At 36.9% G+C, this 121,896-nt stretch overlaps 1 protein-coding gene across 1 annotated transcript; it reads left to right on the forward strand.

Annotated features, from left to right (window-relative positions):
- Positions 1-57,611: 57,611 nt before the first annotated feature.
- Positions 57,612-121,108, forward strand: BMT2 (base methyltransferase of 25S rRNA 2 homolog). Its single transcript, XM_043968567.1, has 5 exons — positions 57,612-57,892; positions 75,201-75,342; positions 83,328-83,498; positions 116,032-116,146; positions 118,338-121,108. The coding sequence occupies exons 1-5, from the start codon at positions 57,733-57,735 to the stop codon at positions 118,965-118,967; spliced, it is 1,218 nt and encodes a 405-aa protein (XP_043824502.1). The 5' UTR covers positions 57,612-57,732; the 3' UTR covers positions 118,968-121,108.
- Positions 121,109-121,896: the final 788 nt, after the last annotated feature.

Consider the following 121,896-nt stretch of genomic DNA (forward strand, 5'->3'; position numbering starts at 1 on the left):
ACCATCCTAGTTCAGGCCTTATCACTTATCCCCTGGACTTTGAATAGTCTCCTAATTTGTCTCCCTGGTCCAAATATTTCTCCTCTCCAATTTGTTTTCCACCCAACTGCCAAAATGATTTTCCTAAAACACATCGCTTACTTTTCTTTCTTTCTTTCTTTTTTTTTTTTTGGTGAGGCAATTGGGGTTAAATGACTTGCCTAGGGTCACACAGCTAGTAAGTGTTTAGTGTCTGAGGCCAAATTTGAACTCAGGTCCTCCTGATTCCAGGGCCAGTGCTCTATCCACTGTGCCACCTAGCTGCCCCCATCACTTACCTTTCAAAGAAGTTCAATTCCTTTCTATCATCTGTAGGATGAAATACAAATTCCTTTCTTCATCATTTGACACCCTTTACAGTTTGGCTCTTCATTCCACCTTCCTAGGCTAATGACACATTATTCTGCTTCACACACTCTTAGAACCCTGCCAAACTGGGCTGGTTACTATTCCCCCAAACATGATATTCCACCTCCCATTCTTGGCACAAGTGGTTCCCCCATATCTGGAATGTACTCTGTCCTCACCTCCATTTCTTTGAATTCCCCCCTTCGAGGTTCATCTTCAACATCATCTCCCATAAGAGGCCTTTCATGACCCTCCTCGTTGAAAATACTTTGAACATAATTTGTATTTACTTATCTGTGTAGTACAGTTTTAACTTTACTAAAGCTTTTCCTTTTTTACTTTTGCTTTGCAGTTTTAACTTTACTAAAGGTTACTTAAGACTAAAAACTTTACCAAGACTTTTGGGGCATTCTGTATAACAATTTTAATAGCTTCAAACTATTTAGCAACAACTCAGTTGCTTAACAAATTCAATAACTTAAAACCAAGATTTCTGAAACACCCTGTAAAATAATCTACAGATCCAGATAATACTGGTATATCTATTTACTTATTCTCATAAAGATGAAGATATATAAGTTGATGGTACCTCTATACATATGCATAGATGTATATAATATACAGCATATCTTTATAATTTTTGCTTATTTTTATCACCACTACCTGGCTTTTTTGTTTAATTCACCTGATATGGCTTCATATCATTACATTTAGACTCTATTAAAAAGAGGTGGAAGCAGTGTGACATAATAAATAAAGAGCTAGACTCAAGTCAAGAAGACCTTGGTTCAAGATCCTCTTCTGCCAATACTGACTGTGACCAAGGACAAAAATTTCAACCACTCATTATCCCAGGTAACTCTCTAAAATCTGCATAGGGAGAGGACGTTCCTTACTAGGAGCTTCTTAATCCAGTGAAATCACAGGCCCAAAAAAAAAAATACTATTTATGGCAAGTAGCATGAATTTAGGTATATTGTTTTATAGTTTTATATGCACACAACTCATCCCAATTTTCCAAAGCCTAGCATTTCTATTAAAAGTCATAATGAGAAACCACTGTGCTTTTGCTTTGGAAATAATCTAGATTAATGTTTAAAAAAAAAAACATTCTTGGGGGCAACTAGGTGGCACAGTGGATAAAGCACTGACCTTGGATTCAGGAGGACCTGAGTTCAAATCCAGCCTCAGACACTTGACACTTAACTAGCTGTGTGACCCTGGGCAAGTCACTTAACCCTCATTGCCCTGCAAAAACAAACAAAACAAAAAAATTCTGAAAAACAATTTAATTTGTAAATTACAGATTTAGAATTAGAATGGCTCTTAAAGACCATCTAATATAACCCTTTCATTTTACAGATGAGGAAAATGAAATCATTCAATCAATAAACATTTATGTAGTGCCTACTATGACAGGCACTGTGTTAAGTACTGGGGATATAAAAAGAAGCAAAAAAAAAAACCAAAAACCTGTCCCTGTCCTCAAGTTGCTTACTAATCTAATGGAGGAGACAACATGCAAACAAATTTATACAAAGCAAACTATATACAAGATATATAGGAAAAAATTAACAGAAAGAAGGAATTGGAATTAAGAGGGGTTGGGGAAGGCTTCCTAAAGAAGGTGGCAGTCCATGAAAGTTAGGTGACTTGCCCAAAGTCACACAGCTAGTAAGCATCAAAAGCAATATTTGAACCCAGGTGTTCTAACTCCAGGACCAGTGTTCTTCCTACTCTACCATGCAATTCAACAAACATTTATTAAGCACCTACTATATACAATGCACTATAGAAGACTCTGGGTGTACAACAAAGGAAGACCAACTCAGTCTTTGCTCTCCTGGAATTGAGTAACTAAGTAATTGCTTTTCAAGCTGGAATGGAATGAGGGTGATAGATTGTTCCAGGTGATGTGATTTAAGGGAGATTGAAGAAGGAGAGCTCATTTTTAACTAGGAAGATCAGAAAAGATATTTTGAATGAAGAAGCATCTGAGCTGGCCCTTAAAGGGAAAAAACAGATTTTAATAGTCAAAGGTCAGGAGGGAAGGCTTTCTAGGGACTACCGATGGCCTGCACAAACTCATTGGTAGCATAGTACTAAGGGAAATCAAGATAGACTATTTTAATCCAGAAAGGCTCCATTGTAGGTGGAGTAATGTCAACAAGCATTTATTAAGTACTTACTATGTGCAAATCTCTGTGCTGAGAACTGGGAAAACAAATACTAGCAAAAAGAAAGACAATCCCTGCCCTCAAGGAGTTTACTTTTTAATCCAGGAACTTGACACAAAAAAAAAGAAAACTGAAGGGTAGTGGTGGTGAGAGTAGAGATATAGAGGTAACTAACCAGCCCAGAAGCATAGTGCAGAAAGTCCAGAGATTCAGGGGTACAACAGCCTCAAGAGGAAGGAAGAAATGGCTGGCTTGGGCATCATCCTTAAAATAGAGAAATCAGTCAATCAGAAGGAGAGACAGTAGCTGCAAAGGGCACTTCCAATGTGTGAGAGACAGGGGTGAAGTGAACTTCCCAGGTGAAGAAGTGATTATAGAATGGTACAAAAAACCAAAGTTCAACCTGGAGATGAGTGAAGTTGTGCAAAGTCAGCTTGGAGATATATAGATATGGATATAGATAGATATAGATACAGATATAGATACAGATATTGATATGGGGGAAATGGGGTACGGGTTTGGTTAGGGGTTGGGGTTCTTAGGAATTCCTCTTTAAAGAATTACATCCTCTTGCACACAAAAGTAGTTAGAATAAGGTGGTAGTTTATTTAGGAGCTAGGGAAGGGAAGGGTGGGGGGAGGGAAACCATGAAAGAAATCCTTGGACTTTTCATGGGGAGATTGGCATAAAGCACATGGCTCAGAGGTACCAAATCTCCTCGAACAGGAGACTGGAAGGTACTTTTATAGAGGACTGATGGGGGTGGACCATCTACCCGTGAAAAGTTCCTTTAGTGAGAGAGGACCATCCCCCACTGGTAGTGACTAGAGGAATTGGGTGAGGGGTGGCTACAGATCCCTCTTCAGAACACAAAGGCCAAAGCCACACCCAAATTTATCTCCCCAGAGTAAGGGAGACCAGAATGAAGGGTAGGAATCCGAAGCTAGCTCAGTCCGGTTTGGTTCATCTTATCTCTCTAGGCGTTATCTGTCCTCTGGTTTAGTTTCTCAAGGAGAAGATTCCTTGGTGTGCCCCAGAGAACTTCTGGGGTGCTCTGCACCCCATGACACTGTGAAACTTTGGGAAAGTCACTGAACCCCAGTCTCTTTATCTGTAAAATGAGAGGATTGGCCCCCTCATGGGAAAAAGGAGGAACCCCCTAGTGTATTTATTTAGTGATTCCTGCATTTGAGTCAAGAGATCCTCAAAGTCAACACTTCCTTCCCCAGTTGCTGAACTATTTATTGTATGGAGTACAAATTCTTATTTACTGGGGGGGAGGGGGGGGGAACACCTCGGGGAAAGGGAATTAGGCATCATCTAGGCATTATCTGTCCTCTGGTTTAGTTTCTCAAGGAGAAGTTTCCTTGATGTGCCCCATGACAATATAGATATAGATATAGATATAGGAACCAAATCAAGGAGGGTCTTCATTGTTAGGTGATGGAGTTCTTGTTGTGTCCTACAGGCAACTGAGTTGCTTACAAAAGTTTTTGAGTTGAAGAGAGGGAATGTCAGACCTGCTCATGGCCGGACTCTTCATTATTAGGAAGAAGCCTTAAGAACCCACTCCTTTTAGAGATGAGGCCCAGAGATTAAAAGAAGTTAGTTAACTTGCCTAGGGTTGAAGAGCTAATTAAATTTATTAGAAACAGGATTCAAACTCAGGTCTTCCTTACTCCAAGTTCAGCATTCTCTCTAGCTGCCACCTAGCAGTCATGTGGTGAATTAAAATAAGAATATATTAAATTAAAATTTTAAAACCATGATCCGTGAAGAGAAGTTTCTGGTTTGATGTTGATGGCTTAGAGTTCTTCAAAATTCCCCTCCTTACTTTGGCAATCAATCCTGGACATCCTTCATTCATCAGTATTCACCACCATATTGTAATATCTGAAATCTTCTCTCACTAGACTCAATTTGTTCCTTTTGTGAAGTCTAGATTAGCCAGCTTCTTCAGGCAGGTCTCACTTTTTGTGAGTGTGCTCTACTCTCCCTCTTTTTCCTATTTACAAGTCATTTTAGTATTTCTGTTTATTTCTTCAGTCAATCAATAATATGATCCTGCCTTGTGTGTATTAAATCCTAAAAGCTTAGTGCTGTCCAGTTTGATCCAGAGCTCTTCTTCAAAGAGAAAACAGACTTGAAAGAATGCGTGCCTGTAATCTTTCATACAAAAGAAATAACTTTCCAATTTGAAAGAGAATATCTAACTAGTTATTTAAAGTATATTCCTGGGCAGCTAGGTGGCACCAGCCCTGGATTCAGGAGGACCTGAGTTCAAATCTAGCCTCAGACATTTGACACTAGTGTTATGGTGGGAAAATGGGGTATGGGTTGGGGTTGGGGTTCTTAAGAATTCCTCTTTAAAGAATTACACCCTCTTGCACACAAAACGTAGTTAGAATAAGGTGATAGTTTATTTAGGAGCAAGGGAAGGGAAGGGTGGGGGGAGGGAAACCATGAAAGAAATCCTTGGACTTTTCATGGGGGGAGATTTGGCATAAAGCACATGGCTCAGAGGTACCAAATCTCCTCGAACAGGAGACTGGAAGGTACTTTTATAGAGGACTGATGGGGGTGGACCATCTGCCTGTGAAAAGTTCCTTTAGTGAGAGAGGACCATCCCCCACTGGTGGTAGCTGGGGGAATTGGGTGAGGGGTGGCTACAGATCCCTCTTCAGAACACAAAGGCCAAAGCCACACCCAAATTTATCTCTCCAGGGTAAGGGAGACTAGAATGAAGGGTAGGAATCCGAAGCTAGCTCAATCCGGTTTGGTTCATCTTATCTCTCTAGGCGTTATCTGTCCTCTGGTTTAGTTTCTCAAGGAGAAGATTCCTTGGTGTGCCCCAGAGAACTGGGGTGCTCTGCACCCCATGACACTAGTTATGTGACCCTGGCCAAGTCACTTAACCCTCATTGCCCGGCAAAAAAAATTAAATAAAAATAAAGTATATTGCTTCAGAAAAATAAAATATTCACATTAGGACATCAATTTAACAGTTTTAAAATATAATAATAATAATAATAGCACTTATATAGTACTTTAAGGTTTACAAAGTGCTTTCCTAATATCTCCTTTAACTCTCACAACAACCCTAGAAGGCAGGTGCTATTATTATCAACTCCATTTTATAGATATGGAAACAGAGGAGAGAGAATTTAAGTGACTTACCCAGGGTCACATAGGTAGTAACTGTCAAGACAAGTTTTGAATTCAGATTTTCTTAACTTCAAGTCCAGTGTTTTATCCCCTGTGCCATTGAAATGCTCCTAGGTAAATGTGCCTTCATACTGAATCTGGTTCATGTTCTCATAAATGGAAATCATGCCACTTTCTTTTCTTCCCTAAGTGTTGATGAGGATATAATTTCTTATTGCATATAATTCTGTGCCATCTACGTTCCCTTCTCTAAAGAATCAGTAGCAGTGATTCAGTACTACAGCTACTGATGTCAGTCTCCCTGAGGCTTCTGAGTAGGATCATGGATCAGTAGCAGCCCTGAAGTTTGGGGGAGGATATTCAAAACCCATGCAGGCACCACACCCAAATGCCCCTAACTACATTTTGGAGAGGAACAACTCCTCCCACCTTGAAGTAACTATGGCAATCATAAAACTCAGTACATGACACATTTCTTTGTTAGTTATAAATCATGGCTGCTATTTAATTTATTGAAGCATTCTTTGCAGAACTATACATACCTCACAGAAAAAGAACAAATGAGTTTGCTTTTGGACTTGCCCTTCCACAGAACTCTGCCCCTGTGGCACCCAGACCCCGTTGCCCCTGCATTGTGCATCCGGGTGTTTTTTCTGGGCCAGAATCCAGGGTACTGATACAAGGAAAATAGGTCCAGTTTTCTTGTTTTCAAAAGAGTGGTTTGAAGATGGTGGATTAGACTCAACCCAGCTGAACGTTCCCAACATTCCTCTCAAAACAACTTCAAAATAATACTTCAAATCAAATCTTGGAGTTGTAGAGGCAACAAAAGTTCAGGATGAACTTAGGAGGCCACCAGAAGTTTGTGACACCAGGTTGGAGACTTGTCCAGAGCCCAGACAATAGGAGGAAGGGAAGGGAAGAGGGAACGGTAATGGAGGTCTCAGCAGCTGCTCTGCGAGCTCCTAGCCCAGAGACGGTGAGGGTAACCAGACAACTGGTCAGATAAAGATTACAATGGATCCTTTGCGGGCACTGGGTACAGTGGATGGAAGCTCTATTGCACATGCTCAGTTCTGGGTCACAGTTAAGGGGGAGGGGGAAGAAAAGCCCCGGGGATCACAAGGGAGCAAGGGCCCTGGTTACAATTCCAGGGCCAAGAGTTCAAGTTTTTCCTATTTCCAAAGTGGTGTGATCCCAGGAGAAGTATGGTCACTGCTCTCCTGGTCTGTGCTCTGATCTTTGCCCAGGAAGGGCCTCTGCTCTCCTGCAGCCCAAGCACTAGCACTCCTCTTGGACGTGAGCTGATGATGTTGGAAGGATCTCCCCAAAAAATGGAGGAGTGAGAGAGAGGGACACACTGGGTGATGGGGAAAAGGAGGGGTGGAATGGGGAAATTTTTCACATAAAGGAGGTGGGGAAAAGCTTTTATGGTAGAGGAGGAAAGGGGGGTCAGGCAGTGCTTGAACCTTACTCTCATTGGAATTGGTTCAGAGGGAATTTTACACACACACACACACACATACAAACACACACACACACATATATATCATCCCTGTTCAAATACATGTATAAAAGTATATGTTATATGTATATATACACATTTGAACAGGGATATATAAATATACACATATGTTTATGTATTATGTGTATGTATGTATGTATTTTTTCTTCCTCCTTTGAATACACTCAGTTGTATATAGAAACAACCAACTAGGAATTAGATGGGGAAGGAGCTAAGAGAAGAGGTCGGGATTTGGGGTGACAAAAGGAAGGACAAATTAAAGGAGGAAGAGGTTAAAAGCAAAATAGACTTTTGAGGAGGGACAGGATAAAAAGAGAGAAAAGAAGAAATAAGAAAATGTAATGGAGAGAAAAACAACAGTAATCATAACTGAATGTAAATAGGGTGAATAGCAAAATGGATTAGAAACCAGAACGATGCACGCAGTTAAAATAAGGGGCTAAAACAGAATCTAACATGCTTCAAGTGAAATTTTTTTAAAAAGCAGGGGGAGCAATTATGATCTCAGACAAAGCAAAGGCAAAAATAGAACTAATTAAAACAATAATTAGGGAAACTACATTTTGCTAAAAGGTACCATAGACAATGAAGTAATATCAAAAAAATTTACAGCAAGTTTCTCTGATAAAGATCTCATTTCTCAAATATATACTGAGTATAGAACTGAGTCAAATTTATTTTTTTAAAAAGCCGTTTCTCAATTGAAAAGTGGTCAAAGGATATAAACGGGCAATTTTCAGAAGAAGAAATCAAAGCCATCTATAGTCATATGAAAAAATGTTCTAAATCACTATTGAATAAAGAAAGACAAATTAAAACAACTTTGAGGTACCACCTCACAACTATCAGCAATAACGAATGCTGGAGGAAATGAGAGAAAAATAGGTACACTAATAAATTGTTGGTGCAATGGTGAACTGGTATAGCCATTTTGAAGAATAATTTGGAACAAAGGCCAAAGAGTATAAAACTGTGCATAACCCTTTGACCCAGTAATACCACTACTGGATCTGTACCTCAAAGAGATCAGGGGAAAAGGAAAAGGACCTATATATACAAAAATATTTAGAGCAGCCCTTTTTGTAGTGTTAAAGAATTGGAAATCGAGGGGATGCTCATCAATCGAGGAATGGTTGAACAAGTTGTGGCATGTGATTGTGATGGAGTACTATTGCACTTTGGGAAATGATGAGGGGAGCGGTTTCAGAAAAACATGGCAAGACCTATATGAACTGATGAAAAGTGAAGTGAGAACCAGGAGCTCATTGTACACAGTAACAGCCATTTTGTAATGATGATCAACTATGAAAGACTTGGCTACTCTGATCAATACAATGACCTAAGACAATTCCGAAGGACTCTATGAAAAAATGCGATCACTCTGAGTGGAAACTGGGGAATAATTGTTCCACCTTTTTTTTTTTTAATATGGCTAATACGGAAATATGTTTTGCATAATTTCACATATAATTAATATATAGTTTGCTTTCTCAGTGAGTGACAGAAGGATGGGAGGAAAGGAGAAAATCTGGAACTCAATTTTTAAAAAAAGAATGTTAAAAATAAAAAATAAACATAAAAATTTTAAGGGGGAGAGGGGGAATACATAACTGTTGGGATGTGGTTAAAGCTAATGTCAAATACATTAACACTCTTTCCTCAAACTACCAGTCACACATCAACTCCCATAACCTGGCCATTACAGCAAAGGACTTACCTTCCTATTTCACAAAGAATGTTTGATTCTATCTAACATCTACTCTGGTGGCTCCACTCTTCCATTTCTTTAAATGTCAAAAAGTTGTAAGATTTAGAGCTACAAAGGACCTTAGAGATCATCTAGTCTAACCACCTCCCATTTTTACAGGTGAAGAAACTAAGCCCCAGAGAAATAAAGTGAACACACAGGTAGAAAATGGCAATGTTGGTATATGACTCTAGACTTTAATTCCAAATCCAGGGTGCTTTCCACTACTACATCAAATCTCCTCAATATCATAATTTGGTAGGAGAAGAAGAGGCATCAGAACTCCTCATTAAGATCTTTCTCTCTGCATGTGTCTTCAATTCCATTCTCTCCTGCATCTACCCAGACCTTGCTCCCACAGCAATCCCTTCCTCCCCCTTTCATGAATCTTTAATCTCTGTTTCAGCCGATTCTTTCTCATCTGCAACAAAAATCCTCGAGTCTCATGGTCATATGCTTTTTACAAAATAATCAACAAACAAGCACAGTGGTATCTTTTTTTCTCTATACCCTTCAGTCAATTTGGGGTGATTGTAAAAGATGGTCTATTATAGAATATCATTTGCAAAAGGTTACCTATTCCCTTCTTGTACCTTCAAGGATATCCTAGATATGTATGTAAATTAATCTCATAAATATTGTATAGAGTAGGCCTATGAGTCAGTAGTTATTGATATTTTTTGTAGCTTTCTTTTTCTGGTAATAAAGTTTTGTTTTCTTTTTCTTTTTTCTTTTTCTCTCTTTTTCCTCATTCATTCTCTCTCTCTCTCTCTCTCTCTCTCTCTCTCTCTCTCTCTCTCTCCAAGTCTTGGATACCCTCCTTGCTTTCATTTAATTTGAGAATCACTCTATAAACACCCTCAAATTTGTGATCCTCAAACATGGACATTTTTTGCCAGCACTGGTCTAGGCCAGCTATTCTTCACAACTTTTGTTTTCTTCAGCATCATTTCTATTTTCTTTTTTTAGCACATGTGGTGGATCTGCTGTCACTGATAGAGCAAAGAGACAAATTTTTATGGGTTTCCACTTTTTTGTCTTTTCCTCTTTCAGTTTCATTCATGTGCAGCACCTGGCAACATTTCCCACCCTCTCCAGCAAAGTTCTTCCAGGGGTGGCTACCCCAGATACAAGGAACTCTTGTCAATACATTCAGAACACAAATGTGGAGGGGCAAAGGTGAGAAACACAAGTTGTGGCACCCACACGGTGGGGCAATTAATGTATGCAATATTACAAGGCCTTTGATGTCTTCTGGTAATATCATCATTCTACTCCCACCAATTCTGCTTCCCTTGGTGCTTAATTTAGAAAGGCCAAGGTCATCCCCTTCATGCTGGGCCATTACCAGTCATACTGACAAGGCCCAGCATCTACTTCAATAATCTTCATTAAGCAACTTGAGACTTTTCTTCTCATTCACAATAACCTTGTGATCACTAAGTCTGCAACTTGGGGCTTTGCTGCTCTTTCTCAACATTTCTGAGACCACCAGATATGGGAGGTCCTATAGATTCCAGTAAGAACTCTTTTAATGAGGGGGCAGCTAGAAGGACCTGAGTTTAAATCCAGCCTCAGACACTTGACACTAGCTGTGTGACCCATGGCAAGTCACTTAACCCTCATTGCCCTGAAAAAAAAAAAAGAACTCTTTTAATGGAAACCTAACACCTCATTGGTTGTTTCTTTCACTTAACCACCCCAGAATGCTGCTCTGTACTCTAAGCTGAAAAGTTACATAAACCAAATCTGTCCATTTGGAAGAGAGAGCTGCTGCCAGCAGACAATCTCCCTTCTTGTCTCATGAATTTCTTTTCCTTTCAGTTTGACTACTTACTTTATTTAACGCCCCAGTGTAGCCAATCTTAAGTGAGATTTTCTGCCTTCCTGCCTTCCAAGTTGAGAAATTCTCCAACACTTTTAACCTGCCTATAATAGAGTTGATCAGGAATAACATCCTATGTGAAGCCCTGAAGCCTTTACCCTTCTTGAAATGACTTCATTTCCCATTTGTGTCTATAAGATATACCTGAAAGAAATCAGCAGCATACTACAACACTGAATAAATACATGGAATCAAGATTTCAGCTGAAATTATTCTTATATATTACTATTATATTACGTTATATTATTATGTTATATTGTGATGTGATGTTATGTTGTATCGTGTTATGTTATGTTTTATATTATTTATATCCATAAAATTTAGAGTAGGATGGAAATTCAGAAGCTATTTAATTCAGTCCAAATATGAAAGGAATCTCTCATATACATATTTGACAAATGGTCATCTAGCCTTTCCTTGAAGGAGAAGGAATACACAACCTCTTGAGGCAGCCAATTGGGACAACTCTAATTGGTACAAGCCTAATTTTGCCTCTTTGTAACTGCCATCCATTGCTCCTGATTCTGCCCTCTGAGACAAATAGAACAAGTATCATCCCTCTTCCTACATACTTGAAGATAGTTAGCATGCCTCCCATAAGGCTTCTTCAGGCTAAACATCCTTAGTTTCTTTGGCCTACCCACATATGTCACAGACTCAAGGCATTTCACAATTTGGGTTTATACTGTATGTTCTCCAGTTTATCAATAAATTTATCTTAAGCTGTGGTAGCCAGAACTGAAAATGATATTCTAGATGTGGTTCTCACTAGTACAGAGTACAGAGTGCCTATTACCTTCTCATATCTACAACCTATACATCCCAAGATAATATTTACTTTTTTCTGCTGCTGTACCATCTTCTAACTCATATTGACTTTATAATCCACTAATGTGCCCAGAATTTTTCAGATAAACTACTTTCTAACCATGCCTCTTCCATCCCATGCTTTATGAAGTTGATTATTTGAACCTATGTGTAGGATTTTACATTGATTGCTATTTAAATGTTCACCTTATTAGATTCAACTCAATATTCTAGAAAGTCAAAATCTTTTTGAAATCCGACTCTGTCAATCAGGGTGCTAAGTACCTGTCCTAGCATTTTGCAATCTGTAAATATGAGTATATCATCAAATTTGCCAAACTGCATCTCCACAGGGGTTGCTTTTCAGGATGATGGCTGAGGGCACTGTTATGGAAGAAATGCTATTCCCAGGTCTCTTGGGCTACAGGTCTTAAGCTATCTTCATAAGGATCTGAGGGGAGATAGTGGTCAAGATGGTGTGACTTTCCTGGCACATGCTGCCTCTCATCTCTTCTTCAGGGTGCTTTGCTGCCTCTGTTAGGCTGGTTTGTCTGTCTGATGTATGGCAATTGGTTGGTATGGCTGGCCTCTCTCCATAGGAGTTGCTTCCCCATTGGCTATGAGGATTCTTTCCACTCCCAAGGCTCTTCTGTCCATATAACTGCTAGTGACAATTAGTCAGCAGTTGTTGCTGATGGTGATGATGAAGGTGGACTCCCTCTCCACAATAATTTCTCAGTTCAGTGATGGTTGTGAGAGCTGGTTTGGGAGCAAGATTAGTGGTTTGGACAAAGTGTTAGTAGTGGTGATCTGACCTGCCTGGCACATACTGCCTCCTAGCTATCCTTCAAGGTATCTTGTTGCTTTCACTAGGCTGAATTATCTATCCTGTCTGTGGAATTGAAGTTGATCTCACTCATCTGTAATTTGTAGTCCCTGTTGTCTTCCTTTTTATGAAAATCCAAAGAAAATATGACTTCTATTTTTGTCATACCTCTTTTATTTCCCTTAATATTTAAAATCTTATATGGGCCAAGTGGATTAAATTCATCAAGGGCAACTAAATGGTCTCTTAGTATCTCCTTATTATCTTTGACACAACTCCATATTAGTCATTTTTATTCTGTCATTTCCAATTCAAAGGTCATTCTCCTGGGCAGGAGGGGGTGGGGAGGGGAAGAAGCAAAGTAAGAATTGAGTAGCTCTGTCTTCTCTCTCATCAATTATCATCATTCCTATTGATCCAATTATAATTGTCCAAGAACCAGGAAAGGAAGTAAAAAGATCAGTACAGGGTTAAGTCACCAGTATGGGACCCCAAAGCTTTGGTCTGATTAGATAATTCTCACCTTTCTGTATAAAGTTCCCATCAGAATCATAAGAAAATGGTGCAGATCCATTCCCAATTATTGCTACAACTGAATCCAGCCATAGAATTATTGATCCTTAGAGTTAAAAGGGATCTCAGAAGTTATCAAGTGAAACCCCAATATGGTGTATTAATTACTTTTAGAATATCCCTGAAATGTGAAAAATGACTTACTATATATATATGCTTATCCAAGAAAAAGTTATGAATTGAAGAACTCCAGTGAAGAAGGTCTTCACTTACTAAGTCTCACACCCTAAATCCAAAGGTACCCCCCCCATTCCAGGTTTTCACAGTTTAAATGATAGGAAGAAAAAAAAGAAGAAAAAAATTTTAATAAATAAATGAATGAATGAATGAAAAAATAAATAAATGGATGAATGAGTGAATAAATAAACAGATAAATAAGTGAATGAATAAATAAATGAATAAATGAGCAAATAAATGAATGAATGATAGGAAGTATTTCCTTCAAATGGTGCCAAAATGTGCCTATTACCACCATAATAAAGGCAGGGGAGTTGAGCCAGGGGGGGAGGAAGAGAAACAGCAGCTACTGCCAATAGCTCTGATTAGGATATGAGCCTCACTCCCATGCTAGGGCTACTTACATAAAGGCAAAGGGAATCAGTGCTTTGTCCCTGGTGCTCTAGATCCTGATTAATGAACTCTTTATCTTTGAGGAAAGAAGAGTAGGTGGGGCATCTCTTTGACAAACAAACAAGCCAGAACAGAGAAGTATCAGATATAACACAGATGGGGCACATTCTCTCAGATGCTGTTCCTTTCCACTGAAGTCAGTCAGCCTAATCCATAAAAGCCAACTGCAACAACATTCTGCTGCTAGTGATCTTAAGCTTGACCTTGCTTGAACCTTCTTGACAGAGCAAGTCATGGTAATTTACTGAATTCCTTGGCAAAAGCTGATGCAAAGTTCTTCCAAATAGAGAATCCAGTTCCTTCTTAGCTAGTGTGTGAATTGGTATCTGCCTCAATGGGGTTGGCCCTGGGAAAGGGTTCACATGATGCTAGGAAGATGAGGATCACTGGTGGGGCACTTCATTTCTATTCGCTTAACTGTAGCAGTGAGAAGAAACTCAGCATCTAGCCTGAATTGGTCAAATTGCTTTAAAAAGCAGGCAAGGACGAATGGTGTCCCCAGACTAGGATGATAAAACTTACATCTAGAGTATGTCCTTCAGGTTCTTCCCTTCTCTAATTCTAGTGGACTATGCTTCAGGAAAAAAAAAAGTGTTGACAAGGAGTTCTTTTTCTTGGCCAAGTATATCTAGTGAAAGTTATTTCTTAAATGGTCCATTTTAAATGGACTTTTCTTTATATTTCCACTCAATATTTGTGTATTCAAGTTAATTTTAGTAAAGAGTTTTTATAGTGTCAAATGGCTATTTGTAACATGGATTTATTTTCTTTCATATAAATTTAATTGTTTTTGGTATATAATAGGTTAACAGGCTATATTAATAAATTATTTGGAAAATTATTTTGTACTGCTTCAACTAAGTCTGTAAATGTACTTAATATTACCCAGAAATTCTATGACTTGGTCAGGGTTTGGAGTGAGGAATAAGAATATATAAGGCAAAGCCATCTCCTGGGATCACTTAGCTCCTAAACATAAAACTCAAATGATTTTCCACATTATATTAGACTAATCTACACAATGGGAAACACATCTGGGAAGGAATAATATATATAAGCATATCCCCCTATGAAAACTTTAACCAAAACCTTTCTTTCAAAAGTTTTGCTACTTTTCTGCAATATGGTAAAGTGATTTTGTTTTTTAAAATTAGCAAATTACCAAGGAATCATCCATTCCAGATCTGATTGACATCTTCCCTTGATGGTACTATGTAGAATAGATACACCAGGCTCTGGATTTGGCTTGCCATCCATGACTGAGAATTATTCTTCTTCTTCATGGATCCTCTGATGGACAAGGAATAGGAAAACAAGAAGGGAACTAAAGAGTCTTGACCACCATTCTCCAGTGATTAGGATGTTTCCTAATACTTCTGCCAGCTTCTTTTTATTCCTATGCTCATGGTGAAGATAGATGGGTCATCTAGAAGGCTAGATATAAAGAAGCCCTGAATAGGGTAATGTCCCAATTTTAAAAATCCTGACTTAAATTTTGAAATAGTATTTCTGAAAGTCTGAAGAACAGGCTCAGCTGCTACATTGCCTATAGGCTATTTGTAAAAGCTATGGTTATAAATTCCTAGCCTTTCAGACAAAAGGTACAATTCCAGTAACAATGCTGTAAATATCCACAATTCTCCTTTGTTGTCAACTTTTGCTTCAATACTACCACTGCCTAAAATAAATACATACATACATAAATGTATACACACACATATGTGTGTGTATGTGTCAAGTGCAATTCCTTTCCAGCATCCATATATCCATACGTTCTTGGCATCTCCAAGGAGCGCTCTCGCTCTCGCTCTCTCTTCTCTCTCTCTCTCTCCTCCCCACCACATATATAAGTGTGTAAATATATACACATATGTATATGTGTATATAGTATAAACATATCTGTTATATATCATAAATATGCTTCTGGTATGGTCATCTATATTTTAATATATCATATCACCATATTCAAAATATAATATATGTATATAAAAATATTTATTTCTAATATATGTGGTATACGTATGGTACTATATATATTATATACATATATGTGTGCATGTGTGTATGTGTATATATATATACACACACATACATGGTATACATATGTAAAGGAGGAGATAAGGAGTTTTTCTACAGCTTCTTTTTTTTTGGTGAGGCAATTGGGGTTAAATGACTTGCCCAGGGTCACACAGCTAGTAAGTGTTAAGTGTCTGAGGCCGGATTTGAACTCAGGTACTCCTGACTCCAGGGCCGGTACTCTATCCACTGCACCATCTAGCTGCCCCTCTACAGCTTCTTAAAAGTTCTGCAGAAGTGAGTTAATCAATTTGAGAGATGAAGACAACTGACAACATAGTAAACATCTAGTGATTATCTGGGAGAATCAGTCATGTTCCCTGGGCTTATATTTTTTAAAGTAAGACATGCAACAGATGGAGAGTCAGTTCAGCCCAGCAATGGAGAGGGAACTTGACCCCTGAAAGATAATCACTCTTTCTCCACCTCCCCTCCCCTGATCAGCTATGTAATTTTGAAGCAGACCACTCCACCAATAAAAGACAATGCATCCAGCAGGAATCAGAGACACATGCACTTCAGACAGACATGGTAGTGACTTAATGGAGGAAGGAGCTTCCCGAACTTAAACTTCTGGCAACAGAGACCCAAGCCATCTATAGACTCAAGAGAGAGCTAACCTTGACATTTGTTGGGCCACAGAGTAGGTGATATAAGAAGAGAAAGATCTTCTAGACTCTTCATTTACCAAAGTTATAAGTCACCATGACACATGTCTGTGGATGGATCCATGGATTATCTCATTCCACTTAAAAGTATTACCTTTGTCAGGTGAAAATTATTAAGCCAATCAATTGGAACTAGGTGTGAACAAGGCCTGGATACCTTCTTGACTCAATGAAAGACATTTCAACTAGGTGCAATAGGAAGTCTATTCCATTTGGATTATGGGTCTGGCAACAACCTGTGGGTCTATATAGGACAAAGAAGCTTGTTCAGAACCCAAGAGAAACACAGGATATCATGAGCTGAGCTAGAAAGACCCAATGTCACAGGGACAACTAGTTAAAGGGAAAAGAAAATGTAGGACTGAGCCGTGAAAGAAAGTGATTGAGGAAGGCTATGGGCCCAACAAGCAACTTGAGCAACTTGAGAAGACTCACACTTATGCCACCAGTTATACCTACCTTGTCAGGGATGAAGAGAAGTTCCAAGAAAATATCTGTTCTTTCTCCCAACTTCCCTTCCTGCTTCCCTATTAATAAAAACTGTCCCATGCACTGACACTTCCTTACACAAATGTTTCTGATAACCTAAATTTTGCATCAACCACAAAGAGGCCAGAGTTTATCTAGCAGTTATAAATGTAAATATAAATTAAAGCAAAGAGCCAGCCCTTTGCCTAAATGTTAGTTATTGTCCTTGTGAGGGGTTCAGTATGATTGTAATTTTACTTCTGACTTTACATTTACTATAAACTCTATAAAGCAAGAGAGGAAGGAACTGGGTGGACCTATGGTGCTTCTCTTGAATCTCATGTTTGCATTTCAAAGTTCCTATGCAGTTCTGGTCTTTTCATCAGAAATACTTGAAAGTCTCTGTTCCATTACAAATCCATTTCTCTCCACCCCCATTGGATTATACTCAGCTTTACAGGTTAAATTATTCTAGGTTGCAAATTCATATATGTTGCCTTTTGAAACATTGTATTCCAAGATCTTCTCTCATTTATCATTGAAACTGTCAGGTCCTGAATGATACTGACTGTGATTTCTTGGCAAATTCTTTCTTCCTGGCTCCTTGCAGTATTTTTTCTTTGACACGGAAGTTCTGAGTGTTAGCTATGACATTCTTGAGACTATATTTTTTATATTCTTTCAGTAAGCAATCAGTGGATTCTTCCTATCTTCACTTTGCAATCCAGGTCTAATAGATTGGCACAGTTTTCATTTTTACTTTCTTATATATAGTGCTTTGGCCTTTTTTTTGGTTTTGTTTTGACATGGTTTTTAGGAAGTCCAATTATCCCTAAATTACCTACATTTCACCTATTTTCCAGTTGGATTGTTTTTATATCAGATACCTTATATTCTTCTATTTTTATTTAGGTTTAAAAGATTTATAAAATCAACCTTTTTGATTTTACTCTAATATTTCTTGTTCTCATGAAGTCATTGATTTCTATTTGGTCCATTTTAATGTTCAAAAGACCTGAGTAAGGTTTACCACTTTCTGTTCCAAATTACTTATTCTTTTTCCAATTCTTTCCTCCATAGCATTTATTTCATTTTTAAAATCTCTTGCTTCATTTTTTTCTAGCTATTTCTGTAGACTTTGTGGGAAATCCATTTCTTATTCCTTTTAGTGTCTACTTGCAATTGTTATGGAGTTATTCTCTCCTTTTAGGCTGGATTTTTGAGCATCTTTGTTTCTACAATAATCCTTTTAAAGTACTCAGTGTCTTCTTCAGTTTGTCTCATTTCTCCAGCTTTAGTTCCCAAACTGGCACCTTATGCCAGGGCCAGGCTCTGCCTTCTGTTGAGCTTTTAGATGGGATTGTTGACCTTGCTTGGTCTAGAGCTGGATCACCCAAATTCCTCTGTCTACCCCCACCTCCCAGAGTTAGGATTCCCCAGATCTTGGAGGTTCAGAGTGCTGGATCTTCAAAGCCTTCTGTGGTATAGTGTAAGAGACACTCAGAACAGGATGTAAGACCCGTGAGATTTCCTCATCTAAGGGTTGCCATGCCCAGACTGGTAGCTACCATTCCCAGTGGCTTCCAAGATTCTTGCTATGGAGCCTGGAGCTTTCTCTTGTAATCTCTATACTCTCACTGTCTCCATTTATAGATCCTTTCAAGTTATATATGTCTCTGGCCTGTCTTTGGATGTGCTGGGAGATTTCCAGCTTGTTTGTCTGCTCTGCCACTAACTTTGCTAGAAACTCCTTTTCTTATTGTCTATAGGCTACTAGCTTTTTGTACAGTTCTAAGTTAGATGTAGTTACTGTAGTTTCTCATTGGATAATTATTTTTTAAATAATATTTTAGGGCAGCTAGATGGTTCAGTGGATAAAGCACCAGCAGTTCAAATCTGGCCTCAGACACTTGACACTTACAAGGTATGTGACCTTGAGCACGTCACTTAACCCTCATTGCCCTGTCCCCCAAAATCATAAGCTAAATAATATTTTATTTTTTCCTTAATTACATGTCAAAACAATTTTTAGCATTTGTTTTATTTTTAATTTAGAGTTCCAAATTCTATCCCTGCCTTCCTCCCTCCCCTCCCCCCCTCCCTGAGACAGTAAGCAACTTAATATAGGTTATACATGTGCAATTGTGTAAAACATTTCCATATTAGTCTTTTTGTACAAGAAGACTTGACAAAGAAAGAAGGAAAGAAGGGAGGGAGGAAGGGAGGGAGGAAGGAAGGAAGGAAGGAAGGAAGGAAGGAAGGAAGGAAGGAAGGAAGGAAGGAAGGAAGGAAGGGAAAAATATATGCTTTAGTCTATATTCAGACAATATCAATTCTTTCTCTGAAGGTAGATAGGTTTCATCATGAGTCCTTTGGGATTGTCTTGGATTATTGTATTACTAAGAATAGTCAAGTCATTCACAGTTCATCATACAATATTGCTGTTACTGTGTACAATGGTCTCCTGATTCTGTTCACTTCACTTTGTATCAGTTGATGGTAGTCTTTCTAGTTTTTTCTGAAATAATTTTTCTTGTTATTTCTTATAGCACAATAATATTCCTCCACAATCATATATCACAGTTTGTTCAGCCATTCCCCAATTGATTGGCATCCCTTCGATCTCCTCATTGAAGAATTCTTGATAATTATTTGGTGTGATGTAATTTGTAGTGTTTTTGCTAGTCACTATGTGAAAGCTGAGTAATCTATCTCTCTTCAAGCAGCCATCTTGGCTGAAAGTCACAAATGTTAATGAAAATTAACTAGGAATATACTAGGTAGTACTAGGAATATAGAACTGCAAAAGTTAATTTGTCAATCACTCTCAGTGGACCCAATCAACAAGCATGAGTATTACTTGGGAAATAGCTCAGAGTAGGGTCTCTCTCTCTCTCTCCATACATCTATATCTATATCTATCTGTCTATATAAAGAAAAAAAGAAAAAATGATGTAATTGGTAGAGAGACAGTTCTTAAGTTTGAAAGACCTGGATTCAAGTTCTACCTACATATATTGACTATATGACCCTGTGCAAGTCACTTAACCACTCAATATCCTAGTCAACTCTTTAACACTTTAAGTTGTAGAAAAGTTAACCACTTGCATTTGTAGAGGGAGTTTCTCCACCTTTGTTCAGTCATTTCATTCATGACCAACTCTTTGTGACCCCATTTGGCATTTTCTTGGCAAAGATGCTAGAGTGGTTTGCCATTTCATTCTCCAGCTCATTTTATAGATGAGGAAACTGAGGCAAAGAGTTAAATGACTTGCCCAGGATCACACAGATAGTGTCTGAGGCCAGATTTTAACTCAGGAAGATGCATCTTCCTGACTCCAACCCTGTTACTCTATCAACTGGGCCACCTTCACACCTAGGAGTTCCCTATTCTAACAAACTTATAGGTCCATTCCTATCCCTATTGAGAGAGAGAGAGAGATTGAGATTAGATAGATGATCGATCGATAGATTGATAGATCAATAGATAGATAGATTGCTGTAATATGGGAAGATGTACTTAGAATCTTACATATGTATATATGTATGTGTGTACATGTATCTGCATGTAGACATATGTATATTTATGTGCACATGTGTGTATCCTTTGTGTCATTATATTCTGAGTTAAAGTGAACATAAACTTCTATAAGACATTTTGGCCTTTTTATATTTAAATTGACACAAATTCTTTTTTTTTTTTTTGCAGAGTAATGAGGGTTAAGTGACATGCCCAGGGTCACACAGCTAGTAAGTGTCAAGTGTCTGAGGTCACATTTGTGCTCAGGTCCTCCTGAATCCAAGGCCAGTGCTCTATCCACTGTGCCATCTAGCTGCCCCCTACTTGGCACAAATTCAATAAATAATTTTACATATTCCTACTGACCATTCTCATCCCAATTAAGACAATCCACAGTGCCCATTTGTTATTCTTTGGACCAGATACTTGTAGTTTAAATGACCAATTTTTTTTTCTTTAACTTGAAAAATAAAAAGCACCTTTCAAAAAGAGTATATTCATAAAAAAATGAATTCATTAAATAATCTTGAAGAGTAAGAGCATAATTCATTTGCTAATAAATGGACTTTAATGTCATATGATGATTGGGTTGAAGGACCTAAAGACTAAAGGGAATATGAGAGTTTTCTTCAAGTATTTAAAGGCAGTCCTGAGGAAGACACTCTGTTCGGGCTCAGAGAACAGAATTAAATGCAGTAGGTAGAAATTTCAAAAAAGGAAATGTAGGCTTGGAGTGAGAGAAAAATTTCTAATAAGGAAAGTTATCCAAAAGTTAAATTGGATTGGAGGTACAAAAATTTCACTAATCTGAGGGATACAGGTAAAAACTTGATGATCACTTGTCAAATAATGTGTCATGGAGAGGGGTTCTCCTCCTCCTTTTCCTCTTCCTCCTCCTCTTCCTTTTCCTCTTCCTCCTCCTCCTCCTCCTTTTCTTCCTCCTTCTTCTCATAGCAGAGTATCCTTTATTCTTGAGCCTAAAAGTGAGAAACTCTGAAACCAGATTATTTAGGTAACAAATTGCCAATGTACAAAATCTTAAGGTGTTCCATCTTTTGTCTACATGAAATGATTGTCTCAGCGATTGCGAGTAAGGCTGAGGGCAAGTTGAAGCTCGGGTTAGAGGAGAAATATGGGAATATACCTCTATCCCAAAGGTGTTTTCTCCACATTTGTTCATTGTGCAAAGCAGGACAGATACAAAAACTCCAGCTCTGCCACAGACTTGTTTTGTGACTTTGGACAAGTCACCTCTATGAGTCAGTCTTCTCCACTACAAAATGATGTTCAATCCCTGAGGTCCCTTCCAGATCTAAAACTGTAAACTTAGAGTTTACTTTGACTGAGGACATCCATAAACTCTGAGGAACTAAGCTGATTGTGTTAAGGCCAATTCAGTAACAAACACTGACTGAATTAAAGGAAAGTATTATTGACACCATGCTCTGACTGATCAGAGACGACTGCTTTGTATTCACCCAAACCTGGTCTAGTCCAGGTTTTCTTTCTATGGGGACCAAATTGCTCAATTCCTTCTAGATTGGCTTTAGCATCTCAGATTAGCAGCACTAAACATCCCTTAATAACAATGAGAATCATACACCCAGGCATTTTATGTGTTCTTAAACTATTATTTTTAAGTAGTGAATGGGAGGGGAGAAGGGCAGAGTGCAAAAGGAAGCAAGGCTTAGGGAGTTTATTAAACTTTTGATGCCCAGAGCCTAGATATTCTTCCTCGCTGGGCATGTATGGTTTGGGAAGAATGAGGAATGTGCAGATTTACAAGGTGAACTCTTTCATAATCTCCAGCTTTGCTGTAAAGCTTGTTTCTAGAAGTCCTATGTTCAAGTGCACAGTGAAACCAGAAGGGAGTTTTTTGTGGGTAATTACAGTGTAATTAAGTGGCTGTAAGGGCCCTTTCCAACTCTGATATTCTGGGATTCTGTGACCAGAAACTTAAACATCACTCCTGACTCTAGCATTGCTACTTGATCCTAAAGACGTTGTTGCTGTTACTGTTATTATTGTTTTAGGGTTTCGTTTTTTTTCCCCCCCCCTTAACATTTTATAGCTCTTCAGTTGCTGCTCTGGAATTTGCTCTCCGTGCTAACTGTACAGAAGGACAATTGCCTCTTTCTCCCTTACTTTGACCTTTCAACTCTTAACAAATTAATGGAGGTGGGCTTTTTTTGTAAATAGGGGAAAAGATCACATGTGATGGGAAGAATATATAAGAATCAGGAGATGGTGTTGAACCTCACTGTGCTTTCTTTCGTCTGGGCATTAACACTCTTAAGGCTCTCTCCCATAACATCCAATCTGTGCACTAGTATAGATATTTGTATTTGTTTTTTTCAGACTTAATAAAATTAAAGGTTCTTCTCCTGGACTCTTTTACCAACTGAGATCATTTTTAGGTTCAGAATTCATCATCCAACTGAGTGTCTTTGCCTGGCATTCTATCAGTCCTTCTCTGGGGATATGTAAAGCATTCCACTGGTTTCTCAATTTGCAATACCCAGAGGCTTGTTTAGGTCCTTTGATCATTCTCCAAGAAGCACTGACATAATTTGCTGACTGTATAAAATACTGAGTTGGCAGTTAAAATAGCTTCCCTAATCTAACTTAAATTATCCTATTTGGATGCCAGCTAGCTATTTTTAGCATGCAAAGCTACCTGAATCACCTGAGAAATAGTTACACAACAGAGAAATACATAACAGATAAGATATTTTTACCTCCTCCCTAGTGTTGTAGTAGAAAGAATACCAGATATGGAATGAGAGAATCTGGGTTTGAACCCCTGGTTCTGCTGTGTGTTTGAGCTTGGAGAAGTCACTATCAGGGACCAGGAAACTGAACTTCATCTGTAAAATGAAGGCATTGAATTAGATGGCTTCTAAAGTCACTTCCAGCTCAAATTCTATGGTTCTAATATTTTTAGGTGCTTATATCTTTTCTCAAAACAAACCTTTCCTAATCCATTTTTTTTATCTATGGTACATTTAAATAGGTAGCTAGGAGGTGTAGTGACTTGAGAGCCAATCAAAGGAGTTGTTTGTCTACTCTGCAAGGTGCCAGGACACATAGATAGCTCCATGGAAAGTGCCTTAAGACAAAGACCCATGCTCAGTAACTCATCACTGACTGGAGAACTCATCAAATTAATCAGCAACTAACCTCTACCTCTAGAAGTATGAAAGGAGTTAATCAACAAATACTTATTAAATACCTACTTTGTGTGAGGAACACAAATACAAACATCCTTGCCCTGAAAGACATAATTTCTGGTTAATGTAATCATTTTATTAATAATGCCAGTATTTTAATAAAAGGATGGCTATTTGAACCTTTCTCTCTTAGACCAAAGACAATCATGCTGGGGGGGCTCACAGGTTTTATGCCTTTGGAAGAGTAGATGTTCCCCAGGGTCGTAATCAACCTTGATTGGTTAACAATTAATGAGAGAATGAATATTACAATGAGGGGCTGGACCTGAACATGGTTTATGTCATCCACTTTTAAGTTCCCCCAACCTTGGGCAATCTATTCAAATAATTTATGCCCCACCCATGCCTGAGCAGAAAACAATGGCTGCCCCACCTGGGTGGGGTCTAGACAGAGAAGAAGGTTAGCTCAACCTTCAGAGACTGAACTTTCAAAATCAGGATTTTAGAAAAAGGGGGGAACGCTGGATCTCCCCAAATCATTGGTTATTAATAAGCATCTCTCTCAAGAGACATACTTAAGCATATATTACACATAAAGAAGCATATATTGAATATATAGAGAAAACTATAATCAAATGCTAATGTATGAACAAAGAAGAGACTAGGGAGCTAATTTCTAGGAGATCCATCATGTAACATGATGGAAATACCTTGGAGAGATTGTAGAGCATACATGGACATCCGAGAAATGGTTCTTGATGGGTAACCAGGTGTTGAAGAAGCTCACTGATCTAATGTAAAGGCATCAAAAAAGGCCTATTCCTGACTTGGTTTCATTCAATGCCATCTAAGGTCTTTCCCTCCTCTAGGGTCATGTGGCCCAAGAAACAGGCCTTTTCATTTGTTCTTTACCTTTCTAAATAAAGGGAGAAGAGTGCAACCTTGGGAGTTTCAAACTGTCAGGATACTAAACCACAGGAATCTAAGAATCAGAATCCAGGCTGAGTATACAAATAAATGCCTATGCATTTGTTCATGCTCTATCTTTGAAATAAAAAGCCCCTTTGTAAAAGTAATCCAATGTCAAGTGGTTAAATGGAACTGGGGCACTAGTGGCTAATGCCTAACAATGAGGGAAACACAGTCAAGGAGGCTTGAGTCAATGAAAACAGAAAAGAGACACCCCATATCATCTAGCACCCTGAGAGGCACATATAGCAAGCCTGAATCTGAGAGAGAGCTAAGGCATACTACCTATAATAATATGAGCTAATTTTTGGAGAGAAAATACTAGAAGTATCTGGGAGGAAGGAAAGGCAACAGGAAGTGCTTCTTGTAGAGAAGGTGGTGTTTGAACTGAATCTTGTCAGAAACAAGGGATTCTAGGAGGTAGAATATTTTAGGTATTAGGAATAACTAGTGCAAAGGCATGGAAATGGGAGGAGGAGTATTGTATATGAAGAAAAACCAGAAGGTCACCATGGCTGGACCATAGAGTATGGGAACTGGAGTAGTCTAAGTAGACTGGGAAGATAGGTTAAGCCCAGGTTGTGAAGGGGTTTATATGACAAAGGACTTTATATTTTATCCTAAAGGCAATAGAAGTTTATGGAGAGTCACTGGAGTCTATTGAGTAAGGGAGTGACATGGTCAGACCTGTAACTTACGAAAATCACTTTGGCAGCTACCATAGGCATTGGCCATGCCCAACTACAACTTCTACTAAGTCCTTATTGCTGTACATAGAATTATAATGAGGAAGTAGACCAAGGGTGTGCATTATAAGAATTTAAGTAGGTGGAAGCAGGAAAACAAGATTGAAGTGAGGGAGAAAGTCTAGAAAAACAAGTTTGTAAAATAGAGGAGGGGGAGAGTCTAAAGATGCATAGATCCAAGTCACACAAGCCTTGTTTTGAAAATTTTGTGAGTAACTCTTGGGGTAATATGAGATGAAACATTATGAGGAATAAAGACCATGGGGGTGGGGTCAGATGATTGTTGCTCTTCTGATTTGGCAAAATCCTCACCATTCACAAGGGCTGCTCTTATCAGGACCTAGGATCAGCCTCTGGGAGGGAATGAGAGATGTAAGGGGAACTAAGTCCAATTGCAAGGGCTCTTGGTTTCATCTTTTCATCCTGTATCTTTACTCACTAAAGTTCTTATATACTTAAAAAAAAAAAGTCTAATTAGCACTAGTATGACTGCTCATCTTTTGTGCAATAAGAAACATGAAGAAACTCAGGATAAAACTCTGCGAAGGATGGATTGGAGGAGAAGGAGAGACTAGAGACAGAGAGACCAGTTAGGAAGATATTAAAATAGTTCATGTAAGAGGTGATGACAGCCTGAACTAGGGTGGTGGCCTTGTGAGTACAGAGAAAAATACTGATATGATTACTGTCTACCAGAGTTTCCCCTTCTCCCACCTATATGGGTTAGGTTTGTGTGGGGACTTTTCCCTTCCTTGAAAGTTGACAAAGTTGTCCCATTTATAGCCTATCCTTCCTTCATGAAGCTTTCTGTTGGTCTCTGAATACATTCAGAGTTTCCTGTTCTCCTATGGTCATTTAAAAAAAAAAAAACAAGGTCCACTAACGTGGAGAATAGGCTGGCTTGGAGGACATGCCAAACACTATACTCTGCCCTGCTGACCAGATGACTTTCCAAAATAAGGAAATGAGGCAATGGGAAGGACTCCTGCCCAGGCTAAGGGGTGAAGAATCTTTATTGAATATTCTTTCTATGTCATCCTTAAGAAAGTCTTCATCCGGTAACTATTGAATGATCTATAAGTTTTCATTTCATTCCATCATCAAACCTAAACTAACAAGGAATAAACCTTCATCAGGCCCACCTGTAACAAAGAGGGGAATATAAGAGATATTATAAGATTTGGTGACTGAATGGATATGTGAGATGAGGGATAATGAAAAATAACAGAACTCATGGAGGTATTAAAAGCCCACCATGTTGGATGAGAGTGAAATGTGGTAAACACTTGGAAATCACCTGCTGTGTGGATGGGAAGGCGAGAAAGAGGCCAAAGCTGTTCTGGTGGTCATTGGCAAAAGTTAAAATCAGAAACATTTATGGTGTACAAAGTAATATGAAGATATATTAGGGATTAGCGTTTATCCATCCCATAATCTCCTCTTTGAAATAATTCCACACTTCAGGTTGTCATTACTCCTCAAATGAATTATTCAAAAAGCCTCTCCTACATATTCTTCTAGCTTCCATTCTTTCTCCTCCCCATCTTACAAAAAATCCAACTTTTTTACCAAATTAAAAAAAAAAATCTTCGTTTTACCAATTAAAAGAAATGTCTTCATACAGAGACTTGTTTATGTCACTCCAAAACTTTTCAAACCTCCGTATTGCCTTCTGAATAGATTCCAAGCTTCTTTGTTGGCACTGAAAAACAACACGGCATAGCACTCCCCCCCTCGCCCGCCCGCCTCTCCTGACCTTTCTGCACTTATCTCATACTGTTCTACTCCCAAACCTTATTCTCTTGCCAGACTGGACCCTCCCTTTGTCCCTCACACATACCCTTGCCAACTATGAACCAAGAGTAAGAGGCAAGAATTTCTCCCCTTTGTGGACATGTGACTGATCAAAGGGAATACCTACTTTGGGCAGTCGCTATGGCAGCAGAAAAACAAAGGCACCACAGGCAAAAAGAGGAAGCCACACCTTCCCTAGAAGGGAGAGCATGGAAGGCAGGCAGTTATTTAAAAAAACAATACCATGTACCAATATGGCAGAAGAGGTGTGAATAGCAGGGACATTGGGCCATGTCTTCTTCCTGCAGAATTATAGGATTGCAGTATTTCAGAAATGGAAAGGAGCTAAGAGGTCACCTATATAAACCATACAGAATCAAGAATCTCTTGCCTAGGCTTTGCTTGAACATCACCAATGACGGACAAATTGTCATAAGGAAGCTCATTCTACTTTTTGGACAACTTAAATTGGTAGTTAAATTGGAACTCAGTGGTAGAGGGGCTTGAATTCCAGGAATAGATTATATTTTATTCAATAGGCAATGGGGAGTCAGTGAAAACTTTTATGTTAGAATTATATGGGGCAGCTAGGTGGTACAGTGGATAGAGCACCGGCCCTGGAGTCAGGGGTACCTGAGTTCAAATCCAGCCTCAGACACTTAACACTTACTAGCTGTGTGACCCTGGGCAAGTCACTTAACCCCAATTGCCTCACTAAAAAAATAAAAAGAATTATAAGCATAAAATTAGGAAGATTATATGGGCCATAATAACTAGTCCAGGCCCTGGAGAGCCTTCACAATGAAAACTCAGAAGTGATGTACCACTTATATGTTTTATTAAAGTATATAAGTGAAACAACAAGCAAAAATACATGGTGTTGAATGATGCTTCCTATGTCTTCCTTATTCTTCTGGTGAGGATATACTTTTGACCCATGATTGGCAATAACCTGTACAGAGATGGGGTTCCATCAAATTGAAGAAACTACCACCCTAGAATTGCATCATGCTATTATGCTCTAGTATGAGCAGCTCCTTTCCACTAGCCAAAGCGGCCTCACCCTACCATCTGGAGCTTGGCCATTGGTGTGGGGTAATCCCACATCAGCACCTGCCTGCCTTCCTGGTTATACTATTCCTTCTGTAAACCAAGCTTAACTGTATCTGTGCCACAATCCTACAGCAGACCCACTGTGGTTTCCACACAGATAATTGCAGAAAGGAAAGTCTAGGAATGAGGATGACAGTTAGAAGTCTATTATTTTGAGGTAAAGGATGATGAGCATTTGACCTAGTCTGAGTGGAAGGAAGGTGACAGAATCAAAAGGCATAATATAATAGAGGTAGCACTGACAGGACTTAAATGTTGGGACTAGGGCTCAAGGAAAGAGAAGGAAGAAGAAAGATGATTCCAAAGTTTTCAGCGTGGGTGAATGGAAGTATGGTTGTACCATCCATAGAAACAGGGAAGTGAGAGAGGAAGACTAGTTTGGGAGCAACAATACGTAGTTCAGGGGGCAGCTAGGTGGCGCAGTGGATAGAATACTGGCCTTGGATTCAGGAGGAACTGAGTTCAAATGTGACCTCAGACACTTGACACTTACTAGCTGTATGACCCTGGGCAAGTCACTTAACCCCCATTGCCCCGCAAAACCAAAAAACAAACAAACAAACAAAAATTATGTAGTTCAATCTAGATACATTGTTTGAGGTGCCCACAGGATAGTCAGGTCTTAGAGACGATTGTAAATATGGAATTGAGGCTTTGAAGGAAAGATTGGTAATATACAGATATAACATATATAACGATATATGTACAGCCATGATTACATTAGTCCACGCTGCCTGAAGGTCATGTATGCTACATTTTGTCCTTTTCCCAAGGTTCTCTAGTACCATTATGGGAGGGTTGGGTCTGCCATTGGCTCCAGCTTTCATCAATTATGTTCCCTCAATTTTTTGAGGTTTTCCTGACCCAGTTATAGTTAACCACTTAACATTCAGAGTAGCTTTTATAAGTATTTCTTTCTAAAGGATATCAAGAACAAATATGGAAATATCCCCATTCTCTCTTATACCACCTCAGTCTCAGAGGATGGAGGGGAATTAGGTTCACAGCTTGGCTCAATTCTTTTTTTTTTTAAGGGCAATGGGGGTTAAGTGACTTGCCCAGGGTCACACAGCTAGTAAGTGTCAAGTGTCTGAGGCCGGATTTAAACTCAGGTACTCCTGAATCCAGGGCCTGTGCTTTATCCACTGCACCACCTAGCCGCCCCTTGGCTCAGTTCTTAAACAGTATAGTCCCACCATGTTCCCAGTTCCAAAGTCAATTTGGGCTCAAGTTCCAGCATTCTGGCTTCTCAAGGATTCCCTCCTAGGTTGACAGCAATATTCAGCCTAGAATCTTGGGTCCCAAGGTCATCATGGCTCCAGCTCTAGAGACTCCATCACATGCTCAGAACTGAAAAGGACAAACCAAACAGAACAAAACCACAAGCCCATTTCTCAGGGCTATAGGGCCTGAAGGGAAGGAGGAGGGAATGAAGTTTTTTCCCTTTTGCACCCAGATCAGTGCATGGCACCTAAGCTTCAGGTGAACAGGACTTGTACCTTACCAGATGCTGCAGGAAAGAGAACAAGATTGTTCCAGTCCGGGACAGCTAGGTGGCACAGTGGATAGAGCACCGGCCCTGGAGTCCGGAGGACCTGAGTTCAAATCCAGCCCCGGACACTTAACACTTACTAGCTATGTAACCCTGGGCAAGTCAATCCCAATTGCCTCACCAAAAAAAAACAAAAACAAAAAAAAAACCACACACACAAAAGAAAACAAGCAAACAAAAAAAGATTGTCCCAGTCTGGCAATTTTAAAGATGTAGCCTGTTCTGGCCATGTAGCCAATGGAAAGAGGCTGCTTCCATCCATTCCTCCCAGAAGCATCCAGGTCCTTGCCAGAACCCATGCTTCCATTTTGGCATTTGGACCTCCATGCACAGCAAAGGCCCATTACACATACATAGGTACACACATGCATACATACATACATACTTATGTACATCCCTATGTACATACATACTTATATATACTTATACATTTAAGCTCTTCAAGCTTAAAAATTCACAAAGACTTTTGGGATATAGATACTCACATATGAATGTGTGTGCATATGTGTCTAAGTGCTTATGTATATGGGGATTATTGAGGTAATAATAGAAACCATAGGAATGTATAAGGTTGTACTGCTAAATTAATGTGAGAAAAACTCAGTAATAGAGAAAGGGCAGGGATAAAGGACAGGGAGATATTAGTGGATCCCAAGATCAGTAGAAATCAACAGCCAAAATATAGCAGCCAAAAATGTCAATGTATACTAACCTGCCTTGATAAAATCAGCTGATAGAGTTGAAAATGTATTTGACTTGGAGCCGGGGGAACTGGAATCAAATCCCACCTCTAATACATATGATCTGGGAGACCACAGATAAAGTGTTGTAAATGCCTCTAATAGATTGTAAACTCCTTGAGAACAGAGAATGTACCTTTCAAAAAGTTTCATTTTTTAAAAATTCTCAGCACCTAGGATAACACCTTAGGGTGCCTAGTTTGGTGCTCAAAAAAAAAAATGTGAATATATTTGGACTGAAGCTCTGAGCTTCTGAGAATCAGTTCTTTCACTCATAAAATATGGAGAATATTTCTTGAACTCCCTACCTAAACTCACAGGCTTATTGTGAGAAAAGTGATTTATAACACTTAAAACACTCTGAATTTGAGTTATTATAATGAAGGAGGGTACAGACCATCTGGTTAGAGCACTTCTGGAGTTCAGTTCTTGGTCCCACAGCATAGAAAGGATATTGGCAAGCTATAGCATAACGGAGGACAACCGGGCATGATGATGGGCCTGAAGACCAGGCCATAAAATCACAGGCAATTTCTGACTTCATCAACTGTGTTGGAACAGCCAGGGACAGTGGCACTCTGGCCTGCAGAACCATAGGACAGGAAAGTCAGTCTCTAGCAGAAACAGCATCTATAAAACTCCTGGCCAAGCCATGGTCTCATGGGGTCTGCCTTTGCACAGGGAAAGGCAGAGTCAGGCCTGCCATAAAAGTGATGCATCTTAAAATCTGGATGGATTCTAATAAATTTTAAAATAATTTCACTGTAGTACATGCTCTGGAGCTATCCTTCCAACCTCCCACTCAGGCTAGCAAGTCAGATTCCCCAAATTCTGCTGCTACATGTCTCTTCAAGTTTCTAGGGGTGGCCCTGAGGGGCTGGGATTTCTAATGCTACCTAGTTCCTGAGCCCCCATCAATATGCCTTCCCTCAGGGATTATCAGTTGATATCAAGTAATCAGCCAGACTTACAGCCTTTCATAAGGAATATTGTTAAGGTGGTATAATAAGAACAATTGGTATAAAACATACCCCCATAAGACTGTGACACAATCACCCACTAAAACATACAGAATCCAAGGCAGAGTGGAATTAAACTTAGAACTGTGATGTTTAAAATCTGAATTGTGGTCACCTTAAATAAAAAAGCTTCAGTACCAGTCTTTGGGCATTAAGCATTTATTAAAGCATACAGATATTTACAATGAGTTCAGAAAGTTAAGAAAAAGAAGTCCTACCTAGCCTAGAGTTCCAGCCTGGTTGGGTTCTTCCTGAAGTCCTCCTCCATGAGCCTGCTTTAATAAGGAACTCTCCAGCAAGCTGATTGTGGAAGCTTTTTATAGGTCTGGAACAGAGGCGGTCCTTACACACTGCTTCAAGCTGATTGGTTGCTGTCTTCCAAATCCATTGATTTTGAAGGCTTGCTCAAGTTGAGTTCACAGTCTAGCTTCTGAGAACAATACCTTCTTAAGGGCTAGCCAGGTGTGATTACAATTCAGTTAACTTGAAGTAGGCTTAATCAGCAGTCAATCACTCTCACTTGATTCAGTCAGTCTAGATTAATCTCCAGGTGGGTCTTTGAGTATCTGCTAAATCTTATTATTTTATCACGGAGCACATGTGACAATGGGGTCATTCACAGATCTTGATGGCTGGAAGTCTTTTGCTCCCTTTTTGTGATATTCATGATGTCCCTCTTAAGTATGATGTATCTTTGGGGCAGCTAGGTGGTGCAGTGGATTAAGCACTGGCCCTGGATTCAGGAAAACCTGAGTTCAAATTTGGCCTCAGACACCTGACACTTACTAGCTGTGTGACCCTGGGCAAGTCACTTAACCCCCATTGCCCTGCAAAACAAAACAAAACAAAAAACAAGTATAATGTGGCTTCATTGCTATGTTCCTTATAAAGTCTTAAATCTGCTTTTACTCAGTAAACCCAGCAAGTCCATGGCTCTAAATGCAGACACTGCATCACTTTGTTCCAGGCATAGTTTTAGAACTAGGACGTTGATGGAAAGTCCAACCCTCTAAAGTTCATAAGGTTCTCCTCTGGCAAAGGGCTTGGGAAAAGACTGACACCTAGACCAAGTGCAAAGTTCTCTTCCTTCCCTGGTCCCAAAGGGCTTCTTCCTGACCCCCTCCCCCAATCCATTCTTATTCTTAGCCAAAAGGTTTCTACCACTAAGCTACCAAACACTCTAATGCCTAGGTTCTGAATTATCTTGATATTTTATACAAAAACCACAAAGATACCAAGTCTCCTCAACAATATGAATATATTTCCAGTTCAATGTCACTCCAATGACCTTCATACAATGGCTTTCAAGGACTTTAAATTAACCAAAGATCTTTCACACCGTCTAAAGCCTTTGATTTCATTTATTGATTGATTGATTCAGTAGAGGTATACAGAGCTTTTTTCATATCTAGCCAACACCTCTGACTCAATTTAGATGTCTAATGGCCAGATAAAGGAATCAGGGCTTAGTAGGATGAGGTGATTGACTGAACGATTCAATGAAGGCCCCCCCCCCTTCTACCACTATGATCAATATTTTTCTTCTCTTAAAACTGCATTTCTTTGAAGCAAAGTAAGAAAATGTAAATAGCTAACTAAGTGATTTTTTTCAAATCACTTTTCCAAACTCCTTACTGGTTTCAATATAAAGTGCCTACAAGATATATTCATACATCCAAAATTATACATTATCTTTTTAACATATAATATGTGTGTGTATATATATATATTTACATATATATTCCAACCTTAAAACATGAATACATTCATAAGCTACTCTCTGAATATATTTTTAGTTGCTCATTTAAGCAGAGTTCTCACAAAGTAAAATGCTGTATAGTTAAAGTTTGCCTTGAAGGACTCACAGTCTCCTTCCTAATATGTGTGCATAAATGCACACATATATATGCATACATTTATACACATATATAAACACATACATCTACAGATATACATATATGTATATATTCCCTACCCTTTTAAAGTACCCTCATGGTGATCCTTGTTTGCCCATGGCACCCAAAAGTTAACACTGCAAGTTCTGGGCCTTCTCTTATGTCTACCTCTAGACCCTAGCTAAATTTGCCTACTTTGTGTCCCATTCACTCTGGTGATCTTCCTCTGCTGAGTGCTACTGGGTAGTAATGTCAATGAGGTAAAATAAACCCCAACTGAATTTGAGGTAATGTTCTATCACACTTTAGTCTAAACAATTTAAAAATGTATTCTACCAGAAGGCCATTAAGTATTGACTATAACTGAAGGAATTTTAGGGAGGGTAGCAGATTTATAAAAAACATGCTTTGGGGCAGGCCTGTCATAATTAAATCTTCATATCACACCACTTAAGCAGCTGACTAATCTTCCTGCCAGCAGAGTCTTTAGACTTTGAAAAGCCCAAATGAGGTGGAAGCATTCTGTAGTTGCTGAGATGGGTAGAGAAAGACCAATCCAGATCTTATCATTCTGAAACTTTTCCTTTACCATTAAATTGCTTTTTTTTTTTCTTGATAGTTGAGGATTTTCTTTATGGGGCTAAGACATTATCAGCATAAAAAAAGGACATTAACACAACTTTAATATCCTTTTCTGCCTAAGCAAAGCAGCCTAAGATTTCATTATGAAATTAAGTCGTAATCAATTATAAATATTAAATGAGATAAGACCTTTGTGATAAATTGTTCATTTTTTGGTTAACAAAACTAGCAGCAGATTCAGAATAACTGCCCTAGAAAGTACAAATGTTTTCAAAGGAAGTAAACCCCTGCCATGCTCTTTTCCTACTTCTTTAATACCAGCCATGCTAATACCCTGAAGGATTGTGCTTGGTTGGCACATGTGATTCTATCTGGTGTCAAAATAATCTTGATGTTACATTTTGAAGTCTGATGAATGATGACACCATGTTCATAATGGAGATATTACATTTCTTTGTCAGGAATTGCCTTTTTCAAACATATTAAGTGACTCTTTGGCATAAAGCCCTATGTTAGAAGCTGGGAATAGGAGATAGAGACTAGAGATATGTGATTTCATTGATACAGGGAATTACCAGGCAAGGAAATTCATTCTACCAGGGCCAGTCAGACCTTCCCTGACACTTAAAGTCTTAGAACATTGAGTCACCTCAAGCTTTGAGAGACTTGCCTAGAATCAGACAGACAGTACATGTCAAAGACTGGGCTCTAATGCAATTTTTTTCCTGGCTTCAGGGCCAGCTCTCTATCTACAACACCATACTGCCTCTCTAGGTGTTGTGGGAATGTAGTGCAGCAGAAAGATGCTAAATTTGGAGTCAGAGAACTAGAGTTAATATCCACACTGCTACTTGCTGCTTGTGTGATATTGGGTTAGACTTTCTGGACTTCATTTTCTTCAGCTGTGAAATGAGAAAGTTGGACTAGATTTCTTCTACGATCCTTTCCAATTCTAAAACTATGATCTTATGACTCATCCAATAATTCTTCAGAATCATATTTCATAAAATCTATTCAATAATTTAAATTTATTCTTTCCTTTACATAGCTTCTGACTATATATGGCTTCCTGGTCACCTAAGGGCATATATAACAAAACCTACCCAAGGCCAACATCCTGAGGCCACATGAGTCACCACAAATCTACCCTGCTGATCAGAAGATTAGTTTCCATAAGAAGGAGATGGGGAAGGAGGGGGTTGTGTCTACCTGAGCTCAGTGTCACAGGATCCTTGTTGAATATTCTTTGTACATTAGGACTAAATAAGCCTCCTTTTGTTGATTGTTGAACAACTCACAAGAGCCTCATTTCATCCCAACATTGAACCTGAACTAACAGGGTAATGGCCTGCCCCTAACATCTGTCCATTCCTCAGTGATAAGATAAGAACAAATTATCTTAGTAAGCTCAGAACTTCTAGTTAAAGCCTAAATAGTCATTGGTGGGTGGTAAATTCCACTAACATGAGCTGTAAATGAGTAATCAAGAAGAGGAGAAATGAAAAGCTTGGTATCTTATTGGAATTACCCTGAATTATTCATTTCCCCATTTAAGAACAAGTTAGAGATTACTGGCATAAACTGCTTTAGGCCATTTGTTCAAAGTGGTTCATTTGTAATAGGGCATATTTCAACATTCAAATGTCAGTAAGATTCTACTCCCTGCCCCTTTTGAGGGGGAAAAAACAAAGACAACTACAAGAGGGAGTTTAGCAGAACTCAGTCAGCAAATTCATAACAAAGAAAGAACTCAGTCTCTGTCTTCTCCAAACAAGCCCTGACATCATCAGGTCTGTACTTACCATGGACCTGGATGAATCATATGTTACAAATACAAAAATATGCCTGACAGAAGGCCATTTCTTCCTCTCCATAGATTGTGTGTGTGTGTGTGTGTGTGTGTGTTTGAGAGGCAGAAAACCTCCATAGGATAGATGATAGGTAGATACATACATACATACATACATACATACATACATACATACATACATACACACACATATATAAAATGTGTATTACATATACACAAGTATATACACTTTTAGAAATCAGTTGTTTCAGTACTAATAGATAAGATTAGACCATGAACAAAACAATTATGCTAAAAGCTATAAAGATTGGAAGCTATGAGTAAATGCAAATATTAGGCAGAAAAGAGGAGACCAAAAAGGAAGTAGAAAATTTCCCAATCTTACAAAACAGAGGTTACTCAGGAATGTGAAATGACAAAGTCTAGATTCTGTTCCCTGTTAATAGTTGGTTTTGCCTTCAGGATTCATCTTTGCTTTCTTAATGAGAGAGAGCTCAAGTCAGAACTCAAGGATGTGGAAATGGATCTTTAGTCCAGTGAGGCTGACCATAGCATAATAAAATAACACTATATTTTTATAATTTTTTTCATTATGAGAAGATTTAATGAAAACAGTGACTTATAAAAACTAACTCCTTTGTATTAGCTGACAAGTCAGCTAATGATCACGGTGGCCATCCCTACTTTGGCAATTTTTAAATTCTCCATTTTGTTGGTCTGACCAGTGATTTTATTGATGTAGGTAACTCTCCATGAATGTATCAAAGCAAATCTGTAATCATTCTGCCTCTTATCATTTCTGAGACTTTCCTGGGCACTAAAAGGTTAAATAATCTTCCCAGGGTCATACAGCCAGTAGTACACATTAGGAGAACTTGAATTTAGATCATCCAGACTAGATGTCAGCTTTCTATTGGAGTGATACTCTAGATTTACCCTCTCAGAATAAGGCCAGATAATCTCCTCCAGGAGTCTAGTAGTATTCCTGAAGAGCAGAAGGATGACTTTCTCTAATGCACTGAGCTCAAGGCTCCATTCCAGTGTGCCCTCATTAACCACCTGTGATTTATGCCTGGTTCCATTAAATGAATTCATATGGTTAGCTTTTACAAAGCGATATTTACTGAGAAGATAAAGTAAGAATGGCAGTACAAGCATTCCCCCCAGCACATGGAGGCATACTATATGACTTTGGCCTCTGGAGAGAGTAGGCTCAGACAATGCAGGTTGTACATTGCATATTCGCCCTACCAAATTTACCTCCAAATACAATATGACTTATGGATAGACAACTTTGCATCTTAGCCATTGCTTGACTGGGAGGGCAGGACTCCTGCAACTTTGCTCTTTATGCATTGGCTTCCAGCAAATCCTCACATTGATTCTGGTAGCTCAGTCTCCTGATCTCTAAATGTTCACAATGCTATGGTTATTTCCATTTTCCTTCACTAAAAAGGAGGAAAAGATACCACAGCAACAGAAATAACAGCAATGCAGTCATGAGCCAAATCAGAGCATCCTTGAAAGAGAGATGAAGGATGTCTAAGCTCGCTCTCTCGCGTTCTCTCTCTCTCTCTCTCTCTCTCTCTCTTTCTCAACTTAGTCTTTGCTTTCTCTCTTAAACAGCCAGTCAGAAAAACTGAAAGCCAAGAGCAAAGTCTTGGCTGACTGGTGCCTTTTGAATTCATCCCAATTCTGGCTATATAACCAATGAACACTCTGTATCATTATCATGTGATTAGTAAACTGAATTACCTACAGAATATCTGTGCAGGCTCCAAATTGGAGTACAGGGCATTGTCATCACACACATCTTTCCTTTCCAGAAACAGAATCCCCGTTTCTTTTATAGTGAAGATTGGATCGGTGCCTCTGTTCCTCTACCTTACCCATTACACTATCCACACACACACACATCCATGCTGCTTATCAGCCCTAGCTTAAAGGTTAAAACATAACAAAGGTAATGAGAACTAATTTGTTGGAGCCTTTTCCATGCAAACATTTCCAATTATACTATATTATTTAGCCCTTAATATTTTATCCTCGGATCAATTTTCCTTTATACCTGACATACAAAAACAAAAACAAAAACAAAAGTCAAGAGTAAAAAAAGAAGCCAAGAATCTGAATCTGTTTCCTTCTTTGTAAATTGAAGGGGTTGGACTCAATGACCTCTAAGGTCCCTTCTGGCTCTATGATTTTATGATCCTACAGGATTTTAGTTTTTCCTCCCACAGTGAAAGGAAGGTTCAATATAAACAATAAATGTTCCATAAGCAAAAAAGAAAAATAAAAATCAAGTCTATGTCGTATTCTTCTTCTTCACTTTTTCCAGGTTACTATCAGGCCTCTTATATAAACTCAGTGCTATAATAAGCTCACAAATTTCTGTTTACTCCAACCCTTTCCTTCATTCTTGTTTACCTGAATATTTACTTTCAACCACATTCAAATCTATCTTTTCTTAAGCTCCTACAGTACAAACATAAAAATGAGGCAGTCCTTTGCCCTCAGGAAGTTTAAATTTTGCTGGGGAGAATACAAAATGTTTGTACATATCTTATAAACACAAGGTATATAGAAAATAAATACATGGTGTTGGGAGGGGAACTAACAAATCAGGAAAGGTCTAAAGAATTAGGGGTTTCAAGAGAGGTGATGAGAGTGAGCATTTAAAGATTGCACAACAGTTTGCATAAAGGCACGAAGTCAGAAGATGGAATATTTTGTATAGGCAATCGTAAACATCCTGACTTCCCAGTTCACCAACATCCTAAAATCTCATAATCTACATCTCCATACTACCTCCACCACAACAGGGATGGTCACACCTAGAACTTCATCATCCACTCCAAATTCTTCTACACAGAAGAACTTGGATTCTGAAACTTTCCTTTCTGATCAAAATGTACAATCCTTCCCCTTCTCACATTGCCATAACTCTTCCTAAATCTAATTCTTGTTCTTCCTTCTGGTCCCTTAATCCCTTCTTCCATTTCATCATTCCCCTTATTGCCATACTTTTCACTCTTCAATCTTGATCCTGTGCTTAATCAGTTCAGCAAGGTTCTGTTCTCTACTTCTTCTCCTTTTTCTGTTCATATTGTATTAATCTTCAATCCTGAATTAGCCCCCACAATCTACCTTTTTCACCTCTACTCTAAAGGCACTGAACAATACTGGAGAAAGTTCTAATGATATTGATGGGGTTCCCTAGAAATTTATGTTATCTAATTCCTGCTGCAGCCCCACTGATTCAGAGCGATGCTTTTATTCTTCTCTAATTGACTTTCTATCATACTCCACAGAGTGGCTGTTCCAAACTCCTCTTCTATCCTTGGACTCCCAATGCAACTATCACTACATTCCTGACTGACTCTCAGCAGCTGACTTCATATCTGGTTGCATTATGCAGACTGGGGACATTGAACAAACTGTGCTATATAAATGAAATGGAAAGTTAGTATGCCATAAGAAATGGCAAATGGGGGCAGCTAGGTGGTAGAGTGGATGGAGCGCCAGCCCTGGATTCAAGAGGACCTGAGTTCAAAGCCAGCCTCAGACACTTGACACTCACTAGCTGTGTGACCTTGGGCAAATCACTTAACCCTCATTGCCCCACCAAAACCAAAACCAAAACAACAACAACAAAAAAACCCCAAACCCAAAAATAAAAACAAAACAAAAGAAATGGTAAATAAGAATTCAAAGAAGTTTGGGGCGCTTTGTTTGAACCAATGAAGAGCAAAGTAAGTATCACTAAGAAAACGATGTGCCCAATGACAACCAAAATGTAAAAGAAAACAAACCTGAAAGACATCAAAATTCTAATCAGTACCATGGTCTATCATGATTTCAGAAGACTAATAGCGAAGTATACTTCCTGCTTCTCAAAAAAAGAGGTAATGGAATGTAGCTGCAGAATGAAGCATACATTTTTAGACGTGGCCAGTATGTTCACTTTAGGACAGCCAGGTAGTACAGTATATAGAGCACTGGGTTTTGAATAAGGAAGACTCATGTTCCTGAGTTCAAATCTGGCCTCAGACATTTACTAGCTGTGTGACCATGTGCAAGTCACTTAACCCTGTTTGCCTTGGTTTCCTCATTTGTAAAATGAGCTAGAGAAGGAAATGGCAAATCATATCAGTATCTTTGTCAAGAAAACCCCAAATGGAGTCACAAAGAGTCAGACACAACTGAAAAGTACTGAACAATAGTATGCTTGTTTGTTTTATGTAAGTCAGAAATGTGAAATATGGCCAGCAGGCTGCATGTAGCACTACCAAGATTAAACTAGTCTGAACTAGATTAGGAAATATTCAAGAAAATAAATAAAAATGCAATGAAATATAATGTTAATATGTGATTTTCTAAGTCAATATGCTCTTACAACGATTCTTATGTAGGGTTTGCTGGCCCTAATTTCTATTTGAGTTTTATACCACATATGTAAGCATAACTGTTTTTATTTGTTATAAGGGAGAGTTCTTTTAGAGGTAGGAGCAAGTGATTGGGAAGTAATAGTGATGTTTGCTTTGTTTAGTTGTTGTTTTTAAAAGAGCATCAATAATTTTTTAAAATAGAAAATTGAAGCCATGAGTCATGAGGTTTCTTACCTCACCTGCACCGTACCTCAAAAGCTCTTTAACCTTTACTTAAGGGTCTGAAAAGATAAGGTGGTCCCTCCTCTTTCTGAGGCTATCCACTCTATTTGTGCCCTTAATTCTATTGCCTCCACTGTCTCCTTTGAAATATCAATCCCTAAATCATACCCCTTTTCTCTTACCCTCAGTTTCAATTTCTCCCTATCTACTGACTGTCTTTGCCATTTAAAAACATACTCATATCTCCCCTACCCTAAAACAAAAACAAACAAACCAAAAAGCACACACGAAAAACCCCCAAACCCCAAACCTTCCCTTAATCCTGCTCTCTGTTCAAGCTATCACACTACGTATCCCCCCATTTTTAATACTAGATTTTCAAGAAAAGTGTTCTACTTCCTCATCTCCCATTCACAGCAGTCTTGTAATCTGATTTTCTGCTCAGTCACTCCATAGAAACTACTCTCTTAGAAGTCATTCATTATCATTAATATGATAAATCCAATGGCCTGTTCTTAGGCCATTATATATATATAAAGAACATGCTCATATTCTTTCATATCTGACTGTTCCTTTTTAATCTCCTTTGCTGATTTATTATGCAGCTCCCATGCCCCAAGCATGGAACTCTTTAAGATTTTGTTCAGGGTCATCTTTTTTTCCTCTCTCTACACTTGTCCTTGATGGTCTTATCTGCTCTCATGAGTTCAATTTTCACTTCTAACTAGATGCCTCCCAAATCAATACAACCAAACCTAATCTCTCTTCTGAACTCTAGTCCACATCTCTACTTGGATGTGTTGTTATATGTTCAACACTATGTCCAGAGCTGAACTCATCATATTCATCCCTAAACCTGCATCTCTCCCAGACTTATTTCTGTTTAGAGCACAACTGTCTCAATCACCCAGGTTTGAAACCTCAGGGACATTTTAAAATTCTTATTTCTTTATTATCTCCCACATCTAATCATTTGGCAAGTGTGCTGTTTGTTCTAGGTCAACATCTTTTAAATAGATCTACTTCCTTATAGTTCTACTCCATCCCTGTAATTTTCCAAACCAAAATACCCTTCCTTTGTCAAACTGCCCCTGCCAGATATTGCCTCCTACTATTAGCGTGAAAGCTCCTTGAGGTCTTTTCTTTTTATTTGTAACTCCAAGGTTTGGTATATAGTAAATACTTTTTCATTCATTCACTATATAAGACAAAGGGGCACCTTCTCTTCAATCACATTACCATCACCCTCATTGTCTCCTTTTTTCCCTTTTTATATGTTTTATTGATATTCTTTTCTTTTTTTAAATCACTGTCTTTTTTCCCTATGATTTGCCCTTTACCTCAACAGGACCCTCTCTTTTAATAAATAAGCACAGTAAAAAAAAATCAACATATTGGCCATGTTTGAAAATAATGTCTCATTCTATACCAATAGTCTACTGTCTCTCTACCAAGAGACTTGGGGCATGCTTCACCAACAGTAGTGATAAAACCAAGACACTGACCAGATTTTCCAAGTTTTTTAGCTTTCCCCTAAATTATAGTAGTCATCATGTAAAGTATTCTGGTAGTTCTGTTTACTTCATTTTACATTGGTTAAAATTTTTTCCCAAGTTTTTCTGAATTCTTTATATTTGTTATTTCTTATGGTTCAATAATATTCTATTACTTTCCCTCTGTCTTTGATATACTATGGCTAGTGGGGGCATATCTGGGTGAAAAGTTTTTTCAGTTTAATTACTTTTTTAGTATAATTCCAAAATGTTTTCCAGAATGGTTAGACTAATTCATAGCTCTAATAACCATGCATTAATGTGCCTTTCTTCCCACAAACCCTCCAACATTTACCACTTTTATTTTTTCTTTGCTAATCTGATTAATATGAGGTAAAAAGCTCAAAGCTGTTTTTGTAATTCTCTTATTATTAGTGTTTGAGCATTGTTTTATATGGTTGTTGATTGCTTGAATTTCCTATTTTGAAAACTTTTGATATTCCTAGTGCTTAGCACAATATCTGCCACATAGTAAGTACTGACTAAAAGCTTATTGACTAACTATACATATACTTTGATCATTTATTTATTGGGGCATGGCTCTTGTTCTTACATATTCGCCTCTATTTCCTGTGTATCTTGATTGTGAGAATTTATCAAGGACCACAGGTCATAGACTGAGAGGTAGAAGGGATCTTAATGGTCACTGAGTCAAATCCTGTCATTTTGTAGATGTGGAAACTGAGGCCTCAATAAGTTAAGCAATTTGCCCAACCTCACATAGGTCATAAATGGCAGATCCAGAATTTAAACCTATGTCCTCTGATTCCATATGCATCACACTTTCTATTCTACCTTGCTGCCTCCTAGATGTTACTGTGAAGATTTTTTCCTCCAATTAATTGCTAATAATCTAATTTTATCAGCATTAACTTTGCACAAAAGCTTTTCATTTTTATGTGATGAAATTTTATCTTGCATCTTTTATGATTACTTCTATCCTTTCTTTAGTTAAGAATTTCCCCTCTAGTCATAGTTGTGTGAGTTGTGTCCTATTCTCTTCTCATTATTAAATGGTGTGTCCTTTTATATTCAGGTCACATCCTCATTGCTTCCTGCCTGTACTAGTCACTAGTTGGCTATTATAAGAGCTGCCAGTTGGTCTTTCTGCCCCTAGTCCATCCTCCACACAGCTGCCAGAATAATCTTCCTGAGGTAGGGGTCTGCTCCTGTAATTCCCTAATCAAAAACTCTAGTAGCTTCTTATTATTTCTAGAATAAAACACAAACTCCTTATCCTGGCATTTAGGGCCAGCAATCTGACGCTACCTTCCATTCTTATTTCACAACACCCTTTTATCAAGATAAACTGTTACTTGTTTTTCTTCTTCTGCATCCTTGGGTAATTCTGTCATTACTATGACCAGGGAAGGTCTGAATTTAGTGTTACAGCAGACTCGAAAACATGGAAGGTCAAAGAACTTCACATACTCTACATTTCTAACCAAACCGGATTACTTGTTATTTTCTCATGTTTCTTCAGGTTTAGTTCCCCTAGACAAGTCATGCTGGTCCCTTGTAAAGAACTTGATCATCAGTGATACCTTTCAAAAACTTTGTCTTTCTTTAAAATTTAGGTCAGGGGCTACTTCCTTTTTTGTAGCCCCCTCTGATCCCTCCCTTGAAAGTGTTCTCTCCTTCCTCACATTCTCCTACATCATTTTGTATCTTTCCCTTGTTCCCATAACTCCCTAACTTCTATTATATTTATCTGTTTATAAGTCCTATTCCTTTCAAATCTGCACCACCACACCCCCTCCCCCAACACTCACAAAGAAAAATGTCAATTACTTGAGGGCTTGGCTTGAAAGGTTTTTGTCATTGTATCTATCCCCAGTGCCTCACAATGTGCCTTTCACATAGTAGAGCATGATTTTAGCACTAAGAAGGGCCTTAAAGGCTACCTTGTCAAAATCCCTTATTTTATAAACAAGGAAACAGATCTAGAGAGGTTAAAAAACTTGCCCATTTTCATACCCTTAGGAAGAGGTAGTGCAAGGACCCTAACCCAGGTTCCTATGATTTCATGTATATATTCTTTACTTCATGCCAAGTGCTTAATAAAGGTTTATTACACAGGTAGCAAGTAGTAGAGCAGAGATTTAAACTCATGAATTCTAATTTCAATTCTAGCCATTCTGGGTCAAAATACCAGTTTGGCTGCTTAGATGAAGACAAACTAAAAAAACGCACAAAAACAAAAAACCCTGGAAACTTCACCTAGAATATAAAACACATCCATTTTAACCCTTCCCTATTAGGTTATACTGATTCTCTTTTGCTATGAGGAAGTCTCGGCCATAGTCATATGCACCAAACATATATATCCCTTTGCCACTCTAAGACTGAATGAAGCATAGGTTCTGACCCCAGGGACAGGTTTCCATGTGCTAATTCTGTAATCTTTTACACTAACAGCATCAGTGGTATCATACATCATCTTTGTTTTCATACTATTGTCTTTAGTGATTTTTCTCTCAGCATTACACCTTTTTCTTCTATCCCAGCTTTCAGACACATGACCTTTTTGTCGATCTCATTAAAGCCTGCACTCATTTTCTCAAGTTTCCTATCAATCGGTGTAATTGCTTCCTACACAAAATCCAGTCTCCTATTAACTGGCTCATTACCTTAAGTTAAAAGTTCAGAAACTTCTTCAGACCATAATCACTGCGGTGTCCTAAAAAGAAACTACTTTTGAAATTGCTGACACATCTGTAAGCTCAAAGCTTTGGCTTTGAATGTATTGTTTTACAGAGCCATTTTATTCCTTAATAAGTTCTCTGCCTTTCCAGGGTTTTACCCTAACTGTAACAGGAAATTCCTACCCTTCCTAAATACAGCAATAGCAGAATTACACAAGGGTGAGAGGAAAACAAAAATTAATAATGGTTTATGCTGATAAAAAAGGGGCACCATGCTTGGAATAGAGTAAGTGCTTGATAAATGCTTATCAGTTGATAACAAATAATTTGGTTCAGAGAAGGAGACACACACTTTCTTCTTGAATTTGGAGAATGTTCTGATTTGAAGACATGAACAAGGCCAGGGTCAATAAGCTTTTCAGTGAATATTTCGTTCCATTTCCTTGCCATTTGACTTTATCTTCATACTTCCAAATCTACTCCACTCTTGCTGATCTACCATCTCCTAAAATGAATGTTTCATTGGGTATAGTAATTGGAACAAGGAAATATAAAGTAAACAAGAGGGTCTGGACATGTTATTTCATAGATATAGGGAATTCCTACATGAGAAAATCCCCTCTACCAATGAAGGTTGGCATCTTCTAGTAATTTATAGGCTTAGGAAGTTGCCTAGAGAACTAAAAGGTTAAATGGATTGCCTAGGGCCACAGTCAATATGTGTGAGAGGTAGGATTTAAACATAGATCTTTGTGGATATGAGGCCAGCTCTTTATCGACTGTGCCATGCTACCTTTCAAAGCAAGAGAGATGCCACCGAATAGTAAACTATATGGACTAAAGTAAAAATATCAAATGTGAAACAAAAATTCATAGTCCATTTAAATATAATAAATAATTATGTATAAACATGTATATATAAATAGTATTTAATATATACATATATGAAAATTACAAAGAACTTCACAATTTATAATCTGATTGTCTCATGACAACCTGTTAAGGAAGGTAGTATAATAGTTATTATTTTGATTTTACAGATTAGCAAACTGAGGTTTAGAGAAGGCAAATATCATGCCCACCACTACATAGCTGATAGGACAGTGACAGAATCGGGACCCTAAATCAAATTTTCAAGTTCCAAGTCCATTTGTCTTTCTCCCATATCATACTGCCTCATCCTTGAAAAAAAAAAAGTAATTTTTTTTTTATCTCTGGGAGAGGGAAGGAAAAAAAGAAATTTATATGAAAACTATTCTATATTAAAAAGGAATAACAAGTTGTATATAATAGATTTGCAGTTTCATGAAAAAGCATCTTTCTTATCATATGGTTATAAAAATGCATGTTTTATTCCATATATTAAAAATAAATATTTTTTTTGGCAAGGCAATGAGGATTAAGTGACTTGCTCAGGGTCACACAACTAGTAAGTGTCAAGTGTCTAAAGTTGGATTTGAACTCAGGTCCTCTTGAATCCAGGGCCAGTGCTTTATCTACTGCGCCACTTAACTACCCCCCAAATAAAATAATTTCAAAGTGATATTAATCCAAGATCTCTATCTACAGCAGTGGTTTAATATTTGCCTTCTTCTAGGCAGTACTGAAATACTTCCATGATCCAACAGCAGCAGCAGTAGCAGCAGCAGCAAGCCTACATGTGTAAAGCACTGTACCTGACACCAGGGTTACAAAGATTTATAAGGCGTGTTCCCAGACTTCAAGGGGCCTAAAGTCTAGTTGGGAAGTCAAGACAATAAAATGATGAATAGCATTCAAGATACAAGATGGCATATGCTAAATGTCTATGGTGTAATACAGACAGCAAGTTCATTGAGGCTTCGGGCAGGCAGGTAAAGCTTTGGAAAAAGAAAAATCGATTCGGGCTGGGTCTTGAAGGCTAGGTAGGACTTATATAAGTGAAAAGGATGTTCCATGCAAGAGGACCACAAGAAGAGGAGAAACACACATGATGTACAGATGAGCATTAGGAGATGGTGAGTAGTCCTGACTGGAATTTTCATATAAGTAAATAGTATGAGATAAGGCTGGGGAGTAGATAGGGTCAGGTTATGAAGGACCTTAAAAAAATATTCTGAGTTTACACTGTTTTATTAGGTAGAGGGGAATGACATGTGAAAAGTTGCCTTTAGGAAGATTTGGCAACAGTTTGTGTGATGTATTGGAGTGGTGCAGACTTGGGTCAAAGAGATCAATTTGGAAGCTATTGCAATAGTGCCTATGTAAGGTGATGAGAAGCAGGATTTGGGTGGAGAGGGTGGGATTGGAAAGGGATTTCATCAGAACAAACAGGCTTCTACAACCAGAGCTATGAAGAGACCTTAGCCCAAAACCATGGACCTTAATGAAGTGCTTAGGGTGGCCCAGTTCATTCTGAGGAATAGAGTTTGATATAATAACGTCTGACTAAGAGTTAAGAAACCTGGGTTCTTAGGGGCAGCCAGGAGGTGCAGTGGATAAAGTACCAGCCCTGGATTCAGGAGGACCTAAGTTCAAATCCAGCCTCAGACACTTGATACTTACTAGCTGTGTGACCCTGGGCAAGTCACTTAACCCCCATTGCCCTGCCAAAAAAAAAAAAGAACTATGGAGTCTGAATGCAGAGAAAGGAAGAAGGAAAGAGGGAGGAAAGAAGGAAGGAGGAAGGAAAGGGAAGGGAAGGGAAGGGAAGGGAAGGGAAGGGAAGGGAAGGAAACAAACAAACCTGGGTTCTATCCCCAGTTCAGCCCCTAAATAAATACCTTTGTGACCTTGGGCAAGTCATAATTTCCCTGTCTCAATTTCCTCATAAGAGAGTAGGCTAAGTTAGAAGAAGTTTTATTTTAGGTCTAAGAATCTTTGCTCCGCAAATCATAGGCCTGATCAGAATCAAAAGACTTGATCTAACTAGAGAGCCTTTTTGGAAACCAGGACTTCTTTGAAGACTCAGAATCAAGCCAGTACCCACAGGTGCTACCCTGTAATATCTCTGAATCCTCAGTGTAGTATCCAAACTATTCTCAGGTAGATACTATGGCGAAGATGCACTTGAGGTGACTCCAGACTGAACAGGGTGCTTGCGATCTTCTTGTTCTAAAAGTATGTCCTTCTTTTTATTTATTTATTTATTTAATTATGTATTTATGTATTTATTTATGTATTTATGTATTTATTTATTTATTTATTTATTTATTTACTTATTTACTTACTTACTTACTTATTTATTTACTTATTTACTTCCTTCCTTCCTTCCTTCCTTCCTTCCTTCCTTCCTTCCTTCCTTCCTTCCTTCCTTCCTTCCTTCCTTCCTTCCTTCCTTCCTTATTTATTTATATTTTTTAATTTTTTAGCGAGGCAATTGGGGTTAAGTGACTTGCCCAGGGTCACACAGCTAGTAAGTGTTAAGTGTCTGAGGCCGGATTTGAACTCAGGTCCTCCTGAATCCAGGGCCGGTGCTTTATCTACTGCGCCACCTAGCTGCCCCTCACATATGTCTTTAATAAGGAGCTTTTAAAATAAAAATTCTTCTGATATATACAAAGAAACTAATCTGTAAGTGGAATTTTATATTTACAATTAAAAAGAAATTCTTACATCATCTGTTCTAATGGCCTTATTTTACAGATGAGGAAACTGAGGCCAAAAGAGATTAGAGGTATTAGTATTTAAATAAATTCCCAATAGTAGTTCAGTAATCACAAAAGAGATTAAGGTATATGTCGAAAGCCACAAAGGTAATAAATGGCAGATCTGGGTTTTCAACACAAGTCTTCTCACACCAAATCCAATGCTCTTTTTACCATGTTATGCTATCTTCATACCACTAAGCAAGACATTTTGAGGAAAGGGGATCTACCTTATATTTTCAATATTTACTAAATAGGAAACATCGATTCTGCCTTCTTATAAAGATAGCTACAATATATTTAGGTTTATTCTATAGTTAGTAGTATTTGAATATATCCACTACTGGAATTCAATGAGCTTCATATTTATTTAGACAACTAGAAAATCTGGGTTTTGGATGGGGAAAGGAAAAAAGAAGAAAAAATTCTTGGAATTTATGAAAATAGAGCATCTTTCACCAATCTACATTTTCTCCCATCTCCAACAAGTAAAATCAAATACTAGGAAGTTCCCTGAATCAACTTGAAATAGAAGAAAATTTAAACCTTAACTGTTTTACAAACTTCACATGATAATACTAATATCAGAGGCTAAAAGCAACTTGAATAAAAGCCTGATAAAAACATTGTGGGGGCAGCTAGGTGGCACAGTGGATAGAGCACCAGCCCTGGATTCAGGAGGACCTGAGTTCAAATCCAACTTCAGACACTTAACACTTACTAGCTGTGTGACTCTGGGCAAGTCACTTAGCCCCAACTGCCTCACCAAAACAAACAAACAAAAAAACCAAACAAACAAAGGAAAAAAACCCACCATCATGTAACTTTTTCTTTCCAGGCAATTGGCGTCACACAGGGTCACACAGATAGTTAAATATCTGAGGCTGTATGTGAACTTAGGTTTTCCTGATTCCTAGGCCAGTGCTCTATCCACCATGCCACCTAGCTGCCCCAAAACTAACTTTTAAAATATTTTCCCATATCAGTCTCTTCCTCAAAGTAGATGACACGCATTACTTATAAAAATTAAATTCAAATTGAATTTTTAAAATAATTGGTCTTCTATTGGTTATTAACAGTAAAGACCACATTGTAATATTTAAATTAGTACCATCTGCTCATTGGCAGATAAGTAAAAAACTATATCATAGCACTAAATAGAAAAGATTTCAATTCAGGCAACGAAACTCTTAATTGTTTATTTGGAAGCTATTGAATGCGTATAGGGCATTCTCATTACATTGGAATTAAACCAAAAACATGAATTAAGAATTTAGGGGGCAGCTAGGTGGCGAAGTGGATAGAGCACTGGCCCTGGAATCAGGAATACCTGAGTTCAAATCTGGCCTCAGACACATAACACTTACTAGCTGTGTGACCCTGGGCAAGTCACTTAACCCCAATTGCCTCACTAAAAAAAAAAAAAAAAGAATTTAGTACTTTGCCTGTCATTTTTAACTTTTAAGTCATGGGCAGTGGTAAGAGACTAATCTTCAGCTAATGAGCTTTCTGATTCTTCCTTTTCTTACCCTTAACAGATGATATGCTACTTCTGATTCTTCATGATTCCATTACAACTGTTTTAACAGTAAAAAAGTCAACAGGTTTTTGTAAAAACAATGCAAAAAAACCCAGTCCCAAAACTTTGACTCCTTTTTTTTTTAACCAAACTGACTTTTCTTTTTATGAAATCTGTTTTGTCACATTGAAGAAATATTAGACAATCAGACATAATGTGATATAAAGGAGGTGGGTTAGTGTTCCCACTCTGTGATTTAACTATGACTTTAGGCAAATTACTTAAGCCTTTGTGGACCTGCTTTTCTTGAAACATCTGTAAAATTCGAGGTAGATAATTATAGAAGTTTCATTCAAGCTAACTTATAAATCGTAAGTAAATGGTCCTTGCTGCTGAAGGGTTTTGTTTATTTTGTTTGTTTGCCAAAATCAAACTTTCAGAGGATTTTTGTCTAGAAAGGAAAAAGGACTTTGAAGGATTTTCAAAAGCTTGAGGTTAGCTGGAAATAGAATTTCTTTAATTACAATATTATCATTGCAAACTAATGTGAATGAGATTTGATTAAGACTTACATGAATATCAGGGGCAGCTAGGTGGTGCAGTGGATAAAACACTGGCCCTGGATTCAGGAAGACCTGATTTCAAATCTGATATCAGAGACTTAGCAATTGTGTGACCCTAGGCAAGTCACTTAACCCCTATTTCCTTAAACATCTGGGGCCATTTTAGTCATCCTGATATATATCTCACCACTGGACCCAGATGACTCTGGAAGAGCAAGTGAGATTGGTGACCTGGTATAGCCTTCCCTCACTTAAATTCAATTCACTGCAAGTCATGGCATCACCCTGATGTTATGGTCCTCTTCAGGAACAAAGGACAACAACAGTTGCATTAACTTTTACACAAAAATGTTTACTTTAGAAGACATAATCACTAATATACAAACCTACTCCCCCAAAATGTGGAAGATATAACTCTTCTCTCCTTAACCTTTCTCCCCCATACCACCTCAGCTGCCAAAGAGCACAGTCTCAATTCCAAGACTAAAACCCTCCTCAGGCTGTAGTCCCAGGCACTCTGACTTCTCAGGGCTTCTCTGCCAGGGCTGGCTTCTTCATCCTGACTCCAAAGTAGTTGCCATGGCTCATACTTCCAGGTCCCATGGGGAACAGGAAAAGGAAGTTCTTCCCTTCCCACTGGTTCCAGTCATGGTGCCTGTGGTATGGTGAACTGAGTTCCTCACCCTCCAGACAGCAGATAAGAGTGACAGAAAAGAGAGTAGCAGAAAAGACAGAACAACTCAGTCCCACCAGTTTTAAAGATGCAGGCAGCCAATCAAGGAGGCTACCTGGTAGGGGATGCAGAGGCCTCCATCTTAGGCAATCCAGACTTGTTCCAAAAGTCCCTATGTCAGACAAAGTGGGGATGCCACTGGTTATACTAGGAAAGTATCAATTTTCCCTTTTTCCATTAGGAAGTTTGTTCCCTCACCTACCTTGTTACAGATGTTTAAATAATTTCATGAAGCACTTCATAGCACAAGCACTATAAATTTTGCTTTTTTTTTTTTTAACTTAGTGGCAGTTATGAACCATGATTATCACCAGCATTAATTCACACTGGGCCTAACACCTTTCTGGGTTCTTAAGAGGTTTGATTTTTACTTTAAAGTTTTTCTGTGTAAGTAGATGTAGCAAATGCTACTTAGTTTAATAATGATAGAATTTTAAGCAATTGCAATTGTTTGAACAATGCTCTGATCCAACAAACATTTACTGGGTACCTAACCTGGAGATATTGTGGTGACAGGCTACAAAGACAAAAGGAAAATAATACCTGCTCTCAAGGAATTTACAATCTATTTACAACATGTCTAAGTATTGTTGGTAAAGAGTATGCTCTTGTTGAATTGTAATCTGCCAATAATATATGAAAACCTGATCTATGTGAAATTTTCCTCTTCCTAGTTCTCAGCTATACTTTTTTCTATTAACATATTATTAAGAAATATTCAGTTCACTCCCCCAAGGAAGCTGCAATGGAAAACATTAAAAAGGAAAGCCTTTTGACAGTTTCTACCTAACATACATAATTGATGTCATAATCTATAGATTCTTTCTATTTGCATGAATGAACTGGGCTAATTAAAGTAGGTAGTTGTTTTTATACAATTCACTCTGGGAAATGATGCACATATGAGGTAAATGGCTTAAAAATAACTGTTAGCCTCCTCCTTCTCCAACTTAATTAGACTTCATTTTTACTTCTATTACTAAAAATAAATATCTAGTCATGGGGCAAAAGTCTTGGACAACTTGGGAATAAAACTCCATCTTCAATAATTAAAAAATCTAATCAGGTCTTTCACCCTACTGATGCACACAAGTACATCCCAATCAACATTAAATGTAAGTAGCTTTTTCTTTCTTTTTTTAAAAAGAGTATAGTGATAGAAGTGAGCCTAAAGGGACTAGAAAAGTTGTACTGAAAATCAATACATGATGCAAATAAATTATTAATGTTGTAGGCAGTTCAAAGGCATCCATAACCCCCCAGGACCTATGCTATTCCACCCCCTCTACTCCATAAATATTTTTTGAGGGGGGACCTACATACTATAACCCAAAATAAAATGTAAAGTGTTTTCAGAACCTTAGATGAAAGGTACAGTTTAAAATTATTTTATTACCTGGACACTACAATTTATTATTAGGGAGATAGACAGGTTTTTATTGACAGCATTCAATGTGTCAATGTCCACCTTTCAACATTGACTAAAACTACTTCTCTCATTGAATGGCATTTGATTCAAAAGAAAGTGCAGTATAGTAGACCATTATGCTGAAGACTTCTTTGATTCCTGGTTCTTCTAGGTAATAGCTGTGAGACCCTGGGCAAGTCACCTAAGCTTGGTTTCCACACCTATAAAATAGATTGATTCACTGAGCTTTTAGGTAGAAAGTGCTATATAAATGTGAGGTGGCATTTTGACATTAGTTAAATGCTTTTCACTGTCTTAGAACTGATCTTAATTTAAAATGGAGAGTTTTCTTTTCTTTTCACAAAGAAGTACATTTTAAAAACAAAGATATTCCCTTCCCTGTTACACTTCCAGTATAAAGAATGGTTCTTTGAAATAGGATATGTACTTTGACAAGCTGAATGAACATGGGGGAATGTGCAGAAGCTGGTCAGGTGAGGCAAAGAATGAGGATGAGAAATCTAGTAATCAAATGTTTGTTGAAGAGATTAGACTCCTTCTCTTCCACCAAACAGGTTTTTCCTGTTTAGTAAATGCAGGTAGGTTCGCATCTTGCCTTCTAACCCCCTCCTCAATTCCATGGACCCCCAAGAGCAGTAGATTTGAAATCAAAGGACCTGTGGTCTACTATAGCCTCTCTGTCCTTGTGCATGTCACTTAAATTCTCCGGGCATCACTTTCTTCATCTGTAAAATGAAGAGGTTGGACTAGGTTAATTAAAAGTCCTGTCAAACTCCAAATCAATGATCCTATGATCCCTTTAAACAGCAAAAAAGCAATAACCATAAAGATATGGTAGCATTCACACCAAATAGTTTAACATTTAAAAGATATGCTCATCTTTTCCAGGAGATGGTAAGTACTTGTCAAATAGAGAACGAAAATATCTATTGCCACCAATTTGAGCATTAGAGATGTATTCCTCTTAAATGGAAAATCCCTCTCACCACCCTCATTTCTCTCTTCTGAAGCACTCAGAAATTCTTCTCCAGGAATAATATATTGGAAAATGGAGGCTAATAATCTATCCTATTCAATATAGACTAAGGTGTGTTGCCATATTATTCATGTGTTGCAGAAACTCCCTGTCCCTGTAAAGAGTTTGGTGATTTCTTCTGTATTATTCAGAGACAATGAGAACCCCTACATTTTGATGAATTTAATCCATTTAATTTATCATATATAAAGATTCATTACAGGGTGGCCAATTATTTGGGCATGAGCATCTCTGAACTCAGCGAGGCTTGTCATCTGAGAAAGTGGACACACTGTCATTGGGTCCATTTCTGAAACCCTTCCCAGCTCCCTGGGAGCTACTAGAGTCTCAAGTGGTAAGGCTTTTGAGAACCTGAGGTCAACTCCATGCTAGAATTGTAGATTTCAAGCTGAAATGTAAAGCTCATCTAGTTCAACCTCCTCATTTTATAGATGAATAAACCATGATGAAGGGAGGTAAAAGGACTTGTCCAAGTTTACACAGGAAATAAGTGGCAAAGCTCTTGTCTGAGTGGTGCTGTTTGGTCATTTTTCAGGCTTTTCTAGCTATTTGTTTCTCCAACTCATTTTACAGACGAGGAAACTGAAGCAAACAAGATTAAGTGACCTGACCAGAGTCACATAGCTAGTAAATGCCTGAGGCCACATTTGAACTCAGGAAGAGGAGTCTTCCTGACTCTGGGCCTGGTACTCTATCCACTGTACCACCTAGCTGCCCCTGAACTGTGCTATCTCAGAACATTAGTTTAAGGGATAATAAATATTATGTTAACCACAAAAGCAATTAAAAATAAGCAAGAACCTCTTACAAAATCAAGAATGTAAACTGAACAAATAAAATTATTTTTAATTTTTAAAATTCTAGTAACCCTGGGCAAGTCACTTAACCCTCATTGTCCCACAAAAAATATTTTTAAAAATTCTATTCACTAGTAGGCAATGAAATACTTTCAGAAGCTAAAGTTAAATTAGAAATTTAATTGTCTTAATACTAAGTGGGATGACATGATTTGATTGTTAGGCTATTAAAGAGCTCGGTTCTATTCCCTTTCGGAGGGTCAGTTCAAAGGGCACAGTTTACTTCTGCAATTGGCTGACCTAATCAAATTTTTACAGAATACTAGAGTTCTATCCATGCCTGAGGATAACCACTATGAAGTCAACTAGTATGAGTCCCAGACAATGAATGACAAGGGCTTTTAACAAGTCCATTCATTACACTTTATTGCTGCAACTAAATAGAAGCAGGATTCAATTGTTTTCTTTGAAGTCACTGTAATTCCCTAAATTTTGGACCTCTCCAGTTTTCTGTATCAAAACAGAGAAAAAAACTTCCATTTTTCTTCATAGTTGCCTCTAATAGCACTGGAGGCAACTTGGCAATTTTCTACCCTTCTCTTCCTTGTTCCTTTCTTACTTTCCTTCTCTCAACCCATTTCCTCTTTTCTTTTTCTCTGTTCCCCTTATCGACCAGTGGGTACATAGGGCATTGCTGGTGACATTCAGGGTAAGCTAAAGAGCGTGCTGATTCTCCAATTAGATAAAAATTTTACAATATAAATCTTAGTACCTTGGACCTGAAAGGTAACTAAGAGATCTTATATACAAAAAATACATAGAAATTACATAGAAAATCTATTGAAATACAGAAAATAGCAAATGCTTATTTACTCCTTTGCTATGTATGAATGAAATTGTGAAGGGAGAAGGGGAAAGTGTTGCATATGGTGTCTGAGGGGCCAGATTCAAATCCCACTTCTGAGGCTTATTAACCGGCTTCACCAGAAATGCCCTCTCTCCTCATCTCCGCCTCCTTCCTTTCTAGCTCAAAATTCCACCTTCTACTGGAAACGCTTCCCAATTCCCCTACATTCTAGTAGGCAACTAAGTGGTGCAATAGATAAGACCTAAATTCAAACTTACCCTGGGAAGCTTACTAGCTCTGTGACCCTGGGCAAATCACTTAACATATGTTGCCTCAATTGTTAAATGGGGATAATAAAAGCACCTACCTTTCAGGGTTGTAGTGAGGATCAAGTGAGATATTTGTAAAAAGAGTTTAGCACTGAGTTTAGCATATAGTAGGTGCTATAAAAATACTTGTTGCATTTTCTTCCCTCCATTGATTATTTGCAATTTACTTACCCTGCATATACTCTTTACACAGTTGTTTGCATTTTATTTCCCCCATTAGATGGTAAGCTGTGGCTGTCTTTTACCTTTCTTTTAACACACTGTGTCTTGCATATAGTAGGTGCTTAAAGTTTATTGACCGACTGACCTTGGGTGACTCTCTTAATGTCTTAGGCCCTCATTGTCCTTCTCTACAAGATGATTCTTCCTCCAGATAAGGCTTACAGGTTGGGCATAGGAAGAAGATCTGTGTTCTAGTTTCAGCTTTGCCACATACTAACAGAACAGATTGATGTTGTGGAAAGGAGACTGCACTGAAAGTCAGAAGAGGCCCAGCTTCAAAACCTATCTCTGACACTTAGTGACTGTGACTATTGACAAGGTGAGTCATTTAATCTAAGAATAGAGATGATGCTTGTATTATTTACCTGATGAGTTGTGATTTGGTCTAATCACCTAATTTCTCCAGGCCTCAATTTCCATCTGAAAAAAAAATTGGACTGATGACCTCAGATTCCTTTAGAAGTTTTTAACCAGGGGTTATGTGAAGGTTTTATACACACACACACACACACACACACACACATATATATACATAGATAGATAGATAGATAGATAGATAGATAACTATTACAATATAATTGGTTTTCTCTGTAATCTTCATTATTCTGAGAAAGCGTCCATGGGCTTCATCAGACTGCCACAGGAGTTCATGGAACAAAAAAGTTAAGAACTCTTAATTCCTGCCATAGACAGCTAAATTATAGGTCGTGCTACCACTTACTGGTCTGTGATACTCGAGTAATTTAAAGTCTCAATTCCTTCATCAGTCAATCAACAAACATTTATTAAGTGTCTGCTTTGTTAAGGTGCCGAGCATAAGAAGACAAAAGTGAAAGTTCCTCCCCCTAAGGAGCTTACGTTCTATAGAGAGAAACATGGACATATATAGGTATTATGCCGAATGTAGATAAGGTAATGATGGGGCGAGGCACTGGCAATTTCGGGGATCAGGAAAGATTTCATACAGTTTCATGTAGAAGGTTGCACTTGAACTGAGACTCGAAGTAAACCGGGGATCCTAAGGAGAAGCAGTTGGGGAGAAAGTGCATTTCGGGCACGGGAAAGAGCAAATGCAAAGTCATGAACCTGGGAGATGGAGGCCCCCACCGATTTCGTGATAGGGAGTAACGCGTAAGGCTGGAAGGAGAGGTTGGAGGCAAATTCATCTATAAAATGGAACTAATATTTGCTCTGCCTACCTCCCGGGGCTCTTAGGAGGCTTACATAAAAATAATGTAGGTGAAAAGGCTTCAAGACACAAGACTAACTATTCAGTCTGCAAAATGAGACTACCATTACCTTGAAAAGCTTAAGGAATCGCTTTATAGGAACAAAGACAATTGCATAACACCACACAGCTAAAAGAAACCTGCGTTAATCAAGGTACATTTTGGTCAAAGTTTGGTACGGGTCCTTTTGAGCCCGGTACACTATTCTCTTTTGATGAGGCTAGTTAAAATACGATAAAAGGGCAGGTATTTCAATAGAAAACAAACTACAAAGCAAAGAACCCCCCCCAGACCGCAGCGAATCTAGGGAACCAAGAATGCGCATGCGCTTCTGATCTGGTGGGTTGGAGCGGAGCAAAGTGGAGAGGGGGGTAGGAAAAGAGCTCAGAGCTGGGGCCTAGCGTTTCCAACCCCCAGCCCCGCCCCCTCCAGCTGCTCGCCTTCCCAAATAACCCAAGTCCGCCGCCGGGGCTGCATGATGATTGGCTTTTGGCCCCTTCCGTTTCCGCCCAGCCCTCCAAATTTCACCAATCATATCAGGCGTTTGGTTCGGCTGCCGCGGGGGTGGGGGTGGGGGGGACTGTCGTTGCTCTTGCTCCTCCTCCGCCTTCTTCCCCCTTCTCCCGCTGCTGCCTCTGCTGCCTCCTCCGCTGCTCCGCTCCGCCGTGCTAGTGTCTGCTGGGGCCCGAGCAGCGGGCGGCGGGCGGCGGCGGCGGTGGCGGTGGCGGTGGCAGTGGCAGTGGCAGGGACATGGAACCCGGGGCCGGGGGCTGGAGCGCCGCTCGAAGGCAGGGGGCCGGGCCCCCGGGCGGCCAGCCGCCTCGGGAGCAGGAGCGGAAGCTGGAGCAGGAGAAGCTCTCGGGGTTGGTAAAGAGCGTCCACCGGCGGCTCCGCAAGAAGTACCGCGAAGGTAAACAGCTGGGGGGGGGGAGGGGGCGGGGTTGCCCGTCGTTACCTTCCTCTTTCCCCCCCACCCCCATTACCACTCGTCGCCTCCCAACCTCTGCACTCCCTCACATCCCCCCCCCCACCTCAGAAGAACTCGGGGAGGGGGGACATTGGCAATGGGAAAAGGGGGGTGGCTGAAAGAAAAGCAGTGCCCTCCTCAGTGTTTCCACCCCTTCCCCAAGTCAGGCTAGCTAAGGTCACTGTTGGAACCCCTGCCCCCAGTATCTGGGCGGGGGGGGGGGGAATGAATAAAAAGTATTTGAAAAGGTATAACGAAGAACAGGATATAGGAAAAAGACCAGGTAAAAACCGTTATCACCAGGAGGACGAAAGTTGCCCCCTCATCCTTTTCCTGCTACTATCCTCTTTTTTCGCTTGCCCCCTATTTCCCACCTCACACCCCCAAATAATTCACTGGGACTCTGGCTTTTGAGGGGCTGCGAACTCAGCGGGCCTTTTTGCTGCGTGGGTGTGGTGTTCTTCAAAAGCGGATTCCATATTCCCCCACCCCCTTTTAATACAGTTTTAATACTGTTCTTCCTGTATTAAAAATGTTTTTTGACTTGGGGAGAGGGAAGCAGTCAGGGAAGGAGAGGGAGTTGTTTAAATAATGAGTTTTTGAAATTGATGGATCCCCTTATCAGTGTCTTTAATATCAATCTTTTCCACTGGTTGTGTCTAAGAGGCCACCGTCCCACAATCAGTGGTGCATAAGTGGCACCTTTCAAAGTGGTAGGAGCTAGTTGAAGAACCTTATTAACTTTTATTTATGTTTGAGGGAAATGAATAAAAAGGAATAAACATGGTTAGAGCCTTGAAATGTAGGTGGGCAAACTGGGAGGTAGATGACTGATTTTTCTTATAAGCAACTATTCGATCTTTTCAGTGATAAACTAAGTGCTATTATTTTTTCCTTCCAATGATTAGGAAGCAGTTTTCTTACAGTGAATTTCATCTCTAGCAGAATGACGATTCCTTTCCCACTCTACATGCCTTATTTTTAGTTTGCCTACAGTGTAACATGTTTGTAGTACAATCCTGTGGTATAAATCTTATATTTAGTTTTCCTGTGAAAAGTTTAATATATACATAAACCTGGCTAAATATGGAAACTTACAACTAAGTATCCTTGTTCCTTTTTACCATTTAGTTTCTCCAATCATGAATTGATTCTCACAAATAAAACTTGACAAATTTGAAACTAGTTTCCTTTTCTTAAGAACCCAGGCCTTATAAAATAATCTGCTGCTCCAAAAGATTGTCCCATAATGGTTTAGTAGGTGGCACTGGGAAAGAATCTTACTGGCATAGTTGAAATGTAGATATTTTGTTTTTTAAAGGGCTGTTTTATCCCCAACCCACAATTTATTCAATAAAAGGAACAGTTACCATAGCAACTGTTGCATCATTCTTGATCTTCAGAGAATGCGCTTACATAATGACATTTGTTATAGATTTTTACATTGTTTGGAAAGATGAGGAAATAAGTGAATATTTATGTTTGTCTTGATAACTTATGCAAAATATATAAGAAATTTATGCAAAGTGCATCTTAGGGAAGGGAAATCAATGGAAAGTATATGATTTAGAATTTCCATTCGTACCAATATTTTACTTTTCCCCTTTATAAACGAATAGGTTCTACTAATTTTAACAGGCTACTAATTAAACTTGTGTGATGATTTCTTAAAATACTGCTTGCACTTGCTTAGTTCCCACATGTTAAAACACGTCTTTAAACCTGAATGCTAACCATGGGAACACTACTTGTTGATAATTAGAGTTCATAGTTGAAAGTTATATCCATTTGTATATACTTAAAAAGACCTGGTTCTGCTTTTGTCCAAATTCTAGCAGGCCTAAAAGATTCTAGACCTTGCTAATTATTTCTGTTGGATTCTGGATTCTCCCATTGATTTAGACTTCTATGTCTCTGTCAGTTTGTTCCAGTAACACAAAAAACCTTATTGGTTAATCAATTGTCTCTGACAAAATTATCCTAGTGAGCATGATGATATGAAACTCACAAGTAAAAATGTTAATGACATCTATAGAAGAGTAACTAGATTTTGTACATAATTAAACATTTTAAAATGTTTTTCTCTTGTATGTTAGAGCTTTATCCCAATACAACAAACACAAGTAGTGTTCTCAAAGTTCATTAGAATGTTAGATTATTTGGAATACTAAGCAGTTTCCTATAGAAACAGTTATAAATGGACTTGGGGCTCTTACGCTAGTCCACCAAATCCTTTTTAGCTAGTAGTGTACCAAAATTATAGTACTCTTGTATGGAGACTGGGGGATGCAAGGTTGGAGAATGTTCTGAATTCCAATTTAAGATGCCGAGGACATATCTCCCACTGCTCTAAGTGCCAGCAGCAGGGAGAACTGCCTTAGGCTATTTTCTGTGGTTGAAGTAGGGACTAAATAAAGGATTGGGGGCTTGGAGTAGTGGATTGTGGGGTAGGACTAAGGGAGGTTGAGGAAAATGTAGTAAGAAGAATAAAAAGTCCTAGGGTGGTAAGAAAAGGAGCATTCTTTTCATTGTTTTTTACCTCTTACCTTCCCCCCTGGGCCAAAGGGAAGGAGTGGCCTTGGGGGAGTTCTAGGGTGTTCTTTGCTTCTTTTTCCTTCCCTTCTCCTCCTCCTGGACTCCAACCCTTTTTTGCTCCTTTCCTGCCCAATATAGTCACATTGTCACAGACTAGGATTCGAGGAAGGTTGTTGAGTTTTTATAAAGGACATTTGTAAGTTGGCTGTGTGTAAGGATGGTTTTTATCTTTGATGTATAGAACTTTAAAACCCAGACTACCACATGAACCAAAAATCTTTTAAATGTATCACAGGAGTTATAGACATGCTTATAATAAGAAACAGCATGTTTTGCTTTGCAAACAAAGACTTCATTGTTTAATCAGATCAGCCTGATAAGTACACATCAAGCTGAGAACTGAAGTAGAGCCATGTGTTTTTTCAGGTGCCTTTGTATTATTTTTCCCACAATCCTGTTCTTTTAAAGAAGCCATGAATGATTTCCATTATATTTGACAACTCTTTTTCCAAACTTATTGGGTGTCCATATCAACTCTTCAAGACTGAATAAACGACAATAGCTATTGGCATTAAAAGCACAATTGTTATTTTCCATAGTTTAACTTTTTCTTAATGTCTTGTGGTCATTTATATTTTAGTCAGTGTTTTAACACTCAGTACTGAATATGATATATACTTTAGAATGCTAGTGATGGGAAATTTTTTCACGTAAGATTATATGTTAAAACAAAGAGTGTTAAAACAACTAAAATAGAAAAACTCAGGATCTATTTGTTTCATAAACTAAGTCCAGAAAGGAAACGATGTTAACTGGTGGGACTAAGCAAGTGCAAACCATGTTTTGAGTGGTAGATTGGCCAACATAATGTACTTCTAGGTAGATTAAAATTCTCCTTAGCAGATGGCTGAGTAAGAATGAGGCCCTGTATGGTGGGTGTGGTGGTAAGCAGATTGAATTTGGAGTTTGAGGGATTTGTGTTCAAATTCTAGATCTTCTACTTTTACTTCCTGTAAGATTGGGCAAGTTCCTTTCTCTATCTAGACCCCAGTTTCTTCATCTGTAAAAAAAAGGGGGGGGGGTTTGAGGTTGAACTAGATGATTCCTTAAAGTCACTTCTAAGTCTAATTCTGTAATCCTGTGAGATATGCATAGCAGTTAGTAGATGAGTCAAAAAGACAAAAATGAAGAGAGTTCAAAGAAAAACCAGGATGGATATTCAAGTTTCCCCCAGAACAGAGATTTGAAATTCCTTAAGGGAGAATTAAAGTAGCAAATCACCTGTTTTTAATTAAGAGTTTTCTGGATTTCTTTCCCCCGGGGTGTTTAAAAGGCCCAAAGGAAGAAATAGAGTTAATGTGACAAATTTAACACTCCCCTAACCTCCTCCTCCCAACAGAATCTTTCAGATTTCTTTTATTTTTTGCTACCTTTTTTTTTTTTTAAGTAGAATTTAATTATACCCATCCTAATACAGTCAGAAAAGTACTACCTAAGGGGCAGTTAGGTGGCGCAGTGGATAAAGCACTGGCCCTGGATTCAGGTGTACCTAAGTTCAAATCCAGCTTCAGACACTTAACATTTACTTAGCTGTGTGACCCTGGGCAAGTCACTTAACCCCAATTGCCTCACTTAAAAAAAAAAAGTACTACCTTTTGTGATATCATCTTTGCTAGATCAGCAGAATTGAGTGAACCCTATCCATAAAAGGGCTGGTTAGGTTAGCTTTGTCCTAGAACATTTTATTAATTGATAGCCATAAACTGGTAAACAATTGTACATAATAGTACATTGTCTTAAAATCTCTTTATATTAGTAGAGTATCTTGATTTACAGTTACAAATTGTAAAAATGAAAAATGTTTACAAAACTTAAAAGTTGATTTGTTTCTGTTGATTTGCCTATACATAATGTCAAGTTTTTATTGTTTTTTTTAATAAATGTTACATTTACTCGTAATTTAATTGCCAAGACTATATGTATATAACTTCATTTTTTAGCCTGTATAGTTAACTCCAAATCATTTTCTTCTATAGGCCCATATAAAATCTAGCACAGCCTAGTTATAACTAGTAGCTGAAAATGGGTAGACAAATGAGAACCAATTGAAGGTTTGGTAATCAGGAGAGACTATTCTTGGAACAGGGTGTCACTTGCAGGATCCACTCGTTCTACTTTTCAAATGTCCCAGTTGATTAGCAATCTAGGTAAAGTGTAATGTCCATCTTTTTAAAAAGCTCAGCTTACCTAAATTTAAACCTTGTCTTGAAACTGGTTCCTTTGCTGTTTACATTCTCTTCTACCTCGAATTCATACATTGTTTCTTGAAGTTCACATAAATAAATAGCCTGAAACCTCAGTATTACCCAGTAGTTGCTGTTGGGTGTCATTAACACATGATAATTTATGACATTAATTCTGATATTAAAAGGCTTCATTGAGCAAGTTAAGCCTATTTTATACTAATTTCTGAACTGTACTGGGATTTATTATAGTGATAGTTTTGCTTTAAGAACTTTGTACTTTTAGGAAAAAATCTTTAAATCTTTAGATATAAGTTATAGAACAAAGTGAGAAACTAAATATCTGGAGTAGATGGATTGAAGTGAACAGAGGGACTAGAAGCAAGAAGACCAGCTAGTAAACTTTTATAAGTAACCCACATTGAAGGGTGAGAAAAACCTGCAACAAATTGATGACAGTGGTGAGGAGAAAATGTAAAACACATTTTGAAGGAAAAAATTATGCATTGGATATAGAGCAGGGAAGAATCCAAGATGATTCCAATATTTTTAGCGTAGAAGACTGAATGATGAAGGTAATACCATTAGAAATGGGATACTTGGGGCAGCCAGGTGGTGAAGTGGATAAAGCACCGGCCCTGGATTCAGGAGGACCTGAGTTTAAATCCGACTTTAGACATTTGACACTTACTAGCTGTGTGACCCTGGGCAAGTCACTTAACCCCAATTGCCTCACCAAAAAAAAAAGAAGAAAAGAAAAGAAATGGAATACTTAAGGAAGCTGTTTTAGAGAAGAGTTTAGTGGGCTTGTTTTGTTTTTTCTTGTTAAAATTGAGATGGTGCCTAAATGGAAAAGGTAGGGGAAAGGGCGAGATTGGGTGAAAAGTCAAACCTCTGATACTCAGATTGGCCCCTCCATAGACTTCAAGCCCTTAAGAGCAGATGCCTTCTCAGAGGACTGAGGACCATCATCCTTAATAGATATCCACAAGTTAGTATAAGGAAGTATGAGTCCCTGAAAGAATAGTCTTTCTATTTCTAGTCTTTCTATAAAGGACTAAGAGAACCAGGAAAATTCAGCATATAACATCTGAGGGGGAGGATGGTGACTGGGCCTGGAGTCAGGAAGACGAGTTCAAATTTGGCTTCAAACACTTAAAAGTTATATAACCTTTAGGAAGTGACTTAACCTCTGTTTGTCTCAGTTTCCCCAGATGTTAAGTGACAATAATAATAGTGCCTGACACAAAGGATTGTTGTGAGAATCAAATGAAATAATAATTTCTTTTTTAAAAAATTATAAAAGTATTTTATTATTTTCCAGTTACTTGTAGAGATAGTTTTCAACATTTGTTTTTATAAGATTTCTTGTTTCAAATTTTTCTCCCTCCCCAAGACAAAAGTAATCTGATATAGGTTATATATGTACAATAACATTAAACATATTTCTGCATTAGTCATGTTATAAGAGAAGAATCAGAGCAAAAAGGAAAAAACCTCAAAAAAGAAAAATAACAGCACCCAAAACAAAAGAAATAGTATGGTTCAATCTGCGTCCATATTCCACAGTTCTTTTTTTTTTTCTGGGAAATAATAATTTCTAAAGCACTTAGCACAGTGCCTGGAACATGGTAGGTTTTATATAAAGCCTTGGTATTGTTATTGTTGTTATGTAAAATTGCAAAGAGGAGATTAGACAACCAAGGATTATGAAAAGACCATTGGATTTAGCAAGAATTCAACACCCTCCCACTCCTCTTAACACATTATATTTTATCAGTGTCCACTAGGTAGGTAGAGTTTGGGCTGTTAATTTTCCAGCAGATTCTTTTGAGCTTTTACCATGTGACCATAGCATTTATTAATGTCTTCCAGACAACATAGGAGGGGATCCCTAATTTACTTTAAGGATCGGCTCAACTGCCATCCTCCCAGTTCTCAAGTGCCATCCTTTCTTCCTAAATTCTCCCTGCCCCAATTCCCATTTGTATTCTTTGTGTACCTGTTCCCCTCCATGGAATGCAAGTTCCTTGAAGTCAGGAACTATTTTATTTTTGTCTTAGTATCCCCAGAACCCAGCATAATGCCTGGACCTGTGATTTCATTGGGGGTGGGGCGGTGTCTGATGTGCCTCCGAAGTCCTAAAGAGTTAGTTGCCTTTGTCACTGTGTGATTTGCCTGCTCGTGGTTTACAAAGCTAAGGTGTACCCGAGGCAAGACTTGAACTCAGATTTCCCTGACTATGAGGTTGACCTGCCCACTAATACATTATATTGCCTCTGTATGCTAGGCACATGGTAAGAACTTAATAAATATTTGTTGAACAAAATAAATGAATTAAAAAATTAAATCTTGCTGTGTAACGATTGGATCTAGGCATGTTTCTGCCACCAACTATCACTGTTAACCATGAGAAAATCATTTCATCTCTCTGAGTTTCAGTTTGTGTTTCCTAACTAAACCTGTCATTTGTCATAGGGGGGAAATGTTGTGTCACTTGCTTAAGAAAATTTAAGGCAGCAATTCTCAAAGTGTGGTCCCAGAACCACATTCTCCATCAAAACTATTTTCATAAGATTAAGACCTCCCTTTTCCAACTATATGCATGTCTTTGGAAAGAATGCTCGATTATCTTCATATACTTCAATTGAAATAACATTGTAACAGATCGAATGAAGAAGCAGTTAAGAGAATCCAGGCTGTCTTTTATTTTGCCAGATATTAAAGAGATTTGCAAAAATATATAAAACACTGGTACTCTTCCCAATTTTTTGTTTTGAAAAACAGTTACTTTTCATAAAAATAAGTTATTTATGTTATTATGGTAATGGGTATATTATTTTAAAATTAATGAATGTGTGAAACATTAGTTTTTAGTTTCTAATTATGGTAAAAAAATTAATAGATATAACCTACATAAACAGATGTTCTCTGGAGTCCTTAATTTCTAAGTGTAGAAGGGGGGGGTTCTTCAGTATTTTTAAGAGTATAAAGGAGTTCTGAGGCCATAAAGGTACAGAGCTGCTGTTCTAAGGGAATAGTTTTAATCCTTGGGGTGAAACAGCTTTCTACACTGCTGTGTTCATGGGCTAATTGGTTTTAATACAACAGGTAGAGTAAGAAGTTAAGTGCTGAAAGTGCTATTGTTTTTCAGCATTTCTTATGTTTGATCATAATGTGTTACCCTTTGACAGTAGATTTCCATTTGCTTAAAAAACATTTTCTAATGAGAGGAAATAACACATCTATATCGACAAATTTTGCTTTAACTATTTAGTTATATAGATCCTGCCTTAACCACTTCCCCTTTTAACATATTTTGCTAAATTGGAAAAAACCTAATATATTGTTTTTACAGCACTGTCAATTCTAAGGATCACCCTCTCTTCTACCCAAAAAGCCATCTTTTGAACAAATATAAAAAAGGAACATTTCAGCAAAACTAACACATTAACCTGGTCTGTGACAGTATATTCTTTGCTAATTTTAAATGTACTTACAAGTATTAATCCCTTTACATATTCCTTCTAAAGAAAACAATTGTCCATAAGGCTAGGAAGAGTTCCTATCATTTCATTAGTCTGGGGGAATTCCCAAGTAAGGAAACATTCTTTACCAATGCAAGTCAGCACCTTTGGCAGCTTATATTTTTGGAGTTTTGCCAAGAGCATTTATAGGTTAAGTGATTTGCTCAGGGTCACACGATCAGTATGTGTAGAGGACTTGAATTCAGGTCTTCTGATTATAAGACTAGTTCTCTATTCATCATGTCATTCAGTCTTTTACAATTTTTACATATGATTAGAAATAAATCTTGCAATTTGGATTAAGACTGTTTTTAATTATACTTAGTAATTTTCAGAAATCTGATATATAATCCTCTAAATATGAAAGTACCCATTTGTCTTTGGCTTTCTTGATATGAAGCATATTAAGCCTAAATTAAGATAAATCTTATGATTCTGAATAGCTTCTTAAAAGTTAAATTCATTAAACATTAAGTGCCTAATATATGCATAGCACCATGTTATACATTGGAGGAGATGAAAAATTTAGATAAGACCCTGTCCCTGCCATGATGAACTTTGCTTAATGGGGCTATAAGACATATTAATAACTATAACATAAAAACACAAGTATATTACAAGAACTGTGCCAATTTTGATGGAGTATAATATATAGTACAATGCTAGATCAAGGATGGTGTTGAATTTTAGGCAAATTTAAATTCCTTTGACAGTCAGGAACCAATCAAGATTTTTGAGCAGGTTAGTGCATACAGATTATTCTGGCAGCAATATGAAAAATGGATTGGAGGTAACTAGAGGAGAGTAAGGGGTGGGGGTGGGAATAGACATGACCTTTTAGAAAGCTATTAGAGTAGTCTACTTGGATGATAATAATGGGAGTAGATAGAAGATGACAAATGTGAGATGTTGCAGAGATAGAAAATCAACTGGTAGCTGATATGTGAAAAGTGAAGGAGAGGGAAGAGTCATAGAAACATTGTTCTAAAAATGGAACATGTCTGAGACTAAATATACCTAATTTTATTAGTATGAATAATTTGATTCCTCTTGAAGAAATTACTTTTAAAATGAAAAATTGAAGTATTAGCAAAAACAATCAAACATGAGGAACAAGACTACCTCTGGGCATTTTCACTGTCTGTTCCCCATGCTTGGTATATTCTTCCTCATCTCTGCCTCCTGGCTTCCTTCAAGTCCCAGAGAAAATCCCAGTTTCTATTGGAAGCCTTTCTGAATTCCTCTTAATTCTAATACTCTTCCTATTTTTATTCTTTGCTGTTTATCTTACAGTTTGTACAATATTTGCATGTTGTGTCCCCCATTAAATTATGAGCTCCTTGAGGTCAGGGACTGTCCTTTGCCCTTTTCTTAATCCCTAGTGTTTAGCACAGTGCCTGGTATATAGTGAGCATTTATAAATACTTCTTGACTGACTGACTGACTGACTGACTGACTGACTGACTATAAGACAAGGGGGAAAACTTAACCTAGACCTAATAAACAAAAATATTTACTTCTGTCTTTTCCAGTCCTTCTTGAATTTCTACCATCTTTAGGCCTTTTCCATCCCTTGCCCTTCTTCTCCTCCTCCCCTTATATAATCCCAGACCATGTAGTTTGGGCTTGTCATCTTTTCTTTCCATCAATGTGTACAGTTCTGGTCCTGCTTTTACTCTGTATTTACCTCATATAGGATTTTTCTCTATTTCCTTGTAATAATATTTTACAACATCGTAATATTCTATTGTTATATGCCAGAATTTATTTAGATTTTTTCCCAGCTGTTATAGAAAGTATGTATCCAGTATTTTTACAAATAGAACAACTATGAAGATTTTTGTACAAATAGGTCATTTTTGTCCATGTATGATTTTTTTGTTGTTGTTAGAACTGTAACAGTGGAATTTGTGTGCCAAAAATATTAAGTTTTGTTATTGTATATCAGGATACTGTTCTCCAAAATATTTGCACCTATCACATTAGAACACCAATTTCCTCACAACACTGAAAAATTTGTATTTTACCATTTTTAGAATATTTGTCCCATTCTTGTGGGTTGTAAGTTCATGTCTTAGAGGTCATCTTAATCTGTATTTCTCTAAATGACTGATGTTTCAGGTAGTTAATGTTACTTCATGCCAAAGTTAGGTAAGTTAATGGCCCCTAAATTTGAGAATTTTTTATTTTGAGTTTGTAACTGACTTTTTCACTTGATTATTTATTGTAAGCTGCAGTCAGCTGAGCTTTAATCTTTAGCAATAGATGAGTCAGAATTAAACCATATCCTGTCTATACCACTAATTTTGACTGTTGGTAGATTGTTTATCTTCTGTTTCCCTCCCACCCCCCACCCCCCTTATAGTTTCTTTTTCTTTTCTTTTTTTTTTTTTGGTCAGGGCAATGAGGGTTAAGTGACTTGCCCAGGGTCACACAGCTAGTAAGTGTCAAGTGTTTGAGGCTAGATTTGAACTCAGGTCCTCCTGAATCCAGGACCAATGCTTTATCCACTGTGCCACCTAGCTGCCCCCCCCAATATATTTTCAAAAGGGATCTTAGAGTTATTGTGAGGAAAAATAGGAAGTATGAATTGTATTTTATTTTATCAAATATTTGACCTTGTAAAATGTTCATTAATAAGCAGGCTAAATGAACTATTTTATCAGAATCTCCAATTTCTATATTTTAAAAAATCAGAGCACTTTATAATTTAGGATTAAACATTATAAATATATAATAACACATAAATAGAAGATAAACAAATATGTGTGGCATGGGAAATGAGAAAGCAATACAATAGCTGGAGCAATTGCATTAATATATTTGTTTTCTCATAGTCTCTCCAATGATTGCCATTTTGTCTGTTTCATTTTTGCTGATGTGATGGGTATAAGGTGCTACTTTAATTTGCATTTCTTGGTGGTAATGGTTTGGATCTTTTTCTACATGGTTGTTGATAGTTTGCATTTCTTCTCTTGAGAACTGCCTATTCATATGCCACGATCATATAACTATTGAGAAATGTCCCTTGATCTTTTATATATATATATATATATATATATACACATATAAATATATAAATATATACACATATATTTGAATGTGTTCCTTATGTTTCTTGGATATGAGAAGCTTGCTGCAAAGATTTTTTCCCCCGGTTAACTGTTTTTCATGACATTAATTTTGTGCAAAAAATTTAATTTTGTCCCATCAAAATTTTCCATTTTATTTTCTGAAATCCTCTCCTTTGATCATAAACTCATCTTGTATCCATATGAATTTCTTCCTTGCTTCTGTTTATGAAGTTACTTTTAATAGTTAAGTGTAGTTTTGAAACTTTATCTTGAGATATGATGGGAGGTGTTGGTGTAAACCTAATTTCTACCAAACTTCTGTCCAGTTTTTCCAGTAGTTTTTGTCAAATAGTGAGTCCTTTACCCCAGATGTAGGTCCTTGGGTTTATTAAATACTATGTTATGTAGTATTGCTACTCTGTTCTACTGATTAATCTCTGTATAGTTTGAGGTGTGGTACCATCTCACTTTTTTCATTATTTCCCTTCAGATTCCTGACCTTTTGTTTCCTTAGATAAATTTTATTATTTTTCTCACTCTAAAATGTAATCCTTTGACCATTTGAATTTTATGGCAATAAATAAGTTAATTGATTTAGCTAATATTGTCATTTTTATTAATGGTTTGGGCTACCAGTGAACAAATAGTAATCATCTAATTATTTAGGTATGATTTCTGTAGTGTTTTGTTGTGTTCATTTAGTTAATTTGTATATCTTGGTAGGTATACTCTCAAGTTCATTACATCCTTGTTTTACTATTGATCATATTGGAAAGGCCTTTAGTTTATCTTCATTACAAATAATGCTGACTCAGCTTTAGTTAGATGGTACTTGTATTGGACAGCTAGTTGGCACTGGATGGGGTGCTGGGCCTGGAGACTCATCTTCCTGATTTCAAATCCAACCTCAGATACTAGTAGTATGACCCTGGGCAAGTCACTTAATCCTGTTTGCCTGTTTCCTCATCAGTAAAATGAGCTGGAAAAGAAAATGGCAAACTGTTCCAGTATCTTTGCCAAGAAAACTCCAAGTGGAGTCATGGAAGAATCAGACATGACTGAACACCAACAACACTTATATTAAGTAACAGCAATTTATTCTTTTTTTAATGGAAATGTGTTATATTTTGTCAAAAGCTTTTTCTGTGTTTATCCGTATAATTATAGGATTTTTTGTGTTATTAATATTGTCTGTTGTGTTAGTGTTTTCCCTAATATTTAACCTACCCTGCATTCTTAGTATAAGTCCAACCTAGTTATAGTGTATAATCTTTTTATATGTTGCTGTCTATATATGTATTACAGCAGTATTCATTAGGGATACTGTTCCACAGTTTTCTTTTTCTGTTTTAACTCTTCCTAGTTTAGATATCAAGATCATATTTCAGGGGTAGCTAGGTGGTGCAGTGGAAAGAGCACTGGCCTTGAATTCAGGAGGACCTGAGTTCAAATTCGGCCTCAGACACTTAACACTAGCTCTGTGACCCTGGGCAAGTCACTTAACCCCAATTGCCTCACCAAAAAAACAGATCATATTTTCATCATAGGAAAAAAATATTTGGTAGCTTTCTTTTGCTATTGCAAATAATTTATAATATTAGAATTAATTGTTCTTTGAATGGTAGATTTTGCTTGTGGATCTATTTGGTCATGTGTATGTGTGTTATGAGACTTCTTTTTTGTTGAATTTCCTTTTCTGATGTTAGGTTTTTAAACTCTCTTCATTATCTGTAAATTTTGGCCTTTTGTATTTTGTAAATATTCATCCATTTTATTTGTTGGTTTTATTGACATGTTGTTCAGTCATTTCAGCTCTTCATGACCTCATTTGGGGTTTCTTGGCAAAGATGTTAGAATGGTTTGGATGAGGAAAGTGAGGTAAATAGGGTAGAGTGACTTGTCCAGGGTCACATAGCTAGTAAGTGTCAAGAGGTCAGATTTGAATTATTTGATTGGAAATCCAGTGTTTAATCCACTGTGCCACCTAAGCTGTCCTTTATTGGCATATAGTTGGGCAAAATAGCTTTTAATTTCCTTTATTTGTTGTGGATTATTACTTTTGATTCTAGTTGGGTGGGTTTTTTTTTGTTTTTTTTTGGTGAGGCAATTGGGGTTAAGTGACTTGCCCAGGGTCACACAGCTAGTAAGTGGGTTTTCTAATTTATAAAAAATCAAATTAGTTACTAGTTTTTCTATTGTATTCACTATTATTTTTTATTTTTTGCAGGGCAATGAGGGTTAAGTGACTTGCCCAGGGTCACACAGCTAATTAAGTGTCAAGTGTCTGAAGCTGGATTTGAACTCAGGTCCTCCTGAATCCAGGGCAGGTGCTTTATCCACTGTGCCACCTAGCTGCCCCCTGTATTGACTATTTTTAAGCAGATAATTTTATTTATCAGTTTGATGTGCTTTTTACTTTTAATTTTGTTAATCTTTTATTTTTCAGAATTTCTATTGATTTTGTTGGAATTTTGTAATTTGTTGGGGTTTTTTCTTTTTTAGTTGAATGCCCAATTCATTTATTATTTATCTTTGTTAATGAAATTGTTTAGAGAGATTTATTTTCCCCTAAGGATTGCTTTGGCTGCATCTCGATTTGGGAGGGGGGGGGGGTGGAATGAGAGTTAAGTGACTTGTCCAGGGTCACTCAGCTAGTAAGTGTCAAGTGTCTGAGGCTGGATTTGAACTCAGGTCCTCCTGAATCCAGGGTGGGTGTTTTATCCACTGTGCCACCTAGCTGCCCCCCTCATCTCAGATTTTTATACATTGTCTCATCGTTGTCATTACTTTTTTTTTTTAGTGAGGCACCTGGGGTTAAGTGACTTGCCCAGGGTCACACAGCTAGTAAGTGTTAAGTGTCTGAGGCCAGATTTGAACTCAGGTACTCCTGACTCCAGGGCTGGTGCTCTATCCACTGCGCCACCTAGCTGCCCCAGTTGTTATTACTTTTAATGAAATTACTATTTCTGTGACTTGCTCTTTGACCTATTGATTCTTTAATCCACAAATAATTTTTGATCCTTTCTTTAGTTGCCCTTTACTGAATATAGTTTTTATTGCATTGTGGTTATTAAAAGATATATTTAATATTTCTGTATTTCTAAGGGCATTTTATTTTAATGCTGTAACAATACATACATTTTTTAAAATAAAAGCATCTTTCAGGGCTGAGAAATATATGTTTTACTCCTTTTTGTTCTCAATCAGTAATGGTAAGAGACCTGCAATATCATATTTTGCTAAAATTTTATTCAGGGCTTGACTTATTTTTGTTTTTAAAATTTCTCTCAGTCTGAAAGAGGGGTAAGTTGAAGTTTCCCCACTATTACAGTTTTACTGTTTCATTTTAACTTGTTTAGCTTTTCCTTTAATTAGTTAGATGTTAGGCCATTTAATTCATGCTACCTCTCAATAAAATATAGTTTCCCTATTTTATCTCTTTTAATCATGTTTTTATTTTTGTTGTTGCTAATTTTCTAGATTTAAGAATGTGATGGAGAAAATGTTAATAATGCAGATTAAACTTAAAAGTGTATGGTACTTTTAATTTTTTTTCCCCAGAGAGCCTAGTTGTACACAAGACAGAAAGGGGAAGAAGGAGCATAAGAGAAAGGATAGATTGGGGTGCAGTGGATAAAGCACCTGCCCTGGATTCAAGAGGACCTGAGTTCTAATCCAGCCTCAGACACTTGACACTTACTAGCTGTGTGACCCTGGGCAAGTCACTTAACCCTCACTATCCTGCCTTAAAAAAAAGAAAGGAAAGGGAAAAAAGAACTTGTGTTCTAATAGGGAAAGACGGTGCATTAAAGGAAGCTGAAGTGTGGGGTAGAGGTCTTCATATCAGGGAATAATGAAGGTAGCAAGTTATACAGGTTGGTGAAAAATGGAAACGTGACTGACCTGGACATCCTCTTTTAAGTGGAGCCATCCAATCCCAGGGAGAAGCTGCATAGGCAGAGGGTACTTTCAAGGTGTGAATTCCAGGGCTGGAATGGTGAAGGGGTAAAGAGGTCTCTTGGGCATGGTAAGGAACCCAGAGTTCAGGCTGATGAGAAATGAAGGTGAGCCACCAGAAGAACAATGTATTATTAAAAAGGACAGTTTTGATGAATTTTATAAACTAATATAGAATGAAATGAGCAGAATCATGAGAACCATTTATATAATAACTGCCTAAGAACATTTAGACAATAACAAGAAATACAGCTGTGGGGGCAGCTAGTTGGCGCAGTAGATAGAGCACTGGCCCTGGATTCAGGAGGACCTGAGTTCAAATTTGGCCTCAGACACTTAACACTTACTAGCTGTGTGACCCTGGGCAAGTCATGGAACCCCAATTGCCTCACCCCCCAAAAAAAATAAAAAATTACAGCTGTGAAAGCTATAAAAACTCAGTAATCATCTGGTTCCAGAGGAACCATGATGAAACATGCTGTCCACTTTCTAACATAGAGGTGATGCATTTAGTGTGCAGAAGGAGGCAGATATATTTTTTATATATCCAAAGAGGGAATTTAATGTTTTGCTTGACTATGCATATTTGTTACAAGGAATTTGTTTATCTTTTCCATTTTTTTCAGTGGGGTGTGAGGTAGGAGAGAGAAAATACATTTCTGTTAAAAACTTTTTAATCAAGGATATGGAATGTTGTATATACTTTCAGGTGAAGTCACTATATTGTTAGTTTTACTTAATTGGTTTACTTTGTCCCCACTCCGTGAAGGTGTACTATAACAATCTATAAATATTTGTGAATTAAAAACAAAACACATTTAAAACCTTTTGATTTACAGTTTTTAAAAAAATTATTATTATTATTATTTTTTGTGGGGCAATGAGGGTTAAGTGACTTGACCAGCGTCACATAGCCAGCAAGTGTCAAGTGTCTGAGGTTGGATTTGAACTCAGGTCCTCCTGAATTTGGGGCAGGGCCACCTAGCTGCCCCCTAAATTTTTTTTGTTTTTGTTTTTTGTTTTTTTGCGGGGTAATGGGGGTTAAGTGACTTGCCCGGGGTCACACACCTAGTAAGTGTCAAGTGTCTGAGGCCGGATTTGAACCCAGGTACTCCTGAATCTAGGGCCAGTGCTTTATCCACTGCGCCACCTAGCTGCCTTGATTTACAATTTTACTTAAAATACCGAATTTTATAAGTAGCCTTTATGATATATATATACACACCTACATACAAACATATACTCCTTAGGGGCAGCTAGATGGCTCAGTGGATAAGGCACCTGCCCTAGAGGCAGGAGGACCTGAGTTCAAATCCGGCCTCAGACACTTAACACTTACTACCTGTGTGACCCTGGGCAAGTCACTTAACCCCAATTGCCTCACCCCCCCCCCCCCCCAAAAAAAAAGATGTATACTCCTTAAGCTATATTTTGGATTAGAATCACTTTAAAATGCCTAGAGTATCACTTAAAATATAATCATTACAGGGGCAGCTAGGTGGTGCAGTGGATAGAGCACCGGCCCTGGATTCAGGAGGACCTGGGTTCAAATCCATCCTCAGACACTTGACACTTGCTGGCTGTGTGACCCTGGGCAAGTCACTTAACCCCAATTGCCTCACCCCCCCAAAAAAAAGATGTATACTCCTTAAGCTATATTTTGGATTAGAATCACTTTAAAATGCCTAGAGTATCACTTAAAATATAATCATTACAGGGGCAGCTAGGTGGTGCAGTGGATAGAGCACCGGCCCTGGATTCAGGAGGACCTGAGTTCAAATCCATCCTCAGACACTTGACACTTGCTGGCTGTGTGACCCTGGGCAAGTTACTTAACCCCAATTGCCCAGCCAAAACAAAACAAAAAAATATAATCATTACAAATGTAATATATATTTATTTTCTTTCTTTTTAGTTGGAGATTTTGATAAGATCTGGCGAGAGCACTGTGAAGATGAAGAAACGCTCTGTGAATATGCTGTTGCAATGAAAAATCTTGCAGATAATCATTGGGCAAAAACTTGTGAAGGGGAAGGTCGTATTGAATGGTGTTGCAGGTAATTTGTTTAAACTTTTAAGACAGTTTATTTTCTCCTTCATTTCTATACCTTTTAAATATTAAATATTTTAATATATTTAGTACTAAGATTTAAAGTATAGTATTCTTTTTCCTTTTTCTGGTGTTTTAGCTTTTGCAATTCAAAGTTATAGTTTCATTCGATTATAATTTATTACGTAGAATCCATTGTACTGGAAAAGGACCCTGGCCATGTTTCATAGACCTCAGACTGAACTAAAACAGATTCTTAAAGATGATCTCTCTGTGGTACCCAAGAGATGAAGATGCTTGAGGCTCAGAAGGGTTAAGTGACTTTGAAGAAGTTGGGTGTCCTTGAGATCAGAGACTATCTTTTTTTTCTTTCTCCCAGGGAAAGCAGGGCCTAGGATTGGGCCTTGCCTATATTACACTCTTTTTGTTTTGTTTTGTTTTTAGTGAGGCAATTGGGGTTAAGTGACTTGCCCAGGGTCACACAGCTAGTAAATGTTAAGTGTCTGAGGCTGGATTTGAACTTGGGTACTCCTTACTCCAGGGCCGGTGCTCTATCCACTGGGCCACCTAGCTGCCCCTATATTACACTCTTAATATTTCATTTATATTGACCTGAATTGCCCATGGTCACACAGTTAATTGGTAAACTAGGACATGAATGTAGTTTTCCAATCTAGTGTTCTTTCTACCACACCATTCTCTTATTTATTAAATCAGTTTTAGATTAAAATTCCGGAGGTCCTTTTCTTTTAAGAAGTTTTGTTCATAAATTAGGAAATGCCCCGTTTGTTTACCATATTCTCTAACTATTTAACTTCAATTGCATTGAAGTTTAAACTTCGGTGTTTAAACTTGTATATTTAAAATCTATGTGTAGGGGCAACTAGGTGGCTCAGTGGATAGAGCACTAGCCCTGGAGTTAGGAGGACCTGAGTTCAAATCCAGCCTCAGGCACTTGACAACTTACTAGCTGTGTGACCCTGGGCAAGTCACTTAACCCCAATTGCCTCACCAAAAAAAGAAAAAGAAAAGAGTTTAAAATCTATGTGTAGCTGTGTATGTTGAGGATATTTGAAGAGGATTTTATAGAAACCCAAGTTTTATCTGTTCTATTAAGGGTATTAAAGTCTAGTCACTATTTAGATGGTCTTCATTATCTTTTGGTTCTTTGTTTGACTGAATATTTTTAGCAAATAAAATAATTGATAGGTTTAACAAAATGTTAGGCAGGCTGAAGAAGAAAATATAGCTGTATTTACTTGATTTTGAAGAGAATACGATCCTAGGGTTTTTGCATGTGAAAGAGTTTTTAAAACTAAATGTAAAATAAAATGCACTTAAATATGCTTTTTTTAAAAAAAACAAAAACAAAAAAATGGTAGTGTGGTCCAGTTAGCAACTCAGAACTATCAGTGCTTAAGAAGATCATTTTTGGCTTTTAGATTATGTACAGTGTTTGCATGAGTGTTCATTTGAATTTAAACTTGTACATGCCTCATACTTCAGCCTTCTTTTTTGAAGCAGTGTAGTTTGTCAAAAGATATAGATATGTAAATATTTTATGGAAGAGGTCATTTTTCCTTCAAATATTTTGATGTCTGCTAAAAAAAGTGTTAGGTTGTAGTAAAATATATTAATAGACTGGTAGGACAGTTTCAGAGGGAAGTTATAGAAATCCATTACTTTAAATTTAAAATAAAACGTATAAGACAAAATTCTTGGTGTCTACTTTGTTGTTGTTGTTGTTGTTGAGTTGTTTCAGTTGCTTCCAGCTTTTCATAACCCCATTTTGGGGTTTCCAGACTGTTGATGTTTGCCATTTCTTTCTCCATCTCCTTTTACAGGTGAGGAACTGAGACAAACCGGGTTAAGTGACTTACCCAGGGTCACGCAGCTAGTGTCTGAGACTATATTTGAATTCAGCAAGATGAGTCTTCCTGACTTCAGACCCAGAATTTTATCCATTGTTCTATCTAGCTGCCCTGGCATCAACTTAGGAAAAGAAAATAATGTTAACTGTTTTGTTAACACTAGTTTCTGGGAAATTCTTTACACCTGATGATACTCTGGAACAGCATTGACATTGGAAGGTCAAAATAAAATTTAATGAGGTCATAACAATAGCTACTTTCTAGTTATCCTTATTAAATCTTTATGGGACTTTCAATGTTGAGTAAACATCAGTGTTTTGATATTGCACTACTAAGTGTTGATTTTCTGATGAGAAGAAATAGATTGTTCCAGTTTTAACTTACTGGTTTCATTATTTTTTTGGATTATTGTTTCATTATGTTAGTTTTCTAGGTATTAACTTCATTTGTACTACAGTGTATTCAACATTATATTAACCCCATATGTATTAATGTATTACATGTGTAATTCAGTGTATTACATAGTCTTGTATGTGTTAGCTCCATTTCAGAGCCTGTCTCAGATGTATAGTAGAAAAAAAATGCCTCTTCTAAAGATGATTACTGGAGAATTCCGCTGATCTCTGATGCTGTTGAATATTAGGCCGGGATCTGGAGTTAGGCTGAGGGCCACCAGGCTTCCCAAGGAGGGGTGAACTGACCCAAGTCAGAAAAACAGTACCAGTTAAAGTTTCTGTGCTGATCAATCTTGGTAGTTAGGACTGTGAATTACCTGCTGTAATTTCAGCTTGGGCAGAAAAGGAAGACGCCCCCAAGTAAAAGAGTATAACCAATTCTAGAAGATGAAGCTCGTTTAAGATGTTGAGTACTTACTGTGTTGATGGCATTGTACTAGGATTTGAGGACAGTACAGAAAAATGAATAAGACACATTCCTTTGTCTCCCAAAAACCTTTCTTAAGACAGACATAGAAGACTTGATTTCATAAGTATTTGAAACTGACATTTCTGCAGATTAACTGTTCTCAATTTAGAGTTGCCTGGGCTGCTGAAGTTTAAATGACTTGCCCAGGATTAGTAATAGACCGAGGTAGGACTTGGATGTCCTTAGGGTTTTTTTGTTTGTTTTATTTTGTTTTTGTGGTCTTGGTAAATGATAATATATTTTCCACATGCTGATAATTGACTGATTTAGTGGTTACATAATAATAAAATCATCATAGCCCCATTTTATGAGCTACAACATAGAGATTCACCTTGGGAACCGATTATTTGACAATAGCAATTTGGAAGATAATAGATTTGTCTACAAATTAAAATCTCCTGCCCATTCTCTGTTTAAAGGTTTGCTTGTGAACATTATAAAAATATATCATAAGATGACATAGTATCAAAAAATTAATGATGATCCTTTACAGTTTGCTTTTTATAAGTATACTTTTATACTTATTAAAATTAGAAAACAAGATTTTTGGGAGTGATTCTTCTTATTGGCAGTCCTAAAATTTAAGATAAAAATCTCCATTTACTGAGATGTTTAACATAGTTTTACAGCCATAACTTATATTAGTATAAACTATCAATTCAGTGGAGGAATTAGTGATGTCATAATTAATTCGATTCATTCTTATATTTGCCAATTTAAAGGATATTATGGTAGAGACTTCCACAAGACTGGCTTAGTGGGGTGTTTTTTTTCTCTTATGTGGTATAATACTATTTGATAAAATACAATGTAGTTTTGTATATTTAACAAATAGAAAGAGTTGGGCTCTCTTCTAGTTACCTAGCTTCTTAAATTAAAGTTATGATCTTATATAGCATCAGGTAACTCTTTTACAGATTAGGTGTGGATGAAACTAGATGCCAAAGACAGTTTTGGAAAGGAACATCAAATCAGTTGAACTCTGTTTTTGGTCTCCCAATGTCGTTGAAGTTCCTCCCTTTCCCTACTTGAAGTCTTTTTTTTTTTTTTACCGGGGCAGTGGGGGTTAAGTGACTTGCCCAGGGTCACACAGCTAGTAAGTGTCAAGTGTGTGAGGTTGGATTTGAACTCAGGTACTCCTGAATCCAGGGATGGTGCTTTATCCACTGCACCACCTAGCTGCCCCCCCCTTGAAATCTTAAAAGTTACACTGTTTCAACTCAGAGTTGAAGTCCAACTCTCATTGAATAGAACAAACACATATAGATACCAGGAAAAGTTGAATTGAGAATACCTATTAAGAAACAAGAAATGGGCATAATTTAGGCTTGGAATTTTAGTGCACAGAATCTAAGAGGTGTAAGGTACTTCAACAGCCAATCTCATTCAACTCATAGCTTAATAAGACTCCTTCTGCAATATCTCCAGTAAGCAGTTGTCTTTTGTCGTTTGAAGAGGGGGAAATGGCCTCCCAAAAAAACACTTGTCACTTTGAGTTAACTCTCATTGTTAGGAAGCTGGTGTTTTACATCGAGGCTGTTGTGAGCCAAGATATTAATGGAAATAGGGAAGGTGAATTAATTATCTATACTTCCTCTTCTCTTGCTAGGAATGTTACAAGAAAAGAAGTTGTAGTGCAGACCTATAGTAGTTGGAGTTAACTTTCACCCTGAAGTGGATTGATTTGGGATTTAGCTATGAGCTTTTTGGGCAAGAAAAGGAAAAACAATTTTTTGAATTTTGAATTTTTTTGAAATTCAAGTATAGAACTTAACATTTATGTTTTTAACTTCATCTTATTAGAGACTTTTTGGATGGTAACCCTATTATCTGGCTATCTGACCCTATCATCCTTACTTCGTGTCATCTGCAGATTTTGGAAGATACTGTCTATGACTACATCTAAGTCATTAATAAAAATGTTGAAAAGAACAAGGACAGACCCTTGGGACAATCCCCCTGAGGCCTCCCTTCAAGTTGAAGTGAATCTGTTAATGACTTTTTTGGGTCATTGTTTCAGTCAGCTCCACCTCTCTAGATCTACTTTCATCTAGCCTAGTGAACTTGAAACTTTTTGGGTACTCCTTAAAAAAAAAATTATACAGTACTTACTATGTACCAGGCCCTGGGCTATGCACTTGCCAGTTACTATCTCATTTGATTATCCCAACCACCCTGGGAGGTAGGTACTAATTATTAGCCTCATCTTACATTTGAGGAAACAGGCATACAGTAGTTAATTGATTTGCCCAGGGTCATACTGCCAGAAAGTGTCTTCAGACAGATTTGAACTCAGGTTTTCCTGACTCCAGTCCCAGTGCTCTGTGTACTGCAACACCAGCTGCCTCTTTTAGTAACCAGAATTTTAACACATATCCCAGTATATGTATATTTACATATTTAAAATTATATACATGTATTTTTGTACTTACATACATAAATGAAGGTTTTCATTCCTCTTCTGGTTTTGTTAATGACTCTGTGGACCTTTTCCAACATGTCACAGCAGCCTTCTCACTTTGCTCCTGCTTATTCTCACCCTGCAAGTTTACTCTGCCCCTGTGACCCTTTCTTCTGATTGATTTGCTCTTCCTCAAACTTCAATGCTAAGGAAAACGCCCTGGCTAATTATGTCATCATTCCTCTTTAGGCCCATATATCTGTATTCTCAGTGATTAACACAGTATCTACCACATAATAAGCACTTAATAAACGCTTGTTGATTTGACTTTTGATATATGTTATAACAAAAATAGAAATTAAAGGATGCGATTCTGGAGGGGATAAAGAGCCATCTAAGATTTTTGTATGGCAAGTGACACGGTCTGACCTATCCTTTAAGAAATTGGCAGCTATAGGAGGAATGGATTGGAGGAGGGAGAAAGGGAGAAGGTTGAAGCAGAGAGACCAGTTAGAAGGCAGTTGCAATAGTCCAGGTGAGAGATACTAAGATTCTGAACTATGATGATGGTTTTGAGTGGAGAGAAGGGAACAGATGTGGGAGATGTGGAGGTAAAACCACAAGATTTGGTGATAAGGATAATATGGATGTGGTCGAGGGAAATTGTCATCAGTTAACAATGAAGTTATGAGAACCTGGGTGACTAGTAGGATTGTGATAACATTCGCAGTAATAGGGAAGTTTGGAAGATGGGGTAGGTTTGAGGTGAGGTGAGGGGGAAGATAACATGGTTATACTTATGATTCAGATCACACCCCATCCATGCCTGCTCATCCTGTGTCACTTATTCTGGCAAAATGAAAGGGGGGCGGGGAGGGGGGGGGCGCGAGCTCTTCTTCCTCATTGGCAGTTGCCACCAAACTCAGCCCAGAGTCTAAGGGGATGGAAGCTAGGGAAATAGATGCTTTGCACAGAAAGGGGGGGGGTGTGAAATGGGGAAGGAATTATTGATAGGTTGGTAATGTTTCAGGTAAGTATTAAGGGATAAAAGAGTATGTGTAGTTATGTTGGAAACAAATTCCATGATTGGCTATATAATGGCGGGTACGATACAACCTGTCTTTTCCTTGGAATTAGTCTTTTGGCTTCTACTTTGGAGGCTACTGATCTAACTCATTTCATTCTATTTTATATCCAAGCATAACATGGGATACTGTTAAATGTTTTGCTGAAAACTTAGTATTCAGCATCTAATTATAGAATTTTTACAATTTATATTGTGAATTATATTCCCTTGGATTGCTAGTTATAGTTATTATATCAAAAGAGGAAATTTGGGTGGTCTGTCATGATCAGTCATATTCCCATTTAGTCATCTTTGCTTCCCTTGGTATAGTCTTGCAAATTGTCCTCTTAATAATGTGTTCCATAAGTTTAGATGAATTTTACATTAATTTAGCTGGATTCCTAATCTCAAGCACATTGGAAATGTGTAGGGAAAATGCTATAGTGATGACTAATTTGAACTTTCTATGTGATATGCTTTTGGCTATTTTTAGATAATAAAGATCAAAATAATTTAGAATCAGTTTATTGCTACTATATGTAATACTTTTGAGATATGATGAATTGGTTTTTGTCTCATTTACTTGGTTCCAGCAGTCTGTTTACAATTCATACTGTGAATTATATTTTGCATCCATATTTATATACTTATAGCTGCTTATATTAATGAGCATAATAATAAGGAACTATCATTTGAATTTTATAATGTACTTATATATAATCTGTAATATGAGGTATTCATAAAGTCATGCTGAGTTTTGGCCAAAACAATAACCAAATTCTGACTTATGTCCTATAATGTCATTACCTTTTTTTGTCTGACCCATCCTTCAAGGACTATTCATCAAAACAACATTCTTTTGTAGTTACTCGTGGGTTGAATCATTGCATTTTATGAAATCATTAACTTGGGAGTATTTTCAGTGTGATAGAAAATCAGATTATGTTGAAGTATATAAGTTATAGAAACGGCTAAATTCAACTATTTGTCTTTCCAAAACACTTTGTGCTGCCTTACATAGTTATATCTTGTTATATTAGCAAGGATGTATTCGTATTTGGTTACAAGTGATAGTTTGACATTACATTTTATTGTAGTTTCCCTTTTGGTAGACTTGTAATAAAGGTTTTCCTTTTGATATCTTTTCATTAAAATTCATATTTCTTAAATTATCCTTCTTTGACAAATAATAGAAATTATTTAAATTTTACTAAAAAATTATGATTTTATAGATAATAGTGAATGATGTAACCCATATCTCCCCACAAAGAATCTAATTTCTGCTTAAGAAAGTCCAGAAAAATATATAAATGTCCTCATAGTTTTTATTTGGTACCAAATAATAAAGGTTTTGCTTTTATCATCACTGTTTTATTTATTTATTTATTTATTTATGTGAAGCAGTTGGGGTTAAGTGACTTGCCCAGGGTCACACAGCTAGTAAGTGTTAAGTGTCTGAGGCCAGATTTGAACTCAGGTACTCCTGACTCCATGGCCGGTGCTTTATCCACTGCTCCACCTAGCTGCCCCCAAACCCTTCATTCTTTTTTGATAGAATATTCTATAACCAATTTGAACTTTCTTAGAGTACGCTCAATAAATTTTTGGTTTAATTATAATATCCATTTGTCATTCTTTAATCTTTAAAGTTCATTAAATTTATACTTTTACCATAATTTTCTTTTTCTTATATTTATATACTATTGTATATAACTTTATTTTACCTTTAGTGTATGCAGAGAATATTTCCAAAATGGTGGAAAAAGGAAAGCCCTTGAAAAAGATGAAAAACGAGCTGTACTTGCTGCTAAGAACGCACCAGCCTTAAGTGTTAACGATTCATCTAAGTTTGAAGATCATTTAACCAACTTCAGCTTTACAAACCCTGAATATATAACTGAGTAAGTTTTCTGCTTTTTTTTTGTTTTATTAAAATGTGTTATGACAGTGCATATATATATGATAAAGCAATGGAATAATTTTTGTTTGAAATCAATTATGAAGTTGTATATTCACTTAATGCTTTGATGAACATTTTGATTTCACTTTCAGAATGTGAGATTAAAGCTAGTCAAATCTACCCTAACTCAATTTAACCTGAATGTAATATGCATCTTTACTTCTAGCAATACAGTAAATTCCCATTTACTGATAATTCATATTAAAACCCAAAGGCTAAGTTACAAGATTTTAATGTTCTGTATTGTTCATAGAATCACGGATTTAGAACCCAAAGGAATTGTAGGAGTTATCTAGCCCAGCTCTTATTTTTGTAGTTGAGGAAACCAAAGCCCAGAGAACTTAAGGAATTTGCTCGAAGTCATACAGAAAATGACTTGAGCCTGGATTTGAAACTAACTTATCTAACTCCAAGACAGCTCACTTTCCTCCTAGGGATCCTTGACTGTCTCAGTCCTTTTCACTACATTTCAGAAATTGTTTCATTTAGTTGTTGATTATGTCTTCAGCATTTGCTTCTCTCTGTTTTAACAAAGGGTATGTACTATGGTGGTAGTGGAAGGAGAGGTAGGAAATAATGTCATAACTGCATGAGGGAATTAGGAGCATTTAATCTGTCCATATCCAGTGAAAAAGAAATATTTATCAGTGTAAGGCATCATGTAGAATGTTTGAGAATTCATATTCCATGACTGTAGGGGCACTTCCTATATACATAGAATGAGTTTACTATCCATTCTGAGTCATACAAAAATCTACTTTGTTATAAAGTATTTTTAGATTTAAGATTATAAATGAAATGTGATCTTCCAGATAATACAGCCTAAATACTAAGAAAGAATATGAGGAAAGCTGATTATGATTCAATTTATTCTGTTTTTAGATCTCAGTTAAGGAAATCATGTAAGAGGATTAAATAAGTCAGGTTAAAAATCAAGCAGTCCAGAAGCCTTCCCCTTCTATCTTTTTGATCATCAATGACTTAAAAATATTTTAAATGAACTTTATGTAACTTTATGTACAATTTTGAATATTTAGCATAGCCAAATCATGACAAAATTACATGTAAAAAATCCTAATCTACATAAAAGATAAATCCAGTACCCAAATACTGTTGCTTTCATAATGTTTCTCACAGCTAACACCCTAGCATAAGCCCTTATTAACTCAAATTATCTAGAAGAACAATTTTATTAGTGTTTTAATCAGTCTCTCCTTTTCAGTTTCACCCTTCATTCTATCACAATTGCCAGATAAATCTTCAAAACACTTCGAAAAACAGTATTTTGACCACTTTAGTTTCTTGCTAATAAAAACTTCAATAGCTCCCTACTAAATGTATAATCATGATCTGCCACTTGAACCTTTCCTCTTGCTATTCCCCTCCACATATTCTTTGTTCCAAATAGAGAATCCTCCACACAAACCTATAGTTTTTACCTCCTTTGTTTTATTCATATCATTTCTACATCTATAATGCTTCCATTGTCACTCCCTCATACACTTCTCTTGAAGTCATAGTTATCGTTCAAGATCTGTCTCAATATGGCTGACCTCTTTAACACCCTAACTCACAATTACTGTAGCTTCTCAACTCTTAGAATTTCATTTGTATAATTTTAATTAATGTCTCATTTATTTAGAGGCAGAATTGCATAATAGAGTGCTAGATTTAGTAACATGGACCTGGTTTTATATCCTGCCTCTTGACACTTAATATCTGTGTAAGGCAATTTCTCTTCTGAGGCTTCAATGTTTCCTTATCTGTAAAATTTTAGTCTGTTTAGCTTAGATGACCTAAGCGTTCTTACACTTCTAAATCTATGATTCTCTGAATTTCCTGTCTGATGTTTGGCATATTGAACACTTAATTGATATTTCTATCCTTGCTTTATATCTTTTTATATGTGTGTCTATCTTGACTTCCCCAGGTAGCTCTTCCAGGAAAGGGAAAAGATGTTATGCTTTTTTTGGTCTGCTCTATAGTACCAAGCATGGTGGCCTGCAAATAACAGGCATTTAATAAAAATGCATAATTTTTTTTATCCTTTGCAGTATCTAAAAGCCTTTGATTTAGTAGTGTAGACTAAAGAATAGAGTAAAATCAGATTAGAAACAAGGGATCATCCTTGCTTTTTATGTGTTTTGTGAATTTTTCAGCTGTTTTTTCAATTAAAATATTAATTCATATTATGTGAAATAAATTAGTCACTTCTCTCAGGGAACCTAGAGTTCAGTAGAGGAGATGACATGTGCAGACATAACTTTGATGCAAGGCCAGAAGTGGTGCCATAATAGAGGCATTATAGAGTCTTAGGAGGCTTAAAGGAAGGGTAAAGTTAGCCATTTATGATCAGGGAAGATTTCACTGAATTACAAGTATGAGTTGGAAGAGGCTTAAGTAACTCCCTGGTCCAACCTGAATGAAGCCTTTTTACAACCTCTGCCCCATTGTTTTTTGTTCTGCCTTCTGTGGCTAGCCAGAATGTCCTATTCGTTTTCCTTATTATATCCCTTCAATCCCTTGAATCCCATTATCATCCATAAAAAGTCTTTTGTAGGCTAAAATGTCTCCACTTCTTTCATTTAATTCTTATGTGACATTATCTCATGATTGACCATCTTGATCACCCTCTTTTAGCTGTTCTCTGCTTTAATAGTCTTCTTTCTTCTTGATCTCTCTGCAGTCTAAGCTACTATTGATCGCTATCTCCTCAATACACTTTCTTCTTTAGTTTTTTTATGACACTTCTCCTGATTATCCTACTTGTCTCACTACCCCACAGTCTCCATGTTGGATCTTCATTCAGGTTATATCCCCTAACCATGGGTATACTCCCCTTCAAACAATCCATGATTGTTATGCTGACCTACTTGCTCTTCCTCAAACATGCCAATATCTGTGTTGCATGTTAGTATGTGTGTTCCTAGTGCCTGGCCCATAGTAGGTACTTAATAAATTCTTGTTTACTAACTTCCTAAAATGTGATACTCAGTGCTGAACACAGTGTATATATACCCTGTGGTTTGTCAAGTACAGGTAGAAACAGTCACATTGCCAGTTCTTATATGCACTCTGAATTATAGTTCATGTGAACCTGGTGACTTAAATTCATCAAGAGCTAGATGCTGTTTTGTTATATCCCTGTGACTAGGTGAAGATCTTTGGATTTAGACTCAGAGGACCTGGATTTAAATCGAGATATGGACATTTTTACTTCCTTTGTGATCGTGGGCAAATTAATTTCAGAACTTTGTTTGCTAATCTACAAAATGATTGAGTTGGACTAGCTGGTCTCTAAGGTTTCTTTTAGCTTTAAAACAATGAACTTATGTCTTGGGTATCAACTTGATTATTAGCCAGCTCTATTCTCTACTATTTTCTCATTCAAGGATCATTCTCTTTTGCCAAGAAAAGTAAGACTTGAATACTTCTACTTTTCTGGCTTATTTTATCATCTTATCAACCCTGAGCTAGTTGATCTGTCCTTTATTTTATCCTCCTCTTTTTCTCAATATAGATTTTAAAACCCCTTTTGTCAATATCATTTCCTGCCTTTTAACTCATTCCCTGGGAGGGAATATCAATCCTCTTCTCAATATTTCTCGGGAACTCTGCAGCGATGTGACAAAGGTTCTTTTATTTCTTTCTCGTGAGGAGGCACCCTAGTGTACAGCTAGTGGGTGCAAAGAAAGGGGGTTTGCAGGCCCTGTTTTATACCCTAGTTCCTAAGGCAAATGGACCCTCCCCTTTTTCATCGTTGGTCTAATTACTTAAGGGTTACAATCTACATGCAAAAACTAGCTAATCTGAACGCAGTATTCCCATCCCTTTTCCTCATATGGGCATAACTCAGGAGTGGCCCTTATTCTTCCTTATATGGACACAACTCCAGAGTCGACCTTATTGAGAACAGAGCTCCTTGAACCATGTGATTTTGTTAGCCTGAGGGGGAGGAAGGGATCTGAGACCTTTGTTCTACAAACAGGTCAAGAGGAGTATGTTTGACTGTTATATCCTCATTGAGAGGAGACAACTACCCATTTTCTCACATTCCCAGGTTTATTGTTCCATGCATGTTTTCTTCAAAGCAGATCCATGTTTTTATTTTCATTCTCTATGACTTTCCTTTGTAGCAATATTAATAGATCAATGAGTTCACCATATATTCATGTTTGTCTTTTGAGATCATTCCCCTTTTTCTTTTTCATCAGAATAGTTTTCTTCTATGAGGTAAATCCCATCTCATAGATAGCTAAGTTTTTCCAAGCCACTTTTCAGTTTTCTCAGCAGTTGTCAATTAAGGAGGTCTTTTCTGGGTGATTTATAGTTTCTGGTTTTATTAAATACTAGGTGATTGAGTTCTTTTATTACTGACTTCCTTATCTAGTCTTTCATTGATCTAGTTTCCTATTTTTAACAAGTATTTTGTTGTACTTTGCCATATTTTAACAAGTATTTTAAAAGTATTTGAGGTAATTGCTACCTTATAACATAATTTGAAGCTCAAAAGTGCTATTCTCCCTTTCTTCATACTTTTTTGGGTTCATTTTCCCCTCTAGTAAAATTTGGTTGTTTTACGAAACCCTTTGGTAGGTTGATGTAGTATTAAATCTGTAGATAAACTTGGGCAGTGCAGTGACTTTTATTATCTTGACATAGCCAAATTATGAACACTGAATATTCCTTCAGCTGTTTAGGTCACTCTTCATTCCTTTAAGCAACATTGCTTTTGAATGTAAACAACACCAAAGAGCTTTTTCATATACACAGTGTAACAGAAAAAGAATATATGAAACCATATATCTCCATTTTATACCACTTTTTAAAAATTATATATGAAATTTCATGTTATTTACTTGGTCTTGTAATGATTGGAATGACACTACCTGCTGGAGACTTACTGTAGGAAAGCTCCACCATGAGGAGAAGGTGCCTATGGACAAGACATGAGGCTTTTCTTTGGCATCAGGAAGTGATGTTTGCTTGTGGGAGGAAGAAGGGGTGAGGCTGGCACTCTCTGTCTCTTTTGTGAGGACTCTGGTGGAGAGTGGACCTAAAGATGCACTCTCCCTTTGATAGATGAATCTAGGTCTTCTTCACCAAATTCTTATTCTCCTTAATAAATGCTTGAAAGCCTAACTCTTGCTAAAGCTTATAATTTATTGGCGACAACTCATTAGATATTTTAGACAGACTAGCTAGAATTTTAGCCCCTTACAGTCTCAAATTCTTCTCTTCTGTGTATTTAAAAAAAAAAATCTTTTTGTGGCCTTCTTTTTTTGCATCCTCCTAATGCATAAGTAAAAAAGTCCAGAACAAATAGCATGGTCGGGGGCAGCTAGGTGGCACAGTGGATAGAGCATTAACCCTGGATTCAGGAGTACCTGAGTTCAAATCCGGCCTCAGATGGTTGACACTTAGCAGCTGTGTGACCCTGGGCAAGTCACTTAACCCCAATTGCCTCACCAAAAACAAAAAACAATACAAATAGCATGGTCAAGCAAAATGGATCCACACAGTGGCCTTATCCAAAAATGTATGTCTCTCTTTTTTAAAAAATAAATTTTATCTTTTTCAGTTAACATTTTCTCTCCCCACTCAGAGAACTATAAAGCCTTTCCAACTAATATGTATAGTCAAACAAAACAGATTCTTACATTATTTTGTGTCCAAGACTCAATTGTGGCTGAGTTCCAGAAGCAGCTACTGCCACAGTTAAGTCAGAGCTTCCCAAGGCTCGCTGGGGCTGGGGATAGGTCCGGTCAGCAGGCTCCATTCTCACCCTGATACAACAGACCTTTCCTGCTGACCCTGTAAGCTGTCTTTGGCTGGAAAATTATTTCACCCTAACCTTTTTTGGGTTCTGCTGCTCCAACAATTGTCCTATGGCGTTATTTGAAGGTATTTGGAGGGGTTTTGTGGAGAGTTCAGGAAAGTCTGCTATATAAAGTATTACTACAGTAACAAATACTTAGGAATTATCAGCATGGTACATTTAGTACAACATATTCCTTAAGTGCCTACTATGTGTCTAGCACTTAGTAACAGAAGATAGCATATAATTAGGTGCTCACAATGGCCAATTAGAGTTATAAGTCTAATTGAGTTTCTTTCATCTGCTTGAGATCAGTTAGTTGAATCAAAATATAGACTTTCTTTGGCTGCCCAAAATTATTTTGTAGGTTATATGAAATTCATAGTATACTAGTTCACCATTTTTCTTAAACTGGGGTATCAGTCATAAGGAATATAATCATTGTGGGTCAGTGGGAGGGGATGCTGAGCTCTGAACTTTTTAAAATCAGAGGCATTTTAATATAGTACATGTTTTAGACTATTCCATTTGCAACCATTTAAACACTCCTTAAAAATATCTCTACCTGTTTAACCTGCATGGATGAAATCATCCTTTTCTTACCTGACTACAAAATAGTAATACAAAAATAAGAGTGCAATTCACAGCCAAATTACTTGACACTAACACTGTGCCTCATAGAGTAAATAAGTAATATATCATCCCCACCCCTTCACCTAATGTAATCTAAATTTTTTAAATAATATGTATCCTTTGTTCTTATATCACCTACATTTTCTAGTGTATCCCTCTCTCCTCTACCTTCCCTTCCTAGAAATCCTTTCCCTTGGTCATGGTAAGTTTTCATGCATTTGAAACACAGTACTAATTACATCTGGATTATAAACCACTTGAAAAAATCTCTCCCACCCTCCACCCCCACTCCCTCAATTAGTTTCCTTTGTTGTATTCCATAGGATCCCTGTGAAGCTAGACTAAACTTTGTTCCCAACTTTACAACTGCTTCACAGAATGACCTTGAGGAAACTACGTAACAATCCTTTGCCATTTTTCTCTTCTATAAATTTGAAGCTTTGGGCCTTTACTGCTTGACAGAAATAAAGTCTATAAAGTCCTAAAATTCTTAATGATAGTAACATAGGTCTATAGTACCAAGGTGAACATCCACAATAAAGGAGGACCTTACAATGAACTGAGCAAATTCTTAAGTTGTCTAAGATATTATGCATTTATGTGAAGCATACTAGGATAAAATCTGAAAATGCTTGTTATCACCTAGGAAACAAATTGAAATGAAAGTAAATTAATTTCATTTAACTTTAACATTTAGCTTGTGTGTATTTTAAGCCAGCTACAGTATGTCGAGTGTTCTACAGAATCCAGCAACAGTTTATATTTTGATTGACCATGTTTGGGAGAAAATTGGATCTATATCTATAACTCCATCTATCTATCTATCTGTCTGTCTGTCTGTCTGTCTGTCTATCTGTATTCATGTATGTTATTCTAGATCCCAAGGATTTTCCATAGTTTACTTTTGTAGTAATTCTTTAAATGTATGGTATGGTTAAAAACTATTAGTATCCTGGGCTTCATTCCCTATTCAGCTATTAGCTACTAGTTATATTACCTTGTCAACAAACAGACTGAACCTCAGTAATAGACTGCATAATTTAAGTATTATTTATCCATTCTCTTCTACTAATCTTAATCCAGGGCCAAATGGTTTTCATAATCCCTGTTTGGTAGTAGTTCCCTCAGTATACTTGACCTTTTATTACTCCAAATAAATAAAAGATTCCTCTCTTAATTTAACTCCTATAGCATTGAATTTATAGGGTAATATGTTTATTATAGTCATTTTTACCATATTGGGGTGGCTTGGTAATGAAATTATTATCAAATTATTTAAATCTTTTATTTCTACAAAATTTCCTTTGTAGTCTTAAATTTCCTAATGCATTCTGACTGTTAAATGAAATTTCTTTTTACCATTTCTACTTTCTTGGGGTTTGTTCACTGAAGATTATGTCATACTTTTGTGAAGCTATAATCTTAAAATTTTTTTTAATAGATTCTTTGGAATTCTCTAAATAAACTATCATTGGCAGCAAAAGAGATAAATTTGCTTCCTCTTTGCCTTAGTCCTCCAGTTTCTTTTTCTTGTCTTTTTTTTTTTTTTTTTTTTGCGGTGGCTAGTAATTCTCACGCTATATCAGATTAAAGTGGATATAATGGGCATTCTACCTCTCAACCAATTGGGAAAAATTTCTAATGTTTTTCTATTTTAGTTTTGGATGGATTCTGTTTTCAAATGGAAGAAAGATACTTTTAACATAAACAAGTAGTATGCATTGTCAAAAAATTTTTCTGCACATATTTTTAAAATCATACATTTTTTATTATGATTCATTATCTTTATAATTTTTTAATATTGAGCCATCTTTGCATTCCTGGTATAAATTCAACTTGAACATAGTGAATGAATTTTTGGAATATATTGATAAGTAGTAAATTTTTTTGATTAAAAAAAATTCTTGCTAATATTTTGCTTGCTTTTGCACCAGTATTTATTAGTATAATTGTCTTATTTTCTTTGGTTTAGGATCATAGTAATATCAGGGCCGTAGTTGTCTCAGAGTATAGTAGAATTAGCCTTTAATTTTGTGAATATTCTACATAATAGGAATTATACTTTATTTTAATAACTTACCTGTATATCCAACTATACCAGGGGGTGTCTTCATTTCTTCTTGTTCTTGTTGTCCATTTTGGCATTTTGTGTTTCTATAATGTTTTATTTCATTTAAATTTTGTTTTATTGACATATGATTTGACAGTAGTTTCTGACGATTTTCTTTTACTCTTTTTTTTTTAATCCTTTTAAAAAATCTTGGCTGTTTTGTTCTCTTTATTAAAGGGAAAACAAATTAGTGAATTGTTGGTTTAATTTATTCCTTTTCAAAAAATAGCTCAGTTTTGTCAGGTCAGTAGTCTTTATATTTTCAGTTTTATTGCTATCACTGATTTTTTTCAGAATTTCCATTTTTATTGCACTTGTTTGGTATTTTACAATTTTTTTGCACACTATTCTTTGGTCTTTTTACTCGCAATGTAGATATTCTGTGTAGATACATATCCGTGTGTGTGCTTTTACACATACACACATATCTATATTGACTCCTTTACCCCAGGAGCTAGCTAGTTTAGCTAGTTTAGCTATTTATCTTTAATTTATTCTTCAGTATCTCTTTTTGGGATAAATTTATTTAGCCTCCATTTAAGACTGATCTCTTTGGTTTCTTTTCAAACTATAAATTCTTTAAACACTAGTACATCATCAATTCTTGTGAAAGTTTGCTACGTGTTGGCCAAAAATAATTATTCTTGAAGCTTTCTATTCAGTAATCACCAAAGGTCTTTCTTAAATAGTCGTGTCACTTCCCTACTCAATAAACTCCAGTGGCTTCCTACTGTCTCTAGGAGCACATTCAGAATGCTTTGTTTGATATTCAGAACCCTTCATAACCTAGTCTCCTCCTATCTTTCTAGTCCTTTTACACCTAATTATCTAACTTACTCTTCAGTCCAGTGATACTGACCTCCTTGCTGTTTCATGACCAAGGCACTCCATTTCTTGGCTCTAAACCTTCTCTCTGACTGTCCCAGTATCTGGAATACTTTCCCTCTTCCACTCCAATTACTGATCTTCCTGGTTTCCTTTAAGTGCCAACTAAAATCACACCTTCCCTAACCCTTCTTAATTCATTTGACTTTACTCTGTTAATTATTTCCCTTTTTTTTTTTAAGTGAGGCAATTGGGGTTAAAAGTGTTAAGTGTCTGGGCCGGTGCTCTATCCACTGTGCCACCTAGCTGCCCCCTAATTATTTCCTTTTTATCCTGTGTATAGCTTGCTTTTGTGTATATTTGTTTACATGTCATACCCCTCACCCTCATTAGAGTGTAAAGCAGCTACTGTCTTTTGCCTCTTATCTCCTGTGCTTAGCACAGCTACATAGTAGCCATTTAATAAATGTTTATTGATTGATTTCTGATAATGTTAAATACTTTATTAAATGTTATCTATTGAAGGACCCAACAATTATCTTAGTACAGAGGTCTTAGTTTTTCCTTTAAAAGCTTAATTATTTATGCCCAAAGGGCAATAAAGCTGTGCATACCCTTTGACCCAGCAATACCACTTTTGGGTCTTTTTCCCAAAGAGATCATGGAAGGGGGAAAGGGACCCACATGTACAAAAATATTTATAGCTGCTCTTTACGTGGTGGCAAAGAATTGGAAGTTGAGGGGGTGCCCATCAATTGGGGAATGGCTGGACAAGTTGTGGTATATGAATACAATGGAATACTATTGTGCTATAAGAAAAGATGAGCAGGAGTTCAGAGAAACCTGGAGGGTCTTGCGTGGGCTGATGATGAGTGAGATGAGCAGAACTAGAAGAACATTACACAGTAACATCAACATTGAGTGTTGATCCACTGTGATGGACTATATTCTTCTCACCAATGCAATGGCACAGAAGAGTTCCAGGGAACTCGTGATGGAAGAGGATCTCCAAATCCAGGGAAAAAAAAAAAAGAACTGCGGAGTATAGATGCTAAATGAACCATACTATTTCTTTTGTTTTTGATGCTGTTGTTTTTTTTCTATTTTGAGGTTTTCCATCATTGCTCTGATTTTTTTTTCTCTTATAACATGACTAATGCAGAAATAGGATTAATGTTTGTGTGTGTGTGTGTGTGTGTATATATATATAAAACCTATATCAGATTACCTGCTGTCTAGGGGAGGGAGGGAGAAAAATCTGAAATTGTAAAGCTTGTATAAACAAAGGTTGAGAACTATCTTTACATGTAACGGAAAAAAATAAAATACTTTATTAATTTTTTAAAAAGCTTAATTATTGGTGCAGCTAGGTGGCACAGTGGATAGAGCACTGGCCCTAGACTCAGGAGGACCTGAGTTCAAATTCAGCCTCAGACACTTAACACTTACTAGCTCTGTGATCCTGGGCAAGTCACTTAACCCCAACTGCCCTGCCAAAGGAAAAAAAAAGCTTAATTATTGTATTGGGTTGGAGAGAGGTGGCAGGTATACATATATTTAATATTGGCCTTTAAGCATAATTCAATTTCCCTGTTTATTTCTGAACTGTATTTTTTTTAACTGTTGCCTTGGTTGAGATTATATAAGATTGCTTTCCTTTTTTGAATTCATTTGAAGCATAATTAATTCTAATCCAAGCTATCCAACCTGAATGAGTCTTTGAAAATTTTTATCACTCTTGATTTTTCATGTAAGTTCTTGGAAGTAACATTCTATTAAAATACTCTCCTTACCTTTTTTATTTTTATTTTTATTTTTTTGTTTTGTTTTTTGTTTTGTTTTGTTTTGTTTTGCAGGGCAATGAGGGTTAAGTGACTTGCCCCAGGGTCACACAGCTAGTAAGTGTCTGAGGCGGAATTTGAACTCGGGTACTCCTGAATCCAAGGCCAGTGCTTTATCCATTGCGCCACCTAGCTGCCCCCTCTCCTTACCTTTTTAAGATAACCTAGGGTTGTTGTTCATTCTTTTGTTTTTTGGACTATCATATTCCAGGGTTTGATTTTGTTTCCACTAACATCTGGAGCTATGTGATTCTGTGGTTTGTATTTTCTCTTCCACTTGGAGCATTTTTTTTCTCTGACTTGGGAGTTCTGATGTTTGAGGATCACATTTCTGGGTGTGTTATGCATATTTTTTTTCTTTGCTTGCTCATTTTCTCTGTATTTTTTTTCCTAGTAGAGTCTTTAATTCTTGCCAAGGGAGAGCCCCATGAGATTATGGTAGATGCTGGTTTGGCTGCTGAATGAAGTTGGTGAGGGTCTATCCCACCTACTGTTTTTCCCAGTAGTCTCATGTCTCTGTAATCATTGTAGCAGTGTTCATGCATGGGAGTTTTATCCTAGGAAGTCAGCAGAGAAAAACAAGGCTAGAGTCTGGTGAAGGGCTGTGGTATAGGCCCACTCAAACTACTGTTGGTCTCAGGTCATCTTTTGTCTCTAGCCTTTGCCAAGTGAAATCCATGGCATGTGCAAAAGAGCATATGGAACAGTAAGCCAGTATCTCTTCTGCTGTGGGCATTTTCTTGTAGGAGCTTATTTTTCCCTCTCATTTAATTGGCACGTTTCTCTTTTTTTGAAGACACAACTCACTCAAACGTCTTGCTACTCAGTTACTATATTTGATCTGTCATCGTAGCCTGCCAAAATATTTTTGGATCTTGATTGCTGTGCTGCTGTTCAGTGGTCCTTGAATAGTCATGGAGAGTGGCAGAGGTGTGACAGTACTAAAGACAGGCAGATATGTCACATTTTGTCATCTCTCCGCAGATTTGATGCCCTGTGTGCCTTCACCCAAATAAATCACTAATAACCATTAACTAGCTTGGGGCTAGAGCACATCCTTGGGACCAACCAGTGGAAGAAGTCTGCCATCAAGTTGATTTATATCTTTAATGTCAATTCATTCACCTAGCTGTGAATCCACTCATTATATTAAAATCCCACCCATATCTTTCCATTTTGGAGTTCCACCTAGGAACTCCAAATTCTTTCACTAAATGAAAGACTTGATAATGATTTGTTTATCCAGGCATACTCCCATTTTCTGTAGAGGTAACCTGAACCCCTCAGGACACCCTGTGGGGAAGATAGAGCCCTGTGTGCTCTGGCTCATTCTCCATTAAGAGAGTAGAACAAAAAAGAGAGAGAGAGAGAGAGTGGAATACATATCATACCTTTCCTTTTAACCGTATCCTGTAAGCTTGCTCTTTGAATTTTTTACTTGTCCAAATGAGACCTGGGTTGAGTTCAAGTTTTGCGTCTTATACACTGACTGCTTGACCCTAGACTACTTACTTAACCTCTTAGTGCCCTTAGACAACTCCCTAAGACAAGATGTTATAAAGTAGGTTCCATAAATTGAGAGAGTTGTATCCTCACCGGAGTTCCAGTTTTTAAAGAAAACAGCTGAGCTTGTACGATGCTATGGTATTTTCAGAAACTCCTATCCTGCCCCAGAAATGTATACAAAGTCAAGATCCTGAAGGAAAATAAAAGCAGCTCTTGAGCCTTTAGTGTGCCATAATCACTAAAGCTTAAATAATGATAGTATTTATATTGTGCCAAATATTTTTAGGGTCCTCTATAAATATTATTCCATTTTTACCCTCATAACAACCCTGTGAGGCAGGTGCTATTAATATTCCCTTTTTACAGATGAAGAAAACCAAGGCTAACAAAGATCAAAGTGACTTACCCAGGATCACATAGCTAGTAAGTGTCTGAGGCAGGATTTTAACTCAGTTCTTTCTGATTCCAGCTACAGTCTTCCATCTACTGCACCATCTATTTCTTTTGATAAGTTATTAAGAACCTATTAATTTTTTATTTTTGAGTAATTATAATAATTTTATTCTCCTAACTGAAGGTCAATTAAAAGGTGGGCAGGTGCATTGATACCATTGATCTATGAAAACAATGAGCAGAAAGAAAGAAAAACCCCCAAAAGAGACAGAAGAACTCAAACAAGTCAGACTGAGACCATTTAGTATGGGGGCAAGAAGCCTTGCCCTCTTTTTCATCCTCCTAGGGTATCATTGTTCAAATATAAAAACAAAACTAATCCTCCTAATAATGATTAAGAAAGATTATGTTCACTATAGCCTTCTCAAGAAGGCAATGAAAATATGTTACAAATTATGTGTTGCATAAAGAAAGATTGCCGTCCAAAATGCTTGTTTTATCCAAATGTTTAACTCTAAAAGAGGCAACCTTTTTACTTAAAAATCACTTGATGTAGATCTAAAATAAGTCAAGAAAGTCAGTACCCAAAATGTAGTCATTAGTGGCTTAGAGGATGAGGTATTTTTAAAGCTATAAAAAAATAGAAATTAGACAAGCAGAAGGATCATATGGAATGTCTTATGTGACATATTCATATTTAAAGCTAATAAAGTAATGCTTCATTTATTCAGCATTAAGATTTTCACGTTTAAGAACATTAGCCTTTATTCTCTATCAATGTCCTTTTTTGTTTTTGTTTTTTTAGTGAGGCAATTGGGGTTAAGTGACTTGCCCAGGGTCACACAGCTAGTAAGTGTTAAGTGTCTGAGGCCGGATTTGAACTCAGGTACTCCTGACTCCAGGGCCGGTGCTCTATCCACTGCGCCACCTAGCCGCCCCAATGTCCTTTTTAAAAAAAAAAGTTGCTGCTTTGCAGTTTTGGCTTTGTAGCTATCTTTTTACTCCCAAAGTATTAACATCCTTTTCCTCTTAAAATTGCTTTGTCTTGTTTTATATTTATGAGTGTATTTATTTTCCCCCTATTGTTTTGTATTTTAGGCCCTCCCATAGTTCTTTGCATATAGTAGATGTGTGTAGTATATGTTCAATTAAATTGTATAGAAAATCTTTGTCTTCTTTAGCATTTCTTGTCCATGTTGAAAGACTTCAGATAGTGAAATGTGAAGTTCTTCTATTACTGTCTCTTTTAAACTTGAAGATATATTAAATTCTAAAACATCTCTGCATTGGTTAAGCCTACTGACAGATAAGTGAGCTGTTTTCTTCTCTTTTTGCCTTGTTCCAAGAGGGTCTATTAGCAGGACTACAGACTCAGTAGGTGGAAGCTGTATGCTATTAAAGTTTTAGGAACATTGATATTGATTAGACATAACATAATATATGTAGGAAATTATTGATCGTATGTGTGTATGTATGTTACTTTGTGGTATTGGTACAGAACTCAGATCATAGAGTAAACCTATGACATTTACTAGCTGTATGGTCTTGGCAGATCACTTAAATTCCCTGGCCCTCTCTTTATCTTTAAGATTGAGAGGGTTTTTAAATTTTTTCCACGTGCAACCCCTTTTCACCTGAGAAATTTTTACTCAACTCTAAGTATATAGCTATATAAGGTAGGTATACAGAACCTTTAACTGATGCCAGATTTTTCACAACCCCCACATTCAATTACTCTACTCATACGGGGTTGTGACTCACAGTTTAAGAAGCTTTGGAGTAGATGTCTTCTTGATCCCTTCCTGGTCTTGATTTATGATTTTGTGAATTAAACAGATAAGTACATAGTGGTTGAATAAGGAGAGTGAACTAACAATTAGGTGTGTGTCAAGAAAAGTTTTTGTAGAGGTGACATTAATCTTGACATACATTAACTTTGAGGTAAACTAATGTGTTTTAAGAGGCCCATAAAGGGAGTAGTAAGTACACTTGTCCCCTTTTTGAAAATCAAGACAGTGTTTGGCGGTTTCCAGTCTGGTCGTATATCTGCTATTTGCCAGGATTCTTATAATGTGTTTCTTAGGATCTTTTGTCAATAAGAATTTTTCTAATTCCCTAAACAGGGCATTCCTGTAACAGGGATCATTTCAGCTGCTTCTAAGGGAAGCATTACCTGCCCCATCCTCTCCCTTTTGAGAACCTTAAGAATTTACTGTTTTCTTGGTTTTGTCTTGCTCTCTTCCCTATATGTGGAATATCTTCCACCCCACCCCTCTTTTATCTATTGAATTACTACCCATCTTTTCTAAGTCTAACTCAAATTCCACCTCTTAGAAAATTTTACCTTGTCTCCCCAGCCAGTAATAATCACATCCCCTTTAAACCATATTCAATTATTTGCTCACTTACACTTAATATTACCTTGTATAATTACAAGTCTCTTGCTAGACAGGAAACTCAATGAGGGCAAGGAATGGTGACTTAGCACATTTTTCCCCACATAGTCTGTACTTAAGGAATGTTTTCAAAATTGAATCCTTTGTTCATTTTCTTTCTCATCCCTCTTTATCTCCTTAGTCCCTACCCCTTGCTAATATGGAATTTTTGTGAATCAGTATAAGACAATATGTTTACTCCTTCTATGGGAAAAAATGTTTTTGTTCAGCAAATGAATAGTCTAAAGATAAGAAAAAGAATCATAGCTTATCAAGAGGAAAGAAATTTAGGGGCAGCTAGGTGGCTCAGTGGATAGAGCACTGGCCCTGGAGTCAGGAGTACCTGAGTTCAAATCCGGCCTCAGACATTTAACACTTTCTAGCTGTGTGACCCTGGGCAAGTCACTTAACCCCAATTGCCTCAGTTAACCCCCCCACACACACACACACACACGAAATTTAGAACTGTCATTTAAAAGTAAGAAATGTATTTGCTATGCAAGAAAAGGCCAGTATTGTTTAGGCTGATGTTCTCTACGCTAATGGCTCTATTTTAACCTTTCTGAGATCAGGGTTCCTGATTTTATTTTTGTACTTCCCACTCACCATGAGTTTAATAGCTTTGTGGAATGAATGCTTACATCTCAAGTTCTTATCTACCTATTTAAGCAGTAACCTCTGCTCCTCAGCATTTACTCAGCTAGTTCCAAAGAGTGTGAATTTGAAATAAAGTTATACTAAGTTGTAATTCAGGATTTCATTAAAAGTTAATATATTGCCAAATACAATAACTCTTAATATTGTTGGTTTGGTCAGAAAATAATGAGGTATTTTTTAACTAACTCAATTTAGTCAGCACAGTATTAAATTTATTTATGCCTAAAGTTCCAAAAATGTCTCATTTTTAAAAATAATTTAGTAGCAACATCCTAAAAACTCATCAAATGAAAATTGTTTGCTTGAAACATCCTAGAACCTTCTTTTAGAGCAAAACAACCTTTTCTATCTAATTCTATCTAATGATTTGATGAATACTTATGCTGGTAACTCCCAAGAAAATTTGTTTTTTCCTCCAACATAGCACATTAAAGCAATTTTTCTCTTTTATTCTGTAGAAGATTACTATCCCCGAGGCAAGTAAGTGGTGCAGTATATAGAGGACTATCCTGGGCCTGTAGTTCAAATCCTACTTCAGATATTTTCTAGCTGTGTAATCCTGGGCAAATCATTTAACTCCCTTTGCCTCAGTTTCCTTACCTTTAAAATGGGGATAATGACAGTACTTAACCTCCAAGGGTTGCTGTGAGGATCTCATTGTAAAGTGCTTAAGCACAGTGGCTGGCACATAGTAAGCACTATGTAAATGGTAGCTATCATTATAATGAACTATAAAATAGAGATGCTTATCTCACAGCATTCTTGTGAGAATCAAATGAAGTATTTGGAAAAGGGCTTAGTAAAGGGCCTGACACTGAGTAGGTACTTAATAAATGTTCCCTTCCCTCTAAAGTAGTAGTAGATGGTTAATAGAATCTTTGATAGGTTATAAAATTTATACTTTGGTTTTTGTTACTATGTATAGTCTAAAAATATTTTTGTAGCAGAGGTACAGTAATAAGAGGACACTAAATGCTGAAATAAGTGATTTCTCAGGACTCTTGCTGCAAATCTAGGTGGCTTTTTGTTTGTTTTAAACAAAGAGGGAAGGGCACTTTGAAACTTATAGGTCTTTTGACTTTCTTTGGTGACATTTTCCACCTTTGAAAAAAATGCCAGTAACTGAGTTAGTCTTAATCAGAACATATAATCTCGGGAAGCATAAATCACTTATTTTCTGTGTTTTGTTTCTCCCATTTTAGGAATGCGTCTGGCAGATGGTATTAGCTTTTAGTGTTTTGTTAGAAATAAGACCACTGGAATGTGAAAGTGCTTTAAAAGTGAAAGCAAATATTAGAAACTTAGTTCTCTCTTAGGGTTAGAAAACTACTTAGGAGTGAGGTTTACGTTATCCCTATTTTGGTGTCTTCAAATAGTTTTTGAGACTCAAATTTAAGGATTTTTAATCTTTTAAGACTTTGGTTCTTTGGGGAAAGGGTGGAGGAATTTTGCAAAAGAGGAAAATAAGCAAACTAAAAATGTGTTACAGTTTAAAATCACAAAGTCTGGAATAATTTGCTGTTATACCTATAGCATAATTATTTTGCAGTAAGAGACTTCAGCTTGCCTTAATTTAGTTTCCTAAAAATGCTTTAAGGAAAAAAAATACTATAAAATAACACATTTGCCATAAATTCAGATTGTGTGAGAGCAGTGTGGGCTTTTGTGGGGGTTTTGAACATGCTTTAATATTTAATACTTCATTAATCTGTCATTTCATTGGCATGGGTTCTCCCTCCACAAATCCAGATGGAACCCCCTTTAGAAGTTAGACCATTTGTGAAAACTCAGAAAAACAAGAGCCAATAAATAGGGTAAATATTGTCTGAATTTTTCAACCTTGCTAAAAATCCTACTTAGAGGTGGTAGCCATTAGTCATACTGTACCTTTAGGCTTCAAAGGTTCAAAATTGCTACATGTTGACAATTGTCAACCCTTTGGAGGAAGAATTTTTTTTATCTTAATAGTATTTTCTTTTTCTCCAGTTACATATAAAGATAGTTTTCAACATTTATTTTTAGAAGATTTTGAGTTCCAAATTTTTCTCCCTCCTTCCCCTCTGTTTCCCCCCTCCCCAAGACGGCAAGCAATCTGATATAGGTTATATATGGACAATCACATTAAACATATTTCCACATTAGTCATGTTTTGAAAGAAGAATCAGAACAAAAGGGAAAACCCTCAAAAAAGGGAAAAAACAAACAAAAAATAAAAATAATATGATTCAGATCCCACACTTCTTTTTCTGCATGTGGAGAGCATTTTCCATCAGAGTCCTTTGGCATTGTATTGGATCATTGTATTGCTGAGAAGAGCTAAGTCTATCTCAGCTGAACATCAAATGATGTTGCTGTTACTGTATATAATGTTCTCCTGGCTCTTCTCACTTCACTCAGCATTAGAAGGGAGGAAATTTTTTGGAGAAAAATAACAATGCATTTCTTTTTCAGACTTGGTCTAGTAAGGTAAAACAGAAAATCTTCCACACAGATGACAAAGTAATATTTCCAAAACCACAGGCCTGTTATTACTATTGGCAATTAAACTCCAGTGATTTGATCTCTAGGATCAAATAAAAACTCCTTTTTAGCATTTAAAATCCTTAAGAACCTGGCTCCAGCCTACCTTTCCAGCTTTATCATATATCTCCCCTCATCCCTCGATACTTTACAATCCTGCCAAAGTAGACTTTTTTCCATTCTTCACACATGACATTCTTTCTCATTTCTTTGTACAAGCTCTCCCCCATACCTGCAGTACGTTTTCTCCTTGCCAAATAGAATTCCTAATTTCCTTCAAAGTATGCCTCAGCTGTCACTTCCTTTATGGGACCTCTTGTTTTTTCCTGGCCTCCCTGCTGTTCATGCCTCTCCTGCCTTCCCCAAATTACCTATTTATGTAGTCTGTGGTGAAGGGGTTCTGTTTATTTTTTTTTAGTGAGGCAATTGGGGTTAAGTGACTTGCCCAGGGTCACACAGCTAGTAAGTGTTAAGTGTCTGAGGCCAGACCCGAACTCAGGTCCTCCTGACTCCAGGGCCAGTGCTCTATCCACTGTGCCACCTAGCTGCCCCTCTATTTATTTTTAATCAGGTTTCTGTACATGTTGTCCTCCTAACAGAATATAAGCTCCTTTAGGGTAGAAACTGTTTATAAGATAGAATATATGGAAAATGTTAGACTATGTGACATAGCTGTTTCTGAAAAATAAACAGGCTATATTCACATAAAACAAATGATTTTTTTTAACTATTTATTTACAGAACCTCTAAATGCTTATCCAGGGTCAGGGAAAGTTGGGGGCAATTTGGTTATTTCCTTTCATAATTATTTTAGAAAGAGGAATTTCACTCAAAAAATTTTTTTTGACAAACCCCATTCATATCACCAGAATTTTTTGGAACAAAGTTTGGGAGTACTTGAGAAGAAAGTCAGATAATTGAAAGATACTCTACAGTGAAGGGATTATATGTTCTGCATTCTTCCTTCAAGATGCTGCTTGTTCCTGCTTCATCTTGCAATTAAAGGTCTCCTCCATAATTGGACCCAGTAAACAAATGGTGAAACTGAGGTGTGCAAAATGAGTATTTCAGGAAGGTTTTTAAATGTAGCTAACAGTATTACCAGAAGAATTTTTATCCAGGTTTTTGATTTTTATTCCATACTATTTTTGTGTACCAAGAATGTAGAAATTGGCAGTGTATGTTTTATGAGAAAAAGATGTAAATTAATAGGGGAATAGGATTGCACATTGAAAATAGAAAACACTGTACTGATATTTTAGTTAGTTATCCTTTACAAAATCATTTACTCAACTTCCCCCTCATCTAGGATCACCCTTTTGTTCAGTTAATGCATAGGCTTTTTCTGAGTAATAACTAAATCTTCATGCCAATATTCATGAAGATAATCACATTTAATATATCACAATCTTCTAGAGTTCCAGTATTGACAGACATGCATTATGGAATGGAAATCAGTTTTTTAATTTAAAGGAAAAATGCCTTTTTAGTAAGCATTTATTAAGAACTTAATGTGTGCCAAAAACACTGTGCTAAGGGAATGGGCTAGGGATATAAAGAAAGACAAAAATCAGCTCCTTGGCCTCAGAGAGCTCACAGTGGGGCAGATAACAAAGCCTTAGTGTCTAAAATGAGAAACTGACATCTAAATAAGTGGGGTTTGGGGAGGAGGAAATTTTCTCTCCTCTAGTACATTGTTTTGAATATTCTTAATGGTTTTAAATAGTGGCATGTATTTTTCCCTTGAGGGTGTATTTAATATTTGGAAATAACATCATTTGATTCCACTCTGATAAGCTGGTGAGTGATTGGGCTAGATTCGATATGCAGAATGAGATTATAACATTTTTGGACATTTGTTTTGCCTTACTATGCATATTTGCTACAAGGATTTATGTGCTTTGCTTTTTTTTTTTTTTAATGGCTGGGGGAGGGGTTGGATGGGCTTGTATCTTTCCTTTTGAATGTCCTGTTCTCTGTTTTTAATGCTTTGTTTACTGTTTTATTTATTTTTGCACCACTGACACATCCCCCCACCTCCCCCAAAATTGCAACCAATAACACTTAAGGAAAAAAAAATCTACACATTGGCACATATACAGAAATAAGTTTCATTTTGCACCTCTAATCCATCACCTGTCAGGAGGTGGGAAGTGTGTTTCATCATTGATCCTCTAGAATTATAGTGGTTCCTCGCATTTATCGGTTCTTAAATCTTTGAAAAGATGTTTTTCTCTATGATGTAATGATTTCATGAATTATTCCGTGGTAAGGGGAACTGAAGCTGGTGTCAACATGAAACTCACTCATCTGCTCTAAACAAAGACAGATTAAACATAAACATAGTTCATAGTAAACATTGAACTCAGCAGGCAAACAGGTAGGGACAAGGAAATGAGAGAGAAGGATTTACAGAGGAAGGCTAGAGTTGGAATGAATAGTCACAAACAAAACAAACTTTATCTTTGGAGGCTGGATCATAAGGGAAGATTAAAAGGAAAGTATAAGCACCAGCAATCAGGGTTTGGGCAGCAAACATAGAAGAGGGGCAGTGGAATAGAAACAGATTACATCAATTACAGATCACTAATGTAATCTCCTTTTCTTAAACAACCTTCTGTAAGTTGGGGACAACAACAAAAGAAGTAAAGGTTGTTGGGGATATAATGGAAAGAAACAATTAACAATTAAAACTGTGCATTGGATGAACTCATCCATAAACCAGTATAGCAGAATGGATTAAACAACAGAATCCAGCAATATTTTGTGTATAAGAAACACAATTGTAATATTCACACAGTTTAAAAATGAAGGACTAGAGCAGAATTTATTATGCTTAAGGTAAACTAAAAAAAACAATTGTGATTTTCAATGAGTCAACAGCAAATAGACAGAAGAAATAAATGGGGAAACTGTATCATGCTTAAAAGCACCAAAGACCAGATAAATGAGAGCAAAGGGTTATTTCTGCTTTTCTGTTAATTATAATTGAATAAAAATAATCAAGAAAGAGCCTTTCAGGAAAGGTTTCAAACTTAAATGCAGACTAAATAATTGGTGTATTGAAGAACAAATCATAGAAACATAATCATTAAATTCCATCAACATGCATATACAGCTCTAGAAATATTTAAAATTTGAAGTTTCATGTCAGAAAATAAAAAACAACCTTAAGCAGTTCCTAAAAACTTTGGGTATTTAGAACTGCAGAGAATAGCTTTTCAATTATCTTCAGGTAATTGATATCTATTTTCTTCATATTAAAATGTTCCGCCAAAGCCTATTAATAGACTTACTAGAAGATTTAGCAAATGTACATCTTCTAGCTAATATGCAAAATAAATCGGGACATAACATTTCTGTCTGCATTAAAGTTGTCATTTACTTCATTCAGATTGGGTCTCCTAGGCCAGTGTTTAAGATTTTTGCTGCAGCTGAGAAATTTTATTATAGTCATTCCATGCCATTATATTGTTGACCTTACTTGCAACTGCTTTCATTTAGCCATGAAATTCAAGGAATGTGTAAGTTAAATTAAACCCACATTTTAGGTTTGTTAGTTATAAACTAAAAGCTACTTTTTCAAAATGAGCTATTCATTTCTTTGATGAGATACCTTGAATATATATATGATGACTATAAGAGTTTCCTAGGAAATTTTTTTGTATAGTGTGAGATTAAAATTGGATATTAGATCATAAATCTCCCCTACTTAACCTTTCCCTTAATTTATTTCCCAGACTAGTAAATGGAAGAAGTTTCTGGTATGGTAGTCATAAGGTGATGTTGATTAGAAGGATAGGAAAGTAGAAATACAATACAAATCGTCTTAAGTCTAGGCTTAGTCTATATTCTGTATAAAACTCACCAAAACCCAAGGCCACTTTTGGGGGAGAGACCGAGTCAAGCGTGTGCTGTTAACCGAGAGCCGGGCCGAGTCAAACTCCAGTCCGCGTCTGTCTGTGCAGTGCAGCCAGGAGACCAGCGGAGCAGGAAAAAGCTCCACTTGAGTTCTCTCCTTGCCTTTTCAGCTCGCACCCCGGAAGTCGAGTGTGTAGCAGGCGCACTGGCGTGCGTAGCTCATGCCATTGGTCTCCTCCCCAAAAGGGTGTTCCTTAAAAAAAAAAAACTGGCTTCTTTCAGTTATCCTAACCGACTGTTAAAAAAACTTTCATATTTTTTTACCACAATAGTTAAACAGAAATTTTAGATGGTTAGATCTTTTGCCTTATATATATAATAATCTATGATGAAGTCTATGATGTAAAAGATTTTGTTTTTCTTATGATAGCTGACATATGAATTAATATTTTTATGTTTACAAAGTATCTTATGTGCTTTATTTTAACAACAAAGTGAGTTAGGTACTATCAATATTAGTGTTTCCATTTTCAGAGGAAGAAAATGGTAAAGTGATTTGTCCGTGATCACACAGGTAGTGCACTGTAAAGGCCCACATCTATCTTACTCTAAATTCAGCCCTATTCGTTGCATCATTTTGTCTCTTCAAAATTGATACTACTTACATAAATTTCCTGCAGAGTCAACTGGGTCATCTTCTACTTTTCCCCTTATCTTTGGCTCTCTACCTTTTGAATTACTTCACAACCTCCACAGTCTTTTATTTAAATACTTGATTTGTTACCTGGTACCTGCGTTTGCTTGCTCCTACTTTGTGTATAATATTATTAAAATGGACATTTGTGTGCTAAAGCATACAAAGAATTTGACTTATGAGATCTTATTTGAGTCTCTGAACAACTCTATTGAAATGTACATACTGCATGAAGAAACATAAAGGATACTTCTTTAAAGGGAATCCCTTTGAAATTCACATAATTACCACTATAAGTTTTTAATTAACTTAGAGGATATGGTCCAAGTAGCTAACCATAGACTAGAAAGAATACTGGCCTCCGTTGTTAGTCTTTTGCCAAAGTCCTTTAACCTCTGAGACTACGAGGCTGAAATGTAGAGCCAAAGGGATGATGCTACCAGAATAGTACATTGTATACAAGAGGTGCTTAATATTTATTGAATTAGAGATGGAGTATTAGTTCCATTATGTTATGCCCTGATCAGGGTGTATCATAGTATAGAAAATTGAGTTCTGGGTACCGTATTTTAGGAAGGTTATAGACAAAACTGCAACGTATTCAAAACAGCAGTTAGAATGGTGAAGGGGTTCTAAGCCGTGCCATACAAGAATAAGTGGAAGGAACTGGGGGGGGGGGGGCTGGGAAGATTTAGTCATAGGGCAATGATGACGTTTTAGTCTTCAGGAACATGAAAGATTCTTGTGTGGAAGTGATTATGGGGCCGGCTCAGTGGCGCAGTGGATAAAGCACTGGCCCTGCATTCAGTAGGACCTGAGTTCAAAGTTGGCCTCAGACATTTGACATTAGCTGTGTGACCCTGGGCAAGTCACTTAACCCTTGTTGCCCCACCCCTCCCTCCCCCCACATCTACTTTACTCTAAATTCAGCCCCCCCCCCAAAAAAAAAGTGATTATGGACCTTTTCTAGAGCGGTAGGTGACTATTTTATATTCCTAACAGTGAAAACAAATAACTTCCTCCTCAGTAGAGGTCTTCAGAAGCAGACTGAATTACCATTTGGGAAAATACTGTAAGAGGATTCTTAGATTGATCTTAACTCATGAAGATTAATTCAAATGTCAGCTATCATAAGGAAAACAAAAATCTTTTACATCGTAGACTAGATTATTATAAAATAAGGCAACCGATATGACCATCTAAAATTTCTGTTTAATTATACAAGAAATATGAAAATAATGCTTAAATCTAAAATTCTTATTTTTATATGGACAAGAGTATTTCAGATTTTAATAAAATTAAGGAATATGCTTTCCTTCAAGGTTTGAAAGAAGACAGCTGCATTTACAAACTTGTGCTTTGTAGCTTTTATTTGGTTTGAAAAGAAATCCCAAAACATTAAATATGCCTCATTTACATATAAGTGAATATATAGTCTATAGAATGAATGAAGGAAACAACTATTTATTAAATGGCTAAAATGAGACAGATAATTTTTTTTTTTGGTCGGGGCAATGGGGGGTTAAGTGACTTGTCCAGGGTCACGCAGTCAGTAAGTGTCAAGTGTCTGAGGCCAGATTTGAACTCAGGTACTCCTGACTCCAGGGTCAGTGCTTTATCCACTGTGCCACCTAGCCACCCCCCCAGATACATTTTTAAGTGCTTTACATATATCTCATTTGTTCTTCACATTAATTCTGGATCGTTGGTACAATTATCCCCATTTTACAATTGAAGAAACTGAGGCAAACAGATTAAATAATTTGCCCAAACATCACACAGCTAATAAGTGTCTGAGGCAGAATTTGAACTCAGATCTTCCTGACTCTTAAGACCAGAACTTTGTCCACTATACCACCTAGCTGCCTTTTAATGATCACTGGAGTTGAAAGACCTATGTTATGTTATCTGAACCTCAGTTTCCTTATTTTTAAGATTAGAGAGTTGATCTGAGGAATTGATCTCGAATATTCATTTCTAAATTTAATGATTCTCTTCTGCTTTCCATTATTGCATATTATCTAGGTTTTAACTATATATTCCAACATTATTCATAACTCACCTGCCTGAATCATGAGTGCTTATTTGGACATGCCTTTAATGTGTGTGTGTGTGTGTGTGTGTGTGTGTGTGTGTCTGTGTGTGTCTGTGTGTCTGTGTGTGTCTGTGTGTGTAATTGGAATCTTTCTAAACCAACTGGTGGCAGAATTTTACTATGAACTCTTCATGCTACTTTAGTGAATATATCCTTTTCTTTTTTTTAACTTAAAACACTGGGGCAGTTAGGTGGCGCAGTGGATAAAGCACTGGCCTTGGACTCAGGAGGACTTGAGTTCAAATGTGGCCTCAGACACTTAACACTTACTAGCTGTGTGACCATGAGCAAGTCACTTAACCCTCATTGCCCTGCAAAAAAAGAAAAAATACTTAAAACATCCTGGTGACCAATAAGTTTTGACAGTCTTATGGTAATATTTTTAGATTATTACATCAGATCTATGCTGCTCTATATGAATAGATTTTTCTTACCTTGAACATGAGAGGTTACTTGTCTTTGTCATGGATATGAACACCTTAACCTAAAAAATGTACTTCATTTTCTTACCTTCCTTCCCAATATTGAACATAAGAATTACTAGTCATGAAAATATATTTTCAAGACTTTTGCTCTTGAAATTTCCAGCTTTAGAAATGAATCAGGGGGAAGCCAGGTGGCACAGTGGATAAAGCATTGGCCCTGGATTCAGGAGGGCCTGAGTTCAAATCTGGCTTCAGACACTTGACACTTACTAGCTGTGTGACCCTGGGCGAGTCACTATACTCATTGCCCTGGAAAAACAACAACAAAAAACCAAGCCAGAACTTTGTTGGTCTTGGTTTCTCCATTTAAAAAAAAAAAAAAAGAAAGAAAAGAAATGAATCAACTTCTTAAAAGGTTTGGAAACTCAAGAGATGTTACTTTTATCTGGTACTTTCTATTTATACCAGTAATATACTTATTTAAACAAAGTGGAGACAAATATATAGGAACTCTTTACTTTTCCATAATTTAATCAATGAGCGACCAGTATTCATGCCTATTTTATCTTAGAAATAATTTAGAAGTCAGCCTAATAAAAATTAACTTTTGTTTTTAATAGTAACTAGGACTCCCACTGTATGGCTTTTGTGCTCACCATTGTCATGAAATTGCTTTTTCAGGGGTCATTAAAAGTCTTTCTGCTCATTAGAGTTCCTTGATATTCATTAGTTATGTTGGTTTCTTTAACATGGCATCCTCCTAGTTTTCTTCACCTCTCAGACCTCCTTTCTTCTTTTAGTGGCTTTTCCTTTTCCCACCTTCTTGGCATAAGGCCTTCCCAAAATTCAGTCTCTGTGTCTCTTCCATTCTTTTACCCATATTTTTTTGTTTTTTAGTGAGGCAATTGGGGTTAAGTGACTTGCCCAGGGTCACACAGCTACTAAGTGTTAAGTGTCTGAGGCCGTATTTGAACTCAGGTACTCCTGACTCCAGGGCTGGTGCTCTATCCACTGCGCCACCTAGCTGCCCCCTACCCATATTGATCTTATGTACTCTTTACAGTTTTAGATTGGTATCTCTCCTAAGGTTTCCTTGAGGTAAGTACTTTCCTTATTTTTAAAATAAAATTTATGAGATTTTAAAAAAAATTATTTGCAAATTAAGATAATTTTGTAAGTAGTTGTCATTTCTATTCATAGGCATAGTATTTTGTAGCTTTATAAAATACTCATTTGATTCCCCACAATGATTTTGAAATAGTTAAGGAGTTATACTTTTTCAGTGCCCCATAAATCTTTGTATCCAGTTCTAGTTGTTCCAAGATAAAAATTCCCTATTTTCAGCCACCTACCTATATCTCCACAAAATAATTCAACTGATACCAAAAGTTCAAAATATCACTACTGAAACAGATTTCTCCTGGAATTTATATCTTTTCATGAAGTGTGTGTATGTGTGTGTATGTAAACTATTGATGTTAGCAGTACCGTTGTCACTCTATCATGATTGTTTCTCACCTTTGCATGATGTTTGACTTTCTCCCTCTTCTGACAGTCATTTGCTAAATGCTTTTGGATTTACCTCTGCAAGCTGTGTACCCACTTTATTAATAATGAGGATAATAATAAGCCATATTCATATCTTGTCACATAGTCTAAACATGTGAAATAGATATTCCGCTATAGTGAAAATTCTAGAATGTGATGTTCACATTTTAAAACTGTTCGCTTTTGAAAATATAACACCAATACCATATCAAGAATAATTCATATAAAGCGTAGCATTTTTCAGAGAGTTAGTTTAAACCGATTGTGATTCTGCCTAGTCTTAAACCCATTGTCATCTCCTAAGTAGAGCTAAGTGTCACCTGCAGATTAAAAGGGGAGGGGGAACCAAAATATCTTATTAATCATTTAATGTACATGGCTAGGTATCAAGCTACAAGCTTTATGGCACTGCTGAAAAATTAATCAAATAGCTCTTTCATCTTGTGGAATCTTTCTCCAATGATTTTTTTAAATGCCGATATAAAATTCTTACACCAAGGAAATATAGAGACAGAAGGCTTTAAACCTGAACTTAGAAGTCACATTGAATCAGTGGATGAAGGCAATACCAACAAATACTTTGGTCTCCTCCAGGCAAGACACACTGAACAAAAAGATAGTAAAGAGAAGGCTGCAACTTTAGAACACTTAATTGGCAAAGCAACAACCAACAAAGCAATGTTTTCTCCCCAATCAAATGATTCAGCAGGTATGGTTTATTAGTTAAAGTTGCATTGAAAGATGCATTACCATCTGCTTCATCACTGCATGCTGAGGACCAGTGTGCCTTTCTAGCTAACGTGCAGCAGAAACTTCCTGAATGTGTTTTGTTTAGAATGAGCTACTTGTGAGTAGGAAGTTATTTATTTTTCTGTATGTATCCCCTGTATAGCACAGGGCTTTGCATATAGCAAGGACTTAAATACTTTTTCCTTCCATTCCTCCTGAAGTAGAGACTGAATGCGATGAGCATGCGTAAAATAATTAACACCAACATAGTCTTTTTTAAAATAAGGCTTTGGGGGCAGCTAGGTGGCGCAGTGGATAAAGCACTGGCCCTGGATTCAGGGGGACCTAGTTCAAATCTGGTCTCAGACACTTTACACTCACTAGCTGTGTGACCTTGGGCAAGTCACTTAACCCTCATTGCCCCACAAAGAAAACCAAAATAAGGCTTTTTAAAAAAACTTATTCAACATTCTTTTCTTTTTAAATTTTGGGTTCCAGATATTCTCTTTCCCTCCAATCCTTCCCCCACCCACTGAGAAGGCAAACAATATATCTGTTATGCATATGAAATCATGCAAAACATTTCCATATTAGCCATATTGCAAAACGAAACGCCCCCAAAAGTGGGAAAGTTATGCTTCTGTTTGCAGTCAGAGTTTATTAGTTCTCTCCCTGGAGGGGGGATAGCATTTTTTTTCATCATGAGTCCTTTGGAATTGTCTTGGGTCATTCTATTGATCAGAGTAGCCAAGTCTTTCACAGTTGATCATCATTACAACTTTGCTGTTATTTGAGCAATGGTCTGCCAGTTCTTCTTATTTTACTTTATATCAACTTATCTAGGTCTTGCCATGTTTTTCTGAAACCAGCCTCCTCTTCATTTCTTATAACACAGTAGTACTCCATCATAATCTTATGACACAACTGCCTGTACATATCCTTTGACCATTTATCAATTGGGGAATGGCTTTTATTTTTATAAATTTGATTCACTTCCCTATATATTTGAGAAATGAAGCCTTTATCAGAGAAGCTTGGTATAAAAATTTTTCATTACTTGTCTATTGTAGCTTTTAGCCAAGTGTGGTTTCCCTGATTATCTCTTTTAATTTGGGCTGTTTGCTTTTTATTTGTCTGAGATCATGATTGCTACCCTTTTTTTACTTCAGCACAAGCTTAATAGATTCTGCTCTAGCAGCAGCATCTAAAGCAGCCATTTATTTTAATTCTCTGTGTGTGTTTCTGTTTCAAGTGTGACTCTTGTACAGAACATATTGTTGGATTCTGGTTTCTAATCCATTCTATTCTGCTTCTGTTTTATGGGTTAGTTCATCCCATTCACATTCACAGCTATGTTTACTAACTGTGTATTTTCTGTTTATCCTTCCTTCTCTCTTTATCTGTCCCTCCTCAAAAACCCATTTTGCCTCTGACCTTTGCCTCCCTTAATGTACCTTCCCTTTTATTATTCTTCTTCCCACCCTCTTACCCCCACTTTTTCTTATCTCATTTCCTTACTGGATAAGATAGGTTTCTATACAAATTGAGTGTGTATATAAATATTCTTCCTCTTCAGATCAATTTCAAGGAGAGTGAGGTTCAAGCATTGCCTACTACTCCACCATTTTCCTCTTCATTATAAAAGCTCTTCTTTGTGTACCTCTTTTATGTTAGAAGAATTTCCCCATTCTACTTCTCCCTCACTTCTTCTCCTAGGGCATTCCTCTTTTTCACCCCTACTTTTATTTTTTATTTTTTGATCATCCCAACATAATTGACACAACTGTGCCCTTTTCTATGAAGACTCCTAACTGCCCTAATAATGATAAAGTTCTAAGGAGTTACGTGTGTCATCTTCCCATATAGGAATGTAAATAGTTTAACTTTGAGTACTTATGATTCCTTTTATGTTTACCTTTTTGTGATTCTCTTGAGTCTTCTCTTTGAATAAAATTTTCTATTCAGCTCTGATCTTTTCATCAGGAATGCTTGGAACTTTTTTTTTTTTAATTAAATATCCATTGTTTTTCCCCTAAATTATTATACTCAGTTTTGCAGGATAGGTTATTCTTGATTGTAATCCTAGCTTGTAAGCCCTCTGCTCTTTTAATGTGAAAGCTGCTAAATCCTGTGTGATCCTGACTATCTTCATATATTTACATTTTTTCTTTCTGGCTGCTTGTAATAGTTTCTCCTTGACCTGGAAGCTCAGGAATTTGGCCAGAATATTCCTGGGAGTTTTCATTTTGGGACCTCTTTTAGGAGGTCTTAGTGGATTCTTTCAATTTCTATTTTAGCCTCATGATCTAAGATATTAGGACGATTTTCCTTTATAACTACTTGAAATAGGAAGTCTAGGTTCTTTTTTTGATCATGGCTTTCAGGTGGTCCAATAGTTCTTTTTTTACTCCACTGTCCTCTTTTTATTTCTTTTCTTTTGTTTTGTTTTGTTTTGAATAGTATTTTTCTAGTTACATACAAAGATAGTTTTCAACATTCATTTCCATAAGATTTTGAGTTCCAAATTTTTCTCTCTTCCTTTTCCCCTCTCCAAGAGAGCAAGCAATGCAATTATAGGTTATATACATGCGATCACATTAAAAATATTTCTACATTACTTATTCTGTGAAGGAAGAATTGGAACAAAAGAGAAAACTCTTAAAAAAGAGGGGAAAAAAAGTAAAAATAATCTCTCCTCAATCTTTTCTAGGTGATTATTTGAGATCTCATTTCCTTCTCTTTTTATTCTTTTGACTTTGTTTTATTATTTCTTGAAGTCTCATGGAGTCATTGGCTTCCACTTGCCCAATTCTAATATTTAAGGAATTATTTTCTTTATTTTCTTTTGCCCTTTTTCCATTTGGCCAATTCTTTTTTTCCCCCCCTGGCATGGGGCAATGAGGGTTAAGTGACTTGCCCAGGGTCACACAGCTAGTAAGTGTCAAATGCCTGAGGTCAAATTTGAACTCAGGTCCTCCTGAATCCAGGGCTGGTGCTTTATCCACTGTGCCACCTAGCTACCATGGGCCAATTCTTTGTTAAGGAATAGTTTTCTTCAGTGAATTTTTGTACCTCCTTTTCCATTTGGCCTGTTCTGCTTTTAAAGAAGTTATTTTCTTCAGTTAATTTTTGTGCCTTTTTTACCATTGGGCCATTTCTGTTTTTTAAGGCTTTTTTTTTTTCAAACCTCTTTTTACCAACAATATGTTGACAGAAGGAAGCATCACATAGATTTTTGAGTCATGAGGATTTAGACTTGTCCTACAGTGTAGTCATGAGCATCCTTTCATAATTAGAAATGGCTGCCTAAGTTTGTTATAACTTGGTTTTAAGGGGAACTCAACCAATCAGCTTTTAGCTAATGTAATATGTGATTGTGCTTATATAAGATTATATTGATATCTTCAGGTTCACTGCCAGGTGTTTAAATAAATAACAGAAAACAGATCCAGCCATTAAGAACAAAAAAAAACATTTGATCAAGATAACCAGAAATGTCTATCATAAGCCTTTAACTACCAGACCTTCACAATTCATTTTCTTTACATATTGAGATATTTGGAAGTGTGTGTTCATTAGAAACTTGAGGTGGCATCACTCTTGTCAAGAATGCTTCTGTGACACTCCTAGCTAATATTTTGGTTACAAGTAGTATTTGAACCCAGGTATTTCCTGCACTTTCTCCATCCTACTGTCCTTCCTTCTCTTCATATAACCAACACTATTATTAAGGAAATTAGATATCATATTATCAACTCAATAGAATAGAAGATATACTCTGGAGGCAACAGGTGTTCCGAGTTAAACTTAGTATCTCCCAGGCAAAGTTTAAATGAAATCAAAAGTATACCATATTTTTTCCCAATTTTTATCTTATGTTATTTCATGTGCATGTAAGATTTTTGCCTAAAAAATCGAACAGAAATGCAAAAGGAATAATTGTATACATCTGATATGAACTTATTATACCAGTGTTTTCTTTTTGTTGTCTTTGAGCATTCATCTTTCTGATTTGGGACATCTCTGTATTTTGATTAAAGTAGATATGCATTTAGTGCATTTAGCTAAGTTTTGTTACCTATTACAGTGATAATCTATACGGTCTTTTTGGTCTCTTTAAGAGTTTCCCCCGGTCCTTAAGGGCCCTGCAACTTCTCAGCTATGCCATAGACTAGAAAATGAGATAGTAGAAAAAAACTCTTAAGTAACAATGAGACAAGTGGTCTTTTTCTATCACCAAAATAAGTTAGAGGGAAAGATGCATACATTACACATATTTTGTCAAAAATAAATGATCAGAGAATTGACTGGCAACTGTTTGCAGATAATTGTTAAATGTTATTTTCAAGCAATAATGCATAATTTTTATCATCTCTGTTTTCAGGTTGCTACAACCGTCAGGAAAGATCAGATTACTTGATGTTGGCAGCTGCTTTAATCCATTTTTAAAATTTGAAGAATTTCTGACTGTTGGCATAGACATTGTACCTGCTGTGGAGGTATTAATTATTTGTGTTTTTTTCCACTTATATTTCACAAAAATATTTTTAAATGTACTTATTCCTAAAAATGTAAGTATACTTCCTTTGCAACAGAAGTAGGTAGTAAATTGGATGTATATCTAACTGGTCATATTTTTAAAATTAAATTTATAGTATTATTCGCTTTTCATGTTTACTTAGTAATTAATTAACATTACTGTGACCTTGGGCGGCTGATTTTTTCTCCTCCCTCTTGGTTTCTTTTCTCTTTCTAGCTCAGTTATTTGGCTATAATATGAATTGAAGTATAGTAAAATTTTTGCCTATTTGGAATATTAAATAGCTGAGGGTTAGCCCATGTGTAAGTTTTAAATGTTTTGATGCAAATTGTTCTCAAAATGTGTCTGTCCTATTAAATAAAGTATATTGATCATCATTTAATCTTTTCTTGGTGACTTGAACTACATCAAGAGTTAAGAGAACCTGAGTTCAAATTTATTCTCTAATGTATTGGTTTTGAGACCTGTGAGCAAGTCACTCAAAACACTTTGGGCTCCTGTCTTCTCATAAATGAAGCCATTGGACTATGTGGAATTGAAGGTCCGTTCTAACGCAAGATCCATGATCCTATGATTCAAGGTCTTTATTACCTTTCTCCTAATGCCTCCCCCCAAAAAATATCCTGTTATTAGATCTGTAGTTGAAGTGGTGACCCCTGTAACCTTAGACCTTTTTTTCCCTCTAGAGAATTCTGTCTTGATTTATTTATTTTGGGGGGGGGGAATTCATTTCCTTCTAAGGTGGAAAGACCTTTAATTCTAGGCTATATAACTCAGTGGTTGGATTTTTGCATAACTCATAAACTAAAAAAAGACAGATGTAGTTTGCTCTTTAAGTGTGTGTGTGTGTGTGTGTGTGTGTTTATTTAGCTCTCCAGAATTAATAACTGTCAGGAAGTTACCAGGTTTTGTACCTATATTTACTGCTCTAAAACTTTAACATTGATTCCAGTTTTTCCTGTTTGTTCCCAAAAAACAAATATGATCATTTTCCCCACATAAGCCTTTTAAATATTTAAAGACAACTATCACATGCCCCATGTTAAGTTTCCCCACGTTCCTTTACCATCCCTTCTGTATATATCCCAAAGTGTGACACCTAGTTCTTTTTTTTTTTTTCCCCGGGGCAATGGGGGTTAAGTGACTTGCCCAGGGTCACACAGCTAGTAAGTGTCAAGTGTCTGAGGTCAGATTTGAACTTAGGTACTCCTGAATCCAAGGCCGGTGCTTTATCCACTGCGCCACCTAGCTGCCCCGACACCTAGTTCTAAATGTAGCATTTTAGATGTTGTCTGACCAAAGTAGACTGCAGTGGTACTCTTACCTTCCTAGAGTCTTGACACAGTTCCCACAAATGAAATGTCACTTTTTTGGCAGCCCTATTCACTACTGACTCTCTGAAAACAATCAATTAAACCTCTTAAAGCCTTTCACATGAAATTCTACCATAATCACATCTTCCCTCACTACTTCTGTTTAGTTGATGATTGACTTTTTAAATCTAGGTTCAGTACTTTCTTGAGTTGTTAGATTTGATCCAATATTCCAGACTTTTTTGAATCTTAAGGGTATGATTTCTATAAATTATTTTTAAGTTTTTTTGATTTTTTGTGTTTTTAGTTTTGTTTTGGTGAGGCAATTGGGGTTAAGTGTCTTGCCCAGGGTCACACAGCTAGTGAGTATCAAGTGTCTGAGGCTGGATTTGAACTCAGGTACTCCTGAATCCAGGTCCGGTGCTTTATCCACTGCACCACCTAGCTGCCCCATTTCTAAACTTTTAAAGAAATTATTTTATGGCCGCAAATAATTCTACTTATGATCTGATAATGCAACCTTAACTAAATGTAAACCAGCTATTTCTGGCAATTTTCTTACCTTTTCATAATATTTTACACAAAAATATACAACTGAGTCTGATTGAGATATGTAAGGAAAATTGAAGTTAGTTACACAAATTCACATAAATATTTAGGAAATGTTCAGAGATTTTGTTATAGCACCTCTTTTGAATGGATGACAATTTGGGGTAACAAGTGAGATTGTATGTGCTTTATTATGGAAGATGGAAATTATATGTCCATGATTGTTCTAATTTCTGAGCAAATGGTAATTTTCAAAGTCTTAATTTGCTCTACTTTTCTTCTCCCCAGAGCGTCTATAAATGTGACTTCCTGAACCTGCAGCTTCAGCAACCACTTCAACTTGCACAAGATACAATAGATGCCTTTTTGAAACAGCTGAAAAACCCAATTGATTCTCTTCCTGGAGAGCTTTTTCACGTAGTTGTTTTTTCACTCCTTCTTTCTTATTTCCCATCACCTTATCAGCGGTGGATTTGTTGCAAAAAAGCCCATGAACTTTTAGTATTAAATGGCCTGTTACTCATCATCACTCCTGACTCCTCCCATCAGAATCGACATGCTATGATGATGAAAAGCTGGAAGATTGCTATAGAGTCTCTGGGCTTTAAACGTTTCAAGTATTCAAAATTTTCTCATATGCATCTAATGGCATTTAGGAAAATTTCTCTAAAAACTACCATTGACTTGGTTAGTAGGAACTATCCAGGAATGTTATATATTCCACAAGATTTCAACAGTGTAGAAGATGAGGAATACTCTAATCCTTCCTGTTATGTCCGATCCGATGTAGAAGATGAACAGCTGGCTTATAGTTTCACAGAGCTTCCTGATGCTCCGTATGACTCAGATTCTGGAGAAAGTCAAGCAAGCTCAATTCCTTTTTATGAGCTAGAAGATCCCATATTACTTTTAAGTTAATAGAAATGCAAAAAAAGCCCTTTTCAGTCCAGACTCCTTTCTTGCCTAAACTAATTTGAGATATTAACGTGGGCTCAGTACTTAAAAACATGGTTTGCATAGAATAAATTGCAAAGGTTTACAGAGTTTGCTATTTTTTTCTACTTCTAAATTTTAAAATTTATTCTTATATGAAAAGCTTAAAATTTCATGCAAAATGACTCCTATTGTAGCAGAAACTCCTGTTACAGTCTTTAGGATTTGTAGCACTAAAATATAGAAAGGTACATTTTTCTCTTCAGTGCTGTTGTGTGAAATGAAGCATCATTTTGCTATGTTTTCCCTTTTTAATTTTTTCCTTTTAAATACTGTTGGAATTTAAGATGAAGTGGGGGAAATTTGAGGTATTTGAATAGAAAGCTGTAGTTTGCACTTTGACGACTCACGAGTTAAATTTGATGTGAAGTAAAAGATGGGGTTGTTTGGGGGGGTTTGGACGCACTTATCAATTTTTTGTTTTTTTGGTAGCAAAAATATTGTCTGTAGCAGAAAGCTGTTTTCCGTTCAATTTTGGCTGATGAACCAACCAATATTGCCTGTGTTTTATGGATATTAGTAATAGTACTCATTGTGATTTCTTTTCTTCTGCTATTAGTAAAAGCCCAACCAGAATTTGGTAGGGATGAGGAATATGTGGCATAGTATCACATTCAAGCAAGAATGTCATACATTGTGTACTTTTGTAGATTTTGACAAAATTCTTTTTTACTCCAAAGTGAAACCTTTGGGGGAGAAAGCTTTGTAAATGAATTCCATTAACCTGATTACCCAGTTAGTATTTTCATACATCTCATATTGATTTGTACATAAATATTCTAGTAATTACTTATGGGTGGCTCTTAGTTCATTATATACAAAATTTTAAAATTAGGCAGTGATGTGCTGCTCCCCACTGACCCAAAGCAACTATGTTAAACATTTGAACTTGTTAAAAGAGCTGTGACTTATGAATCAGCTTTGTTATGGCCTTCACCTTTCTGTTGAAGTGATGAAATTCAGTTCTGGAATTTTAAAGAAAAAATGTAAAATAATCCACCTGATAATATCACAAAATTGTTATGATAATCTAGTATTTTCTATCTGTATTCTAGCAGAGGAACTTATTATCTTGGAGTTAGATGGCAGTGGACTTATCCCTTTTCTTCATTTAAAAAAAACCCTTTTTTTCAGAAAACAGATGATGGGAAAAACTGTCTAGGTGAAGACAAGCTAGTTTTAACAACTGGAATATTTAGGCCATCTTACTTTATTTTCATCAGCCAGAAACTGTCTCGTAACCTATCATTTTTAAGAGTGCCACTATGTGGATTTTTTTTCAAGTGGTTATTACATTTTAAAAATACCTCATACTGAGGTTTTGCACTGAAATATCAAAATTTCAGATTTCATGGTTGCTTTAAAATAAGAAAAAGACTGCATTTTCTATAAGTTGATCCTAAGATTCATAAACTGCACTTCTGTACTTGGATATGAACTGTTTTGTGCTTATTGTGACTTACTGTAGTTAAGATTGAATGTCAGATTTTATTTAGAAATATGAAGTTTATCCTTTAAGAGGTAAGCAGGTGATTGTTTACACCTATTATTTCAAATTAGATTTTACTTGCTAAATTACTGGATTAGATTTTAATATACCTAAAATGCCATTTCTCTAAAATGTACATTGTTGGTTGAAATTGGTAGAATATCATTTGAGATAACTCACTTTTTTAGGTAACATATTACTTAAATTAAGACTGACTTTTCTTTCTAGTTAAACTCTGTGTGGTTGTCTCTTCTAACCAAAAGGAGTGCTGAATTTAGGATAATTTGCAAAACTACATTGTGGTCAGAGTGCCTACACTGCCATACTCATTTTCTTTGATTTCACTCAATTCAGTTATAAGAGCAAAGAAAACAAAGTAACACATTTTTAAAGCGCTTTGAAAGTAATTAAAATATTGTGGGGGAGAGGGATGCTCATGTCAGCATGGCCTTAGAGTCAGCAGTTATGTTACAGCTAAAATGTTGGTGCTATACATTCTTTAAATTGTTTACACATGTTGCTGATTTTGCTTATGCTCCAAAGTGTGCGTGGTGTATTTTAATTAGTACTTTAAAGTTGTCTACAGACCTATTACCATCTAGTGTAAATGTGTTTGAATTCACAAATATCCCTTGTTACTCTGGATTTACTGTTTATTCAGAGATGGCACAGAATTCAAACCAATACATGCTCCACAAAAGCCATTTAAGTGTTTTGAGTTTTGAAATTAATCCATTCCTATGGCTTGGTGGTCAGGATATATGTAATGCTATGTAGGAGCCTTTGGAAAAAGTTAATCGTTTTACTATATAGGTACTTTGCAGAATGATTTCATTTGGATGTGAAAAATTCAAGGGGGAAGTCATGCCTTCTAGGCATGGTCAGCTGGTGCAGGATTGTCTGAATAATTGGGTTTTAAAAGCAAGTGATGATCTTTTGGTTGAATTCTTCAGGATCATGACTAGATCAGGTGTGGTTATACCATGGTTGCCAAGGAGTGGGAGGGTAGCACACCAGATAATGTATGTTTGAGTTGATGTTGTCCTTTTTCACTTTATTTGTGAACAAAGCACATTTATTAAAAAAAAATAATAATAATAATCTTCCCATCTCCCTGTCTGTTACTTATAAACTGAGAGCTTTGCAAACTTTTATTTAGATGTTTCATTAAATAATGTCATGGTCAGCTGGTGCAATTTGATACTTAACATGCCACTCACATAAGATATAACTGTAGTAAAAAATTCACAATTTTCAACTGTAAGAGGTGTTAGTATTTCATTCAACACTTTCATTTTACATATGAAGAATTAGTGGGCCACAGAATTTCAAGTGATTTCCTCCCACCCACCCATTTTATGTAGT

The sequence above is a fragment of the Dromiciops gliroides genome, chromosome 5, assembly GCF_019393635.1.
Source record: "Dromiciops gliroides isolate mDroGli1 chromosome 5, mDroGli1.pri, whole genome shotgun sequence".
In the NCBI taxonomy this organism is placed as follows: Eukaryota; Metazoa; Chordata; class Mammalia; order Microbiotheria; family Microbiotheriidae; genus Dromiciops; species Dromiciops gliroides.

Excerpts from the sequence above, each read along its gene's own strand:
- BMT2 (XM_043968567.1), top strand. The coding sequence starts at position 57,733 with ATGGAACCCGGGGCCGGGGGCTGGAGCGCCGCTCGAAGGCAGGGGGCC. Across the intron at positions 75,343-83,327 it reads CGTATTGAATGGTGTTGCAG|TGTATGCAGAGAATATTTCC; the intron begins GTAATTTGTTTA and ends TTTTACCTTTAG. Across the intron at positions 116,147-118,337 it reads ACATTGTACCTGCTGTGGAG|AGCGTCTATAAATGTGACTT; the intron begins GTATTAATTATT and ends TCTTCTCCCCAG.